Here is a 144,179-nt window from a genome sequence, read left to right as displayed (position 1 = left end):
GTGTATTAAGAGTTAGGTCAAATGTGCATCAAGTGGCAGTATAAAAATGTTGCTTTTTTTAAACTTACCACTGCTTTATTAGAAAAACAATTTTGTAACAATCAAATAATAAATATATAAAAATCTATATTTGAAGCATATAAGAGTAAAGTTTTTTATTTTTTGATTTAGAAACTATCAATCAAAAAGATCCTTTAAAATTTGAATTATATTTATATAATAAGTAGAAAGAAATATTAGCAAAGGAAAAATTTCATAATGAGTCATTGAACAATATATCAATCACTTTTGAACTGACCCCCCTACTATTTTAATGAAATTTGGTGGAACATGCACACATGATAAAGTAAACAATTCGAACAGTTTTTAATTTGAAATTTGTCCAAGTTATAAACACTTGAAAAAATAACATTTTCACTGAAAAAACCACTAACTTGCATACATATAAATAACTGTATTTTTTTTTTTTACTTAAAAAAAGTTACTTTAAGAACTTTTATTTTATAAGTTACTTTTTTTTTACTTTAGAAGAAAGTAAATGGTGTTTAAAAAAAGATTTGAAACACCATTGCAATAAACCTTTCATTTGATACCTTATATGACTTTCTGAGGCTAGGTCAACTTTCAAAGCAACCTGATTTGACCTGTGATATGTGGTCTCAAAGAATTATGAAAGAAATATTTTTTTTTAACTACAACATTCTTCTACACCTTTCAAATTTGTAGCATAGAAATTTAAAAAAAAAAAAAAAAACATTAATTATTGCAAACCAAAATTTTTATTAATTGAAAGTGGTATGCTGTACAACTTTTTTCCCCTTTAAGACATTTCATACAATATACATGGAAAACTGAGAAAAAAGCCTAAAATTCTTAAACCAATATATAAATCAATGATCATTCATACCAAAAGTAGTATTTATCCCATACTTTTGTCTCCTAAAATGTATCGAAAATAACATTTTTATTTTTAGCAAGTGTATTATATTTTTCTTATTAAAAAATGGTTTACCTTTTGATATGCAAAAAATATGTGAAATAGTTACAAGATATGAATAACATTTATTTCATAGAAAATATTTTTTTAAATTATGATTATTAACTCTGTTACAATATGTTATGAACAGAATTAGTAATTTTTTAAACATATAAGCATTATAAAATTTTATGAAATAGTTAGGAATGATGTAGTGCTATTTTTTTGTTAATTATTTTTATCTCATTAGACGGTATGAAAAAATCTTAACCTGTTGTTGTTAGTACTTCAACCTTCTAAATGATCTGTGATTTATTTACTTTCAATATCAAAGGCTTCTGTGGGTACGAGTATGACAGTGAGGGTCCATGAGGCTGTAGAAAACGTATCTTAACTTCTTCGTAGTTTATATTTACATCTAAAATACATCGTATCCACCATTGGCTGTACTGCAAAATTACAACATACCCTCTAATATCTTCTAAGAGCAGTTCTAAAGGATGTAACACCACTGACTGGATCTTACTTTCAGATGAATTTTAATACATTTTCGTTTTAATTGATGTGTGGCTTTCGTGTCTGTTTTCATATATTTTTTTGTGTACCGGAGATTGTGTGGCTTTTCAAAAAAGTGTCTCTATTTCTCACAATCATAATATGATTTTATAATACACAAAATTTGTTTATTGAACACAATATTAAAAAGTGTAAATAATTTACTCTAATTTTTATTTCATCAAAGTTTTTTTTAAAATTTTTTATAGGATTGTTTTGTGTTGAATGAATATCTAATTTAAATTGGTCTAAATGTTGCTAGCATATATATATATATATATATATATAGATTTTTTTTTTCTGAAAAAGTTATGTATGAATGCTGAAACATGAAGGAAGAAATTTTTTTTACAGTACAACTATCGTTTTATGTTAAAAGGGCATTTATTTTTTATGCTTTGTTTAGAAACATAAGGAGACCAAAGAACATCTTAAGGGATTGTGGATCTCATTTCAAATCAGCTTAAGTAAATAGAATTAAATTGTTTTTTATTATTTGAATTAACAGTATTTGTTTATGCTTACATGGTTACTGCTACTTTATAGCCTAAAATAATAATTTCTTGTATTGTAATCAAATGGAGAAGTGTATTATTTCTTCTTAGTCTAAATCAACTACAGTTTAAATGGTCATAAAAAGTATATTTAATTCTTAATTTATTTACCATTTGTATCAATGTTAATGTACTCAAAGTTTGGTATGAAATAAAACCTAATATAAAAAAGAAGCTGCTTTTGTACATAGTCTTAAAAAAAGCTACAAGTAAAGTAAAGTTTCATTTTTTCATAACATGTTACACATATATAATTTTTTTTTTTTCATTTTTTTATCATGGCTAAAATAAATTTTCATAAATTTAATACAGAAAATGAGATTTGTTAAATATTTAGTTAATTTTTTACTCATGAAAAAAAAATATATATATAATTTTTATTTTATTTGCATGTATAGAATTGGCCTTTTATGTATAATCTGCACTAAGGCTCTTTCTCATACTGTTTAGCAGTTTTGGAATTTTGACATTTTTTTCAAAAAAATTATTGAATATAGCTTTCTTTATTTTATTTATTTTTGTCATTTCTTAGATGACCCTTTGACTATCCTTGGGCTGCAACCCGCAAACAGTAAGCCTATACTTATCCCCATGATTCATGCATAGAATAAAAAGGCATACCCCATTAATTTAACAGTACTTTTTATTATTTATTTTTAATTGTTTATTTGTAAAATCGCTGTTTGAACTCTAATGCACCATTGAAAAAGATTTTCCTTAGAGCATGAGTGGTGAGTTTTCATTGCTTATTACTAAGGAAAATAGTGAGGTTAACTGGTAATCAATAAATAATGTTTCAATTTTGATTTGCTACGTTTTATATATGGATTAATTGTATTTGAAGAGAAGTGTGCTTAGGATAAAGCTCAAACTGGACTGACTCTTTCTAGATGAAATTTCAGTTATAGTTTAATGACAGCATTACCAGAATCGACTACACTGTTCCAAACATCAATGATATTAAAGAAAGCTCATCAATATTTGCAACATGCCTGATAAACCTAGTATGAAACACAAGGATAAAAGCAGCAGAATTTTATTTATTTTTTTTTTTTTTTCCAGAGTGCCTTCGACATTCTAAATGCTCCTCAATATCGTTTGAACACTAAGTTGTTCTTTTTTTCGTAAAATCTATGCAACTTTTTACAATAGCTCATTCTAAAGAGCGGTCGAAAATATGAGCACAAATGCTATGGCAATTCGCATTTCCGTCGTATCTATGAAGTTAAATTCAAGAATTTAAAAATATTTTCACATTACAGTAAAATTTATTTGTCCAAAACTAATGTTGAAGTTCCTTTAAGAATTAAAGATTATTTGTATTTTATTCATTAATGATTATAAAAAGAAGTGTATTTTAAAAGGTATGAAACATTTTATATCATTCTTAACATCATAATTTTTCAACATAATTTTGAAGAGACGTAGTAATTACAAGAAGTTAAAAAATGATATTTTTAAATTTTAGGTATTAGAAAAGCTATTTATCTTATTAAAATTTAAATTTGATTGTGAAAATTACCTAATTAATAATCACGTAAAATACTGTATATCATACAGGGTGTTCTGTAATTACATCTAACACGTTGTGAAAGCTGCAAATTGATATTTCATAGAGGAGAAAAAATGACAACTTCATCGTATCAGTTAAATTAATTGGTAAATAGGCGGTATGAAAAATAGAAAACCAGTTTGAATGGCCGATGACACACGAACGTGTTAAGTTTTAATCGCCTTCTAAGTTTTGTTTTCTCTAGTAATCACAAGTTTTTAGTCAATCCCACCTTCATCAGTCGTGATTCATTAAATTTTGATTTTTTTTTCCTTACCTAAATATTAATTTATGACCCTTAATGTGTGTACTCGTTTTTTTACTTAAATTTCATCAAGGATTTTAAAAATATACATTAAGGTTGAACTTTATGAAATGCCCTGTTTAAGTTGAAACCTTTTATTGTTTTTAAATGAAATTATTACGACAACCAGTTTCGACAACAATGATTGTAATAGGATGATTTGAATGCAGTCATCCAACTCCATCCAAACTCAAATATGTTATGCAGTTTAAGTAATGATATTTAAGAGCTTTAAATCTGACTCTCAAAAAAAAAAAAAAAAAAAAATCGGGATATTACTGAAAAATATTGTGATTGGAGCGCGTGGTTTTTATTTTATTTCATAATCGTTGTTCAACAGCCGACCCAATTTTGGGTTTACTGTTACCAATGTTCAACAACGTCGCCTTGTAATTTTGTACCCAATCCAGAAGACAAGGGAACTCTTGGATCAAGTGTTGGGAAATTTTTTTATTGAAACTAACCCGCGTTTGCGTTACACGAAGAAAAAAACCACGAAATCCTATAATCCGTCTACCGTGGAGGATATTTTGCATCAGCACTGTAGTAGGTGCAAGCCGGGTGCGGAATTCGTATCGACCAGCCATTATTGGGATTCGAATCTGGTTCACCTCATTCGGAGGCGAATACTCTTTCCCTTGGTTCCATCTTCACTGAGTATTAACTCTACAGGATGTTCCAATTTTATTGATTGGTACCAATTTTATTGTTTTGTCTAAATTTAGTCATCTTCAAAATGTAAATAGCAATTCGATCGTAATTTAAGGAAATAAACGGTTTTTTTCTCTTAATCCGCAATGATTAATGAGAAGCAACCATGAGGGTTGATCAGCAACGTAAACAAGGGGCGGAACTTTCCAGTTTTTAATTATAAAATTACAAAACTACGGAGTTGAACATTACTGGTCGTAAACCCAAAAATTGGATCAGCTGTTCTACGACGGATATAAAATAAAATAAAATCTATCTATTATAGGCCTGGATAGTAGGGCACTGAACCCATGCCCAAGAGTTCGTGGGTTCATCCACAGCCGGCCGAAGACTGCCCGTGTAGTAAATGGTGACTGATGCAAGTTAAATCTATCGAGTTGCAAAGTCGTCCATGTTCCTATAACAAATCAATACCTCTGAGGGTACTGAAACAAAAATTTCCTTGTCTTCTGAATTTGTTCAAAATTACAAGGTTACAGAGTTGAACATTAGGAGTCGTAAACCTAAAATTGGGTCGGCTGTTCAACGATGGTTATAAAACAAAATCTATATTTTAAATAAGGCGAGTTAAAAAGTCTTTCTCACAGTTCAAATAAGGGGAAAAATCAAAACTGTTACTCGAGTAACCAAAAGTAGATTACAAGACAGGATGTGAATATTAAAGTGCAAGAGCGTTTAGTTTAGAATAGTAAATTAAGAAAAAGACTTCGACAAAGGAATAACATGAAAAGATTAGTTGAAGCGCTTTATGTTACACACACACATATATATATAGGGAGGGGGGAGGGACTCCCCCCACTCTATAGGTACTGCCGCGGTCATAATTTTACTTCTTATAATCTTAGCTTAACTAAATTACGCCGAAGGAAAAAAATGTAGCTTTAACTTAAACTAAACTCAGTGGCGCGACAGCCCCTAGGGGGCCAAGGCCTACTGGGCCCATCTCAGTTTTCTTGACATTGGGCTCTGGGGTACAGGAGCAGATGTTCCAGTTAGGTGGTCAGCTGAACGCGGAACCCCAAGTGTTTAGTTCCCAAGCATGCTTGGTACTCATTTGTCTCCCCACTTAAGGGATGAAAGGCTGAGTCAACCTTGCCCGGCCTGAGGATCGAACCCAGGACCGGTGGCACGGGAGCGCAAAGCACTACCACTCAGCCACCGGGCGTCTAGCTTTAACTTAAGATAATTTAAAATCTGTTCTCCTATTTATATCCAATTATGTTAGAGGCTATGTGTCCTTTTCGCTCGCACTCACTTGTTTTTTCCTATATTTCAAAAACATGAATGTAATTATAAATGGATGCAGAATTTAACAGAGTATTTATAGTTTGTCTAAGCTAAGAACTCCCCCCGCCACATGGTCTGAGGCCGTCTGCTGCTATGGATACAAGAATAGCGTATTCCAGGGAAGGTAGCTAGCCGACCGGCCTGTGGAGGGGTTAGGGAACTGCCTTTGCACCAGAAAGGTTCTGGGATCGAATCCCGGGCAAGGCATGGATGTTCTTTTCTTCTCTGTACTATCTGTCCTTACTGTGGGAGCAACGTTGGCCCACCTAATATGGTGCCCTTGTAAGAGAGGCCAACAAATCTGCCCTGTTAATGTCCGAATTGACGAACAATGTTAACACAGGAGGGCATTGGGGGGGGGGAGGGAAGGTAGCTTCTCTTCACTCTAGGGCTAACACAATAGACTGGAAAAAAAGTCCTCTTACTCTCGCTGAATCTTAGCCAAAATCTGTCCTAAGCAATGACCCCACATCCCTTGAAATAGTTAGACCTCGTTACCATAGTCACCGCCAAGGGTCTTGACAAATGGCTAGGCGAGTTTTTACTTTAGACAAACTATACATTAATTAGTTCATTAAACATTTTTTTAGAAAAAATTGCACGTTGAGACATAAAGGTTTGCCACCCCTGAACTAAACCATCCGACAGAGAGCAATGAAATTTGGCATACTAATAGTTCGTCGCACGAAGGTTACTGTTCACATTAAAACATTATATTACAAACCGTTCGAGCGAAAAACGGATTGGAACTTTCTTGCGTCATGTCCACTTAATTACATGTCGGATAATCGAATAACAAGCTTACACGAATGGAACCAAATCATTTTGTATGCAACTAATGTTAAACTTCCCCGTTTAAACTGACATTCTTTGTTTTTTGTCCCCGCCTAATTGCATGAAGAAGAGGTACTGAAATGAAAAAAATTTGTTTATTTTGGAGAAATGCTTCACTAACTAAAATGAAATTTTCGTTTTTCAGTTAAGATAAGGATACAATAGGTGGTCACTTCAAAAGGGTCCTGTTCATTACTTGGTCTAAACAGGTGTTAGGGGTAAAATTGAAAAAAAAAAAATCTAATCTTGCTGCTAGTTATACATTGAAGTGAGCGACGAGTGTTTTACCCCTCTTTGAATTATAGTTTGTTTACGGTAAGAACTCCCCCCGCCACTAAATCTGAGGCCGTCTGCTGCTAAGGAAACAAGAATAGCGAATTTCAGGGAGGGTAGCTTCTCTTTACTTTAGGGGAGTTTTTCCCAAACTTATGACTTTTGTGTACCCTTTCTAAATTTTTCGTAATGCTGTGTACCACTAATAAAAAAATGAGTGTATTTTTTACTATAAAAAAAATTGCACAAAAGTTAAAAATCACAACTGGCTGTTGACACCACTAATTATTAACTGCAAACTCCGCAAAAAATAGCAAATAGAAAAATACGTAATCTTAAATTTTCATGGCTAGCTTTGTTTTTAAATAAGTTTGTTTGAAATTTTCGTTTATTGCAAGATATTTCGCATAAGGACGCGTACCCTCGCTAAACTGTTCCCGTACCCCTGGGGGTACGCGTACCACACTTTGGGAAACACTGCTTTAGGGCAATATGAAGAAAAATGATTCCCTTTCTCTCCCCCACCCGAGACAAAATATATCCTAAATAGTGACCCACACCCCTATTTGAAATAGTTATACCTTGTTACCATAGTCACCCCCACAGGTCCAGACGAATAGGGGAGTTCTTACGTTAGACAAATTGTACTTACTTACACATCATTTAGAATTTTAAAAAGGTACAGAGTGATTTGTTTTGTAGTCAAGATTTGTGGTCCCCTCCTGGTGCGCTATTAGCTTTCATAAGAAAAAATTTCAAAAACGTAACAAATCAGTATACAGTGTGTCTTTCTCTTAAGTAAGAATAATTATTGCTTAATCCAGAGAATAACTCTGAGAATGATTGCAAGTTCAGCAAGAAAAGGATGGATTTGAATTAATAGAGGGGGGGGGGCAATGAATCTGGGAAACGATATATTAAAAAAAATTCCAAACTAAAACAGCTCATTAATTTGGAAATTCTCAAGACGAGGTTAGAAAAAAAAATTTAAAATAAATAATCTGACTATACATTTGAGAGGAATACGCAATTATTCATGAAAGTCTTAATAGAAACTGAAAGGGAAAATCTAATTTTGATAAATTGACGAATTAAACGGGTATAAAAATAGTCTTCAATTATAGATTTTTTCGGAAGGGATCAAATAATATTTTAGTACCTAACCTATATATTATACTATTCACTAATATTGATTTATTTTTATATAACTTTAAATGACATTTATATTTTATGATACTAACACAGATACTATTAATCAAAATTGTTTATTGATCATAAAACTAAGTTTATTTAATCAAAACACTATAATTTGCATTAAATACCATTAAAAATAAAATTTCGCAGAAATTTAGGATAGAATATTGCACTATCCTTTTAATCGAATAACCCGCTCAATTGCATAGATTTGGCTGGAACTGATGATATTCCTTTAAGCGGGGTTGACTGGTTAAGCCTTAGCCGTTGTTTCCTCAAAAATCTTAAAGATAACATCATTGATACTTTATAGCTCTATTTAATAACAATAAAAAAGAGTTATTGCTTGTACTTTATTTAGTTTTTTTTTCTCGCTACGTCATAATTTCAATCAACAACAGTTCCGCAATTGACTGATTGTTGACACGTTCTCAGCAGATCACCGAAGTCGAGCATAACTGGCTGCTGTCAGCGTGCGGGTGAAAAACTACTTGGATCAATCTGTGAAGGGACCGAGGGTGTGAGGTATTGTTTCTCGTTAAAATGTTATACGTAAGTACTTGACTTCACGCGCACGTCGTCGGTCTATCGAAGCGAAGGGAGCCTCACCTCGGCAGAGTTCAAAATTGTGATGGCATGTCTTCAGATGATTGTCAGGAATGTTTACCAAACCGTTACCAATAGCCCATTGAGCAGCTTTAGTGCGACGTAAACAACAACAATGAAAAAAAAATTTACGTGGTAGCACTATGTCACCAAATTATCTCTGAAGTTATCTGAAATCACGTATTTAATTTGTCACGTCTGTCAAAATGTGTTTCGGTATAAGTAAATAATTTAAAAACAGCGGTAATTAAAATTAAAAAAAAATTCTTTTGCAATGAAAGGCAAAATTAATGGGAAAGTGGTACTAATTTGCTTAGGAAAAACGTAGAAAATTACTTCAGTTTTATTAACAGCTGTCCCTCTTTTCTTTTTCTCTGGCCTTTTAATTCCTAGTAAGAATATATATATTTTTTTGGTATTCTCTCTTTAAAAATAAAAAGTCAAACAGCTGATAAAAAATATTTGTTAGATTACGGAATTATATATTTTACTGAAATATAAAATTCAAAATAATTAGTTTGGAAAAATCTTTTTTTGATTCATATTCAAAAATGTATTAATGATTTTGTAAATTAAAGAAGTTTCAATTATAAATAACTGTTTCGCTAAGATTTAAATAACTGCATATTAGTTAAATTGTTTGGAAGTGAACCGCGTTTGAAATATTTGACTTTTTATGCAGGAAAAGACATGGTGTTTCACGTTATATTTCATCTCACCAAATATTATTAAACTTCTAAATTTATTTCTCACCTATCCTGACATGAATAAATACAAAGAAATAATGAAAAAAAATATATTTAATGAAAATTCTGAGTCAAAGTGTTAATGCTGACGCTCAGTTCATTTAAGTAATGTAATAGATGCATATTGAAATACTAAAAAGTAAGCCATTATGTTACAAAAAGCAACATTTATGGAGTTCAGGTACTTATTCGTATAGATTAATCGTAAACAAGCGCCATACTATTATTGTCGCCAATGATGCTTAATTAATATGGGTAATTCCTATTATATAAATTAAAAAAATTACTTATTTACAAAAATTCCAAGTTAATGGTTAATTTCGATATTATGCCTAGTAATGTTGAATACAGTTAATCTCAATTTTAATGGGCTGAACAACAAAAAACAGTTTTTGTTATGTTTTTGCTTATTAATTTTGTCAGTATATACCGTTCAGTTTTGTCCACGATTTCATTGGGTTGTTCAGTACCGAGTTATTGTTTTTTTGATTTTATTAATCCTGTTCGAAGAGTGGATATTTAGCTAGTTGAAAATAAAAAAAAGTTGAATTACAGTTCGTTAAAAATAAGTTAACTAACGCTTTTCGTTTCCCGAAACTCTTGTTTTTTTCTCAGGTCAAGAGCTAGCCCTTGTACAATACTTATCAATATTTTAGTCAAATAACTTCTAAACGTACTATTGGACGTATTTTCAAAATTTTAATTAAATATAGTAGCATTAAATTCTAACTTGAGATTCATTTAAACTGAAATAGTTGCAGTGTTATAGTAGTAGCACCTTGGATACATATGTACTATAAAATAGTATCTTTCTCTTGATATACATCTTCAAGAAAGAATAAATAAATGAGATAAATTTTCTTTTGAATATATTTATTTTTAGTGGTAAGAGTACAGCATATGTAAAAAGTATAAAAAAGGAAGAAAAAAAAATTATTCAAGTTGGATCTGAGAATTTGAAGCACGTATATTTGTTTTTGTTCTTACACAATAGACAGAGTATGGTAGCTAGCTTGACTCTATGAAGGTGCTTGCAGATGCAATCATATAAGGTCTATGACCACTATCAGTGGCATCATCCTGAGAAAAAGAGCAGCTAAGTCTTTCTTTATAACTATTGCATAGCTGCCAACCTTATGAATCAAAAATGAGGAACACTATATGCGACAAAATTATACGCACTAATTACGAGAGTAAGATAAAAATTTAATTATTAAATCATAACATTAATAGACATACATTTAAATATGTAAATTAGTAAAACAAAACTATAAACACTATCTTTTGTGGGAAACTTATAATATTAATGTTTTATAATTAGGAATACCGGTATAATATATTAAAAACAAACATTACCTATTAATATATAATTATTTATCTCCAAATTATAAAACACTGGTAAATAATAATCTACATCATAAACAAATATTTCTGATGCAAGTGTTTAAATACTACAAAAAAAAAATTTCCAAAAATAATAATTTAGTGAAATAATCAGCAACAGACAGCTATTGGAATAATATTTTCCAATAAAAAGCTACTAAAAATTACTTTAGCACAATAATCACAAGATGCATGCTTGTGGCGATCAGAAAAAAAGATTGGTTTAAAATCAAAAATTTTATGAAAATTCAGAATTTTTATAAAAATATCAGATTGGATTTAAAAATTAGGAACAAATCCGAAAAATTCTGAACAGTTGGCAGCTATGCTATTGTCTGCTTAGTCAGCTGTAAAATAAAAGCATTTTTCTAGATAAAAAAATAGAAATCATGTTACTTTAAAATTCTACAGTGGATCAGAATCCAATCAAAGACTTCAGTTATATTAATAACTGACAACCGTGCCCGAAAATAAAGAGCTTAATTATTTTTATGAATTTAAAAAATATACAATTATATTTAATACATATAGCAAAATCAATGACTGAAATGTTATCTTGTTACGGTACAGAGATATTCTTCAAACTAAATGAGACTCTGCATAAACCATTGTAGAAAATCAAGTCCTGGTAAATATATCTCACAGAAAAGCTTTAAGCAGACAATGCTGTGAGACCATTCCCCGGGACAAACATGAATCATCAGCAGAATCCAGGCAAAAGCTAGAAGAGAACAAGTTGCTTCAAATTAATATTGTAATCAAGATACCTTGTTAAGATTTCAACCAATGGTTAAGTATATAGATAAAAGCACAACTCTTCAAATTGTGAATCTAATAAAGGATTGCATACATTAGTTTGAATCAATTTGAATTACAGAGTGAAAGAACTTTTAGCACAGAAGTATAAGTTTTAAGTTATAAGCACAGAAATTTTTTTATTATTATTAAATCTGGCATATCCATCTTTTCCCACGCATATGGCATACTTGCGACACTTTCAGAGTGGTCTCACAACTCTTTTGGGAGGAAGCATCACTCAAACTCATACTCGGGGATTTGACACATCTGTCACTTTAAAATCAAGACATAAAAAAGGAGTGTAAATTATTGCAACATTAGCTTTGTTGCTCGATTTTTTCTTTTTGCAGATCCCCAATTTAGTCAGGTTACTTACATCTGAAAGAGAGGGAAAGTGTCTGATTAATATTATTTAATATTTCTATTGCAGCATCAATCAGGGTTTACATATAAAGACTAATGGCTTTAAGAACAAGACAATCACAGGACATTACATCACAGCATTTAATAGTTAGTCACAGCACAGATTTTATTATATTTTCTTTACACAACATAAATGACCCCACAGCCAATTGTTCAGTTGGTGTGTGCACTGTTGAGTCACCGTTTACCCTAGAGACAGCCACGTAGGCTTCTTAAAGGCACGAGTCCATGATGGATCATGGAATGTGCATGTTGTGTTATCCCCACGCTGACTTTTAATGATGAGCCAGTACATGTTGATGTGTTTGTCCATTGTTCAGGTTTGATTGCACTGTTCCCAGTTTTATAGTATCTAATCATCTAAATTCTGTCGACATCACCAGTTCCTTAATGAATATTATTTTCTAAACCTTTTACAAGAATAAAAAATAAAATCATAAATTAATTTTCTAAACTTATTAGTATCTAGATCAAACATTAAATTAGTTTTTATTTAGAATGCAATAAATGCCACTGATAAAAACAAAAGTAATAAATATTTTTGAAATAATCAAAGTAAAAGAATATATATTATTAATAAAAGAGGAATATACTAACTGGTAGGGCACTGTCTTTTCCTTAACCACGGTGTGATTAAAGACAAATACTGATAAACATTAAAAGATCATTTAATTCATTCTGACTTTAATTATTTTATTAATACTGTAATAATTTATAAACAGTGCTGTACTAACAGTAAACAATCCATACTATAACAATACAGTTGGGGAAAAAAAACTCACAACGATTAAGGTATAATGCCACTGTTAAAAATATACAATTCTCCGAATAATCAAAACATTATAGTAATAAAAGAGAAAGATACTAACTGAGACACTCATATTAGCTTCTGTTAAGTCTAGATCTCATTTAAGCTAACAAAGAATAGAATTAGATCAATCTCCGTGCAATCTAAAATTTTTTATAATCTCTTTTAGTGTTGAACATATACCCATTGCTATTTAGAAATAGCAATTGGCATTATTCATTAGCGTTATTAGCATTATTCATTTAGTATATTTTACCAAAGGCATTTAAAGTGGAAGAGTATTTATAATTCAGGTACAATGCTCTAAACAATCTTCCCTCTGTCCTTTAAGGGTAGAACCAGAATCATTGAGAGAGAGAACTAGTCATAAAATATTCTATTGCATCTAAAAAATTTTCTGCATTGTGTAAAGTAGCACAGATAAGAATATTAGAAAAAAACACTCTCTACTGAATATTTTTCTTTACAGCATCATAGTACTAAATCTGTTCAAGTACTGTCAGGGATCTGTCCAGACATTCTGTAAAAGGTCCGTATTTGTAAAATTGGAAAAAAATTACTTGTAATTTGTGAATATAAAATAAACGTTAAGTCACATTCTTTCAACCAGGGTCCTGCTTTTGTGAATTTGTGCAAATAGGGTCTGTTATTGCAAAAAAAAAAAAAAAAAAAAAACTTTTTCAAGGAGTTTTTAAATTGTAAAGACTTACAAGATTATGTCCAACACTGTAAAATTATAATTAAAAAAATTAAAATTTAAAAAATAAACAGCAATTGCTGCTACTAAATTAGAGATGCAACATACAAATATTTGGTATTTTGCCTATACTGCTGAACGCAGAATATTCATTTCGGACGAATAAAGGAAGAAGTGTCTGCCGAAGACAAAATTTATTTAGATTACATCTGTCGTTCTCCCCCCCCCCCCGGGAAGGGCTTATTCGATTAACAAAACAATAATGAAGATAAACGAATTTGTGAAGGGTCTGAGTAAAGGATAAATTATTTTGTGAAATGTCCGTTTTTATGAAAAGATATTTTGTGAATAGTTCGTTAACGGACCCAAATCTCTTCTAAACAGATATCTGACTGTGACTACTCTTTCTTATTTGTATGGGATGAGTTCTGGTTATCTGGCTAAATGTCAAGACAAGATTACAATATTTTTATATTATTAGTATATAAAGTTGTGTATAAATACACTTCTTTTTTTAGCAACTTTGCTATGCATTCTTCAAAGATGTTTGCCAGTTGAATATGGCCCTGGCAGTTTAAATGCATGTGATCTTAACCAATACATTCATCCACAGATAAAGCTGATTCACAGAACATTAGCCCAAGTAAAATTCACAAAGTTTTAATTACTTCATTGAATCGCTTTATAGTGACGTTTTCAAGATTAACAAAATGTTGATGCATACGCTGATCTTTCAGCAAGAGAAATTTCTAAACTCTTCGTTCGAGAAAAACAACTCAGAAATATTTCTGTATTGTGATCTGCCGTGCCAACTACAATCGCCAAGGTGCTAAACAGATTTTAAACTTGCAAATTTAATAACAAAAAAAAAAAACACATGTAGATAGTTGTCCGGGGGTGGTTACGAGTTATACCTTCTGAGTTCCCTTCTCTTTTTATTAGTTCCTGGCGGCTGGCTACCCAGAATTATTCTTCCACAGATAACCAAACAAAATCTCCCCAATAACCCCACAAATTTTATTAACCACACAAGCCAGTTTTTTAAAGTTGGGCATTGTACCCAATTGCACATCATTAGTTCCTTTATTTTTAAGAAAAGCAAAATAAATTATTATTTTATAGCACAACCATAAGTAATATTAATAAAAAAATAAATAAGTATCTGAATTAGAATAGTTACACAAGATACTAACAATGCCAACAAATGGTTTAGATACATAATCATTAAATATGTAAATAAATTACATTTCAACTTACCAACATGAATTAAGACAAAAACACAATCGTCCCTTCACAACTGCACACTTAATTTGTCCACACCGATTCCAGGGTGTGCAAACATCGACATCCCATTTTCATTCAGCATTTAAGTAATTAGCCAAATACTTCTCCAAGGAATCACCTAGTAAAAAAGTATTTTATGAAGAGAAAGAAGAAATATGAAAAGTTTGCTTTACATTGTCCACGCAAACTGTCAAAAATCTTAGGGTAATGAAAAAAATACAATTATAGATATAGTTTGAGAAGTTAAATAATTGAAAAAATTCAATTTCATATTAATATCCAATAAAGATAACTTAAATTTAAGATAACTTGCTAATCTGAATTATCTTCTAATTTATTATAGTATTTGTATTATGTATTTTAAATAAAACAAATTATTGAGTACAAATTGTTTTGCACATAATTGTGATACACCTATAGAATAAAAATTTTTTTTGAAAGTATGCATGCTCATAATTTATTTAATAGTTAAGACAACCTAAAAGAATAATAATGAATGCAGTAACTGTGAATGAAAATGATAAATATTATCTAAATTTGTTCCATTTCTCTCAGAATTTTTTTTTAGATTAGTTTACAATAAAATTGAAACAAATTATTTTAGACATGATCAAAACCCTCTTCACTATTTTTAAGAAAATTCAATATTAATCTTTCTATATATAATAAATTTTAATTAGCAATATATTTCATAGAAAAAAAAAAGATACCTCTGTATTATGTCACTAAAATAAACATAAATTAAGTAATTTAACTAAATGAAATTTCATTACTAAACTGCTTCACACATTTTCGACAGATCACACCAAGGATTTCTAAGGAAGCAGAGAAAAACTTAGATAAATGAATTTTTTTTTATAACGATTTTCTTAAAATACATAAATTTTACATATAGAGGAGAAACAAACTATTTACTTTAAAATCTAAAGCGTGGTATTCATAGATATTTAATAAAATTCATTAATCTTTTTTAAATTTCATGTAATTTTTTTATATACTGCTATGAAACATACACTAATATTATAAATCTTTAATTAATAAGAATCACCTGTAATTAAAGCATTCATAATGATAAAATATGAAATCCCGCGCAGCCAAATACAGAAAATGGCTTCCTCTAACAATAGCTTTTGTTTAAACAACGCCAATTGCTTTGGCGAAAAAGTTTGTAGGGTCAATCAATATAGGGTTATAAGAAGATTGATGGATAAAAGCTAGCGTCAACCTCACTCCGCCCAGTTACCAATTCCTAAATTGACCAAATATCGTGATTTTCGTGGCAAAAAAAGAAAAGAAGAAAAAAAACAAGAGGCATAGGTTTATGTGGTAAACTCGTCAATCTTTTGAGATTAAATATTTTTCCAGCGAAATGTGAGCCAATAGAAACAGAAATGGGCAGCTCAAAGCTTACTTACATAGTAGACAACAAGCTTAAAGCAAACTTCAGTTTGCCAAGTCAAGAAAATAGATTAAATTTAAAACACTCTTGAATTCGTAATTTGAACTTTGTGTGCAATTTAAAAAAAAAATTCTGAAATAATCAATAATAGTAGCTGAGCAATTTAAAAAAATAAGTGAAAATTTCTAATAATTTCCGAAAAAATAAAGATCAAAACTCTACACATATTTATGATAGAATCGATGCGAGTAGTGGGGGATAAAATAAAGACTAAAATGCATTATTTAAGCTTTTTATATGTTAAAAATATTCCATAGATTTTATTCAACCAAATTTATAAAACATTAGAAAATGTATGCATTGATTAATTAATTCTTTTGCTATAAATCTGAATGTGTAACAAAATCTCTCACTCACTGTCATAAAATGTAAATGAGGGTGAACTTTAAAAAAATGAAAGGAAAGAGCATGATTTCTAAAATAGTTTATATTTTAAATTTTCGTGATTTTGGAATATATGTTTCTTTATATCTATATATTATCCATTTGAAATCTTGCTGAAACCAGTCATTATCAAATTTTTATTTCTCTAATGAGAATAGAAAAATCATGAGCATTTCCTTCCTCTCCAATACGCAATAAAAGCATATTTTGAATATAATTCTGCAGAAAAGAAAAATCTTTCTAAATTTTTTGCAGAAAAGAAAAAAAAATTTTTTTACTTTCCAAAAGAAAAATATTTCTACCTACAAGAACTCTGTGACAACATCTCTGTGTCGCGTGATTCTGCCAAGGGGTCTATTACTGTGATACTTTTGTATTTAAACTTATGTCTATAGTGATATAATTTATTATCATCAATTTATTACTTGTGTACAATCCTTATTAGCATTTAATTATGTTTAGGTGGGAACAAGACTTCAACTATTGTGATCAAATTAGGAAAATTAACATTTATAAAAAGGGAAACTGGCTTTTAGATTTGATTGGTGCTGCTGTTTCTGATTATTTGATTGGAAATGCAGACAGGCATGACTATGAAGTCTTTGCTGATTTTCCAGACAGTAATACCTACACTTAATACAAAGGACACTAATACAAAGGTAATACAATAACTGTTTTTCATTTATAGATCAAAATTAAATTCTGTTATTACATTTATGTATTTTTATTTATTTAGTTTTGGGAATTTATATTGGGATGAATTAACAATTTTAGCTCCTTTGTATCAATTTTACAAGTATGTACATATTTTTTATACTATAAATTTTTATTATTTCTTAATATATTTCTGGCATAAATTAATTCTGTAACTAAGAACAATGTAATATTAAATGTATAATTAATAAATAATCTATGAATATTGGAATGCTCATAAATTATATTAATACGGTACCATTTTTCCATAAATGTCTGTAATGTTATGATTTGAATTTCTAAATGGTAACAAAGTTAAATATTTGCAATTTAATGCCCATTATGTATAATATTTAAAACTAGAAATTGTTTGATATTAATAATAACAGGAAAGCTTTCTTTATTATGTAAGTAACATTAAATGAATTGTTCATAAATTATTTTACTAGTTAGATAAATATAATAATAACTTATCTGCTATATTGGTTTGTTTTCCCGTTTTGCAAATGTCACTTAATTTAAGGCAATTTTATCATTTATGAATGCATATTTTCCAATATAGAATGCTTAAATCTCTGTTGCAAAAAATTCAAACTATTCCAATAATGTTTTAAAACTTTTAAAAATTTATAATTTTGAAAAAAAAAAGAAAAAAAAACTGGCTGTGTCTGACATAATATATTATATTACATCTATAACACTTGGATTTTTTTTAACCAAAAATATTAGAAACAATAATAATTATTTTTGATTAAATAACTCTTGGTGTTATTTATACTTTCTCCAATTTTTAGTAATTTTTAAATATTTTAAAAATAAAAAACTGGCTGTTACTGACATAATGTGTTGTGCTATGTCCTTAACACTCAGTTTTTTTTAACAAAAATTATTAACAGAGCTTAAATTTTTTAAAATTTAATTATGTTCTTTAAAAGTCTATAACTGTAACATTCAGAAATGTTGAAATGGCTATTCTGTGATATTTTACATTGCCTTTCTACTATGAATTGTTTTTTTTATTAGTTTAACCTTTGGGGAAGTAGATTATATTATGAACCTTACTTATACTTTGACTGAAATCTTTTTTTAATAGTTGACTGTTCATAATATGTGTTAGTAAGCATTTTTTTTTTTTATTCTGTAAAATAAGATCACAATTCCATAAAACAATTTAGAGTGTTGTTTTTATGAAGGGCTATGATGGTTTGAATTTTGAAACCCATATGAAAATAATATTTTTATTCTGTTATCTGTCCATTTCACTTTGCAATCTTTCTCAAAATAATGGAAAATAAATAAAACAGTTATCATCATGTACTAGGAACCTGAAGTGTTGAAAGAAATTGTCAGAAAAATGATTAGAAAATTTTAATGTGGTGATAATTAACCTCTTTTAACAGGTTAAAGTTTATTTAGTACTAGTTTACCAGGGGTGATTGTGAGCCGAAGTAAAAATTCTGAAAAATTTCGAGTTAAAAAAACAGTTAAATTGAAAAATAAGAAGAAAAAAATTAAACAATGTTTTTTTTTCCCTTTTTCTCAATATTTCTTAGTTTACTTAAAATATATTTAAAATTTTACATATGCCTATACCATTTACACATACCTATGATGACCTGGAGAAGTAATTAAAATTTACAAATATGTCTCTCTTTCTTGAGTTTGCGATTATAATAACTATTTACTGATAAAAAATGAATATTAATCATGAATATAAGCTTATAAAGTATGTGACTCTCACATACAAACAAATAAAATAAACTGTATTTTTAAGTTCCACCTTTGAAAATTTGATTTCCGGAAACTTCTATGATCAATAATTTTTTGAAACGCCTGGACCTTCGATCTCCAAAAACTTTGGGATCACTGTTAACGAAAAATCCTGAAATCCAGATTTTTTCCGGAGCACAATCAGCCCTGGTTTACATAATATCAATAATATAAATTTATGTGAAAAATGAAATTTTTTTGTGTTATTGAATATTGTTTATTACAACGTTATTTAACATTAAATAGTTTAAAAATACCAGTGTTCAAAATACTTAAAAAATAACAAGTGGGGTCTATACTGAACCCTACTTCGATACTTATTCTTATTAAAAAGTTTTGCCGGTTTTATTTGAAATGCTATTTTTTTATTTGCATTTTCCAAATCAATTATAAATTCAGTCATACCTCAATTTCACTAATTTGTTGATATCATAAGTCTTTAGTCATTTGTTATTTTGATAACAGAAAATTATTTCTTAATAAAATTAATCTTTAATTTTACAAAAATTTTTGGTAGCATTTTAAAATCTCACCCATTAATCTTCCTTATTTATTTTCACCAAGGTACAAAAATATTTTTGCAAAGGATTGTTTTTTTTTCTTCCTTTGAATAACACTAGGTAGACTTGGTAAACTAGAAAGTAATCAAGTACTATGTCTTATTGATTTTGGGCAACCAAGTCCGATTAGTACTTTCTAGGGAAATTTTTTTTCTTCCTTTTTCTAAACCTTGGATCTCAAAGTAAGAATTTTCTTTTTTATTTGATTAGATAAATCATTCCATATATTGGTAAATCTTTTTTATATATTAAATTATATAAATTAAACTATATATATGAAAATAAGACTTACAACCTGATTTATTCAAAAAGCTCACCTTAGATATTTTTAATTAGTGCAAAATGCTAATTAAAAAATTGGATTAACCCTTTCATGCCAACTGTCATGTATACGTGCCAGCAAGAAACGCTTTCACTTCCTGACTCTTTTTTATTTGATTAGATAAATCATTCCATATATTGGTAAATCTTTTTTATATAATAAATTATATAAATTAAACTATATATATGAAAATAAGACTTACAACCTGATTGATTCAAAAAGCTCACCTTAGATATTTTTAATTAGTGCAAAATGCTAATTAAAAAATTGGATTAACCCTTTCATGCCAACTGTCATATATACGTGCCAGCAAGAAACGCTTTCACTTCCTGACCCTTTTTTCTTTTTTATTTGATTAGATAAATTATTCCATATATTGGTAAATCTTTTTTATATATTAAATTATATAAATTAAACTATATATATGAAAATAAGACTTACAACCTGATTGATTCAAAAAGCTCACCTTAGATATTTTTAATTAGTGCAAAATGCTAATTAAAAAATTGGATTAACCCTTTCGTGCCAACATCTGACTGACACCCTGGAATGTTTTAAAAAACTATAATTTTAGGCACAGGATGGCATTGCATCTTCATAGGATTTGAGATACTTATAAATTTGACCTTCTATACGAAATGAGAAACATATGACTCATGTGGTTGTTTATTCTATATATATTAACACAAGGGGAAAGGAATATTTCCAAATTGAATGCTTTATGACAGTTCCTTAAAAAGAGCAAGCACTACAATTCTAATTTAAATAATTAGAATAAATGAAAAATTCATAAGACTCTTTATTTTTTACTTTTATTAAGTTGCAGATTTAATGAGCTAAATCTACATATTTGACAGTACTTTAAATATTGAAAAAAATCAGTCAATAGTGTCAAAAGTCCTTTAATGGTAAATAAATCATGAAAATTTTTTTTGAAAAACGTAATGAAGCCAGAAAAAACTCAAGCCAAAAAAGGATATGAATAAAAATTATATGTAATATATGTTGCTCATCTACTTATTTCATGAATTCAGGCTTAACAGCAAAACCCTCCAGCTGTTGACAAGTGCTTGCGTAAAAGAAAGCTATTTGTAGGTGTTTTCAACTCCTGTTTTGAAATGGTAATAAAATGCATTTTCTGAATAAACGTAAGCTGTCATATTATTATTCGGATACTGTGTTTATTTGTATGTTATATAATCAGCTTTTAAAAATTATAAATTCAGCTGATTTGCTTTACAAATAAATAATGTTACTTGGTGAATCATCAGAAAGCTTTCAATAGTCCATAGTATTTTATGCAGTTATGTCTTTTCCAACTGTAAAGGTATACAAAATTATTGTATAAAATTATCCTAGTAGTTAATAAGTAATTAATCACTTTTAATCTAAATGTAATTTAAATCTTACTAAATTTTATATTATCCTGCCTTTTTGAGATGCTTTAACAGATAATTACTTAAAATAGTTAGAAACAAAACATACAAATCTGTATATAAAAATTGCTTAAATTATGCAAGGGGTATTTCTTAAGTAATTGATATGTTATGATAAATTAATTAAGGCCTAAAAATTTAATTAATTGTAGTGTTGTGAGTCGCACTTGTTATGGATATATTCTGGCAATTTCATGCATATGTAGGAATTACACTGCGTACAAATATTACTTTTGCCATCAGATTTTTTAATAGATTTTAGATATTTTCACATACTCATTTCAAATCTGCAATCAATTTCTCTAAGCTACAGTTTTAATGTAATTTGATAATATATTCCTAACCAAGAATTTTCTTTTAAATTTACTCAAGTTATCACTTAGTGCTCTCACTTCTCTGGTACATAGGGACTGGTGGGAAGATGGTAATAATAAATTTCAGTTCATTCTTTAAGCTTAAATATCAACCAGCAAGTATTCAATCATTACTCACAGAAAATAAATTCACAATGAAATTATTCAAAAAGAATAAAATGTTTTACATTTCAGCAAAATATTTAAATAGTATCAAAGAAAACATAAAAGCTATGTTTTTTTGTGTGTATCTCTAAGATTTGTTTCTAGTTCTAAGAATATTTCATTTTAATAAATATATACTTTTAAAATCAACACTTAAAAATTATGTTGTTTAAAAATCACATTTGTATCTAGTACAAAACTTTCACTGCATTACAGATTGTGCAACTTTGAATAAATATATAATTTAACCTTTTGAAAATGGAGTTCAATATCTTTAAAATAATACCAAAACTAACGTTTTAACTATTACCAACATTAATATAATGTTATAAATTTTTTATAATTAGCAACAAAAAAATATATAAATTTTTCACTTGTATTACATAAATTGTAGGGTAGATTATCAACGCTTTTGTATGTTGTTATAAATAGGTAGTTAATTTGTAAATTGTTTTTGTGAGAGTCTACGAAATATAACTTGATTGTTGAACTAGTGTTATCACTTAAAAATTGCTTTATACATATTTTTGTTTGCTTTGTTTTTAATACATTTTAATACATACATACAATATAGAGCCATTTTCTTTTAAATTAATTATGATGTACTCCTATCTTGGATAAAAAATAATTTGCATCATAATTTACTGAGTAGACATTTGTCATTCTTTATTGTAAAAGCACTTTAAAAATAAATTTTATAAAAACGAAAACATTTCAGTGTCACAAACATTTTGTGACATCAAGTTATTACTTGCATACAAGAGATAATATTTAGAAACATGTGCACAAAAAAGTACAAACGATAAACAAAGTTTGAAATAAAAATCTCCTGTTTCACATGTCTGCTTGAATACTCTAATATCTCGGTATTGTAGATAAATTCCAGAGCTTCATATTTGTATTCATTACAACATGACATGATTCTTATTATTTACAACAAAGTATACTTAAGAATTGAAAAGCCACAGATAAATAATAAAACTATTATAAGTGTCTCGACTTTAAAAAAATAAGTAATACGAATACAAAAAAGGTATAAACTAAAAAGGGAAAAAATTTCAATAGATTTGGTGTTCATATAGAAGTAATATGATGTATAAAGTTTGATCAAATACCCCAAATTAAGTCAAAATTGATACACAAAAATGTTTACATACACTTCAGTATGCAGGGATGAGAGTAGTCAGAAAGTAAAAAAGAGGAAATCCAAAAAAAAAATATATATATATATATATATATAAACAAAAATTTGACAAAAAAAGTGCGATTTTTAAACTTGTAAACCATGTGATTATAAATCCCGATATGAGGCTTTTAAATCACGTAAATATGAAACTCTACATCGAATTTAAAAAATGCGAAAATATAAATCATGATGCGTAATTTTTAGATCACGATGCATAATTTTTAAATCGCGAGATGTTACAACCGCAAAAACGAATCACGACATTGGATTTTAAGCTCGCGTGAATACAAATTGCTACATAGGGCTTTAAAAGCTCGTAAATACAATTCAAGATATTGGTTTTTTAAATCTCGTAAATAAGAATCATAATGTACTATATTTAAATTGGGTAAATAAGAATCGCAATGCAACTTTTAAATCGGGTAAATGCGAAAATCGATGATTGATAATAAAATCATGTGAATAAAAATCGAGATATTTGCTGAGTCTGGACTTGGGATTTACAAGATTAATTGAATGAGCAAATAAATATTTTCACCGCAAATCCACCTCTATATTTTTTCTCTTTTTCTTGTTTGTTTTCTAGCCAGAATACAAGAAGCAGCGACGTCTGAATTGCGAAAATACGAGCTATCCCGCCGACGGATAAAAATACGGAAAATCTTATTTTCTGTGCTTGAAATCGGAGAAAATAGCTAATATAAGTAAAAATGCAGAGGGGTTAGCAGCTACGACGTAGTTTGAATTTTCTGTTTATCTTTGAAAATCGTAAATAAATATAATTATTTTACTTCAACGACTGAATTTTTTAAAAAAAGTGGGATATTAAAAAAAAATGAAACTTTTAGAGAATCGGAGTTTTTGATAAAAAGGCTGAAATTCGAGAGACAAAAAAAATCTCATCCCTATATAAAGGTCAACCCGTTTTATCCCAAGGAAATGATTTTTAGAGAAACTTCAAAGAGAGGAATAAGGACTTCAATAATTTTGCTCCGTGGAAAATTAAATTCCTCATGAAATATTTTAACTAGTGCAAAAAATTTTTTAGCGGAAATTAGCGGGAAAAATGGAAAAATCTGAAAAAAAGAGGAAATCCGCGGAAGAATCTCATCCCTGAGTATGGAATTTAAAACGTATGTATTTAAATAACTATTCAATTAGCTTAAATATGTATATTAAAAAAATCGTCTCATTCGAGAAAATAAGCAAATTACAAAATGAGCAAAACACTAATGGAACAAAGCAAATTAATTTTGGAAATTTCTTTAAGAAATGCTTTGAAAGAATAGTTTTATTATAGGATGGCTGAACGAAAGGTTCCAGAATTATATAACATCAAATAAAAATCAAATTAATATTTTTCTCTAAAAATAATTTAAATTAATTGTCATTCATATTTAAAATAATGAATTGCAACTGACATATTGCACAGGTTAAATGGAAAATTACAAATAGCAACAGTTATAAAGTACAATAAAAAAGTATACTATAAAATATGACATAAAAATTTTAAAATGGAGGAAAGCAAGGGAGGCAGCTCAAGGTATGGAACAAACTTTCGCCCTTTTAATTGGTTGTGGGTAATGTACCTATAGGCAAAATTTTTCATAAAAAATATTGTGTTCCTTGATTTGTCCAATATTTGTTAGAAGTACATGAGTTAAAGAGTACAAGATATTGTTCCATATAGTCAAAAACAATAACCTAGTTAAATAACAGATTGTTAAGAATAAAACTAAGAATTTTCACAACAATCATATGTAAGCAAAAATATAACCATTGTTTAATTTTAAAAAAAGTGTAAAGAACAGTTACAAAGTGATTACATTATAACTAGTGAGCATCACTAATTGAATATACTGTTTTAAACATGAAACAAAATATATAATATTACAATAATAAGTTAGCTCCAATTTTGGCTTTGATAATTAAAAATATGCTTTTGCATCAGGTATTTTTAGTAGAAAATAGGGAAATTATAACTAGTTTATGATTAAAATATGCACTTATTGCTTAAAATCCTGCATTTCTACTTTTTTTTTAAATTACATTTTTATTAACTTGCTTTTTTGTGTATGAGAGCTAAATTTTAAAATTCCAGTTTTAACCACCTTTGACCACTATTGTTTTAAAATAAAAGGACTCTTTATTGTGTCACACATTCTCTATTCATGAATCAAATTTGTTTCCAATTTGAACCATTATACAAGTTTATCGTCTAATATTGTTTAAAAATAAAAGGACTCATTATTGTGTCACACATTCTCTATTCACAAATTAAATTTGTTTCCAATTTCAACCACAGGGTTGCCACAGAAAAAAAATTAACAAAATAGTTACTTTTAGTAGCCTAAAGTATGAAAATAGTTGCCTAAATAAGAAAAATTTAGAAAAAAATAAGACTAAAATTTTATTAAATAACTTAATTGTCATATACCATGATCTATTTAGTCAAGTTGGTGGCAAATATGATAATTTTTATATAAACTATATATATATATATTGTAAAAAGTGATTACTCAAATTCGAAATTTATGCACATTGTAATATCAATTAAAAATTGGATTTTTTAAAATCATGGAGAATTTCATAACAATAAACGTTGAAATGGCGATCGAGAAACGAAATAGACTTACGATATAATCTGTGCAAATTTTAATGCATTAAGAAGTGATGACTCAAATTTGCAATTTAAATTTTTTATCTTTTAATGTTTCACTTATTTAATTTTTTAAAATTTTATTATTTTCATTTTACATTTTTTAAGAAAAGAAATTCAGCGTGTTCAGATGATTTCGCGGGCTGCAGGTTTTTAACCCAATTTATGCAAAAATACATTGCTAGGGGTACAGAAAAATCTCCTAACAGTCTCCTTTTCCTGAAAATAGTTGCTTTTTTAGCAAAAAAAGTTGCCCTAGTTGCCTCATGCTGAAAATAGTTGCATTTTAGTCGCCTGTGGCAACCCTGTAACCATTATACATTACAAGGTTATCGACTAATATTGTTTAAAAATAAAAGGACTTTTTATTGTGTCACATTCTCTATTCATGAATTAAATTTGAACCTTCATGATAAAAATTTGCTTCCAATTTGGACTGTTATACATTACAAGGTTATTGACCAATATTGTTTTAAAATAAAAGGACTTTTAACTATGTCACACATTCTCTATTCACAAATTACATTTGAACCTTCACAAATTAAATTTGCTTCCAATTTGAACCGTTATACATTTACAAGGTTATCGTGCAATATTGTTTGATAATAAAAGGATTTTTTTTTGTGTCACACATTTACTATTGCAATAAAATCATGTATAAATGTAGACGTATAAACTTAGAAAATATACTAATGCATAGATTTTATTTTAGAAAAAAAATAGATAAAACTTAGTCTCCCCACAGATAAATTTTTTGGCTAGGTGATACTAAATCCAGTAGATAAGTTAAAATAAGATGAATAATTTAACCACACCTAGATTTAATAGAAACTAATAAAAGTATAATTTGTTCCCCAACATATTTCAACTTTCTTTTTAATTAATTGGAGACAAAATTAAATCTTTAAGCTAATTTGTTATATTTTAAATTAAATATAACAGATGTATAGAAAAAAATATTTTGATTATTTTTGTTGAAATGAAAAAGTCTACAATTTTAAGTTTTCTAATTTTTGAGAGAATAAAATATACTTTTTCATTTTACCTACTTGATCCAAAAAAACATATACTACTTACAGGGTGCGTAGCGTTTGTAAAAAGTGCTTAAAGGTGCTTTTTTGGGGATTTCGTTTTTAAAAGCTTTTAAAGGTGCTTTTTTCAGCTGGTGTTTTTAAAAAGTGCTTTTTTTCCACAAATTTTTTTTTTTTTCTTCAGTGATATCTGGTGGATCCCATGCATTTCACGAAAAATGGGGTGTTTGCTACGTAATCATTCACGCGGACTTCATGTCGTACCCACGTTATGACTTGCGCATGAGCGCACACTTAAAACCGAAACCCGAGTGCTCCAATTCGGATCGAGAATATCAGATCCTTATGAAATTTTTTTCTTTTTAATTTAATTTTATTCTTATTTATTTTATTTTACTTCTAACACTTTTTTGACGTAGGGGGTAAGGGTACTTTTGTTCTGAGTTCAGGGTGAAGTTGAATTCACTCGGTGATGTGAGAAAGTACCGATTGTTTTGATTTACGTCCGTTTCTTTTTGGGGTTTTTTTAACGCTAAAACTCTTTATAAAAAGTTTTTGTTTTTCAATAATATCATTGATTGAATATGAATTTTTTGAGTGCTTAAAAATTTTTGTAAAGTGCTTGAAAAGTTTTTAAAAAGTGCTTATTTTTGATTCAAAGATTTGGCTACGCACCCTGACTTAGTTTTATTTTAAATTGTAAACACTAAAAGAAAAAAAAAACATCCTTCTTTATTTTACCAACAACAGAAATATCTCACTTCTCTGAATTACTGTTTCAGCATATTACTTGTAAATAAAAAATGAAATGGATGCCAGCAAAGTTAAAAACAATTTTAAAAAATTCAATATTTTAATAAGAAAATGTAAAAATTTTCTCATAAATTTTAATATATTTCAATATAATGTATTGCTTTACTTTAAATTCAGTTTTAGTTCAGTCTAATCAATTTTAAAAATTATAAAATTTATCTTTGCATTAACATATACACAAAAGAGAATATATATGATACGGGCAATGTAATTATTTAGGTTAGTATTCATAATGCTTAGTTATTATGAATAATGACCATTAAAATTGGGCAATTTGATAAATTTGAATTACTTTACGATAATTTCTCACATTGCCCGGTCATTATAAATACCGCTATTATTTCTTTGGGCACTTTGATTAATTGACAGCAATGGGACAACCACGTGCGTGTGGTGTGATTCTGGCTGGCTAATGTTCACCGGTGAATGTTGACAATCAAATTAGTGGCTTTGGTGAATGTCCGAAATATTTATTACATCCAATTTGATACTAATTTATTCGTGGATATAATTACATTTATTCGATATTTTAATACTTACTGACGATAGATTAGAACAAACATCAATGTTTGGAGTATCGGGCAAATATATACCGGGCAATGGCACTTGACTTTAAAAAAATATCAGTGTAGGGTATACCGGGCAAATGTATACAGGGCAGTGGCACTTGACCTTAAAAAAACATCAGTGTAGGGTATACCGGGCAATGGCACTTGACCGTAAAAAAACATCAGTGTAGGGTATACCGGGCAAATGTATACCGGGCAGTGGCACTGAACCTTAAAAAAACATCAGTGTAGGGTATACTGGGCAAATGTATACCGGGCAGTGGCACTTGACCTTAAAAAAACATCAGTGTAAGATATACCGGGCAATGGCACTTAACCAGACCTAGTATGACTAGACCTTTGGTAAATGTCCGAAATATATACTAGGTCTAGTGCCAGTTTTGCTATAGCTTAAATATTTAAAAAAAAATTAAACAAAGCGTTTGAATCAATTTTAAACTAATACCGAAATTATTGCTTTAAAATTTAAGAAAATAAAAAAAAACTGCGCCAGATAAGAGTAATTGAAGTAGTTGCTTTATACAGCGCATGTGCGGGAAAAAATTTTAAAAAAAATTATCCAGGTACATCTAAAAGTGGATGAATATCCCAAGACACCCTGTGGCTGTGTGTGACACAAATTGCCCACTTGACTTTTAGCATTATACATAATGACAATGTAATAGTTGCAACATAATTTATCATTTTGTCATATCCTATAAACAATGCCCAATTATTTACATTGCCCGTGACATATATATATATAGTTCACTACTAAAAAAAATAGACCAACCAGAATAACTTTTGATCTAATGATTGGATCTTCACATTTTAGGACTTAATCTTAATGGCTTGTCATAGGGGTAACCTAAAATATTCTATTTAATTGGTGCAGACGATATTTTAAGTTATGAAATTAGAGACATAGATTCACTTTCTCAGAAAAAACATACATCATTTCAACGAATTTGGATTTCTGAGCCCCAAAATATAGGTGGTAACTGCAATTTGGGTAATATGGTCTGCATAGTTTAGTCAGAAAAGAGGTCCAAAGTTTGTACCCTAATTTTACTTCTTGCGTATTTCGCCATATCTCGAAAACTTTAAGCGAATAAAAAAAAACTTAACACGATTATAAAATTCATTTATTTAAAGATAATCCCATTCAAAAATACATTTTAGTAAATATTTATTACTTGATTAAATAATAGCGAAAATTTTTTGAAATGTAAGGTATACTATTTTTTTGCATTGTTTTAAAGTCGCATACAGTTTTATGCAGCAAAATAAAAAAATGGCGCAAAATTGGTTGCATGGTTCCTGAAAAATCAAATTTTAAATAAACAGCATATTTGTGGTCAGTCCCCTAAATCATTAAGAATGATTGAATTAAGGTTAAGCTCCAACCATTCGATCGAAAGTTACTCGGGATATATATATTTTTTTTTTTGGTACATACATATAACCAAATAATTAAAAGTTTCTATCAATACAACTTAGCAAAACAACTGTTGTTTTGTGCATTCAACAGTGTGAAAAAAATTAGATTTCATACAATAAAATTTGGCAGGTTTGTTAAAAAAAAATTTTTTAGAAATGTAGAGCAATTTTTTTCTATTAAAATGTTCCAGATATATTAAAATTATAGTATTACACAAACATTGTCAAAGTGCTCACATTTAGGAATTAGAAAATGGAAAAGCTCACACTATTTTATTGAGCTTAAAAATTATTGAATTTTAACAAGTTTCAATACTTACATTCCTGTATGTTAAAATTATGAAACATAGCAGGGTATAATACATGTTTTACAAGTTAATGACTTTCATTATTAGAATACCTATATACTATTCATATATTTGCAGAATATTTGAAAAACATTAAAATTTTAAAAATGATATAAAATTTTTTGAAATGTTAAATAAAATATTTGATTTCCTTTAAAAAAAAAATACTTTGTTTATTGAACAGAAACAAAGATGGCAGCGAAATAGTTCAGCTGAGCAAGACTATTTAGCAATTGGCTAAGGTCTGAAGTTTGGATAACTTGCACTTTTAATTGCTTCATTAAGTAGATTTAAATATATTGCTATAACTACAATGAAAAGTTATGACTACATTGTGTTTAAATATTTTCACAAAAAATTTGTCACATAAAAATATTTAATAGTTAAAATCTCTTAGAAAATCTTAACCTGTTAAAATATATTTGTAAACGAAATTCAAAATACCATATTATCATGGGAGTTTTAATTTTGATCTTACTAATTGATCAATTTTTTCATCCATTATCAGTTCTTCTAACGACCATCTTTGATGAGGTTTACCAATGGAGTGAACTAAAATATGCCAATTATTTTTATAGTCTTTATCACCTGACATAAATATATCTTTAACTCCAGACAAAGTTTTTAATAAATCAGAAAGTTCAACATCATGATGTGTGATAATATCTTCCATTCCTTTTGGTATTGAAACTCTTATTGGGTCTCCTTCTTCACAATCATTAACAGATCCTAACTCATTAACCTTTTCGTTCGATGTTAAGGTATATATATTCCGTGTCACAGCTAATGTGGCATAGCTTTGCAGAGCAAGAGATTGCAAATTTAAATTTCCGAATCCATCACAGCTGGCTGATTGTCCGCAAACACCAATATCATCTACAACCTCAGTGGCATAGAACTTCATGAAATCCAGTATTAACTTAGTTGGAGAACAGGATGCCTCGCACTCGCAGTCACCTGTCTTTCGAATTGAGCAACATGTTTTTCCAGATAACGCTCTGAATTTATTGAAGATTCTCTCGAGGCAATGGATGCAAAAGCTTTCTTCTGCAGACATTGTTAACATCGAAGAAGATTTATTGAACCAGTTCCCAATTATATCCCTCAGTATTAAATAACAGTGACACTCATAAGACTGTGTTTGCATAATTCTAGCAAAGCTCTCATTCAGACTTTTATTAGATGCATCAATAAATGAACTTTTAGGTACAATAGGAGATTCTCTAGTTTTAACAACTTTTTCTCTTAAATCACAAAGAATATCTGAAAGAATCCAGGGAAAGCTCAAAACGGATTTGTCAGGGTTTCTATAAGTGACAATGTACCATGCAGATGCCCTTCGATACCTGATGATTTCCTTCCAGTCCCCTCTGAGCGTGCCGATGGTGGCACATTCGCTGTAAAAAGATTCTTCAAATTTGTATCGATAATGTTTAATGGCATCCTTAATATATGTTTTAGCAACTGAAAGTGCATTATCACGATCATAACGGTTTTCATTGTAATCATTCATTCGGCCTATGTAACCAGACAGCACTTCTGCTTCATTTCGCAAACCATACTTTTTCAAAATGTTTTTTATCCGTTTAACATATTCTCGTCGATGAATTTCAGCAGATTCTTCATAATTTTCGTATCCAGGATACACCAAGTCTTCATCGATGGCAATTTCTTGATTGAATATATCCACTTTACTAATGCAAGCCTCTAAAGAGCGTGTAACTCTGTATAGGGGTCCTAAAGCTCTCTTTGATTTATAACTGTTTCTATTGGAGCCTTTTTCCATGAAATCTGGGTACAATTTAGGCTTCTGATTTGGTGTGAGGTATTCTGTTGTGCCAGACTTTGCAAAATCAAGGGCTCTGGGATATTTTTGAGCAATTTCAGAACAAACTTTAGAGAAAATGCCTCTGTTGTGCCAATCAGCCCAAGCAAGATAAGCATTGGCCATCACACCAATATTGTCATTTTGTATATATTTCGATAAAAAGTTAACCATCTCTCTAACCTAAAAAATTTTAGCATTTTAAGTTTTTCATAGATATAAAACAGAAACATTTACTTTTATCTTTTAGAAAACGTTACTAAATAAATAATAAAATTTTTTGGAAAAAAGCATGATTATTTTCTTAAGCCTGACAGTAAGCATTTCTCTTTGAATCTACAAGTTACAAATTTTAGCATTCTTGAAAAGTGGGGGGAAGCTTTATGTCCTTAAAATTTGAGTTCGCCGCGGGCTTAAGGTTGACAACCCAAGTTATGCTAAAAAAAGATTGCTAGGAGCATAGAATAGTCTCCAAAAAGTCTCCTTTTCCTGAAAATAGTTGCTTTTACAGCCTTTTCAGGCAAAAAAAGTAGCCATAGTTGCCTCAGGTCGAAAATAGTTGCAAATAGTCGCATTTTAGTCACCTGTGGCAACCCTGATGATTTTTTCCAGCAGTTATTACAGTAGACTTCCAAATAGTTTTCAAAATCCAAATATTTCTAATATGACATTATTAATGCAAGGGAATTTTTAATCATTAATTTAAGTAATTATACTTTTTAAAGCAACACTACACTTGCGACAGTTTCATTGTAAATTCATGTGGTCTAACCAATCATTTTTCAGCAACAATTGCTAGCTAGTTATTAAAGTCTTGAAAAGTAAAATAGTATTAGGAAAAGTGCATTTAAGTAATCTCTTTTTGACATACCTGATTGTGGCGATTTTCTGTTTTTTTTTTCTTTTCTTTTTTACAGCAGTTATTGCAACAGATTTCCACATAACTTTTTAAATCAATTTAATATGTTATTACACCATGTGAATTTTCACTTTTTGTTTTAAATTTAAAATACAACGTGTTGGAATAAAAATGGCATACTTTAGCTGTTCCACGTGATTCTTTCATAGGATTTGTATTACTAGTGGTGCAACAAGTTAATGAGAAAAACAAAAATATTTAATAGCATTAAAAGCGTAGTCTAAAGTGTTCTAAATCCAACCAATTCCTTTCCTCCTGTAACTATTAACCTAATAAAGTTTTCATAAACTTACAGTAATCGTTCCAACATGTTTCTTTTCTTCATTTGGTGGATAGTTCATTGGCTTACAGTTATCTCGTTGAAATATTAAATCCGGGTGCCAAATGATAACATACTCATCCCCATCCAAATCAGAACCTATAATATTTCAAAAGTATATTAGTATTAAAATTTCAAATGAAATAAAAACTTTAACATTAAACATAATAAATAATAATTAAAAATAATTTTGCTTTGCTTAAAACTAAAATAGAAGACATAAAACTAAATAAGATGTATTAAAGTCAATTGTCCTCTGTTCGTAGTAATAATTTCATTAATGGTCAATATGCCTCATTAAAGACAGAGAGCCCCATATTACCACATCATCCGTTTGCGAGGAATACATTTTTATAATGCAAATTGCAGCCTTCAAGCAGTGTAATGCCGTGACAGCAATAAGTGTTTGGAAGTGGTTGGTGGACACATAAAACATTGATTTCAGACTTTCTTTTGTCTTGTAAATTTAATCGCCTATTTGTACCGTTATCAGTAATATCTGGAATAAATTTCATTAATTCCTGCTATTTCTTCACATCGTTGTCAAACATTAGTGTATTTTGTGTGTTTATTCCAATTCATTTATGCTAAAAGAGGTCAAAATCACAATTAGCAATGAAAAGGCGATACATTTTGCTAGTATAATTAAAGAAACAATTATAACTAGCATTGAATCTAGCTCAGAGCTTCAAAAGGAAATTTGAGCACTCTAACTGTTTGGAAAGTTCTCTAAACTTTTATTGATGGCAAATTATACAAGTCAATTAAGCAAAGAGCTTAACAACATTTAAACACTTTTACTGGTTGGACAGTGGTTGAAATCTTGATTGATGATAAATTATATTAGGTTATAATGTAAGGATAAATTTTCTTTCTAGTTGTAAGGAATAATATTCCCTCAAAGCTGTGTGTATGCCTAGCCATGCTCAATATTGCGAAAAACTGGGCACTAACTTTTGAAATCCACAAATACATTTTTTCATTAATATTAAAAAGGCAATGCTATGAATAATTTATAATTTTTTTTCAAAAAAATGAGAAAACAAGTTTTTAAGATACTTTTAAAATGTATGCTTGCTTCCTATATTTTTTGTATTTTTATATGTTTTCAAATTTGATTTCTAAGAAAAATGTAGCTTATTGTTGAGGTTGTAAAAATTGAATATTCAGGCCTGTTAGGATTATGCTCGATTGTTAAAATTTTTATAAGTATCTTTTTATGGGTAGAGGGGGGAATATTCTAAGTGATTTTTAATTTAGAAAATTTTTTATTAAATAAAAACCAGCTTGTCTTCTTTGTAAAACAATGCATTTTGAAGTGTTTATTTTCTAATAAATTTCTGTTAAAATTATAGAAAAAAAGCTTTTAAGTTGTTTATCAATTAATCATTTTTTGCTTGTTCACTTTTTTCAAAAAAGAAATATGCACAGAGGTTATCTTTTAGCATGCCTTTAATTACTTTCAAAAGCTACAAATTTTTCTCTTATTTCCATAATGAGAGAGAATTGCCATTTTAAATTTACTCATAAAAAAGTACGAGAGGATAATTAAAAATATTTTGAGCATGAAATATAGTTATTACATAATATTACACATTTTGAGAAATATTTATGAAGTAAATGCCCTTTCAAAACTCAAAGTGCCCTTTATAAATTGCCTTTAATTTTGACTAAAAAGTTCCACTTACAAGTATCAGTCTGTAAACTTAGTAATAAATATGTAACATGTATATTGAAAACAACGTCCTTGTCTAATAATCAATCATCTCAGGTTGCATTTAATAACATGAAGAATAATGAAAAGAGAATAATAATTGTTGGAAAAGAGAATAATAATTGTCAATTACAAACCAGCCATCTCATCAGGATGTGGTCGAGGTCCGTGAGCAGGAAAGACAATGCAATCTTTTATGTGACGCAATTCTGGCACATCAACAGCTTCCAGCTTTCTAACATCTCCAGGATGCATACAAGGATTTTTAGTGACCACAATAGTTTCTAAGAAAGCCAAAGAGGCAATTTTAATAAATGAAAATTAAAGAACACATATTTATCTGTCTTGTTTCTTTTAGAAGGGAACCTAATGTTAACAAAAATTAAACTTGAAATTTTACAAAAAATAAAAATTATTTAAATTATATTTTTTATAATAACTACAGAAAATTAAAGAACACATAGTTATCTGTCTTGTTTCTTTTAGAAGGGAACCTAATGTTAACAAAAATGAAAATTGAAATTTTACAAAAAATAAAAGTTATTTAAATTATATTTTTTATAATAACTACAGAGCAGAAATGAACAAACTTCAAAACAGATACCTTAAAAAAAATGTCAGCTTTCCTCGATAGAAAACAAATATGCTACAAAAAAATGGACTTTAGAGTCTCGTAAATATCTATAGTAATAAAATGACAAGTTATCTTTGTGTGGGTGTCTCTTTTTTAACTACAGAACTGTTAGTGAAATTTGGACATCGGCTGCAAGGGAAAATTTTAGGCACCAATCCTTAAATTTGTTCACAATTTTAATTTTCGTTTTTGGTAGAGATATTTAAAAAATGAAATTTTTTTTATCGATCAAGTATTAGCCATTGTTTTTAATTTAAACATTTTATTTTAACAAACATAAGAGCAATGATGTTTTCAAGTTTATATTAAGTATTTGATAAAAAAAGAAGTTAATTGCATGTTCTTTTTAATATTTAATTTATATGTGATGTCATATACATTCAATTAAAAAATTAAACTTGGTAGCATAGTAAACCAATGTCACCAAATTAGTATTTCTGAAGTTAAATGAAACCATATGTTTATTTTGTTAATACTTATGCTTTTAAAAGATGTTTCAATAAAACTAAATAATTTAAACTGAACAATAATTGGAAGAAAAAATATGTACTAAAAATCAAAATAAAAGTTAAAATACTTCAATTCGTCAAGAAGAAATATAAAAAATTGCTGAACAATTATCGATGCCAAAGATGCTTGATTAATTTTGGTAATAGGTACTTATTGAAATAAAAAAAATATAAGGCATGCATTAAAAAGCGAAATTAAAAAAAAGTTACAAATCCCTTTTGAAGAAAATTAAAAAAATTATCATATTTTTGATACCAATGATGCTTAATTAATTTTGGAAATAAGTATTTGTTGAAATAAAAAAGTTGCTATGTAGTAAAGAAGCAAAATTAAAGAAAAAATAGTACTAATTTGGAAAGGAGAAACAAAAACGATGCTTCATTAATTTTGGTAATTGGTTTTAATAGAAATATAAAAAAACAAGCTTCATACTTAAAAGCAAAATAGATTTAGAAATGGTACTAATTAAGCTATATAGAATGCATTGCTTGAGTCAAATTGTAATACAGAAAAATAAGAAATATAGATGGAATAATAAGCAGACAGAAAATAATTCTCCTTCCAAAATGAGTAAAGCCAATTATTAGACATTTATTATTAAAAAAAGTAAGCTTTTTTTTTATTTAGTTTATAGTTATGAAAACAAATATGTTTAAAATCATAAGAAAAAAAATCATGGTAAACAAAAGTTAGAATTAGAAGTTTAAAAAAAAGCAGTAATATGATACATTTTTTTAAGTTAAATGACATGAATAGAAAAATCTATCCAATCGATCATGTTTCTACGTTTCAAAATTAAAGTTAAACTTAATCATAAATTATTCATGTTACAAAAAAATATTAACTATCAGTCAGGAAATATTTATCCAGTTGAAATGAGTAAAACCAAAGAATAATGAAGCATTGAGCGTATAAGCAAAATAAGAAGGGCTCATGAAATATGATTGCTTAGTCTCCTCTAGCGAGAAAACTAAGTTGAGAATTGAGATTTAAATTGAAAGAAATTTTTTAAATTTATTTTAACAAATATATAATATATAAGGCAACCTGAAAGCTATGTTCAAAAGTTGTATAAAAGTTTTGATTAAATTCCAACTTTGTATTGCCACTAGGGAAAATATTTCAAATAAACCTTAGATACTGGAAGGTATGGAGTCTTAACAGTTTTGATCTAAAAACCTCATGATTTTAAAGCAACGTCTAAATTTAAGGGCATGACCACACAAAAAATAGGTTTAAAAGACAATGTGATTTTGCAACTACATTGGCACAAATCTAAAGTGTGCAACAAAGAGTTCTTATTCAAATGTGCAATTTGAAATAATTGTAGGATGACAAAATTTATCAGGATTTTTAAAAAAAAGCTATGTAAAACTCTGCAACAGTAATTGCTGAAAAACCATATGGATTTAAGATGAAATCAATGCAAAATTGAGCCCGTCTAAATATTATCACGTAAATGCATGATTTGAAATTACTGTGAAAAGCTCATATTTATTTAACAAAAATAGAAAAACTTATGAAGTTAACTTTTATTTTAACAAAAAAAATAAGAAAAAGATATTTTTATTCATAGAAATGGCATAATTTTTGTGCAAAGTTCGTGATTTGGAAATCTTTTATCAAAATTCTGCGGTCTCAGAAGTTTCGGCAAAGTTGCATTCCAATTTGAAATTTTTGAAAAGAAAAAAAACTCTGCTATAAGAGAACTTATTACGCGTCATCAAGAATTCTCAGATAATATACATATATAACTTTAAAAAAATAACACTTAGGAATTACTCAGAGATTGTTATTTTGATATATTTAAAAAATATTCTATTATGTTGTAATCGAAAATTTTTACATTAATATTTAACATTATATACCATAATATTATATTATGCTGTAGTAAGTTATTCATTCATTTGTATAATATGCATTCCATTTGGTTTTCATACATGGACATATTCAACAAAATTTCAAATTTGGCAGAAAATAGGAAAAGAAAAACTAGAAGTGCGGGAGGTGTTAATATTTTCACTAGCTGCCAAATTTTTTAGATTTTTGGAGCCCTTAAAATAAGCATTTTTTTAATAAGTCGTTGATACAAACACATCGGCTTGATATATGTAACATAATTGCTGTACAAAAATGGAAATTTAAAATTTTATAAAAATAAAGTAGTTAAATCAATATTTTTTAAATTAATAACCATAACTTTTTATTTAGATTGCTTTGCACTTTGAAGAGCTGAAGCTATGGATGAAAAATCTATCAAAAAAGTAATGTCTGTCTTTTTAAAATTAACCATAAGCACCAAAACAACATAATGAAATAAAAAATGCCCTTATTACAAGTTTCAAATTTATCTATGCACAGTAAATCAATCAATATATGATTTCAACTACATTTTTAATCACTTTCTCGCTAACTGCATATTTCCCAATTTAATTTTATGTGATTTCTAAGTGCTTCAGCATCCATGGTAGTTACAAGAGAAAAAAAAGCACTTATTAAATATATATAAACATTAAAGTACACAATAGATTTTGTTATTTTTTTATAATTATTATTTCATTTAAAATTTTATATTTAACAATACATTCTTATAAAACTTTGTATAAATCCAGAACAAAAAATAATTTAAGTTAAAATTATTTTCTTAAAAAGATGACTAATTTTAATTCCTTAATTTCAGTTAGTGGATTAATCAATTTTAATAAAATTTCAAAAATTTAAAACTACAACTGATTTACACAAACAATGTAATTGCTGTTTATATTTCTTAGAAAAAATAATAATTAATCAGATAGGTCTACAGCTTAAAATTTCTGACAATCAATGTATTAATTGGTATTAGATTTTTTGTTTTATATTGAAGTGATAATGAGATTAAGATAAAAGATTTAGCTTTATATAAAATATTTGTAATGGTAATTTTGAGAATTAAGTCCTATTTACCAGTCAGCACATGAGTAGGTGAGGTTTGATTACCAATTTCCTCAGAATATTGTACAAATACTTCACCATAATTTAGAGTACCAGTTTCATCAATAACTCCCAACATATTTCTCCCAAACTTAGGTGGAATAAAAATTCTAGCTTTTGAACGCAGTTGATCTAAAAAAAAAAGTAAATAAATAATAAAAATAATTATTTTTACAGAAGAAGAAAGCTTAATCATTATTCTACTTTTAAAATACTATGTAATACTTATACTTTTAAAATACTTATGTAAATATAAATACTTATGTAATTATCAACTTTAAGTAGCCTTCTAATATCAATTTTTTTGAATAAACTATCTTCATTAATAATGAATTTAACAGATTAAAACTTAAGTTAATAATAATTATTTAATTAACAAACTTTAAGTTAATTAATGTTAGTTAACTTATTTATTATGATAAAGTAATAAAAACTTAATCAAACAAAAGTAATAACTAGTTAAAATTTAGTTAATTTAATTAAGTAATAAAATAGAATGATTTTTAAGCAACAGAAAAAAGTACTGGCAAATTTGTAACTTTAAATTAAATTAAATTATAAATGGAACAAATATAGAATACTAAAAATCACTATTTCACCATATTAAGTTAAACTAAAAACTTCTAAAGTTTATTTAACTATTTTATATATTGATCAATTTTATTTATCTTTGAAATTAAAAATAACTCATCACAAATTTTTTTGCAAAATTACACTTTTAGCAAAGTTAGTTTTATTGTATTACACTGCAAACTAGGTTAAAAAATGGTTTAATTATTTTTTCCCAATTAAAGGGATCAATAGCAAATACAAAATTAATCGCCAAATAAAAGGATTTTTAATTTTGATGTCACCCAGAATATCATAAACTGCCCTAACAATATCTCTGCAAGGTATTTAAATAGAAGCAATTAATTCAGTTCTAAAGAATTATAAGTTACAGAAAATTTGTCAATTATATAAAAAAAATTAAAAACATAAATTTTTTTACTCCTAAAAAACACTCACAGCTAAGACATATACAAGCAAGAGAACTTATTACTATTAGGTAGTAGCTATTTGCACCACCTTTACATTAGTGCATGCACAGTTTAGCACTTTAATGTGCATTCATTATGCTTACACAATTATGGGTGATGCAAATAGACAGTCAAGACAGGAGATGTGAGTTGCATCAGCTTTTATGTTAGGGGTTATTACATAAGTTGAACAGATAATTTGGACCCAGGTAATAGTATGCAATTAACAAATTTCTAAACAAAGGTAGTCTCTTCTTTTTACACTGTCAGTATAAGGGAGTTAGGGAACAAACAATAAATTTAAAATAAAGCTGATTCTAAGAATTATCAAAAAGTATTTATTCTGATCTACTCACATATTTCACTACATATTATCAAATATTCAGGTTTCACTATAAAGGTGTAATAAAATTCGCATTAAAATTCACAACTGGAATTTTAGTTCTAAATTTCGATTAAAGAATACTAGAATTAATATTTTAAGTTTTTTCCTTAAGCAAACATGAGAACCAGAAAAATTACTCTGCTTATTTTTTATAATGAGTTATAAAAAATAATATTTCCCTTTTAGTATATAACTTAAGAGATTATCAGGTTATGTTTGAAAGATTTCCGCTAACAGAAATTAGTTAAGCACAACAATTTCGTTAAGTAGTTGCTAAAACTGCATAGCATTTTTGACTTGCGTGGCCTGACTGACATTATATACATATGTATACACACATGCATATACATACAGTGTGAGTCAAAATTGCTTTTTACAGAATAAGTGAAAGATAGTACCCACCCAGGAGAGTGATAATTACAATGCAACATAAGATGGCATTTCACTTTGAAAGGCAGCTAAGACTGGAATTAAAATTTCATCATGAACTTACAACAGAAACATGAAGTCATAGTTAAGTCAAAGTCGTACTTAGAACTGAGGTCAGGGCAGTACCTACCCAGATGAGCAAAAAACATAAGGCAATATTCAACTATGAGAGGCAGAAAAAAGTAAAATTAAAATTACGGAACCAATTTACAACAGTTTTGGAAAAGTTAATGAATATTAAAAGTTGCAAAATCCGATTTATTAATCAGAGTAAAATCACAGCTACACAAAAAAGACAGCTATGAGTGCCATAGTACAGATTACACTAGTGAAGATTCTTAGTGTATGTATTAAAAGATGTTTTCTTGACCAATTAAAATGAAAATTGCATTTTTAAAGATTGACAGATTAATAATATAAGTCTTCAATATTTCTAGTTCTAATACGGAATAGTTTTGCATTATGAAATCTGACTTAATTTTTTAAAATAATTAAAAGCAAAGTAAGGGAATTAAAATAAAGGGATATCAAACTAGTTGTATAATTAAAAAACAGGTTTCCAAAATAAAATTCAGGAAAATTAGAATTATAACACATCCTGATTCATCATTACTGATCAAAATTCGTTGGACTCAAAAAATACTTTAAACGTCATTGGCACTACATCACACCAATTTAATTTGTTACAAAACATTAAGACAATAAAACGTACAGACACTATCAAAATCTTATGTCAGTAAAAATTTTGATAATAATTATAATTCCTTAAAAAAAATGCTTAATAAGTTTTATTATTGATTTATTTAATTTAAATTCTTAGCAAATTTCTTGTGTAGTTTTCCAGAGTGCGGTACAAGATATTCTGTTTCAATTTTTTATTTATTTATTTGCCAGTTATATTTAGAATTATATTCTAAATTTAGTCCTATATTAAGAAAAGGTGAAAAAGTCATTTTTGACTAATTTTTTTAAGGTTAATTTGCAGACATGATGAATTAAAAAAAAAATTTTTAATCATTCTTCATAAAATTTGTTAGCTTTTATCACTTGAAAGTCTTGAGTCACTCATTCTATTTTCATAATTTAAAAAAGTTATCGAGTGGTTTTTTATATTTAATTAAAAGTTAGTTATAAAACTATAATCAAGAAAAACATTAACAAGATTAATATTATTGATCTTACTGAATTTACAATGATATATGTAAAGGATTAAGAAAACCTTAATAAATTCATACTACAAATGTAAATAAGTTAAGGGCTCCTATTAAATTTTCATTAAAAGCTCTAATTTGCTTCCTATTACATTTCTCTAATGAAAAAAACAAGAAAAATTGTCAATAATTTTGAAATGTAAAAACAATGAATATTAGAGCTAATCATTTCTGTCACAAGTAAATTATTATATGCTCCTTACATTCATGATATTTAACAAATCTGAGATTATTTAATTTCTTATTTCAATTTTTTTTAATCAAATGATTAAGAAATTAACTAAAGCTTTTTTGAATGACAAATCTGAATAACATTTTTTATGCATTTGCAAAATGTTAAAATAGTGAAAAACCCCTCACTTCAGACTTTTTTTAAAATCTTGCCTGTAAATATTGAGTTGTCTTGCTAAAATAAACTATAGAGCACTGAAAATTTTAAAAGTAATAAGAAAAAAAATAATTTTAAGTACAATGAATTTTTTTTAAAAAATATGCAGTTAGTGGATGGTCTCACAAATAAAAATCTTATGATTAAAAATCCTAAATTTTATTTTGATTAAAATTTAATTAATAAAAGGGAAATAGAAATTTTGAAGGGGTGAAGTTTAGTGATTCTTGACTGCTCCTGATCCACATAAAATTTGTAATTAGTGAATGATTTTCATCAAGGATATATATATGTAATATTATAATATACATATATGTATACACCAATATATACAGGGTGATTCTAAAAAGATGGGCAAAATTTTAGGAAGTGATAGTACTCACCCAAGCAAAACAATTTTTATCGAAGAATGCATGGTCGAAAACAAAATGCAAAACCGCTAGAGGGCGTCAATGTTTATGTTTTTATATGAGACAAAAACACACAAAGAACGATGAAGTTAAGTTATAAAAGCAAATTTAATGGCATGTGATTACAATAAGTGTTCAAAACAGTGGCCGGCATCAGCCCTGCACGCAGTGCAACGGCGAAGTACAGGCAAACACACCAGAAATATCACGAACTTTCCCTGCAACCGCCAAAAGCTTGGCGACAAGTAACGCAGCGCAGTAACTCGCAACAGGAATGGAGCTTTCACGTTTGCATCAAACAACTTTCCAAATGCGACTGCATCTTTGCGTTTTGTTTTCAACTATGCATGCTTTGATGAAAATTGTTTGCTTGGGTGTGTACTATCACTTCCTAAAATTTTGCCCATCTTTTTAGAATCACCCTGTATATGTAATAGAACAGAGTAAGAACGTCATAGGCCTGCCAGTGACTAAGATAATGGCGTTTTACCAGCGATAAAATCAGAGAAATAAAATTATCTTTGCTATTTTTGAAAGAAAATTAAGCAATTTTAGGTTAGTCCTCATGATCAGCAAAATTTTGCTGAAATCAAATCAATTTTGCCTAAATCAAAGTCATAATGCTTTGGACAGAAAAAAAAACACTACATGCCTGAGTGTCGAAGCATGCATCAAATCGCTATTTTGCAATATGATATGTCACTAAGCCCTACATAAATGTTTTACATTGCATAAGTTTTAAATAAAAATAACTTTGTGTCTGAACGCAATACTCACCAATAGCAACTGTATATACAGAAAGTAAAAGGCGGCGAAAAAAAGGTTCTTTCGTAAGACAGATGCCAGAATTTAACAGCTTCTTATAAGGAAAATCTAGACCTGTTCTGTTAGCTAGTAACATACGACCTTTTCTCTCGTAAATGAGAGAATCGGTCAAGTCCATGACCATTTTTTTCTGAAGCTTTAGAAAAACATTAGCTGAAATTCCAAGCTGCTCCAGAAGTGAAATTAAAGGTCGGTTCAGGAAAAGAGCTCCTAATAATGAGAGGAAAAGATTTTTGAAACAATTTTATTGACATTTTTCTAACATATTTTCGAAGTAAATATTTCTTGAAATATGCAATTTTATTATTGTGGCAGGATTATTAAGCTGTTATAGTCTAGTAAAAATAGTTTAAAAATTATACATTGTTAAAATGATTTTTAAAATATATATAAATCTGTAAATTGTACTTAAAAAATATCTCCCTAAGAAATTATCCTAATTGTAAATAATAATAATTTAAAAAAACATGATTTTAAAATTTATATAGGCCAGAGGGGTGTTAAGGTTCCATTGATGAATAAATTCAAAAGCTTTGATCAACTGAAGTTGCTGATCAAAATTCATAGTTTTGTTTACTTTGGAGGTTTTTGTTTACACCTCTTTTGGTAGTTGCACAGTGATTTGTCAGGGAGCATTGCTGTCACAATGTATGTCTCAAGTAAGTAATTAATATATATATTTTTATTTTCAAGTGCTTTTATAGCGAATTTTAAAAATTAAGTTGTTGGAATCAATGTTATGTAAATTAGATAGCAGGATACATACAGCTGGGTATCTGTATCTATCACACCCTTCCCTCCTCACTTTAATAATTGGTGCAGTGTTATGCACTGAGATAAGCAGATGTGAACAGATGAATCGCCAAGATTATTGAACCTGAATACTTCAGCCCCTCTTTGAATCACTTTTGATGCTTTCTGCAAGTTGATAGTAACACAACAGGCGATGTGCTGAATTATGTCTGAGGAGTTATAGAATTATGTTGAAATGCTAGCCAATAAACAGTTTATACTTCTTTTTCAACAGTAAAATGTTCTTTTAGTACGTGCCTAAAGTAGCTAATGTGCTTTCTCTACAGCCTACTGTACTTAGTTGCTGGGCTTCTTCCACAACTAACTGTACTTATTACATGAGCTTATAGTACAGGGTGTCTCACAATACTACAATTACAAATATCGAATCATTTTGTTGTACAGATATTAACCCCTTCCTTCTCCCTCCAGTGAAAATGACGGGGTGAGGTTTCGCCCTCTATTTCTCGTTCCAATGATATTCCTGGGCTGGGGTGTTCAGTAGTAGCACACCAATAAGAATAAAATTAATTCATTTCTTTTGCCCAGAAAACATTTTATTTCTCATTTTACACACCAGATGGCTGTACCAGGATACTTTTAAAGTAATTGTAGATAGTTAGTTTATTTTAAACTAAATGTCAGCACAAATCAAATACTTGTATAAAAAAATGGCACTTTTATGACCGTTTTCTTGAAAATTAACCGATCGTTAAGGGTTTAATTAAAAAATGATAAATATGATGAACACTATAAGTGGAAGTTTACCTTAGAAATATTTTATTCAAATCAACCACCATCTTTATCGCTTAATAAAGATTATATTTTATGGAATTGACCGATAGCCGCACAAATCATTTTACGAGGCAATTTGTCCCATTCAAGAAATTCCATTCCATTTGTGAAAAGGGTGAAATTCTTCAATCAATATAACTTCATAGTTTTTCGACTCACGTTCTCTTCTGCAGCAATTTCAATAGCAGAGCACTGTGGATTTCTTCATATCTTTTCACAAATTGTTTTAATGTGCTTTTTTGTATGAACTGAGAGTGAACGACCAGACCAAGGTCGATCTTTACAGCTATTAGTATTCAATAATCGATTTATAGTTCTATATATACATGTTCTATTAAACCCAAGATACTTCAATTGCTTCAAGATTCTGATTCCACTCCCTGCATCTGAATGACCCCTGACCAGAGGGTCAAGGACAGGGGAAGAGTAGTTCCCCTATCATGGGGGAGGAAAGAGTGAGAAGCAAAGAACTCTTTTGTGAGAAAAGATTTTCAGTATGGACTTTATGCGATAGAGTATAGGTGAAGAAGGGAGCAATGGGACTCCAGATATAAAAGTTGAACTTTGCTTTTATTTGGTTTAGCATATGTATATTTGTAATTTTGAGCATCGATGATCCAAAATCTAAAATAAATATGTATACATGATAAGTCCTCTTCATCATTCTGAAAATTTCTAAAAGACGAACCGAAAACGAAACCATCTCACAAAGGATGGATATCACAGATTCTACCTGCAGAAAATCAGTGATCGAAAAGCTGTTTAACCATCAACCTTTATGATTCCAACTTTAAATGTATTTTATATGTTTTGCTTTAAATAAAAATCGCCTGCACCAATAGAAAGCGCCAACAAATACTAGTTAGAAATTGTTTTAACAAACGATTAAAATTAATTCCTTTTTTTTTTTTTAGTGTTACCGTATTTAGTGGTCACCATGAAGATGGCAGGGCTAAAGAGAATAGAAGGGCTAGTTCATTCCGCTCTTAGAGCTGAAGCTACGATTTCCTTCCTCATGACGTCCCGCTGCACACAGATCTCGGAGATCACAATCAAAGATATTATGAAAACTTTGTATCATTCTCTCTGTAAAAATAACTTCGACTTTTTCTTGATCTTAGCTTCCAAACTTTATGCAATTAACATATTATTTCCTTTCAAAAAAAAAGTTTTAAAAAATTTTATTGGCCAAAATATTAAATTAAATATCATTTTAAACTATTAAAAATATTTTACTAGTTGTCGCAAATGATGCTATAAATACCTTGTTTTAAAATTTTCAGTTTTAACTTTCATCATTAAAAAAAAATTAATGCATATATCGACACTTTTTTAGATACATATTGTTCGATAACAATAACTTGTAAAGTTAGGTTAAATTTAGAGTCTTCATTTTAAAATATGCTGTTAATGGCAATTTGTTTATACTTAATCATTAGGAAACAACAACCTTAAACGCTAATTATTCTAACAAAATAATAATTTAGGTTCATAAAAATATTAGAAATTTTACAATTGGTTATAGATATTTAAATTTAAAAGAATATAATTATATTAAAAAAATAATTATATTATAACTAAAAAAAATAATAAATATTTAGAATAACTACATTAAAAACTAGGAGAATATTTACTATTAATTATCTAGACTTTTAATTCAAGTTTTTATTTTCTTTGACTTAATTTATTCATTTTTGAATTTTTTAGTCTGCCTTTTTTTTTTGAAGTAGCTGGGCGGTTTTAATTTAGACGACTAATTCCGATAAAAGTTCTGAAATGCAAATTAGGCGCATTGCTGTTTTATTCACTGCGGGATATTGTCCCTCTAATTCACTTATAAATTCTTTGATGATGTTCCATGCACACTTTGAAAAGTGTTCTGAAATTCCTGACACACTTCCATCGATGCTGCTGATGGAACAATTAGTCCTAGCTTAGATAAGAGAGCACTTGATAGAGTAGGGGTCCGTCTAGTTTTTTCTGAGAGGTAACCTATTTTGTGAAAATTTAGACATAATTTGTGAAAAATTAAAAATTATATTAAAAAATCAAAACAAAAATATGTTAAAAATATGGATTTATAGTTTTTTAAGGGATGCAAAAATAAAATTTTAAGAAAAAGTATTTTGTGAAACTACTGTTTTTCCTAAAGTTGAATTTGTGAAGGTATCGCTAAATGGTAGTAAATTCGGCCTGGATAGACCCCTGTTGAGTTAGAGCAATTTTAAAATCATTCTAATTGGCAATCCAAGCAAACGATTTCTTATATCATCTTCATAATCTTGTTTTAAGAAATGCTTACTGTATATTCGTTCATATTTAATATTAACTGGCTCATTTCGTTTGCAGTGTTGAAGCCATTATTTATATAGTTGTTCATTTACTTTAAAGGAACACATGGAAAATTACATTTTATCCTTTTGTGTTTTGATCAGAATTTTTGTAAGTTGCAATCGCACAAACTCAGTGTTTTCATCATAGAAAAAAAATGGGTAAGAATTTCTCACCCTTTCTGAAAAACAGGGTGAGATTTCAAAAAGTTAAGTAAGATTTCTAAAAACTAAAAAAACACAAAAACTCTTTAAAAAAATTATTTCTTTAATTATAATAAATTTTTAACGTCTTCTATTTTTTAAAGCATTGAATATTTTTGGTGCATCATCATAGAAGATTTTGCCTTTACAAGGTATTTGTCCATCTTACATAAGTGCATAAAAAATTTGAACATCTTACATTAAGAAACCTTACCTACGGTGAACACGTGATTGTAGAGAAATGTGCTCTGAAAGGGGTTCCGTGGTTGTGTTCTGTTGTTCGAAAAGGTTCTAAACAATACTGGTAAATAGGGAAGCTAGATAATGGGGCAGATGATGAAAATAATGAAAGATCTAGGAAGAAAAGTGAAACGGATTTTTTTCTAAATGGCGTAATTCGAAGCTTTTTCCAAAATGCAAGAAATTCGCGAATTTTGAAATCGATTTACAGAATGCACGAATTTCTCGCGGTAATCATTTTTTAATGCGAGAAAAGAAAAAAATATGCGAGATTCTCGCGCTGTAGTGAAAACACTGAAACTGGCATTTCATAAATAATTTTAAATTTTTGTAATTCATTTCACAAAACTGAGAAAAATCATTATAGAAAACAAAGAATGTCTTGGAATATGTCACAAAAAGAAATGCTCCAATATTAGTTAAAGCTAGTTAGACTGAATGCTTCATTCTTGAAGTAAAAGAACGCAAGCTATGCGCCACCGTGACATCAGAGGCATAAATCGGAGGCTTGCCGCGGCGAGTGTTTCTTCAAAGGAGTGAACTAGCCCTTCTATTTTCTTTAGCCCTGTGAAGATGGTGTGCAACTATGTTTTTAGGTCATGTTCTAGTCCTTTTTACTAAAACATTTTAGATTGAATCTTCAGTAAAATTTTGCTTTTAATTTGTGTGTAGAACCTAATTGTATGCAAGTCTGGACAGCTTTTAATTTGTCAAAGAAAAGTTTACTAATCATCATTTTGAACACATTAAGAATTTTTTTTAATAACGTTTGAATTAACATCTTCATTTTGGATCATATTATAAGAGAATTTTGATATATTTCAATTATTTCATAATCATTTACTTATTTTTAAATTAAAAAAAAAAAAACTTTGTTAACATTTGCACTATGAAGAAGGAATAGTGTGAGGGTTAAGTGATAAAATTTGTTATTTCATTGTCACTTTAGTAAATAAAAGCAAGTGAACTCAAAATGGAACTTAGTTCAGAACAATTATTTTATATAATTTTGTTAATTTGTATGCACTTTTTAAATAGTCTTTTATTTTATTTCATATTTTTTAAAAGAAGGTTTGTTTTGTCAACACTTGCTTCTGGACACCCACAAAATTATTTTTTTTAATCACTGCTTATGAAAAAGCAAGTTGAGTCAAAATAAAAATGTTTCTTTAATTATCTTAAACCATATACATTAATAAATTATATTTAAAATCTGAAAAATAATTCAACTAAGTATGTGTAAGTATGTTTCAAATACAAATGACCTCAATAAAAATTTATTTAGTAGGAAAATTATCAATTAAATGGAAATTAGTCTTTTATTCCATTAGGTGGTTTGGCAATTTATTATTAAATACCTATGTCCCATTGAAAATGTCACTGTTATAATTTTCTTTTTGAATTACATCACTGCATGATCAAACCAAACCTGACCCATGTGGCAGAATTTTTTTGGGCTCTCTGCAATATACCACTTTAATACTACTATCTAACTGTGAGATACTTTTAAAAATAACAAATATACATGATACTAATTTAAAGTAACAAAAGCATCAACTTCAAGAAGAAAAAAAGAAACTTTTCGGATTAAATAAAATAATTTTTTTAATTAAGTATGTAATATTTTTTTAATTATAATATTATGGATTATATTCTCGCATTTTGTAGGAGGAAAACACACTAATTACTTCCTTTTTTGGATATTGTAAATCATCATTTCATTAAAAAAAATAATAAAAAATCTTGAAATCTGTAGCAGTAAATTAGACTCTTCAAAAAAGGGTAACTAAATACTAAATGTGTGTTTTCATTTCGAGATTCAGTAGTTGTAATAAATAATATATTAAATATATCGGATTTCAAAACTATGTGGGAACCAATTGTAATAACTGCATTAAAAAAATTACGGCGAACTTTTCAGCAGTAAAGAAAACCAAATTTTTTACTTCATTAATCTTTATTTTTCATTGTTCTCAAATGAGAATAGAAAATGCAAATTTTCCTCACTCCAATGTACTAGAAAGTCATCTTTTGAATATAATTTTGAAGAAAAGATAAAATCTTTCAAATAAATCAGCGAAAAAAAAAAAAAAAACTTTTTACTTTAGAAAAATCTTTCTGCAAGAACTCGGTAACGTTCTGCGACAAAGTCGCTACGTTTCTGCCACGGGGAACCTGACTATCGATTTATTTTAAAACTCATTTTTTCTTCCTATTTAAAAAAAAAACATAGTAACTTAGCCTCACAAGTGGTCCTAATCAGCACACAAATTGTAGCTGAAGAATTGTTTTACATAAGAATGTGGTAGCTCAGGCATGTATATTAAAACATATACCATATTTGGTATACATTTTTAAAATCTGGTACAACACTAAAATATGTGTATCAGAGCATAAGATAATTTAAAACAACAAATAAAATGCATACTTGGAGCACTTATCTTCACAATTTCCAGCATATTTGAACTTTCACAAAAGAACTTTTCCATACTTGGACGTGTTGCAAGTTTACGTCCTTCCAAATTTGGATTTTCAGTAACCATTCCTTTGCATCCCTTGAATCGTATTTGATAAGCAGATGGGTTGTAAATAGGTTCATCCAAAATATTTAGTGGATCTTTATCACGAAATGCTTTCCGAATCTTAAAAGGATGAGCAAGAAAGAGACATTGTTGTAAAACAATTTTAAAAATGTTAAAAGGGAGAAAAAGATATTACATAGGTGTTTATAAATAAACTAAATCTTATATAGTTGTTTATATTAACAGGAGTGCAAGCTGCGCCAAAAAATACAAAAATTGGTGACTATTTTGTTTGTGATAACTAAAATTTTAAATAAACAGTCTAATTTTAAAAATACAGACGTCAAGATATAAAGCTAGAAATACATACCTAACTATCATAAATAAGCTTAGGTTGTTAAGAATGTGTTATTTAACTCGAAAAGAAATAAAATTGAGTAGTTTTATTACCACTCTTTACGTTTTTAAGCGCAGCTTGCACCACTGTATTAAGGAAAAATGCAATATAGGTATGTATTGAAATTAATTCACAATGCTAGGGATTTAATTTTCAATCTCGTATCAGCTTTTAAAATTTCCTTAATTTAAAAACAGAATATGTGCGCAACAGCAACATTATAAAATAGATTGAAATAGCAAAATGTAAAACTGGATTTCAAAATCTTTATTATGAGCAATTAATGATTAATTGCTTTCTACACAGCTACATGCAAACTACACAGTTACATGCATACCTTACAATCACATACTACACAGTTACATGCAAAAAAAAATTTAAACATTACTAAGGAGATATTTACCTATATAATAAGTTTACATACCCTATTACTGAAATTTAACTAAAACCAGTAAACTAAAAGAATTTATATGCATTTTAATAAGATTGAATAATGAAAGTTTTAACATGGAACATAAGAACAAAATAAAAAATAAAGGTAACCAAAATTGAAAGCAAAGCTTACCTCTTTAGCCAGTTTAGTTGAAATCATACCAACTCCATCAGAAAAAGTATATTTGTCATTTTTTATGTCTTGAATGCTTATTACATCCTCATCCATTAACTTTATTTGAACAGCTTCTTCAGAAGTAGAAAAACATTGACCTAAGCGAGCCACATATTTTGCGACATTTTCTATGTGAGAAAAATTTCCCATCCACTTTCTGATGTTTTCAGCAGTGTTTCCATTGCAATCCTTAGCAAATAAATACAAACCATGTTCTCTAAGTTGACTATTCGATGCAGCTAGAACATTATAGTGTCTAGGTCCAATTCTAACACCTTCAATCAGCCGTCTTGTGAATCGTTCCATGAACTTGTCTTTTTGAGTGTGATACTGAACAGCAAAAGTTAGTTTTGAAAAATCATCATCTTGAATAGAAACACGTAATATATTTTCTGAACCAAATTCTCGGATAACACGATTGTCAAAATGCTCCATTGGTTGAAGGCATATTATACGCGAGGGCATCATAATAAGACGGCGCACGAGACACATTCCATCAGGTAAATCTATTTTTGACGGATTTCGTCGATAATGTTCATAAAGTTTTCTAAAAGCTTTTTCAAACACAAAAACATCTTGCCTGGTAATAATGTCACTGATGTGATACAGGGTATTGACAAGAGCATCTTTGTGCTTAACAGTCTCTTGTATTTCCTTCTTTATAGATTCCCAGTGATCTTTTACAGATCTTTCATGAGTTATATATTTAAGTATTACTTGATCTTTAACTTCCAAAGATCTTCCAAACATAACCTCCCAAGCATACTGACAGTTAAATTTAATATCAGAAGCAAAATTTTTATCAGACACATCTTGAAAAAACTGTTGATCAAAAGGAAAGATATCAAATTCAGATAGTAATTTAACTCTAGGTGGTAATTTAACTCTTTGAATACACGAAAAGTAAAAAGAAGTGTTAGAAGTACAACGTTGGATAAGCCGCACAACTATACCAAAAGCTCTGGTTTTAGGAATGGCTACTTTAAAAACTGGACACCTTCCAACCTTATCGATTTCACAGAGGGAATTATTGCAAGAACAACCAAAAGTCAATGATCGTTCCCATTTTTTCTGCTGGTATTCTTGATCACTTGCTAAGAACTGTTGCCGGTTGCCACTTTTAATTTCATCAACTTCCTTGTCATCTTTATCGTTCTTTTTTTCTTTATAAATTAAGGGAATATGTTTCATAACAAAATACAATTGTAGGGACTCACTGTCTGGGTCGTCATTTATAATTACACGCATCAATGCATGATACACAATTCGGAACTTATATGTTAAAGACTTACTTTGACACCTTTTTTCATGGCATGGACACAAATAGATAATGAAGTATCGTTGATTATGAAAAAAAGAGCCACTCAACTCTTTTTCAATGTTCTTATTTTCAAACTGATAATGTTGCATAAATGTTTGTGTATTGGGAGTTGTACCAAAAGCTATTTCTTTAACATCTACATCACCATGGACCTGCTTTCCCTTATTTTTAAGCACAGAACGATCTGCAAATCGCAACCATAAGTTGGACAGCTCATTCTTTTCACTGTCACACCAGTTTTTCACAATGTTTTTGAACTGATCACCACAATGGAAGTCAGGTTTCTCCTTATATTCTAATATGACTTCCAACTCTGTTAAACCTGCTTTATATATAAGATCAACATCAATGTTTTTTGCTTGGCGGCCAATGTCAACAGTGCATGTTAAATTTTTTTCTGAATTATATCCTTCAAAAAATTTTTTAGCCTCAGACCTCACAAAAGTTAAATCATCATCCACTTTGGGAAAAACTATCAATAGTTTTAAAAGTGTCGCCATTTTAAAACTGAGAACTCTGTCCAATTATAATTGTTTTTATCATTACAAGAATCCTAAAAATTAAAAAAAAAACATTTAAGTAATAATTGAAAAAAGATAGAAAAAAAACTAGTTAACTTTTAAAATGCAATAATTTAACAGTGTATAATTATCCTTTTCAGTACATACTTTTGAACTATACTCTACAACATTCAACAACTTCTTTTATTTGGATCATTTAAATTTTGGGGAAAAAAATTAAAACAAAAAATAATTAATATATGGTCAGACATGGAAAAACTTGGAAAAAGAAAATTTTTATGTTTTACAAAATATATGCAGGTATCAAAACAATATTATTTAACTTCAGATAGATGCAACATAACACTGCTTTGCTTGAAAACATTCGACTTCTGAATTCTACCTACAAATATTGGAGTCTATGTCATATAAGATAAAATAATATTCAATCAAACATTAAAACTTTGATGTATACTTTTAGATTGGCACATCATATTATTAATAAGGATTTATTCATGAAAGAAAACAAAGTAAAATATTCCACAAAATATTTTTTTTCACCAATGCAATTTCATGTATCTAATTTTTCAACTAATTAGTATCACTAATTAAGTTAAAAACAACAATTTAAACATTTTAACATTTAAAATATCAGTTCTCTATTTTTATATGGCAAAGATAGCATGATGTTTCTGATTTTTTCTCAAAGAAATTTATAATTCTAATATGATACATAACTCATATTTTAAATGATAAAATGAAGGTTGTGCATACGCTGTAAATACTAAATAATAAGGATATAAATAATTGGCCGGGAATTTTAAATAAACTAATTCCAATTATATTTTAGGTTTAATAATTTCAAATTTAGTGCTTTCAATATAAAATTTTTACTTTCTTTTCTCTTTTATAATTTAAAGAATCTGAAGACTGAATTTTTAAGCCATTTAGTTTGTTCTTGCTTCTGCGTTGACAACAACATTTTGAGGATTTATGTTAACTTTTTATTTTATGTAAGTGCCTTTGTTGCATTACAGAGCAGAATTGCTGCGATTAGTGTCCGACAGAGCAATTTGTCTTTGCTCTGTGAGTTAACGTAAGAACACATAACATTCACTGTCACAGCGTGATAAAAGGCACGGGCATAGGGGCAGTTGCCACGGGCCAACCATCAGAGGGGGCTCCTAAATCGAATAGAAAGTTTATTTTGGGTTTCCTTCTTTAATGAACTTTTTTTTAAAAACAAAATATCAGTACAGTGTATGAACACAAAAATCTATATTTCGTAAATCCACAACTTTCTAGTGCGGAATTAAGCTAAATGTTCGCAATTACGATGGAGAAATTTGGCCAATCAAAAGTTCATATTTTTACATAAAGCAAAATGCAATATGTTTACAAAAATACAGTCTTCTGATTGACTTAAGTGAGCCATCGTAATTGCAAAAATTTAACTGAATTCCCCCCTAATATCAGCAATGTGACCTAATGTCAGTAATGTCATAAGAAAATTTTGCAGCTAGATGACAAAATTAACAATCAGAAATCTGGATTCGGCAAAATGGACATTGTCAGAAAATCAGAAAAATGAACAGAACAATACAGTAGGGAACCGATTATCCGGAACGGTCGGGACCATCGCTATTTCGGATTACTGATTTTTCCGGTTTTCTGAATCGCTACAAAAAGCCGTTTTTTTATTGTTAAACCCAACTAAAAAAAAATAAAAAATTTGGAAATAATCTTAAAAATAAGAAAAAATGCTGAAGTAATACACTAATGATTATTTCCAAATGATGGTAAGGTAAACATCGTTAAAAAAAGGAAAGAAAAATCGTAAAATCCTATGAGGAAAAAAAAAACATTTTTTTAAAAATGGCGAGAAAATTTATCGAATTTCGTTCCAGTTTTTTTGGTTTTCCGGTTTTCTGATTTCCGGATAACGGGTTCTGTACTGTATTTCGTCTGACCATTGGAGGGCGGTACTTTATAGCTATTTTAGGTTCAAGTCAATTTCTTGTTATACAATGTATAATGAGGTGAAAAATTTAAATATCTCCATAAAGTTCAATTCGTCATTACTGAAGTAGAGAAGCAGAGGGAGGGCTCACAAAGAAGTTTTAGCCCCAGGTCCTAATTAGGCTACGTTGAGCCCTGTTCACTGTTCCTGATCATTTTATAAAATCTTTAAGAGAAAAAATGTAAAGATAGCAATATTGCTTGCAAATATAGTTTTGCAAGTAAACAAAGCTTTGTAAATGATGGAAAATCATTGCAAGTCTTGCATGTTAAACAATGAAGGTAAGACTATATTTTTAATATTGTTTTCATAACAGGAAGTAGGTAGTTAATTTAGAATTTGTGTTGTTTTAAAATAATTATGTAATGAAATAGTTGTCAAGTTGATCATAATTTTTTGATTCCTAATTACGACTTGCATAAGAATTTGAAAACTTTAAAAAATAAATAATTAAATAATAAAAAAAGTTTGAGTAATTTATTTTGCAAATTTGTAATAAATCTTAAGAATTTTAGAAGATACCGGTTTCAGGGATCTGTCCAGACATTTTGTGAAAGGTCCGTTTTTGTAAAATTGTGAAAAAATTACTCGTAATTTGTGAATATAAAATAAACGTTAAGTCACATTCTTTCAACCAGGGTCCGCTTTTGTGAATTTGTGCAAAAAAGGTCCGTTATTGCAAAAAAACTTTTTCAAGGAGTTTTTAAATTATAAAGACATGAAAGATTATGCTTAACACTGTAAAATTATAGTTAAAAAAATTAAATTTTAAAAAATAAACAGCAATTGCAGCTACCAAATTAGCGATGCAACATACAAATATTTGGTATTTAGCCTATACAGCTGAACGCAGAATATTCATTTCGAACAAATAAAGGAAGAGTTTATTCAATTAACAAAACAATAATGAAGATAAACAAATTTGTGAAGGGTCCGATTAAAGATAAATTATTTTGTAAAGGGTACGTTTTTAAGTTAAAATATTTTGTGAAGGGTCCGTTGTTACAGTGTTTTCATCATAGACAAAAAATTAGTGAGAATTTCTCACCCTTTCTTAAAAACAGGGTGAGATTTCAAAAAGTTAAGTGAGATTTCTATAAACTAAAAAAACACAAAAACTCTTGAAAAAAAATTATTTCTTTAATTATAATACATTTTTAACGTCTTCTATTTTTTAAAGCATTGAATATTTTTGGTGAATCATAGAGGATTTTGCCTTTACAAGGTATTTGTCCATTTTACATTAGCACATAAAAAATTTGAACGTCTCACATGAAGAAACCTTACCCACTGTAAACACGTGGTTGCAGAGAAATGTGTTCTGAAAGGGGTTCCGTGGTTGTGTTCTGTTGTTCGAAAAGGTTCTGAACAATACTGGTAAATAGGGAAGCTAGATAACGGGGCAGTTGTTGAAAATAATGAAAGATTCCGGAAGAAAAGTGAAACAGATTTTATTCTAAATGGCGTAATTCGAAGCTTTTACCAAAATGCGAGAAATTCGCGAATTTTGAAATTGATTTATAGAATGCGCGAATTTCTCGCGGTAATCATTTTTTGATGCGAGAAAAGAAAAAAATATGCGAGATTCCCGCGTTCTCGCGCTGTAGTGAAAACACTGTGTTATGAAAAATTATTTTGTGAAGGGTCCGTTAACGGACCCAAATTTCTTCTAAACAGACCCCTGGGTTTGTAGGTATGATATGTGCATTGATAAAATTTTATTACATAATAATGCTTAAAATTTTTTACAGTAGTACTTACTAATACTAGCACTAGTAGTACTAACTGTGTAATGAAAACAGTTGAAAGATTTAAAATTTGGTTAATTTATATTTTTTGAGAAATTACGGATTTTAATTCTTTATGTGATACAAAACAAAAATTGTTTTTCGTGTAAAATTATTGTAATTTTGGTAAAGTCTCTAATGCTTACACACTAAGCTTCATTTTCTCGTTATTTTTCTAATATTTTTTGTACTTATTTTGTTTTTTGCATCTTTTATCCGCAATACCACAAACCAAAGACTAAATCTGCTCAATGTTTTGCCAGTGTTCTCCCTAAGCATTTTTAGAGGGTGGGGGCATGACAATTCCCTTTTAATCTCTATAAATGCACCCTTATTACCCTTTTTGTAAAAATAAGCCACTATTCAATAAAAACACCACTTTCTTTATTTTATTTTCTCAGGAAAAGGTTGTTTTCCAAACTACTATCTATTTTAATGAAAAATTCATTTCGTTTTTATTAGTTATTGATAGTTATTTAACTAAAATTTTTAATTTCTTTCCTTTAATAAGATTTTTCTTTTGATGTCTAATTATATAGTTAAAATTGCATGATGTTTTTGGCCCCAGAGATATTCACATCTCTTATTTGGGGTATATCTTATTATATTAATGAAGTTTTTAGTGATTTTAAATTTTACCATTTTTTTTTCTTTTTAATTAACACCTTTTACTTAAATATGCACCTTTAAATGATTATTTTCTCAAAACTTTTAGTTTAAAATATATAAAAAAAGCTGTAAAGTTGTTAATTAATTAATCCTTTTTAGTGTTCTTTTATTTTTGATGAAAATTTATTCACTGAGATTACCTTTTAGCTTGCTTTTAATTATTTTTCAAACTTCAAATTTTCTTGTTTTAATGATAATTATAAAGAATTACTTTGTGAAATACACACATAAAATAGTATAAGAGGGTAATTTAAAAATTGAGGATCAAACTAAATAAATTACAAATTAAAATGAGGATTAAATTCAATAATATTACAAATTATAATGAGGATCAGATTCAATAATATTACAAATTTTGATAAATTTTAACGGTGGTAAGGGAGTACCCTTTTCCGTGACAAAGCACTCTGTCCTTTTTTATTCCAAAGGAGAGCTCTGGTTCTGCTTTTTCTTTCTTAAAAAGCCCATTAAAGAATTTACATATAACACATAGTTCTTTTTTTTTAATAACAGCATTCTCAAAATAGTAACTAATAGTTATCAAATTTCAAACATTAATACGAAAAGAAGCTTTCAAAGATCTAAAAAATTTATGCTTTTGTTTGTCTCATTTGCATATACAATTACATGTTTGTGCAAATTTAATTTCTAGATAAAACATAGTACAGTAGGGAACCCGTTATCCGGAAATCAGAAAACCGGAATACCAAAAAACTGGAACGAAATTTTATACATTTTCCCGCCATTTTTAAAAATAAAAAAAATTTTCCTCATAAGATTTTAGGATTTTTCTTTCTTTTATGAAAGATCTTTACCATACCATCATTTTAGAAATAATCATTACTGTATTACTTCATCGTTTTTTTTTCTTTTTAAGATTATTTCCAAATATTTTTTTTAGTTGGGTTTAACAATAAAAAAAAGGGCTTTTTGTAGCGATTCTGAAAACCGGAAAAATCAGTTATCCGGAATAGTGATGGTCTGGATCGTTCCGGATAATCGATTCCCTACTGTATATGTGAATATTATATATGTATAATCTAATATGTGAAAAGAGTGACTATTTTTTGTGATGTTATCTAATATCATGTTTTACTTGGGTACTTATTATTTAACTTAGATTTTGTTTTCTTTCTCACTAATTCGAAATATTTTTAAATTTTTACTTACAACTGGCATAATAGGCAGACCAAAATAACAGACTTTAGCAAAGTCCTGTAAGCTTAAAAACATGGCAACTTATCTTACTAATTGTTTTTTATACCTTATTAAATTATTTAAATTCATTATTTTTTATTAAAAATAGACGTGAACAAATCATATATTGCCTATTTTATTATATCATTTGATTTAAATCATCGAATTCACTGGGTAATTATGTGTCATTTATCTAAAGATAAATAACTAGTCTTAAACAAAACAGTAACAAGTAACAGTTTTGCCATAATGAGAAGGTCAAATATAACAAAGTTAATACCTTTGTTGCACTTGTCAAAAAGATTTCACAAGCTTATGTCACTAAAACACTATAATGAACATCTCAAATAATACAAAATAAGTTATTAAATTAAACTGGTTACTCAGAGCAAACTGGATATAAATCAGTTGGAACATCTTCTTCAGCACGACAGCCCCTTACAGGCCTTGGCTGCCTCAACCACGCGTAGCCTCCAACGCCTCCTATACATGGCGACTTTTTTCCAGTTGTTAATCTTTATTACTTTGAGACCTTTAGTAGTGTCATCCAGCCATCTAGTTGGAGGTCTTCCTCTGGCCCGAGATCCAGAAGGATTTTTAAAGGTGGCGATTCGTACTGCATTGTTTTCTGGACCTCTCCAGATATGGCCAAGCCATCTTAATCAGTTGGAACATAGATTTCTTTATTTTCCCTTTTTCTAAAAAACACTAACTCACAATCTTTTCTAAGCAAAATATTTCATCAATCAGATAAAAAGTTTCAGTCTGGATTTAATTAATAATTTAAACAATTTGATTTAATATATTATTATCCTAGCTTTTTAAAAATAAATCAGTTGCCACAAACAAAACAGTAACATAATATTGCTGGAGGCCAGGTCAGCAAAAGTACTTAAAAAAGTACTGCATTGTTTTCTGGACCTCTCCAGACATGGCTAAGCCATCTTAATCAGTTGGAACATAGATTTCTTTATTTTCCCTTTCTCTAAAAAACACTAACTCACAATCTTTTCTAAGCAAAATATTTCATCAATCAGATAAAAAGTTTCTGTCTGGATTTAATTAATAATTTAAACAATTTGATTTAATATATTATTATCCTAGCTTTTTAAAGATAAATCAGTTGCCACAAACAAAACAGTAACATAATATTGCTGGAGGCCAGGTCAGCAAAAGTACTTCAAAAAGTACTGCATTGTTTTCTGGACCTCTCCAGATATGGCCAAGCCATCTTAATCAGTTGGAACATAGATTTCTTTATTTTCCCTTTCTCTAAAAAACACTAACTCACAATCTTTTCTAAGCAAAATATTTCATCAATCAGATAAAAAGTTTCAATCTGGATTTAATTAATAATTTAAACAATTTGATTTAATATATTATTATCCTAGCTTTTTAAAGATAAATCAGTTGCCACAAACAAAACAGTAACATAATATTGCTGGAGGCCAGGTCAGCAAAAGTACCTAAAAAAGTACTGCATTGTTTTCTGGACCTCTCCAGATATGGCCAAGCCATCTTAATCAGTTGGAACATAGATTTCTTTATTTTCCCTTTCTCTAAAAAACACTAAATCACAATCTTTTCTAAGCAAAATATTTCATCAATCAGATAAAAAGTTTCAGTCTGGATTTAATTAATAATTTAAACAATTTGATTTAATATATTATTCTAGCTTTTTAAAGATAAATCAGTGCCACAAACAAAACAATAACATAATATTGCTGGAGGCCAGGTCAGCAAAAGTACTTAAAAAAGTACTGCATTGTTTTCTGGACCTCTCCAGATATGGCCAAGCCCTCTTAATCAGTTGGAACATAGATTTCTTTATTTTCCCTTTTTCTAAAAAACACTAACTCACAATCTTCTCAAAGCAAAATATTTCATCAATCAGATAAAAAAATTTTGTCTGGATTTAATTAATAATTTAAACAATTTGATTTAATATATTATTCTAGCTTTTTAAAGATAAATCAGTGCTACAAACAAAACAGTAACATAATATTGCTGGAGGCCAGGTCAGCAAAAGTACTTAAGCTTAGTTACAATCGTTAACAATATTTCACTACCTGATGTCTTAAAAAATCTACCATAAATGGCTGGATTTACATAAAAGTTATTGGATTGAATCAGTTAGTCAACACAAAAATATATTTGTGCTGACGAATTAGGAATAAATCTAGGATTCTTTCACATCAATTTTAGCACAGCTGATGTATTCATTGCAGTAGAATAAACTGTAACATCAAATGTATATTGATGTCTCTTAAAAAATTAATACATAATAAATATAGAAAGATAGTTGGAAATTTTAACACATTTTATTAAGATAATAGCAATTTACCTTCAAATTCAGCACAACTAATAAAGTATTTTTGTTAAATAAATCCTTATATAAAATGGATATGGTCTTACTTTAATCAGATATTTCTTTATGTTTAAAAGGAAAAGAGAATTCTACATTTTAACTATGGCAAAACGGTGATAATAAATAAGGGAAAAATGAGGCAATATAAATAAGGGGGGAATAAAGCACTTTAGTAGTGATGTTTGAAAAATGCTCGAAACATTATTTCTACAAGGGTAAAATATTCCTTCAGTAAAGCACATCACTTTTACAAATAAATGAAATATATTAAATAAAGCTTCTTTAACTTAAGAGAAATTAAATTGAAATATCTCAACAAACTACGAAAATTACAAATTGTTGCGACTACAACCAAATATTTTTATTTTAAAGTGTTCCAGTGTATTAAAATTAATGAATAAACACTTGTCAGACTTTATGCATAGCAGCATATATTACTGCAATGAAACATGAAATAAAAAATAATAATTTATAAATTAAAAGCTAATTGAAAAGAAGCTTTTTCATATATTTAACACAAAATATAAAATTTGTGTTACTCAAACTCGTCTAATTGCTTCCAAACTTACATTGCAGTAGGTAATTAAGAAATGTCATTATAAACATAAACACGAACTTATATTCTATTTCTAAAGGGGATTTTCCAAACTGTGACGATTAGAACTGTGACCAGAAACTGTAACTTTTTTAGTTTCGGTTTGCAAGTTCGCGCGTGTGATGAAAAAAGAAAAGGATAAAGAGGCATACGTTTTGGTGGTAAACTCGTCAATTTACTGAGATTACCTGTTTTTTCCAATTAAATGTGAGTCAATAAACACAGAAATGGGCAGCTGAAAGCTTACTCACATAGTAAACAACAGGCTTAAAGCAAACTTCAGTTGCCAAGTCAAGAAAATATATTAAATTTAAAACACTTATAAATAAAATTAAATACATCAGAAATTAAATGAAGCTGAAATTAAGAATAGCTTTTGTGTTATTATTATGTTTTGGAATGATAGTTGTTTTTGCTTTTTATTTCAGCTATATTGAAACTCCTTTACAAGTTAGTTTCACTGTATTTTAAAATTTTTGTTAATTTAATCCATATTCATGTTTTTTCTTGTTTCGAAGTGCTTAACTCTTAAGCTTCAAGCATGATTGAGATTTTGACAAAGTAATAACCAAAGTAGAAACGGGGTTTGGTTCCTTCTTTTCTATTGTAATTTCCTTTTCATAAAGTTACAAACAAAAATTTTATGCTTTAACATTGTTTAAAATATTGACAACATTTCGGTATCAGTACCTGTCCTAAAATAATCTCCAAGTTTGGCTGACTCAAGAGCTATTGCAAGCGAGAAACAACTTTAAAAAAATTAAATAATAATAGAAAGAAATCATCTTAAAACCTTCCCATGGTTAAACTACTGTACATTGTGTTTTACTTTTGTTTGAATTTTATGTCCTCGCAATTGTAGATAGTATGAACAGGTACGGGTACGAAAATATCCTCATAATTGTTCAAAGTTATTTCTTTATTGGTATCTGTTTTTGCTCCATTACAACTGTTAAAAGTTTTTGAATTAGCAGAAATTAAATATAAATAAAGTCCGGAGTGGCTACATTATGCCTGTCAAATTTGCACCTTCTGAAATTTTTTTTTGTTTGTTTCTTGTATCCCATTGCCCAGAAGTTGCCCAAACTTGGCCGTTATTTTGGCCTAGGTTCCAATACGGAAATCTTCTCAAATGTTCAAAACCTTAACACTTCATGTAAACCAGAGTTCATGATTTTTTTTATTTAAATCGGTGTTTTTTGATTTAAATCAGATTTTTTTTATTCAAATGCACTGTAAGAATTTTAGTTTATGATTCAAAAAACTTTATAAATGTTTAATCACTATTAAATTAATATTAAAACTATATTATAGCAATAATTTTAGGAACTCTGACTTAGTAAAATAATTTTTCAATATAATACATAGCTTTGAATGCATAACAACCATTTTGATACAAATAGCTATGTAATGGAAATTTAAAGACTAGATGAAATAGATAATTTAAAGAATACTTCAGGGGTCTGTCTAGGTTTTTCTGAGAGTTACCTAGTTTGTGAAAATTTAGACATAATTTATGAAAATTAAAAATTATTAAAAAATCAACTCAAAAATATGGATTTATCGTTTCTTATGAGACTTAAAAATAAAATTTTAAGAAAAAGTATTTTGTGAAATTATTCTACTTTTTTTCCTAAAGTTGAATTTGTGAAGGTACCGCTAAACGGTAGTAAATTTGGCTTGGACAGACCCCTGTACTTTAACTATTTAAACAAGGTTTCAATTAGCAAACCATAATTTTAATTTAAAAGTTTGATTTCTTTTTTTTTTTTTCCTCTTGATTTTTAAGATGACAAAATAAATGTAATCATTGATCAAAAAATAAATAAATATTTAATCTATATATTTTTATATTAAAGTATTCATTTTCAATCCAATATCAAAATAGATAAGTTAAGCTAAAAAGATTTTTAAAAAAATCTATGTACTCATTGGAATTTTTTTTCACAAAATTTCTTTATAGGAAATCTGATAATGTCAAAGATACTGTAAACATATTATGAGAAAAAAAGACCAGTTAATAACCCTACTGCTTCAAATAGACTTTGAAAGGGAAGAATGACACTATATCAGAAAAAAATATCTGAATTCATCAGCCTTTTTTTTTCTCTTCCTTTTTTTGGCATATTAGGGTAATTTCTTTTTAATATAACCTCAAGCTTCAAAAATATACATTTTCCACCAATTAAATATGGTGTAGATTTTAATTCCATGCTTTTTCAATCAAGAGGTAGAATTTTAATTAACATTATTTGCATTTTTTTTTAAATTCATGTTTATTAATTACTTTCTACAGCTATGCAAGTCTATATTAAGACAGTATTGAATGTTTTCTTTAATCTGTACTTTCAATCTCAAGGATCAAAAGATTTTTAAAAATATAATTTCAAATGTGTTGGAGTTTAACACAGACCAAGAAAGAAAGTAATTTCATTAACTAAAATTAATTAATGCAGCAATTTATTTAAAATAAATTTTAAAACTAAGAAAAAAAAATAATAAAAGTATCAATAATTTAATACACTGATTTTTAATGTTTGAAATTAATATATATATATATAAAAAAATAAGTTGGTTTAAATCAATGATTTTTTTTTTTTTTTAAATCCTTTGATTTAAATCAAGCTGAATCAACAAACCCTGATGTAAACAACAAAAGAATATAATATTTAGAATGGAATGTACAATAGCTTATGTTATAGGACCTATTTATGCCTTTATCAATTGGCAGGTACTACAATTATCAGTGTTTCTAAAAAAACTATAGGTAATATTTCATAATATCTTTTGCTAAAAGTCACTAGAAATATAACATTGTTCTCAAATTGTCAATTTTTTGAAATATTTAGCATTTTTACCTCTGTTATTATATCTGTTTTATCAACTATTTAGTAAATGACATTTTATTTGTATTGAACTCTGTTTTATATAGGATTATCTTTTTTGCTCCTCTGGCACTTAGTTTTAGAGGGAAGAAATTAAAATAAACTAATTGCAAGAGTTCTCAAAAAATTAAACATGGAAAATAAATTCCTACCATCTGCTAAATTTCTATAAGATGATATTTTTTTTAAAAATTTCTTAGCTTTAATTTAGATTTATGTAATTTTTTTTTGTCTGATATATCTAATTATTGGTTAATTATAATACATATACCCACTGTTCTCTGTGCTTACAACGCTTATTGATTATCATTACTATATGCACTTCATCTTTTCTTATAAAGCTTACTTTATAAGAAAAAAACAAAAGACAACATTACTTTTTCATAGTATGCCCAATTAAAGTCATATATTTGATCAGATGAACAAAAAATATTTAAATGTAAACTAACTAGTTTCAATTTTAAAATAAAATGAAATGACAAGTATAAATATATAATTTTTATTATACTTCAAATTTACAATATTTTTGCATTCATATGACTTTAAGTATTTGTAACTTATGCATCTGGTTTTAAATTTTAACATTTTATTTTGTAGAATCACAACAACCCTGAAACTTTAAAACAAGAACTTATCAAGACAACAATACCATCGCTTCTAAATAAAGATAGGCGGTCTAGACTAAGCAATAAGAATTTTACTATTCCCAGTGTAGCATCAGTTGCTGGGATTAAAATTAATAATAAATTACAGACTCTGAATTTTTCTGCCAATAGTGGTAAACAAGAGTACATACACATTTTGAAGTATGTTAAAGAAAATCTTCAAAGTGATTTTAAAATGAAAGTATCGCCCTGGAGTCTTGCTGCTGGATGGGTTAAGTCTCGTGAAATACATTCTGAAAATACACCTGAGTTAGGGTATGTATTGAATTCTATGGTTTTCAACAAGATCGACCATGCAGGTATTGGATACAAAGGAACGCAACTAAAGATGATGTTAAAACTGGAAGGTGGTCAAGAAGTTATATTTAAACCGCAGAAGTAATTTTTATTTTTAAATTGTCCTTGTTTTTTTAACATTCTTTTTTGTTTGGTTTCTGTGCTTAAATGTTATATTTGTTTTTGTTTTTTTTTATCGTGTTTTGGTTTTAAGTTTGAATGCTCTATATATATATGTAGTCTGTTTATATATATATATATATATATATATATATATATATATATATATATATATATATATATATATATATATATATATATACACACATACAGGGTATGTCCAGGACAAATTTACTATCGTTTAGTGGTACTTTCACAAATTTTACTTTAAGAAAAATGGTAGTTTCACAAAATACTTTTTTTAAAAAGCAAATTTTAAGATTTTCCTCCATGCATTTTAAAACTTTATAGTACAATTGTCTTTTTTTTATGAGTTAAGCAGTAGTAAATGATTGCATGCAATAAATTTATGTTTGAATAGTATATATCTTTTTCTCATTACTAAAAATCTCCATCTTTATTTATACTTATAGATATTTAATTTTTGCAACTACTCGGTATTAACCGAGGGCAATGTCAAAACTTGTCGGAGTATGTTAATATTAAAATCTGTTCTTTTATCTCAGTATACTGTTATCTCAATATGCTAAATGTGTGCTGAGTACTTGGTAAAATACTAATTAAAATGATATTGTGTACATGTAGTGTTTATTTTTTAATTTCCACAAATTATATCTTAATTTTCATTATCTTAATTAATAGGTACCTTTTAAAATAACCTAGACAGACCCCTGATATAAATATACGTGTTTCATCTTATTGTTTTACATTTTATTTTTAATTAAATTTTGATATTTAATGGATTTGCAGGGTTGCCACTCCACAGGGAGAACAGGGAAAACTTGGAAAATACAGGGAATTTAAAAATCACCTAAAATTACAGGGAAAATGCAGAGACTTTTGATTTTTTCTTTACAAACTGGAAAAATACAGGGAATTTCGTTTCTTACTTTTGTCTTTAAAAAAATGGTGACCACTCAAAACGTAATCTATGGGATATTTAACCATGATATTTCAGCTATACTAAACTACTATAGCATTATTTAAGTATGTTCAGCTATTTTTCCAGCAATAAAAACTAATAAATATAGTTAGCCCAATATAACTCATACAAGAGCTCAGTAATTGTTGTTTCCTCTTAATATGTACAGGGAAAATAATAATATGTACAGGGTATGTACAATAATATGTGTATAATATGTACAGGGAAAACACAAGGAATTTTTTTTTCCAGATTTGAGTGGCAACCCTGATTTGTTACTTGGCCGATTCCATGAAAAATAGTTAAATGTCATATCTGTTATCATTTTTAAAATTTTAACAAAAAAAATTTTTCTCTATTAAAACTGAATAAAAAAGTTTTAATTTCATGAAGAAAAAAAAACAATTAAGAACTTTGTTTAAAAATAATTATATTTTTTATGAACAGTTATGACAAGCTAACTGTCTTAAGCTCCCATATATGTCACAATTCCTTGTCACACTAGTAAATATTTTTTAAAAAAGGTACTTCCTTTAAATTTTATTATTTCATGTCTTTGAAATTTCTGGACCTAAATTATGCACCAATTAAAAGCAATTGGTTATATTGTTAAGAGACTCTGTATTTGTGTCCGTTTTTTGTTTTATCTGTCACATCATATTTTTATTTTATTAATTAAATTTTTTTGAATTAGGTATTTTTATTAAGAGATGCATAAGTTGATGCTCTGCAAAATGTGTGAAAATATCTTAATATTTGTTAGCTAAAATTGGGCAAAAAATATAGTCATGTGTGTTACCATGGAATTGACCACTACCCTTTAACTGATTAAAGGAGAAATTTATACAAATTTTCCATGCCAAGCGCATACGAGAAAGCAAACCTAGTTAGGAGTTGGTAAACTGATTATACCCTGAACCGAGAATAGCTTTGGCAGTATTAAGGGGAATTTCTACATTTGCTTCTTTTATCGTTTTACTTATTGCTATTTTAATTTGTTATAAAATACTCTGTCTCTTTTATCAATGTATTTAATTGTTATGTTAAATTAAAGTTTTAAATTAATGATGAGGCAGAATTTTAGAAATTTATATTAGTTAATATAAATTTCTGAAATATTAGTTATAATGGAATGTCTATATTAGTTATAGTAGTTATAATAGAATTTCAGAAAACCAACATATAAAGATAGTAAAACTCAGAATTTGAAACATCTAACTAAAATAATGGAATAAATAATGTGTCTTAATTCAGTATATTTTAATCAATTCTCATTTTTTCCGTCTATTAGAATTTATTTCGTTTTTATTCTTTTTGTTCTTTATTATCTTTCGATTTCAAATTGAGTTATTTAACCTAACCATAATATTTTTTTTCCCTGTTACTTGCTTTAAAATCTTCTAAACGGTTGTATTAATTTTAATATAATTAAAGCGATATATTGTCTCAAAATATAAATGATGACAAGTTGTGCATTTTTATTTGTTTTTGATTTCGCTATCTAAATAGTCTAGCATTTTGTTTTAATTTAGGTATAACAGGGAATATGTAGTTACTGGATCTCCATATGCAGGAGCTGATCGCCATAATGGAGAAATAGCAGCATTTCATCTTAATCGGTATAAATATAATATGTAAAAAATTATATATTTATCTGTTTAGTTAAATCTATGATTAATTGTACCATATGTAGATAGTTTTTTCTTCTCTATAAATAAGTAATATGTTTTTTTTAAAGTATTATTTATTTTTTATGAAAGGATATCAAACCTGTATTATTTTAGAAAATATAAATGATGACAGGAATTAAGTAATTATTCTTTTAAGAAGAGTTGTTTCTTTTCATTCACTGTTTGATTGCATATTGCTTTCGAATTTAAATATTGTAACTATATTAATTGAATTGTACTTGCCAAACTCAGATTATATGATTAATACTTATTGTATGAAACATGGAAAAATACAAAAATGTTTGCGCTTTCTTCAGCGCATGTCTGATTTTAATATTGTTTAAAATGGATTTTTAATCTGTTTATAAGTTCATTCTTAGTCTACCAGTAAACACACCTGTATGATTTGCACAAACATATAATCTGATTTTAATATTGTTTAAAATGGATTTTTAATCTGTTTATAAGTTCATTCTTAGTCTACCAGTAAACACACCTGTATGATTTGCACAAACACCGTTCAAAGGAAATTTGTCACCATTGGGAATTTTTTTTTTACTATTACTAAAAAAGGAAAAAAAATCTGCTTCTTTGAAAAAAATTTCTAATTTTTCTAATCTTTTTCTAATTCCTGGAAAAAAAAGGTTTCATTCGTTCTCTTTTTCCTGCCAACATAAACAGGATTTGAAATTCCCTAATTTAAAAGTTACGCTTTGCAATTTACCTTCTCACAATTTAAAACTCGTACATCGCTATTCCTATTCACAGAGTATAAAAAATCCAATATTGTGATTTGTAAAACCCAATGGTGCGATTCGTATTTACGCATTTTTAAAATTCAATATTCCGATTCCTTATCAAGCGTTTGTAATATCAAACATTGTTTGTCGTATTATATCTATACATGATTTAAAAACTACACATTGCTATTCGTATTCACGGCATCTGAAAATTATGCATGTGATTCGTATTTATGTGATTTAAAAATTCAATATCACAATTTGTATTTTTGTACTTTTAAAATCCATTATAGCGTGATTCATGTGATTTTATAATCTGCAATAACGCAATTCTTGTAAGAAGTAATGTTTTTTTTTCTTTTTTGAATTTGTTGATATAAAGGGGTGATATTCTTTGTTAGTAAGTATATTAATTTAACATGTTAGTTTAAAAAATTATGTTAAATATGAAACATATATGGTTTATAAATTGATATTGAATTTTTGTAATTAAAATTTCCAGAGTTTTTCATTTTTTCACAATCACCCCTGGTTTTCTTATCATATTTCATGTTCCTATTTTATTTTTTTCAACGAGTTAGCAGCTATCTAAGGGTATTGGATGATAGGGGTTTTATTGTATATTGAAAATTTTAATGTTAAATGTTGATTAATTAAACTAATTGGTAATAATGTAAATAAATAGTAATAATGTAATGTTTAAAATTACTTTTGCAATAAATGGAGCTATAATTTTATACATAAATTTATCTTTATTTAGTTGAAAATATCTGTTGCATGATAGTGTAACACTGGATAATGTTTTGTTCTATTCTTGCTTTCCATGCAGATTTCTTTTATGGTAAAGATTTATGAAATTAATAGGAGGTACTAGTTTACAAGATAAAGGTGTGTCAATTGTTATATGTCTAGTTTTATGAATTTAAATACTGTTTCGTGTTGTTTAAGTATTACGAAAGGTGATTTTCTATTTAACAAATTTTCCATATAACGAACTTATTATCTGGATTTAGTGACTTCGTTAAATGAGGTTCGACTGTATTTAAATATTAATATGCAAACCCTTTTTTGTGCCTTATTATAGTATAACAGCAAAATGTTCCTTCTCTTTAATGCTAGAAGTTAACTTGTCAAGCCAAATATAAAATTTTATTCACTTATTTTTTGTCCCTCCAAATATAATGTAAGATGCGGTTTTCATTTTGTATACGTATTTTTTTTTCTTTTGATGATTAATAATCCAAGTAGTTAAAAAGTTTCATTTTAATTCAACTAATTGTGACTTTTTTTCCAGACTCCTTGGCCTATGCCGTTCTCCACTGACTGTCGGCAGAATTATAAATCTCAAGACAGAAGTTTTACCTGTAGCATCGGAAAGTTTATCAAAAACATTTTTCACTAGAGGTTTTATTTTTATTTATTTCTTGTTTTTATATGTCTTAAAATATCTATCTAATTTTGTACTGTGTCTCTTTTTTTTTTTAAGTATCATTTTTTACGTAAATGAATGTCATCTATAAAATTTATGAATGAGGTGTTTAGTTTTAAATCCAATTTAAAAAGCATCTGAACAAAGAAGTTAGTTGCACATAAAAATGCTTTCTAGAAAGTTTTCTTGCTTCTAGTGGTTTGTTTTCAGCATTACTTACCTCTAAGACCTAAGTTGATTGCACTTTGGTTTTTGGACGACTTTTCTTAAATGTTGAAAATAGTTTTAATTCCATTTTTTTTTCATTTGTTTTAAGCTTTACTTTAACAAAAAGAATACTTTTTCAGTTGCAAATTTTACATTAACTAATATTTATTAATAATTCTACAATTGTGACCTCGAAATCATTTAATAAATTCTCTTTTGTCAAGCTTTTATTGATTCTGAAAGTTTCTCTTTTTTATTGCTGTGAGCTATATTGTTGTAGTGCTAAATTTTTTTCCTGGGAACCCAGTTCACCTGGATTAGGAGTAAATGATATGGTCTCTGTTAATTTTTCAAGCATAGTGTATATTTTATATGAGTTTTATCCTTAAATGGGTTGTAAGAATTTTCTAAAAAGTTGTAAAGGGAACCAAATGAAAAGTCTGTGGTTTTAGAATAACAATACTAATATGAAGTAAATCAACTTTTGATCTGTTTTTTTTTCTTTTAAATATTTATTCATTAATATTTTACAATTTGTACTTAATTTTCGACTAAAAGTCTAAAATTTATGTCCCGGAACGCGGTTCCGGCTAGCAAAAGTACCATAACATCATACGGGTTCATTTCTGCTCCTCTTCACCGCTGGTTGCTGCTGCTTTTGACAGTAATAATATAAATAAATAAATAACCATGACATTCATATTATAACATGAAATAGTGGTAAAAAAAATTTTTTTGTGAGAGTAAGATTTTCTTTTGATGGAATGTTTTTTTTTTAAAAAAAAATAAAGGAATAAAATAATAAATGATATATGTGATGAGTCAAATCAAAATCCTTCTAGAGGATTTTTTTTTTCGTCACTCTTGCTTTTGTAAAAGCTATTAGCCCTTTTTTATATCATTCAAATAAATAATTTTATTTTTTCAAAAATATTTCTTATTAAAAAAGAAACTTTTTTCAGATAATGACACTTGTTTTTATGGCCATTGTTATTATTGCTCTCCGGCTGATCCCGCATGTGGTACTGGAGATGTTATGGAAGGAGCTTTGATACTCATGTTTCCTGAAAAATATAGGTTAAAAAAATATCGCAGCCCCTGGCAAAGAACTTATAAAGAAACAGTTACTGCTAGGTAATATATACATATTTATCCATTTGTTATATTACTCTAAACTACATTTTGCTGATTTGACATAAAATCAAGGCTTAAAAGAATTATTTTTTACAAATTTTTAATAAAGTGATTGTGATTGTATTGAATCACTTTAACAATCAGCAATGATACCAGTGCAAACGGGTGTGTTAAAGAGTAGTTTCTTGAATCCGTAATTTGAATTTTGTATGCTGTAATAATATCAGCATATTTAAAAAAAATTCATGAGATTACCTATATTAGTAGCTGAGCAATTAAAAAAAACAAGTGAAAATTTTCAATAATTGCTGGAAAAAAATATCAAAACTCTACACATATTTATGATCGAATAGATGCGAGTAGTGGGTGATAAAATAAAGACTAAAATGCATTATTTAAAATTTTTATATGTTAAAAATATTTCATGGATTTTATTCTACCAAATTTATAAAACATCAGAAAATGTATGCATTGATTAATTAATTCTTTTGCTATAAATCAGAATTTGTTACAAAATCTCTAACTCACTGTCATAAAGTGTAAAAGATGGTGTCCTTTAAAGAAAAATGAAAGGAAAGAACATGATTTTTAAAATAATTTATATTTTAAACTCTCGTGATTTTGGAATGTATGTTTTTTTTAAATATTATCTGTTTGAAATCTTGCTGAAGCCAGTCATTACTGTATTTTTATTTCTCAAATGAGAATCGAAAAATCGTGAGCATTTCCTTCCCCTCCAATATGTGATAAAAGCATATTTTGAGTAAAATTCTGCAGAAAAGAAAACAAAATTTTTTTACTTTCCAAAAGAAAAATCTTTCTACCTGCAAGAACTCTGTAACATTCTGCGACGACATTGCTGTGTCGCCGCGATTCTGCCATGGGGTCTATTGCTGTGATACTTTTGTATTTAAACTTATGTCTATAGTCATATGTCAGGGGTCTGTTTAGAAGAAATTTGGATCCATTAACGGACCCTTCACAAAATACCTTTTCATATAAACGAACCCTTCACAAAATTATTTCTCTTTTGATCGGACCCTTTACAAATTTGTTTATCTTCGTTATTGTTTAGTTCATCGAATAAGCCCTTCCCGGAGGGGGGTGGGAGAGAAAGACAAACTAAGTTTTCCAAGTTTCCCTAAGTTTAAATTCCAAACATAGTATTCTAAGAAAATATTTCTACTTTTACAAACATTGTGTGTACATTCTTATTAATATTAAATCATAATTTTTTTTGTAAATAAGTAATTGATCAATTTGTATTTATTCATAAAATTAATTAATAGAATATTATGCAAATAAAAATTAATTTCTGGCAATTTTTTAAATAAAATATTATAAATTTAAGAATTGTTTAAGTTTACTTGATGCATAAAACATTAAAAGTGATACATTACTAAGTTGTGTTATCTAAAATATGTCAATTGAAATTATTAAAAATGTGAGTGATTTTGTATCCATTATTCGTCCGAAATGAATATTTTGTGTTGAGCAGTTAGGCTAAGTACCAAATAACAGGACCCTATTTGCACAAATTCACAAAAGCAGGGCCTTGGTTGAAAGAAGGTGACTTAATGCTTATTTTATATTCACAAATTATTAATAGTTTCTTCACAATTTTACAAAAACAGGACCTTTCACAAAATGTCTAAGCAGACCCCTGCATGTACTACAGTCATATAATTTATTATCATCAATTTATTATTTGTGTATGATCCTTATTAGCATTGAATTATGCTTAGGTGGGAACAAGACTTCAACTATTGTGATCAAATTAGGAAAATTAACATTTATAAAAAAGGAAACAGGCTTTTAGATTTGATTGATGCTGCTGTTTTTGATTATTTGATTGGAAATGCAGACAGGCATCACTATGAAGTCTTTGCTGATTTTCCAGACAGCATTGTTATTTTACTTGACAATGGTAAAAGGTAAATACACTTAATTGTTTTTCATTTTATAAATCAAAATGAAATTGTGTTATTTTAATTTATTTACTTTTATGTATTTTTATTTATTTAGTTTTGGGAATCCATATTGGGATGAATTAACAATTTTAGCTCCTTTGTATCAATGTTGCAAGTATGTATACTATTAATTTTTATTATTTCTTTATATATTTTCGGCAAAACTTAATTCTGTAACTAAGAACAATGTAATATTATATATATAATTAATAAATAATCCATGAATATTGAAATGCTCATAAATTATATTAATAATATGGTACTATTTTTCTATAAATGTCTGTAATGATGTTGTAATTTCTAAATGGTAACAAAGTTAAATACTTGCAATTCAAATGCTCATTATGAATAATATTATTTAAGACTAGAAATTGTTTGATATTAATAATTACAGGAAAGCTTTCTTTATTATGTAAGTAACATTGAATGAATAAGTTCATAAATTATTTTACTAATTAGGTAAATATAATAATAACTTATCTGCTGTATTTGTTTGTTTTCCCCTTTTGCAAATGTCACTTAATTTAAGACAATTTTATCGTTTATGAATATCATATTTTCCGATTTGAAATGCTTAAATCTCTGTTTAAAAAATTCAAACTATTCCGATAATGTTTTAAAACTTTTGAATATTTATAATTTTTTAAAAAATGAGAAAACTGGTTTTTTCTGATATAATGTATTATGTTACATCTATAACACTTGGATTTTTTTTAACCAAAAATATTAGAAACAATTATAATTATTTTTGATAAAATAACTCTTGGTGTTATTTATACTTACTCCAATTTTTAGTAACTTTTAAATTTTTTAAAAAAATAAAAGACTGGTTTTTACTGACATAATGTATTGTGTTACGTCCTGAACACTCAGATTTTTTTTTTAAACAAAAATTATTAGCAGAGCTTAAATTTTTTAAAATTTAATTATGTACATACTTCAAAACTTTGTAACTATAGCATTCAGAAATGTTGAAATGGCCATCTGTTAATAATGTATATTTCTGACTTAAGCAACAATTTACTGTTTGCGTGGTATTAAAAATTTTTTTACATTTTTAGGATTCGCAGAAAAACTTATGAACGCTTATGGACATTTGTTGGCCATCTTGGTCTATCCCTTAAATCCATTTTAAGCCTTGACCAATTGTCACCTGTTCTCTCTCAATCACATTATGAATCACTTGATAGACGATTGAAAACAGTTCTTGCTGCAATTGAAGTGTGTTTAGATGATAATGGTGAAGAGAAAGTTCTTATGGACACAATTTAACTAAAAGCTTTCAATATGTAATGTCTGATTCATGCATTTTAGTATGATTCTGACAATATATTTTTATTCTGTGATATTTTACATTGCCTTTATACTATGAATTGTTTTTTTTATTAGTTTGACCTTTAGGGAAGTAGACTTCATTATGAATATCACTTCCACTTTGTATTCAAAAATTCTGTAATCTTTATTTAATAGTTGACTTTCTTAATATGTGTTAGTAAGCATTTTTTTTTTATTCTGTAAAATAATATTACAATTCCATAAAACAATTTAGAGTGCTGTTTTTATGAAGGGCTATGATGGTTTGAATTTTGAAACTCATATGAAAATTATATTTTTATTCTGTTATCTGTCCATTTCACTTTGCAATATTTCTCAAAATAATGGAAAATAAATAAAACAGTTACTATCGTATACTAGGAACCTCAAGTGTTGAAGGAAATTGTCAGAAAACATGATTAGAAATTTTTAATGTGGTGATAATTAACCTCATTTTGCAGGTTAAAGTTTATTTAGTACTAGTTTACATAATATCAATACTGTAAATTTATGTGAAAAATTAAATTGTTTTGTGTTGTTGAATATTGTTTATTGCAATGTTTTTTAACGTCAAATAGTATAAAAATACCAGTGTTCGTAATATTTAAATAATAACAAGTGAGGTCTATACTGAATCCCACTTCGATACTTATCTCTTTGCCATGCAAGATTTAACGGTTTATGTTTAAAATGCTTTTTTTTTTTATTTGCGTTTTCCAAATCAATCATAAATTCAGTCATACCTCAATTTCACTAATTTGTTGATATCGTAAGTCTTTGGTCATTTGTTATTTTGATAACAGAAAATTATTTCTTAATAAAATTAATCTTTAATTTTACAAAAATTTTTGGTAGCATTTTAAAATCTCACCCATTAATCTTCCTTATTTATTTTCACCAAGGTACAAAAATATTTTTGCAAAGGATTGTTTTTTTTTTCTTCCTTTGAATAACACTAGGTAGACTTGGTAAACTAGAAAGTAATCAAGTACTATGTCTTATTGATTTTGGGCAACCAAGTCCAATCCTTGCTTTCTAGTGAAAACATTTTTCTTCTTTTCTTTTAACCTTGGATCTCAAAATAGGAATTTTCCTTTTTATTTGATTAGATAAATCATTTCATAAATTAATAAATCTTTTTATATATTAATTTATATATATATGGAACTATATATATAGAAATAAGACTTGCAACGTGATTGATTCAAAAAGCTCACCTCAGACATTATTATGTCATGAATTTAGGCTTAACAGCAAAACCCTCCCGTTCTTGACAAGTGCTTGCGTAAAAGAAAGCTATTTGTGGGTGTTTTCAACTCCTGTTGCGAAAGGGTTAATAAAATGCATTTTCTGAATAAACATACCTCCGAATAAACATAAGTTGTCATATTATTATTAATATTCGGAAACTGTGATTATTTGTATGTTATATAATCAGCTCTTTTTTCAAAAAATTATAAGCTCTGGTGATTTGCGATACAAATGAACAATGTTACTTGGTGAATCATCACAAAGCTTTCAATAATCCATAGTATTTTACGCAGTTATGTCTTTTCCAACATAATATATGTGGGGTGCTATTTTATAAAAGTATACAAAATTATTGTATAAAAATTATCCTAGTTGCTAATAAGTAAATAATCACTTTTAATCTAAATGTAGTTTAAATCTTACTGAATTTTATATTATCCTGCCTTTTTGAGATGCTTTAACAGTTACATAAAATAGTTAGAAACAAAACATACAAATCTGTATATAAAAATTCTTAAATTATGCAAGAGGTATTTCTCAAGTAATTGATGTGTTTTGATAAATTAATTAAGGCCTAAGAATGTTATTAGTTGTAGTGTTGTGAGTCGCACTTGTTATGGATATATCCTGGCAATTTCATGTATATGTAGGAATTACACTGCGGAACAAATATTATTTTTGCCTTGAAATTTTTTAATAGATTTCAGATATTTTCGCATACTGATTTCAAATCTTCAATCTGTTTATCTCTGCAAGCTACAATTTTCATGTAATTTGATAATATATTCCTAACCAAGATTTTTCTTTTAAATTTACTCAAGTTATCACTTAGTGCTCCCACTTCTCTGGTACATAGGGAGTGGTGGAAAGATGGTGCGATACATTAAGGTCATATGTTTTTTGTCTTGAGTGTTATTTTCAAAACAACAGGCATATGTATATACATGCATATAAACCTATGTATTCTTTATAAACTCCTAAATTCATATGAAAAATGAACCAAAAATATAATTTCTAAAAAAATCTTTAGATTTCGAAACAAAACTAATTTCAGATTTGAAATCCCTATAACCAAATTAGGTAAGATCAAGTTCTTGTATACATGCAACAAAGAAGTTGTTCCCTAGTGTTAATAATAATCCTCTTGCTGTTAAATTTATTTTGTGTGTGTATGGTAAATTGCGTATGTAATTGGTAAAATTCAGATTCTGTTTAATCATATATCATGGAGGAAAACATGCAATCTATGAGAATTCTGTCTACTTGGCTAAATATTTGTTAAAATATAATAAATGTGAAAGCAAACAACAGTGTTTGCCATTTTCCAAGTTATTAGTGTCTGCTGTGTCATTTATAAATTTTTATTTTTTGAACTTGTGCCATGTGCTATAGTATTTGTATTATATCTCATTGTATAATTTTTTTGTATTCTTTTTATTAGCTAGTTAGAACTAGACTCTGCTGCATTCTACGTTTAAAAAAATATTTTTTAGTTCAACAAAAACTATTTCTTTTTACTGTTCATTTCTAGGTAAAATGTGTGCCTCTTTGGTCCTAAATTAGATTTTCAATTTGATGTATCTACCAGATGTTTTAAAAATGGCCGATGATTTGAAGAGTGAATTAAGGAAATGAAATGTATGGTTTGCTGTGTTCTATTTAACTAACCTGAGAATCTGTGTGCAACCCATCCAATAGTGTACTCAAAATGGACTATCCTTTCCATGTTCTGTCTGATATCTTTAGGGTCTGCAATTGTCCACGTTGTAATGCATATATTTCTTTATACTGCATTCCATCATTATACAATCTGAACAGTTGCCATATTTAGTTAATAGGTGCCAAAGATTTTGTGGGTTTTAGAAACTTAAACTACATTTATAAAAAAAAATAAAAAACTACTTGCTGTTGTCTTAAATATCTTTCTGCAAAATATACCTTTTGCAGGAAAGAAGACAAATATAAGCCTTTTACTTCTACAAAAAAAGAAAAAAAAATTTATTTGCTAAGATGTCTAAAGAGAACTATGATTTAACCACCAAAGATAAATATCTATGGATGGAAAGATTTAAAGACAGATTTTTCCGCAAAAAGACAAGATACTCTTACTGCAAAAGATGTCTGCAAAAAGATAGTATAAAAACTTATTACTCTGAATATTACCGATATGACTAATGTTATCCTTTATTTCGGTGTTCTACAGACTGCTTTTAGGAATTCGCCTATATATGCTTTTAATTGAGTTTTTCAAATTAAATTAATTAATTTTATAATCAATTTAGTCCAATTCTTCTTGAACCCTCATTTAAAAACTGAAGAATTGACTTCTTGCATTGTACAGTTGTTTTGTTTGAAAATGTTCAAACTTTTAAAACTTTTAGTATTTATTAGTTTTTTTTTTTTTTAAACTTATCTTAATTTCCCATCAATATTTTTTACCTACATTACTACAGTAGGGAACTGATTATCCGGAACAATCGGGACCATCGCTATTACGGATAACTAATTTTTCTGGTTTTCTGAATCGCTACAAAAAGCCGTTTATTTTTATTATTAAATCCAACTAAAAAAAAAAATTGGAAATAATCTTCAAAAGAAGAAAAAACGATTAAGTAATACACTAATGATTATTTCCAAAATGATGGTAAGGTAAAAATCTTTCAAAAAAGAAAGAAAAATCCTAAAATCTTATGAGGAAAAATTCATTGAATTTCGTTTTAGTTGTTTGGTTTTCTGATTTCTGGATAACGGGTACTGTACTGTATTACCTTTTTTTGCTTAATTTCTTATCTCTGTTTTTAGTTCATTTTCTCCTTGGCAACTTAATATACATATTATGAGTGATTGTAAAAGTTTTTCTTCATAAGAATAACTTTATATGCATGTACAAATCTTTAATATAATATATGTAACTATGTCTAACTTTTAAAGAAATAATTCCAGGATACTGAAACAGAAATATATACTTGGTTAAAAACTTGGTTACTTCAAAGAATATAAAGCCTCTCCTCTTCGTAGCTCGTTGGAAATGCATTTTACTCCTCTCTGCCGCAACAGTTTTTTTTATTATTTGTTTTTCTGTTTTGTTTTACATCTTTATTTTCTACTTTATATTAACAACTTTGCATTTTATGTTTCAAATCGCTTTTGCTTTCCTCGTTAACCTCCAGCAATAAAAGAATGAGTGCTGAGCGATCAAAACATGTTGACTTTTATTACCATCTTTGTATTTTTTGAAGCCAATGAAGTTTTTAATATATATGTCTAACTCCAATTTATGTAATTAAACTAATTTGATAAGATATATTGTATGTAACAAATCTCATTATTGTCCTGTGTATTCTAATTTTGATAAAAAGAAATCATTTCTAATAAATTTTATTTCTTCTTATTAGGTAAATCTTTTATAGTTTTAAATACTATTGAATGAATAGAAAAAACCAATTGTCTACATTAATGTTATGATTTTATGTTTTACCTACATCTAACGCAATATTTTATTTTAATGTGAAACTTTTATATACAAAATTAATTGACTATAATAAATTTAAAATGTTTTTTTTCCTCCATAAATAAATCTATTTAAGCTATGTTGATAATTGTGATGAAAACTCTTCATTGATATACTATCTCTTAATATTCTAAGTTTTTTAGTTTTTATCAAGAGAAAAAATTTCAACACTTCTCTTTTTCTTAATTTACTATATTTGCTTCAAAATCACAATTTTTAAATATCCAGTAAAAAATAATGTAACTTTAGATATGAATTATATAAGATAAACTGATTCTGCTATTCTATGAATATGTAGCAGGACTACAAGTTATGTATAGCAGTAATTTAAAAATGTTTCAAGGCATTCTTGCTAATGTATTTGTCTAACATATCATTGTAGTAACATATTCTCATAGTTTACTTTTTTATGTTTGTACAATTATTTATTTTTAATAAATGTCTTTAATTATTCTTATGGTGTCTTGTTTCTGTTTTCTTTTCTTTCTTCTTTTTTTTTTTCGGTTAATGTTTTTTGTGAGTGTGTGTTTAAAAAAAAAAAAAAAAAAACTTTGCTTTTTAGAAAACTGATCTGTTTTAATTTGCTTAGCTGATTTCAGTAAGAGATGACTGCTTTATTTCTAATATGTATTTTAGCTTTGCTATCCTGAATAAAATGCATTATTTAATTTTTATAAGTTTTATTTTGGATGTAATTTAGCATTTTTATTGATTGATTAGGACGAAATCGGGAATATTCCGTATAAATTTACTCGTTTTAGTTAGCATGTGACTTTTAATCCTAACTATTGTTTCAATTATGATATCATAAAGAAAATGTAGGGTTATTTAATTAATATTCTTATTGAAAGCTAGATTTAAGAAGAAATAAAGAATGTTTTGCATTAATTATTTACTCATTTTAGCTACCAGGTGTCTGTTCTAATCCTGATTATTATTTTAACTATGATATTATAAATAAAATGCATTATTTAATTTTTTTAATTCTAATTTCGAATATGAACCTGTAATTTTACAAACTAGCTTTCAGAAGAAATAAGGAATATTTTGTGTTAATTATTTATTCATTTTTATTTTCAATACGTAGTATGTAGTTTTTTCTAATTATGTATATGCAAAAGGGAATAGGAGCATGCTGCGCATTCCTAAAAAAATTATTAATATTTTCATGCAATATCATTTAAAATAACAAAGTTTTGGTTCATGAACTGTATTGATTTATACTAATTTTTTATTATTATTTTTTCATTTGTTTATGTTTCCATTTATTATTTGTATACAATATATACCATGCATCATATTCCGTCACTTTTTTCCATTTCTTAAAACATTTCATTATTTTGATATATTTATATAGTATTCAAATTTTTATGATACTGTGAAAATTGTTTTGTAAAAATTTGCAAGAAAAAAAGAAAGCAAGAAAAAAAAATTGAAATTAAAAAAAAATGAAACAAATATTTATTGATAAGTTTCTGTACAGCTTTTATTGCAAGAAACATTAGTTTAGTAATAAAAATGAATTTATATAACATCAATTAGGTCAAATGAAAATGAATTTTTGTCAAACAAAAAATTATTATTGTAAATACATTAATTATGAAATAGTAAGAAAATCAGAATAATTTCTTCTTTGATTAATAAGAAATCACATAATTTTATATTATTTTACCGAAAACAATAATTGATATTAAAAAACACTTGCACTCTTAAAATTTCCGAAATTAGCACAAATTGGTTTTATGTACTATGTTCACACCACATTTCAAATATTTACAAAATAACTTTAATTAAAGTACATATCTTTAATAAAACTAAATAAAAAACTGTTTAACAAAGTTTTAAAATTTTTGTTATATCTTTAGAAAATTAATGAAATTTTTCTAAAATTAAAAATGTTACCAAAGGCATTTCAAACACAAAGTTAAAAACATTCTGCAATTCATATTCATTTGATAAATTTTCAGAAGTCATACTTTGAATATGTTGAGTTATGATTTCTTGTTTGCGAAGAACAATAACTTTCATTTTATCAAACATAGTTATGTTCTCATTTGGTAAAAAAAAAGTTTTGCCAATTGAGATGTACTTAATGAGGTAGGTTAAAAGAATTGGTTTTATGACATCATACAATAAAATTGAATGAGTTTATTTGTAATTTTGGTGTTTAATTTGCCATTTTGATGACATTAAAAATAATATCAAACTAAACCAAAAACTTAAATTTAGTTTTCAAAAAGTTTGTAAATTAAAGATAGTCTATATTACAAAATTGACTGAAGACTAGATCATTTTTCTTAATTTCAAAATTATATATTTTTCATAAAACAACTATTAAAATTTATTATATTATTTATTTAAGTTAATTTTTACTGTATCATATTCAAGGATTCATTTTTGATAGATTGGTTTTTAAAATTCATTTGGAAAACTAAAATACTCAAAACTGATTTACTAACTATGTTCTATTTCATCTTTTGTGTACATATATTCTTGAATATTTCAATTTATTCAAAATATCTTTTTTCGATGAAAATTTTCTATTTCGTGACTAGATTTTGTACTTTTTTGTGAATAAATTTGAAATGTAAATATTATTTAAAAGCATTATAAGTTTTCTACAAATTTTAATAACGCATTGCGCAAGGTAAATAATGAGTTATTCCAATTTATAATTCCCTTTCACTAAGGAATAGTAAAAATAAGTACTGGTCTTCCTAAACTTAAATTTAATTCTCTAGTTTAAAATAAACTTATTTAGAATAAGGTTTAGTGTATGTAAAATCTCCATAATCGTAAAAGGAGTTTCTTGTATGTTTAATGATCGCATTTGATTGAGTTTATTGATCAGATTTTATTCACTATGTCAGGTAAGCTGAATGTTCAATGTGATTACCATGTGAGAGCTACGCCACTAAATTTGTATTGCTCAAGTTATCTAAAACCACGTGTTTACAGTTATGCTTTTAAAACTTGTTTTTAAAAACTGAAAAATTTCAATTGAATAGTAATTTAAATAAAAATAAATTAGATTTAAATTAATGAAGAAAAGTGCTTGATTATGGTATGTTGTGACCAGGGGTCTGTCCAGACATTTTGTGAAAGGTCCGTTTTTGTAAAATTGTGAAAAAATTACTCGTAATTTGTGAATATAAAGTAAACGTTAAATCACATTCTTTCAACTAGGGTCCTGCTTTTGTGAATTTGTGCAAATAGGGTCCTGTTATTGCAAAAAACATTTTCAAGGAGTTTTTAAATTATAAAGAGATACAAGATTATGCTCAACACTGTAAAATTATAATAAAAAGATTTAAATTTTAAAAAATAAACAGCAATTGCTGCAACTAAATTAGAGATGCAACATACAAATGTTTGGTATTTAGCCTATAATGCTGAACGCAGAATATTAATTTCGGACGAATAAAGGAAGAAGCGTGTGCCGAAGACTAAACTTCGTTCGTTTACATCTGTCTTTCTTTCCCCCACCCCCCTGGGAAGAATTTATTCGATTAACAAAACAATAATGAGGATAAACAAATTTGTGAAGGGTCCAATTAAAAGATAAATTATTTTGTGAAGGGTCCGTTTTTAAGTTAAATTATTTTGTGAAGGGTCCGTTTTTATGAAAAGATATTTTGTGAAGGGTCAGTTAACAGACCCAAATTTCTTCTAAACAGACCCCTGGTGACTATCATGAGTTGACTCTGCTCAATAGCTTAAAGTCACTAGTAAGGTCAACAAATAGCAGGATATAAGAATTAATAAATAAAAATTGGAATTTTTTAAGCTTTGAGAATTGTGTCTGTATATGCCTTTCAATTTTGAGCATGATTTTATTATATTGATTAATTGCTTTTTGTTTATCCTGTATGTAGTGCAGATATTTAGCTAGTTGATAATAATATTTATATCTATTATGTTAATTTTATTAAATGATGGCCATCCTGTGACAATAGTTATAAAAGATACTCTTTAAAAACTCAACTCAAAGTATGACCTGCATGCTTTTCTGTCACACAAACGGAGTACTTGAGTCATTCACTACAAACAAATGTGCTGCATAGATCAGAAACTTCCACAGTTTTTTCTTAGGACTCAATAGCTACAGAGTTGTGTGCTGCTTGAATGAAAAACTTTTTCTCAGTTTTGTCCTGTGACTCAATAGCTGGGATGTCTGCTGCCCAGATGAGAAACAACTGCACAGTTTTGTTCCTGCTCACAATGAAGAAATTTCTATGCAATTATGCTCTATAACTCAATTACTAAAGAGATTGTATGCTGCATAAATGTATGCTGTCCTCTGACTCAATAACTGAAGGAGCTGTGTGCTGCATCAATAGGAAACTTCTGCAGATTTTTCTAAGATCCAATAGCTAATTAGATTGCAACACTTAAATAGATTTTAAATTTTTAAGAAGCGTTCTTTAGTCCTTTAAATTACATTGACTCTGACAAATGATAGTTATAAAGTGAGAACATGCATATGGCAATTGCATAGGCAACTCTCGTCTCAATCCATGCTCTCCATGAGTAAGTTTACTTGCCAAGAATTATTATTACAGATATCAAGTTGCAGTTTTATTTTCAATTGTCTTTGTTTCTTCAGAACTTTTTCTCCTTTCTGGAAACCACAGTTGTTCTAAATTCAAGAACGGGGCTTCAAATGATAGGTGAAAAATTATTGACAATGCAAGAGTGATCATTAATATTCCTAGGAATTCTGTGACCTATAAAAATTGTTCATTCACTGTATGTAAGTAATATAGTTTAAATCATTTATATAAAATATTAAGCATCAAGTATCACCACCATTTAAATGCAGCACAATGTTGTTGTTTTTTTTAAAAATTAGTTATGCAAATGATCATGTTATAGATATCGAGTCAAATAAAATCAAAATTTATAAAATGCAAAAGCAATATATATAATCTAAAAGCAGCAACATATATTATTGTTGCCTTAAAGCAAAAATACATATTGCAATGTCATGCATAAAAATGCAAATAAAAGTAAAAATTATAAGTAAGATATAATGCAAAAGAAATATTTTTTTAAAAAATAAACACTGCATATTGTAAAGCTATGAAGAATGTAGGTAAAAGCAAAAATTATATAATTAATGAACCAAAATTATTATTACAAATTGTGAATAAGTAATATGCAATAATGCTTTGAATAAAAATGTGGATAGAGGAAAGAAAAGAATTATATAGTTCGTCTAAAGTAAGAACTCCCCTAGCCTTTCGTCTGAACCCGTGGAAGTGACTATGGTAACGAGGTATAACCATTTCAAGAAGGCGTGTGGGGTCACTGTTTAGGACAAGTTTTGGTCCGGGGGATGCGAGAGAAAGGTAATCTTTTTCTCCAGTATTTTATGTTAGACCTTGAGTGAAGAGAAGCTACCCTCCCTGAAATGCGCTATTCTTGTTTCCATAGCAGCAGACGGCGTCAGACTTTGTGACGGGGAAGTTCTTACCGTAGGCAAACTATACTATATAATCAGTAAAAAAATATGTATTGTTTTGATTTTGAAATAGAAATGCAATAAAAACTATAGATAAAATTATATATATATATATATATAATTTTTTTTGTAGTCTACCAATAATACGTGATACTGTGAATAAAAATGCAGATAGAAGCAGCAAAAAAGCTTGCTTTTTCATAATGTATAAGAATATAAATGAATTTTTAAATAATTATTAAAATTAGCGCAATTTGAATATTTTGAAAAGAACTGAATTATAAACGAAACCTTATAACACGTATATGTACTGTATAAAAAACTTTATAAACAAACTTAGAAATTTAGGACGCAACTAGGATTATCAGCTCTGCTGTTGAGTGTAGAATTTGCATTGCCCCATTACATATTGTTTCTTTTAAATTTATCTTTCATAAATTTCGTACATATTAGCAAGATTTAAAAAATATAAATTTGGCCTTTCTATCAAACCAGCTGGATTAACATTATAATATGTAAATCTTAAGTTTTCTGTTAAAGGACCCGTCATATGTGCTGACCTCATTAAAAGATATTTTACTATTTATTTAACTATTTTTAAAAACTAAAATGTTCTGTTTAGTATTTTTTTTTTTTTTTTAGTTTGGCTTGTAAGAATTATTTGAAATTAGAAAAAAGAAATTCTGAAACTATTTTACATTAATTTTAATACAGTATATTTTTTTATTGCATATCAAAAGGACACAAAACGAACTATCCCAGGATCCCAAATCTATATACATTTTTGGTTCTTTGTCGGATTTGTATTAAAATTTTTAATAAGAAGCTTATTTAAAACTATCGTGCTTACTATATCGTAGTGATGAAATTGAAGCAATGATCGCCTCCAGCTGACTCGAACCCATAAAACTGGAAAATGTAGTAGATAAACTGAATAGCATAATCGACTAAGTGGTGTAAAGGCCTGCCATGACAAGAATTTATTCAGCATACCTGTAAAGAAGAAAAAAAACTATGAATTTTAAGGAAGAATATTAATAGGTGCCATTTTTGAGCACTTGAAACATGTGAACTGTTATTTCCAGTTAGTATGTTTTTGAAGCGAATGAAGTTTTTACCATCTCTCCATAGCACGTGGAAATGCATTTTACCCTGATTTTTCTCTCTCGGCCACTATGGTTTTTCTGGTTCGTTTCTTTCTTTCTTTATTTTTTTTAAGTCTTTTTTTCTCTCTTGGCTACTATAGTTTTTATATTCTTGTTTCTCAACTTTATTTTTCATTAGCAACTTAACGATTTTTATGTTTCAAATCACTTTTGTTTCTTTTCATTCACATCTGGCAATTCTTGATGGATGCTTATTTTTGAGCTTTTAAAACATTTCCAATTTGTATATTTTTGAAGCGAGTGAAGTTTTTAATCAAGTAATTTCTTACGCTTCAGTTTCTTGGGATTATTCATTTAAGTAATAGAGAGAGTCTTATACTTTGGAACACGCACACTTTTTAGGAATTTAATGGAATCATTAGCGCAATTTTTATTTCTAGTAAGGACATAGCCAATTGATGACATGACAGCAAAAGTTAGCTTCTGAAGTATTGCATTAATGAAATGAATAATCCCAAGAAATTGAAGTAAATTTATACATTTGTAAATTCAAAAAAAAACATAAGCTTCAAAAATTAAGGAGGGAAAAGGACTCGTTTATCCACCTTAGTTTTTGAAACTAATAAAGTGCTTGTTAGTTTTTAAAACCAACAAGTACATAAAAGTAATATCTAAGTTAAAAAGTTATTTACAAGTAATAATAATTAGTTAAGTACAAAAGTAATATAAGTTCGGCACTTAAAAGTAATATTTTTCTTTGAATTTTGTTTTTATCTTTTAAATTCGTTCTCAAAAATTTAATAAGAAGAATTGAAATTTAATGGAACTGAAATTTAATTTAGAAATTTGTAAAATTATACAACGAAAATATAATAAGTAACAGAAGAAAAATGTTTTAGTTAATGGGAAAATAATGATTGTCCATTTAGATTGACCTCAATTTTGATTTTTAATGAACTATGTGATAATTTTATCTTACACATACAACAATAGTTTTTAATATTTTTGACTTTTTTTTTTACTACGGGCAGTGTTTCCCCAACTTATGACTTTTGTGTACCCTTTCTAAATTTTTCGCAACGCTGTGTACCACTAAAAAAATGAGTGTATTTTTTACTACAGAAAAATTGCCCAAAAGTTAAAAATCACAACTGGCTGTTGACACCACTTATTATTAACTGTTAACTCAGCAAAAAAAAGCCAATAGAAAAATACGTAATCGTAAATTTTCATGGCTAGCTTTGTGTTTAAATAAAATGTTTTGAAATTTTCGTTTTGATGCAAGATATTTCGCATAAGAACGCGTACCCCCACTAAACTGTTCCCGTACCCCTGAGGGTACAGGAACAGTTTGGCGGTTAACAGTTTCCAAAATACCACACTTTGGGAAACACTGCGATAATTTTAATCTGTTGCAATCTTTTGAATACGTAAAATGTTATATTCAATAAATCTTGTTTAATGTATTGTTGCAATATTTTTATTAATTATTTCAATTGCAGATACTTTCATTAACTATTAGACTGTTATTTTATAATTGAAAAATGCCAAAATCTGTTTTGCTTGTAGTTAGAGCATCAGAAAAAAATATATGTAAAAGGGAATCTGGTGCCCCATCTGCTTTAAGTGGGCTCATAGACTATTTACAATTTCTACGTGTGACAAATTTTTATTTTAAATTTGTTGCAAATAGAAAATGTAACAAATGTTGTGACAAATTTTTATTTTAAATTTGTTACAAATAGAAATTGTAACAAATGTTGTGACAAATTTTTATTTTAAATTTGTTGCAAATAGAAATTGTAACAAATGTTGAGACAAATTTTTATTTTAAGTTTGTTACAAATAGAAATTTTAACAAATGTTGTGACAAATTTTTATTTTAAGTTTGTTACAAATAGAAATTGTAACAAATGTTGTGACAAATTTTTATTTTAAATTTGTTACAAAGAGAAATTGTAGCAAATGTTGTGAAAAATTTTTATTTTAAATTTGTTACTATTAGAAAAATTATGTTACTGATTAGTATTGAAAGATTGCCTTTAGATTGCAAACATGACTATAATTGTATCAGCTGAAAATTATGATTTGAAAAGTGTCTAAAGGTAATTTTTCCCCTGCATATTTAATTAATTTAAATGATAAACTATAGGAAAATATTTGACTTAGTTTTCTTTTCATAATTAAAAACAGCGTGATGGTAAAACAAAAGTCCTTTTTTTGTCATTAACTGACCACCATGTCCTGTAGCACATGTGAAAAGCACCCAGGCTACTCCTGCTGCCCAAACTGTCCTATGCAATACTGCATAAATAACTCCTTCCACAGTATCTGCAGCTGTACCTCTGCTCCACAAGTAGGTTGCAAACAGTACAGCCAGACAGCTAACTGATGATACTGCCCATCCAGCACTTTGGGTAACCTGCAATACAATGAATTCAAAGTGTTACAAAGAGTGCTTTATTTTGATGGTGGCTAAAAATAATAATAAATATAGCTATTAGTGAAGTTGAAGATTGTTTACTTTGCTCAAGGACCATTTCTGTTTTTTCCAAAGAATGTAGCCTAAGGCCAACCCTACGCAATAAGCTCCAACGTGAGGATAAGGTCGGAAATAAATCAAATTCGCAGTTCTTTTGGTGAGTCTGAAATTTTAAAACATATGGTTAATGTATTAGTTTTACAATTTAAGTCATTACAAAAATTTTAATAATGTTGATTATTACTTTTTTGTTGTGTAACCTGAAATTTTTGTAAAACTGTTAATTTGTATTTTGTTGAATATAAGAATCCTTCACTTATAGTTTTATTAAATGTCATATTTAATAAGAAGCTCAAGAGTTGTTTTTGAGGATTTTAACAAATGTATATAAATTTCATGTATGATTAAAGAAATTATATATATATATATATATATATATATATATATATATATATATATATATATATATATATATATATATATATATATATATATATATATATATATATATATATATATATATATATATAAACAATTTTGGATATTTAAAAACCCTAAAAAAAGTCTCTGAGCTGAAAATAAATATATAACTAATTATGAATCTATTTTTCTCTATGGGCTAAACAGCAATTTCAATTTTAAATCTTTTAACAATAATGAATATATCTATAGTATTTTAAAACTTTAGAAAAATAACAAAAATAATAGGGGGGGAAATATATAATACCAAAAATTAAATTATTTATGACTTAAAGATTTAATTAATGAATGAATCAATAATTATGATCAACCGAATGCAATTAAAACTAAAGTCCATCGAGCTTCACATCGACTTTTTGTTTTATACTATATTATTTTAAAACCGGCGTTAGTCAGCTAACACTATTCTGCGTTCACGGCTATTAATGTTTAATTCTGTAGCCTTATAATTTCGAACTCACCCCAGAAGACAAGAGAATTCCTGGATCAAGCATTTTATTTTATTTTATAACCGGCGTTAAACAGGCGACTCAATTTTTGGATTTACGACTACCACTGTTCAACTCCGTAGCCTTGAAAATTTTGAAAAAAATCCAGAAGACAAGAGAACTCCTGGATCAAGTATTGGGAGAAATTTACCTTCATGGAGAACTTTTTGACGTAAATGCGGGAACTAACCTACATTTGCCTTACATGGTTAGTCTGGCGGCAAGGAGACTCTAACCCATGATCCGTCTACCACTGAGGATATTTTAGGTCAGCACTGTTGTCGGTGCAAGCCGAATGTGGAATTTGTATGGGCCAGGCATCGCTGAGATTGGAACCCGGTTCACCTCATTGGAAAGCAAACGCTCTACCCTCTGAGCCATCACTGCTCCTGGATCAAGCATTTTATTTTATTTTATAACCGTCGTTGAACAGCCAACCCAATTTTTTGGGTTTACGACTACTAATACTACGTAGCCTTGTAATTTTGAACCCAATTCAGAAAACAAGGGAAACCCTGGATCAAGTATTGGAAGAAATTTGCCTCCGTGGAGGACTTTTTGATGGAACTAACCCGCATTTGCGTTACATGGAGAGTAAAAACACGAAAATCTACCACGGTTAGCCTGACGACAAGAGAACTTTAGCCCATGATCCGTCCACCATTGCGGATATTTTACGTCAGCACTGTGGTTGGAGCAAACCGGATGCGGAATCCGTATCGTGGATGAAGCATTTGTTCAAACTAGCTTTCTTGGAAGACGTTTTGGTGGAATTAAACAGCAGTTGCATTATATGAAGGGCAAAACTTCCCACGGTCAGGCCGACGGCAAGGGGATTCTAACCCATGATCCGTCCATCACTGAAGATGTTTTACATCGGCACTATGGCCGGAAGCAGAATTTATACCAACCAGCCACCGTAGTTTCTTCTAAACGATTGGTACCATTTTGTTTGGGAAATAAAAGCGGAGGGTGCGCAATGCTCCACTGTCATCATAGTTGACTTTAATCAAATTGTAGGTGTCTAGAAATTCAGCATTAACCTCCATGACCTTTTTGTTACCTACAACTGGATGTTGCTGGAGTGCTTTACTTTACTTTATTATTTAAAATTGTGCAATTTCTCTTATAATTTTCTAAAAAATTAATTTTTTTTTGCTGAAATTAAATCTGTAACTTATTGCTTTGAATGCATAAATAAAAAATTGTACTAAAGGAATTTAATATTAAATTAAGGTTATTAGCTATCTAATTATTATTTATTAGAAAATGAAATTATATTTTCTTCTTGTATGATTCTTTATACCAAATAAAGTTTACATTTAAATCAAACAATTTTAATTACAGTTAGAAAATTATTTCACATCTTTTTTTAGCAAGCGTTTGTACTTGTTTAGTATGCTTCATGGATTATGTTAAAAAATCGTCATGAAATGAACTTTTATTTCAGTATAACATTAAGGTAATTTGAAATTCAGATTATATTAAACAAAAATAAAAAGCATTGGAATGCGAAAATTGAAAAAATATCTAAAAAATTAGGCCTTTAAGTTTTGTTAGTTTTAAATTTTAATAAAAAAATCCTGGGTATTTGTTAAAATTTAATTATGTTTTGGCTTAATTACTTTGCTAAATTAAAAGTTAATGTTTTGATTAATGAATATTGAAGGAAATTAAACCATTAAGTATAAAAGTTAATTTTTAAGCTTTTCGTAGTAAATTTTACCCAATGGTGGTAAAATAATATTTTCATTATTATTAATATTATTTTAATATGCCATTGTTGATAAATAATATTAAAAGAAAAATTTCAAACGAATAATATAAATAAGAAAGAATATTTTTATTTTAGTTGCATGTAAAAATAACTACATAATCGTGTTTTTCTGGTTCGTATATTAATGTATGATTGCATCAATTATTCCATTAATCGTACTTGCTAGCGTATGTTTTGCAATCACTAATTAAAGTATGTCGCAAAAATCAGCGATATGGCTGTCAATTAGAAATGAATTACAAATTACAAACAATGCCAAGTACAAACAAAATTACTAGCAAAGATCGAGTACAAGTCAAGTAAAGATCAGCATGTCAAGTACAAGCAAAGAACAGCGATATGGCTGTCAATTACAGTCGAACTCGTTTATAACGAGCACAAAGGGACCGTAACATTGTACTCGTTAAATCCGAGTGCTCGTAATAAACGGATCCTTAAGGCAGGCGTGCAACCAGAAGAGGGAGGGGGGCTTGGGAGGTCAAATGATTGAGTTTACTTAAAATTTAATTGATATTTGCTTACTTTAATTACATTAATTAATTTAATTAAATACTTTTCTTAATTTAATGACAACTAACGTCCCCAACCTGCAAAAGATTAGAGCGATAAGGGCAATTAAATTTCAGTTCGCGGTTTTTCTTTTGATTTCACGCATTTCTTATCATTTTGAAAAAAAGATAAGACAGAAAGGCTAGAAAGATGAGAAAAAAGATTGTCAGACAGAAAAATATTGCTCGCTAAAACCGGGTCTTGCTCGTTAAAAGCGACTTCTGTTCCATAGACTTAACATTGATCCAACCAAGTATTCTCGTTTCCGTCGGTAAATCCGAGTTCTCGTTAAATCCGAGCTCGTTATAAACGAGTTCGACTGTACAAATGAATTACAAATTACAAACAATGTCAAGTACAAACAAAAATCATTTACAAATGAATTATGTAAAAATTATTAGTAATCTTACTCTACATCAGGTGAAAAGAATATTACTGTTGGTGGAAGATTATTCACAATAGTTAAAATTCCAGTAACTAAAGAGCAAACGGAGGTAGTAAAGAATAAGAGACTAAACCCAAATGTTGGCCATCTAAAAGGAGGAAAAAACTATAAGTGTGAATAACATATAGTAAGTGTTCCTAATTTATATTTATCTTATGTGGCACCATAATCTCTAGTATTTCTCTGATTATTGGCAACACTATATTTATTATTCATTTTGTTAGGTTTAGTTAAGTAATAATTTAAGTAGTGTTGAATAGTTGGTTATACGTTAGGGATTAAATTTAGAATTTTGTATTTTTATGGAAATAAAACCTTAATTGCTTAGCAAGGAGGATCTTTGGGGAGGACCTTTCATTCATTCCTTCGTGGAGGACTTTTTAATGGAACTAACTAGCATTTGCATTACATGGAAAGGACAATCTCCCATCGTTAGTCTGACAGAAAGCAGATTTTAACCGATGATCCGTCTACCTTTGAGGATATTTTAGCTCAGCACTGTGGTCGGTGCAAGCCGGGTGCGGAATTCGTATTCACCAGCCATCGCTGGGATTTGAACTCGGATCACCTCATTGGGAGGTGAACACTGTATCCCCTGAGCCACCATGGCTCATATTTTCTTATTTGTAAATAATGTTTTTTTTTATAATTTTGTTAATTATTTATGGAATTAAGGTTGAAGCCATGCTGAAATACAGAAGTTCTATGCCACGTTCTCAAAAGAAAAACCGCTTGACTGTTTTAACTTCACAGCTATTATGAATCATTATTATTAAACAGCCTTTTACTGTATTTCATATTTTTAGGACCTTGTCAAAATATATATATATATTAGAAATATCAAATCAATAAAAAAAAACTTTTAAAAAAAACTTATTAATATTAGGGTAGCAAATTTAAACAGAAAAAAAAAACTCTTTAAATGCTGGTTAAAATTGAGAGAAGTTGAAATTCAATTATTAGAAAAACCTGTTAGTTTCATACAGTAATCAAATTGAATTTGATGCTTTTAATCCCACCTTTCTTAATGGTGAAACTTTGAGAACGTTTTATTATTTTTTTGATTTTTTATTTCATTATCTTATTGGAATTTTCAAAGTATATATTGATGGGGATAATTGACATTGTGAAACATTAAATATAATATTTTCGAAGAACTGCCTTATGTTTTTTATAACTTACTAACTCTAAACTTTTCATACTTTAAGTACGAATAATCTGAAAGCATTAACTAGACTATTTTAGACTTGAACTGCAATTACGTTATCTTTGAATATTTAACAAAAAGCCTACTTTTACTGTATTATATAGTAGGAAATGTATAAGGCTCAAGCATTTATACCGAGCGACAGGCATTTTTGTATAATCTCCTAATACTATAAAACATGTTTACACTACCGAAAAGAGATCTGCAAAAAAAATCTCATGCAACAGGGAAAAAAATGTTCCGCGGTGCAAACAATTAATCTTGTCTTTTCTTGTTTAGCAATCCATTTAGTTACTAAGTATAGATCAAAGGTAATTAATTTATGTCATAATTTATTCTTAATTTCCAAACAACAAAATTGATAAAATTCCTTAATTTTTTTGCCATTCTCCATTAGGAGATATGACAGGAAAGAAACACATTTCATAAAATAAAAAACAAAATTTAAAAAAAAAAACGTGAGTATGGAGGAAATTTTTAATAAATAAAGCAAAATAAATGCCCTTACTTGTATAGAACCGTCAATGCCAATGGTGCCAAGCAGTAAAAATGCATGTCTGATGCTACGTACCAAGTATGAAGAAGACACTGTGAAATAAATCTCAGAAGTTAAATAAATCTTAAACTGTTGACCAGTAAACTTATTCTGAAAAATATGGAGTTATGTGAAAAAATTTACCATGTTACTGAAGTCCACCCAAGTGTTGATTGGTAAAAATACTTGCCACCACCTTTGTTCACAATTTGAGACTTTTTGCCCTACCATATCTCTCCATAGGGGTCCCGATCCAATTAGAGGTAGCAAAAACATTAAACCTAATGTCGCGGCAACAGGTGGGGTCAACCTACGAAACAAATGAGCTGGTTTTTAATAAAAAAAATAGAATCAGAAATTATTGATTTTTAAAGGCATTTGAAAGGTGGCGATTATAATATTTCATTTTACAGACACTGCTAAGACATCAAAGTAAAAGTGATGATCCATTTAATTGTCAGTGTAGGCAGTCTGGTAGTACTAATTCAACAAATGCTACTAACGACTAGAAATGTAATACTAATTGCGTCTGTACGTTTTGCAACAGCTATTCTGTAAACAATTAAGAGTTAAAATATGCTGCTTCACTTAGAATATACTGTCTATGGGCAGCGGTTCCCAAATGGAGTCCTTAGGGTTCCGTGTAAAAGTTAAAAGGGTTCCGTGAGAGCAAAATGTTTTTTTTTTTTTTTTAACCAGTATTGAATTTTGAAATTTATATTTTGATCCAATCACTATATATTTCATATTTTGATAGTTTTCTTGAAATTATTTAAAATAAAATACCAAAAGAAAATAGCCAAATTAACTTTTAAAAAAATTATAATTTTTCTTACAACATACTGAATTAATTATGAAAAGCACATACATTTATGAAAGTTGCATTAGTATATCCCATCGCTCTTCTCAAATCAAAATTAATTTGCTAATAAAGAAATATGTTTTTTTAATAACCACTTTTGACACTTCTTTTAAGATTTCTATTTAACAGAAGCCGCAATCCACGTTATGTATATACACCAAAAACAAATTCTGAATTAAATGTGAACTGTTTCAGGGGTGCGAATTAAACTATCGGATATGAAACCTAATTAAAGATTATAGATGATAAAACGATGAAAAAAATTCATTTATCTTATTAGGAAAAATAATGTAGTCTTTTCTTAGTTAATCAGCTAAAAAATGTCCCTTAGTACTTTATTTATAAGTTCGGGGTTCCGATGAAAAAAAGGTAGATAATTTAGGGTTCCATTGCTGTAAAAAAATTGGAAAAACAACATTCAGACAAAATTGTTAATTAAAGCGTAGTATCTATTACATTATGAATGAAATAACGTGCTTTTACCTCCATATTCTATGAATGATATGAGATGCATAACTTATATTTCTTCCTGATTTTTCAATCAGTTTTAAATTTGAAGTTGCTACCAACAATCCTCTGGAAAAAAAAAAAACATTTTTTTTAAAAAATGTATCGCAAATAAAAATCTAAATATTAACATTTTAAGCATACCAAATATGGAAGTGAATTGGTTATTATTAGGAAAGTCTTATTTATTTATTCATTGGCTCTTCTATACTCTGTTGCAAGTTAAGAGAAAACCATTATACTTATGGAGAGCAGAACGTTTGTTTGCATCTAGGTGCACGCCAAAATGTTGTTAAAGCGCTAACGTAAATCACTGTCGCTAATTCTTAAAACAACGTTGAACGGTCTTCTTTTTGCTTGCTTTCATCGTGTGAAATGAGAAAAATAAAACTTATTGAATAAAAATTATTGTTTTATTAATAAGAATTTATAAAAAGGATAACTAAAAATTATAGCGAATATACGTCTTTCTGTTTGCATTTAATGATTTACTGATGAAAGAATAATAAATATATTTTGTCTTGCAGACGACTTTTTCTACAGCGATACAAAAGTAACAAAAAATTCACTATCTTGCATTTCATTTGTTAAGGGCATATCAGTAGAAGATGCGCCATTTTAGTGGTCCAATCAAGCTCAATGCTCTTGCAACGCCATATAGTTGTTCCTTTTTCAAGAACGAGTTCTCCTTATTTATCGAAATTAGTCGCCAAATCTAGGATTCCAGTAAGACTACGAAACTAAAACCTTTTTTTAATAATTATATAATACATATCGTAAAAGAGAGCACGAATTAAATTTCTATCCATACGAGTTTAACTTTTAAAATCTTTTATATTGTTTTGAGAGCATATTTAAATAATTTGATAAACTGGAACTATTGTTGTCGTGGATGATTACTTAAATCCTATACCGGAATGTTCTTTTCTTAACTTGCAACAGAGTACAGAACTTCAGTTTACTGTCGATTCTCAGTTTATGTAAAGTTATTATTTTCTAGTTCATATTGATAATCAGACTATTTTCTTTAAATAACAAATGAATAAAATACTATCATGTCATCAAGGATTAAATTCGTAAGATAGATATGTCAACTTTAACAGCTTATTATTTGATATAGGCTTAGCATTTTAACGTTCTATTTGTCTTATTGAAAATTTTATATCTTTCACGTATTTAAAAAAATGATAGTAAGCTCTAAGAAATACAAAAAAAAAATTTTTTTTTAATTATTATTAATTTATTTTTTTTAGATAGGAGATTTTTTAACTCAAGATTATGACCAAAACTCGATTATAAAAAAAGTAAAGTCGTATGCATAACTTGAAAAATATAGTTTTGGAAAGAAAAAAAAAGTGTTAGAGGTTTTTAAGTTTCAGTGGATTGTGAAAGTTTCTATTCTTCGATATTTTTTCTACTAATAAACCTTTGAGCATTTAAAAAAATCAAGTGGAATTTATTTTTCAAGCATCGATGAATGGCCCAACTCTTTAATCGGACTTATCGTTAACTATTTGTGTTTTATCAGATGTAAGAGCGTTGTTTAGATAGTTAAGAAAACAAATCACTTACCCAAGTAAGAAAAAGGTATCCACAGAGACCCAAGCATTGGTTATTATTTGGAAAAAAATGTCATCCATGTAAGTTTTAGCTTGATTTAGGCGTGCTAAAAAAGAATAACTTAAATGAATGAATTAAATTTATAATGATTTTTTTTTATTATTTATAGCATACTCGAAAACAATTGGTCGGGACAGCCCGGTTGGCAGGGTGCTGGACTCATGTTTGTGAGAACGAGAGTTCGTTTCCAGCCAACCGAAGACTCCACGTGAAGTAAATGGTGACTGGTGCTCGTTAAATCTGTCATGTCACAAAGTTCTCTATGTTTCCATAACAAATCAATACCTCTTTGGATACTGAATTGGATCGTTCTTTAGTTCAGATCAAAATTGAGATCTGTGAATAAATGAATGGATATATGAATGGGTCCGCGCCCTATAAACGGGTGTGACGTATAGTGTGGCAGAAGTTGAATTCTTAGCCATAGATGGCGCCAGTGGAAAGTAAGAACCATCGCACCCCCTCTGCCTTAATGGCTGACAAAAACAACTAAAAAAATTATGTTTCTAACCTTAAAAAATTAAGTGTTTGTGCATCAACAACAAATTCTAAGAAATAAAAGGTGGTGACCTTAAATATGCTAATAAGTAAATGCGGACGATATTTTAAATTACGAAATCAGACTGAAAAACATACTTTCACTGAATAAACATGTCTTTTTTTAGACGGATTTGGATTTCTGATTCCCAAAATATAGAGGTAGCCGCAATCTGGAAAATATGGTCCCAATAAATTGTTCAGGAGAGTGCTCCAAAGTTTTAACTCCTTATTGTTAATTTTACTTTTTGAGTGCTTCACCATATCTCGAGAACTTTTTCAGCGAACAGAAATTTTTTTGCACACAATTAGAAAATTCGTTTATCGAAAGATAATTCCGTACAAAAAACAATATTTTGTAAATATTCATTATTTTTTATTATTTCATTTAACAATAGTCGAAATTTTTTTTTAATTTTAAGGTATATAATTTTTTACATCATTTTAAAGTATGTAATTTTACATGGCAAAATACAAAATTTGAACGAAATTGAATTTCAAAAAAGTCAGATATTTAAAATTCGATTTCCGGCAACTATTCGACCTATTTTTCTCAAATTTTGCATTTTGAAATTACAAAATTTAAGAAATGTAAAATTACAACTACACCGGGACACCTATGTCTTGCAGATATTTCTAAAAAAAACCTATGGGTTAAATAAGCCTGAATTTTATACAAATGCGTGTTTCATTGGTTTTCTATGGTGATAATAACATTTCAGTCAAATCGGCTAAGTATCATCTTTTTTACCTTATTTTATTTAACAAAGTCGTATTTTGTTTTGTTATTAGAAAAAAAACTGGTCTTGAAAGGGTTAAAGTTATGTATTTTTTGTTGTTGTTCTGTTTTGATTTTAATGCATTATTCTGTGTTATCTGTTAAGTTATCTTTTTACAAGACAACACAGATAAAAATGTCAACACAAAATTATAAACAATGCAACAATAAAAAATTGTAAATACACTAACATCATTCCTCATAATGCAATTATCGAAGAATTTCTTACTATTGATAAACAACACAAAAAATTATGATTACTACTACAATTGCAATTGTATCAAACTGTGTTTTCTCTAACAATAATAAAATTATTGAAGAAATTCGTAAAATTACTAAACAACAAATTGTAAAAATGTACTATAATGATTATAAACGCATTGTTCAAAAATTGTTGATTCCTTAACAATATAATTCAACAATAAGTCTCAGAATAGCACTATTAAAAAAAATGTACTGTTGATAGACAACGCAGAAAAACTGTATTATATAAAAATTAAATAATGTATTTGTAAAAATTGTAAGTCACTCAAACAATGCTACTCAACAATCTGTCGTAAAATGCAATTATTGAAGAAATCCGTACTATTGCAAAACAACACAGGAAAATTTTAAATACTATAAGATTTGTAAATACTGGAAGTGCAAAAATTAAAATTATAAATATTCTAACACTGCAATTCAACAGTATTTCGTAACGAAATTGTGGGGAAAAAATGCATGCCACTGTCAGACAACACATAAAAAAATATAAATTACATAACAGTCATAAATACAATAAGAATAAAAAATTATAAATGAATCGCTGTGTTCAGTAAAGACTTTCAGTTCCGTTAATAGCAACCCCAGAAAACTTAGAAAAAGCTATTTTCTGCCTTTTCTAATACTACAAAAAATCTAAAAAAAACGTGTTTATGGTTGTATAAAGTCTTGAAAATATGTGGCTGGAAAAAAAAATACGTATAACAAGAAATACATATAACAAGATAAATTAAAAATAAAAGCGCGAGAAAATTTGTGTGTTTATTTTTGATGAGTAGAGTTTTTGTTTTTGAATTTAAGGTTCATACAAACCCGTTACGCGTTTTTCCATAGATTTTGAAAAGTTATTACTGACCCGTTACGGGTAATCTAATTAAAATTTGTTTGGTATATGTGTGGGGTAAAATCCTAGAACAGTCCACCCCTTAGCGACTTTTTGAAATCTCGCCAAGTTGGCGATTATTACTGGAATTAACATTTTTTTTATATTATTAAAAAAGCAATTTAAATTATTAAAAATTCATTAAACTAATTTTTAATAAAATAAAATAAAAAAATAACTTTTCTTTACTCTGATATTTCTCTTATATACCTCGCGACAAAACATATACCAATCAATCACAGTGAAACCTAGTTTGGCAAGATTTCAAGAAATCGCCAAGGGGTTGCTCTATTCCAAGATCCACCCTATGTATGGTTGTCAAATGTAGTGTATCTACCACTACAAAAATACAACTCCAATTCACAAGTATATAAGACATGTTAACTCGATTCTGTGATGGTGTACATTTTCATAGATGAAGGTTGACATGGTCTGTAACTTCTCCTCCCACATTGGTGACCTTCGGACGTGATGTAAACGCGCCTATCTTATCAGAAACTCCCACATTGGTGACCTTCGGACGTGATGTAAACGCGCCTATCTTATCAGAAACTCCCACTTCGATCTGAACACGCCTACTTTAGTTAATAGTCCATATTGAACAGTTGAATTGCTACTTGTGACTGCGACATTATCCACCTCCTCGCACTGTTGCTACTCAGTTTCGATCACACTCAACGTCTGTCTGCATGCACTCGACTGCTAATGGCAACACAGAATCAAACATGACCATGAACTTAATACAGCTCTCATGATCAGCAAAAGTACGGTGATCTTAATACAGCTCTCCCGGTTTCTCCCAAAACACCGATGAACCCACTAGCGGTGTTCGTTCATCGAATTCTATCACAGATATAATTCTGGTGGGGGAGTACTGTAGCGTATCTACCACTACAAAAATACAATACTAATTCACTAGTATATAAGACATGTTAACTCGATTCTATAATAGGGTACCCTCTCATAAATGAAGTTTGACATGGTCTGTAACTTCCCTCCCCACATCAAAGAAGTGTGCTTTTATAAAAAAGAATTGTTTCTTTAATATAGCTTGATTCGTTAGAGTTGGTTACTTCTAAATGCAAAAATTGTTAACATTATTACTAACCTAATCCTTGGCGGTGACCAAATCCATAAGTATGAGCAAGTACTATCCACATTAAACTCAAACATCGAATGCCATTAACAGCTCCGAGCTTGGATTTAGCCCTTGAGCACTTTAACAGCTTTTTCAAGTTAAGAGACAACGAAAAGGCCAGAAGACTTTGTGGAACTCGCTCTGAGAAGGATGTAATTAAAACATTAGTCGTCAGAGTATAACTATCTGGAAACTTACGTTAAAGATAGAACTGAGATAATACATACCAATGTCAAAAATTCCAATTGGATTTCTGGATGTGTAAAGGTCAGCCACTGTGCCAGTTAGGATAAATATCGCAATTATCGAAAATATCATTCTAAACGAGAAAATAATGTTAAGAATTATTTATTATTATTTCGAGTATTATTATTTAATATTAAAAATATTTTTTTTTCGCGAAAGACGTCAATGTGCACATGCCCTGCAGTGGACTGATCGTTAAGACACGATTCCCAGCAGATCACCGAAGTCAAGCATCACTGGCTACGGTTAGTGTGCGGGTGGGTGACCACTTGGATAAGTCTGCGTTGGGACCGAGGGTGTTTAGTGTTGGTCCTCGTTAAACTGTTCTACAGTAAAGTGTTCGACTTCGCGTGCAGGTCGTCGAGCTACCGAAGCTGGGGTGCCATCCCCTCTGCAGAGGATCAAAATTGTGATGGCATGTCTTCGGATCATCCTGAGGGATGTTTCCCAGACCGTCGCCAATAGCCCATTGTGAAGCTCTAGTGCGACGTAAATTAACAACAACAGCATTAATGTGCACATTATCTGGATAATCTGCATATTTATATTTTATTTTATATCCGTCGTTGAGCAGCCGACCCAATTTTTTAGGTTTACGACTACTAATGTTCAACTCCGTAGCCTTGTAACTTTGAACCAATCCAGAAGACAAGGAAACTCCTATTTCAGTACCCCCAGAGGTATCGATTTGTTATGGGAGCATGGAGTCACCATTTCAGTTCATCAGTCACCATTTACTACGGTCGGCGGGGATCGAACCCACAAACACTTGGACATGAGCCCTGCGCCCTACTGACCAGGCTATCCCGGCCTTATAATCTGCATATTGACTGATTGCTCTACCGATTGCATAATGACTGATTTTATCCATTAAAATCCGGAATCAAGAGTTTTCCGCATTTTATCTAAGACAGTCGCGGTGGCTTAAGGGATAGAGCGCTCTCCTCCTAATGAGGTAAACCGGATTCGAATCCCAGTGGTTTCTGGTCTCAGCTCCCGGCTCGCAGTGACCACAGTGCGGACGTAAAATAGCCTCAGTGGCAGACAGATCATGGATTAGACTCTCCTTTAGGTCGGGTTAACCATGCAACGCAAATAAGGGTTAGTTCCATCAAAAAGTCTTCCAAGATGGCTAGTTTGTCCCAATGCTTAATACATATAACGGATTTCACACTTTAACGGTAACATACATAAAATAACTGAATTAATACGAGTATTACATATGCTTTTACGGTGGTGTGCTGTTTAGTAAAAAAAAGTATTTAATACTATAAATACCTATTGATCGGATATCTACATATTCACATATATACAAAATCATTTTGACAGATTAATATTTAAATACAGAAAAAAAAAAAATTTAAAAATTATACTGGAACCTGAGATTTAAGAGATACTAATATTGAAAATATAAGACAGTTTTTAATTATATTAAATTTGGTTGTCCATATGCAAGAAATGTTCAAAACTAAATGCATTTCCTAACATTTGATTTGGCGTGTTTTGAGTTAACTGTTTTATTTTCTAATATTTAAGAGAGTTACACAATTTTGCTCACTTAAATCTGATTGAATCACCATGAAAAGAATTTAAATACTGATACATTTTCAATACTATCTTACAAGCAACAAAAATTTTAATTTGAAACCCAGTTGAATATTTTAAAATGTATACATAGGAAAGGGAAATCAGCCCAGACTTACATAACTATGTATTGAGGTATTGTCAGATGAGTTACTTCCTTCGTCTCACAGTTTCTCACCGAAACTTCAACTGGAGCTGTCTTTAACACTGTAAAAAATTTCAATTATTTGATTGCAGAAAGGAAGAATTGTAAGTCGATGAAATGTAATTGAAAGCACTGAAAGTCGCGAAAATTGTCTTAATGAGTTTTAAACTTATTTAAAATTTTCGATATAAAGTAAACTGAACAATCAAAAGGTAGGCCTGCTCTTATTAACTGTAAAATAAGGAAGGCCCAACGAAAGGAGGCAACCCAATGATACCTATCTTAATCTAATTAGTGAAGAGATAGAAATATCAGAAAATAGTTTACGAATTAGCGCTTTCTTTTGAGTTTCTTTTGATAACTTATTATCTTATGCTCATAAATGAACATAGCATGTTTTTAAACATTGAAAATTTAATGTTTTTTAAAAAATGTTATTTAATATGCATTTCTGGACGGGATAGCTTGGTTGGTAGAACGTTTCATTCGTGTTCGTAAGAACGGAAAGTATGAATCTGGCCGGCAAGAGAAACTTCGTGTTTTAAATGGTGACTGGTGCACGTTAGATATGTCGGGGTCATTGAGTCCTCCAAATCACCCTGACAAATCAGTACCTCTGGAATACTGAATTGAAGATCGATCTTTCACTGGTTCAGGTCAAAATTACGGTCTGTGGATGTATGTACGAATGGATCCACCCTGTAAAATGGGCTGTGATATGTGTGTGGCTGAAATTGTATTCTTGGCCATATTTGGCGCTACTGAAAAACAAGAAACGCATCCTCTGCTTTAAAAATCACTTAGCTGCTCAAGCTGTTATTGGTAAGTGGCAGTAGAAACAACAACAGTATGTATTTCTTCGAAATTCCTCAAACTACATCTTACAATTGGGTTAAAATTATCTTATATTGTTGGTGCCGCAATAATAATTATGTAAATGTGAGTAAAAAGAATTTTATGGTCAAATTTACTCTTTGACGCAGAATTTTAATTAAACATATTTTTAATTTTTCTTCTTTATATTTTATTTCATTATTTTGAATTAATTTAGGTCAAAATAAGTGAAAAATATTATATTTATGATTTTAATAGTTAATGATTAGGAAATACAGTATAAAACACCAGTGTTTTAGAGTCTTTTTCCGCGTTAAAGGTAAAATCTTCCAAACACAGCTTACTTCTAAACAATATTTTTTTTTTAATTTGCAGTTATTTAGATCTAAGAGAAACAGTAATTCATCATTGAAATTTATTTAAGTTACGAAGTTAACTGTAGGTAAATTTTTGAATATGAATGAAAAAAACTTTAAACTTTTTTTTTGGAGTTCATATTTTAGTGAAATTATAATTCCGATAATCTACCAGATGTTTTATAATAACTATTAGATTGTTTTTTTATAATTAAAAAACGCCAGAATATACTTTTGCTTGTCAATTCGCTTGGTGTCTGGGCAAAATATGTAAAAAAAGAACACCTGTGTCCCATCTGCATTAATGGTTTAAAGTCTTTTTTAATCTCTAAATAAAATTAAAAAGTACTCTCTTTAATTTTTATACTTGAAAATAAATTAGAAAAAATGACCTGCACTTGTTAGTAATTGGGTTAAATTTCAAATCAAACTTTAACTGGTTTATAATTGTCTAGACGGTCGATTCTTAATTAAATTCTGAATTTCAAGCAGTTAAAAATCACGTGTTTATACTTTTCAGCAATTAAAACTTAATTAAATTGCCATCATTTTTTTTTAAGTGCATGTTATTATATTAAGAGCATTAGAATCATTTGTAAATATTCTATACGCGAGTAGTGTATTACTAAATATTTCTTACCGATGATCAAAAATAGTTAGTAAATAGTTCATTAACTAAAAGAAAATAGCAAAGATAAATTACAAATACAGAATAAATTGTTAAAGGAATGACATGGAGTTGTGAAACTTAATTACTTTCAACTTTAAAAACGACATCATGGGCGTCATTTGTAGGTCATATGCTAAGTAAGCAAAATTAACAAAACTATGTAAATATTTTACATATTTTTTGTTTTAGTTTCATGTCAAAATAGAACTAATTGCTAACATTACAAAACACCCTGTAATAGGCTGTATAAGAAAACCCTTTTTTTACGAAATTCAAAATTCGATGGATTCAAATCGATAAAAGGTTATTACTAGACGTTCCATTTACATACCACTTTGTTTTTCCAAATTCAAAAACAATTAGGTCTTCTGAAATGGGCTTAAACTTTCCTTTTTCAAATTAAAAACGTTAATTTAAAATTTCAGAAGCGCAAATGTTGCTCAACTTTTAGTTTTAAAGTTAAAAAATTTTAAGTTCATGATGTAAGGCATATATATATATATATATATATATATATATATATATATATATATATATATATATATATATATATATATATATATATATATATATATATATATATATATATATATATATATATATATATATATATATATTCGTCTTCGTTTTCATATAATATCTTTGGTAAAGGATAAGGGTAGAAATTCTATATTTGGGACTTCAAGGTTGAGAACATACCAATGAATAATAATTAGATTTATATTTCAAAAGAGAAGTTATTTTAAGATCTTTCACTTCCATATAAGGAAAGATTAAACGATTTGCTATGAGTAATAAATAATTTTGATGAGGTGTAAGAATACACAAGGAAGGCAAATGACTGGCCTCTTCACAACTTTTAATCATCCTTTAAAATGCAGGAGCAATGTTTTTGCGTGGCTTTTTGGTATTTCATGCATACAAATTAAACTCAGTCAGATCTGACTGAAACTCTCCCTCTCCCTCTCCGGCTGGAGAGGGGTGAAACTGCTATTTCGCCATCGCTTAGTAAAATAAAAGATTATGCCGAAACTGGACTCATTAATCATGCTGTTTTGACTTCTAATTAATTGAAAAATATCGGTGTGGATACACCGTTATTTCATATATATATATATATATATATATATATATATATATATATATATATATATATGAGTATTTCTTCGCAACATGAAAATTAAAATTTTTATTCTATTCATTGTTTTTACAAAAATTAAAAGTCAAGCAGTAGACTAACGTTATGACACACTTCCCAGTGGATCACTGAAGTCAAGCAACACTGATTTTAGTCAGTGAGCGGGTGGGTGACCACTTTGATCTGCCTGCTAGGGAGTGGGTCGACGGTCCTCATTAAACTATTCTACCTTAAAGTTCTCGACTTCGTGCTCAGGTCGTAGAGCTACCGAAGCAGGGCTGCCATTCCATCTGAGGAGAATGAAAATTGTGATAGCATGTTTTCGGATCATCCTAATCCCAGACCGTCGACGATGGTCAGCGAGAATGGGGCCGACCCTTTGAACTGTTTGGGTTTGGATGTTTATGTTTGCCTCATAAGTGAGGTGATCTTCGAAGCAAGGAAATAAGTTCTCACTGTTATAGTGCGTGACGAGCTCTGATTTGTGTATGTTTGAGAGAGAGAGAAAACCTCTTCGCAAGCTTCAGAACCAGTTTTTGGCTTTAAAGATAAGACTTCTTTATGTTGTTGTTGTAGTAGGTATGCCCGCCTTTCTATGCCCAATAATTCAATTTCTATCACATCCATACGTCACATCCGTTCATGGGGTGGATCCATTCATTCTTCCAGAGATCGCAATTTTGACCTGAACCAGAGAACGATCAATCGCCAATTCAGTACATCAAGATGCATATTTTGTTATGGAGACTTTGTGACCCGGCAGATTTAACGTGCATCAGTCACCATTTACGACAGGGAGAGTCTTCAGCCGGCTGGATTCGAACTCTCATTCTCACGAACGTGAGTCCAGTTCCCTGCCAACCAGGCTATCCCGGCCTTAAGGCTTTTTTATGAAGAAATTATTTACGTTTTGGGCTTTAAACTCGATTATCGGTTAACAGACAGTTAACAGTTAACTTCGGTCTTGAAATGACTGTTTGACTAGTTATTCATCGCCCATTGCGCAACTCTAGTACGACATAAATAAAGTACTACGAATACACTAGTACTGCAAAGATTTAAAATTTACTTTTTTGGTCTAAAAATTAACTGGAGAATACCTTAATATTTACGTAAATAAGACGTATAGTGCGGCTTTCAGGAGAACTTCTAAAGATATCAGTCTCGCGTCGTGGCGGGTACCATGGTTACGAGGAAAAGTCACTTTGAATTGAGGTGTGGGGGTGAATAGTTTTGTCTTGATTTTTGCAAAGGTCAACGTGAGTGAACCAATCGACTCATTCATTTCTCCCCCATTAGAAATGTGCTCTCGCTTGTTACTATAGCAGCAGACAGCCCCAGACTCTCAGTCTGGAGGAGTTCTCCTCAAAGCCGCACTATACGTATTGCATAATACGTAAATATTTTTCATATTGTCTAAAAAAACATTTTGGTAAATATGTGATATAAATGACAACTTGTTATTGACTTAGCATTTTTAATTTTGGATAAAAAGTTTCCAGTTATACTCCCTACTCTAAGATTAAATAGCAGAGCACAAAAATGCAAATAACAGAACACAAAAATGCACTTACAAGCTGATGCCATTTCGCGAATATCGTCAGCAACACAAGGAGATGGAACGCAAACTCCAATGCGCATGACCATGAAGTGAAAGAGGGCGGAACCATGAGCAAAATCCGACAGAACCTGCAAGAACTTAATATTATTTTCATGAAAAGCTCAAAATAAGAAGAACTTAGTATGTCGCTGACATTTTATTGAATTTTGAAAAATTATCTTAATAAAACAAAAAAGGCAACAATTAGAAACTTGTTTACAAAATGAGTTTTCCTCATTGAAAGCGCACTCATTTAAAAATTATGAACCGATCTTCGATATTTTAAGTGTTCTACCTATATACAACTTAACAGCGGAAATATTTTCAAAATGTTTTTTTTTCTTTCTTCAAATTAAGCTTTATCAGCAATGTTTCATCTTGCGCCTCTCCAAAATGTACAATCTTATCAAATGTACAATATTTTCGATTATGGGACCTTGGGGCAATGTCAGTTTTGGTTTTTCCACTGACAACAGAAAAGCTCCAGTGTGTTGGTACGCAGTGTGTCCCCTGAAGAAGTGCTGTCTTACTAACACACATATCTTTTATTTTATTACTTTTTCCTGCTTTAATTGTTTGTTTGAATATCTAAATTAAATTAAAGCAAATTTGGTTTTAACTGCTTTAAGAGCTTTTCCATTTTGATTTAATATTTTAATTGTTAATTTACTTCCTTGTCTCTTTCTGTTTTTGTAAATTGGATTCATTTTCTGATTAGGCAATCTTATCAAATCTCATATAGACTGATGTCATTTTTTCTCTGCATTCTTGAATTATTGGCATTATATTACTATTCATAACTTCTATTTTACTTCATATTTGTTTGTTTTTTTCTTAAAAATTAGCAAAAATTGTTGTAACTTACTGAATCGATTGGAATGTTTCCAAAATCCAAAACTTTTGTATTTAAAGTAACGCTGTTTTGGAGGGCAGGTAAAGTAGGTTTCAGTTCCAGCGTGCAGTACTTCCCACGAATGTTGACATGCTTGTTCCTTTTGGGTTGCTCTACATCCAAACACTGATCGTATTCCCCTAAATCAGTGAGGGTACCTTCTAAGCTACCAGACGGCAATCGACCATTAGCATCCACCACTAAAAGCAAAAATGTACATTTAAATTGGTACTAAAGTTAGAATTAATCCAGGAAATTGTGTTACGAAGACAAGTAAATACTATTAAAGGCGTGTTTCAACACTATAAACTAGACATAGAAAGCGGGAAATTGCTGAATCAATCGAGTTAAAGATGGTGCATTTATCCTCTTTTTGTCTGTTGGTCAAGTTTATCTTCAGGTACCTTGATTAATTTTGAAATATTTTTCGTAATTTATATTTTATTTTATATGAAAACCTTTCACAGTTATCCCGAAGGCAAGGAGATTCCTAACTTATGTTTCATCTACCAGTAAGAATATTAAATGTCAATTATGAGCGTTTGAGCCACAACAGATATGCATGCAACAAATAAAAGTCGTTTTCGCTAAATGTAAAGTATCCCCCAAGTTTTCCAGCTATTTTTTAGCACATTGTTGGATCGATCAAATTTTATTACTGTAAATTCGAAAAAATGTAAGTTTTAAAAAACAATATCGGTATGGATATCAATTTTTAAACAGCAATACCGAAAAATACTACGCAAGGGTTTTTCAAACTTTTAAACACTATGATTTTAAAAGCATTTTCCTTATTAATGCAATAAACTGTTGCAAAACTTTAAATTGTGTTTTCTCGAAACTATGTTTTTTATAATCGTAGATACAATAACTTCTAACTAATGTTCCCAAGGGTAGGAGTATAATCCTTGACAGTAGCAACATAGGAGGAAATCATTGAGGTTTGATCATAGGAAATATTTGAACCACCCAGTCTTTATCGTATATAAACATTTACTAAGCTGATTGAAGAAAACGTTCGAGGTTTGATCTACCCTATATTTTTCACACTTAAACATATATTTATTTCAATGATTGGAGGGAAATTTGAGGCTTGGAGAGATTTGATCTACCCAATATTTAAATATTTATTTTGCTGATTGAAAAAAGTATTCGGGATTTGACCATAGGAGAGATTTTACTTACCCTATTTTTTCATATTTAAGTATTTATTTAGCTGATAAGCACCAAATGGAAGCAAGATATGAGGCATAATCACATGCTGTTTCTGTCTATGAGCCATAAAATTAAATATTATAGAATTCTTATTCAGAAAAGTAGATTTTCTTTTCTTGTTGCGATAAGTTTCTTTTAACTGAGTTATTTTTTATTAATGTGTGACGAAAAAAAAAAGTTGAATTCTTTGTGTATTTAAACCAATATGCTTAAAGTCGATGTATTTCTTGCTTATTTTTACTGTCTAGTGTAATTTGTTTTTACAAAATAGTAAGTTCTTTGGATGGATTTTTTTTTTTTTACAAATTGAATTTTTTCTTAATAAAATAGCTGTCAAGTGAGGTTTGATTAATTGTATAAAATCAAAGATTTCCACATTTGGGAAATACTTTGTAGGGATAGTGAAGTAAGTGGGATTGTAATGAATAACAAGTTACAGAAATAATGTTATGAAGTCCTGCTGATTTTTATTTAGTATTTTTTATTTATAAATATAGTATTTATTTCTGATAATATCCTATTCTTAAGTGCTGGCGGACAATAGTTTGGTGTTTTTCACTTTGGGCCCCTAGGTCTTTGTTTGCTCATTCAAATAAAGGATATTATGCAGATACTTCCCGATCAAACAGGACACCAAACCATGGAGCCATGATGGCTCAAGGGATAGAGCGTTCGCCTTCCAAAGAGGTGAACCATGTTCGAATCCCAGCAAAGGCGTTTCAAGGCGAATTTCGCATTCGTCTTGCACCGACTACAGTGCTGACGTAAAATATCATCAGGGGTAGACAGATCATGGGCTAGAGTACCCTTGCCGTTAGGCTAAACGTGGAAAGTTTTCGTGGTTTTCCTCTCCGTGTAGCGTAAATATGGGTTATTTTCATCAAGAAGTCCTCCACGAAGGCACATTGCTTACATTACTTGTTCCACAAGTTCCCTTGTCTTCTGGATTGGGTTCAAAATTACAAGGCTACGGAGTTGTACGTTAGTAGTCGTAAAAACCCGAAAATTGGGTCTGATGTTCAACAATTATAAAAAAGTAATAATAATAAAATAAAAAACAGAGTATAATTAAATTAAAGTTTATTAAACTGTTAAAAAGAAGACCGTGAAACAAGTAAAAAAACGTATAATATAATTATCTTAATATAGTTCAGTTTATTGAACAATTTAAGTTCAGATTCGTGAATAAATATTTGATAGATCTTTTTAAGCACTTTGTTATTGCTATATGATTTTATAAACTCTTTTAACCCCCGTTGCTCGAAGCTCCTTCACAATTGGTCAATCCTCCCTTAAGTAGGGAGATTTGATCTATTTTGAGCACGTAAGAGTGTACAAAATCCTTTATGAAAGCTTAGCTTATAAATAAAGTTAGAAAATAATGTAAACTGGTTGTAAACATTATAGGCTCATATATAAATAGAAAATTATTTCTACAAGAAATGCGTCATAAACGTCCCATGTTTTTTCCAATATTTTGTTTAATTAGATAAAAATAAATTTTTCTATATTTTACCGAAATGTTCTTGAAGATCAAAGCAACGCATGCACAAGCATTAAGCAAAACCAATCGAACTTTTAAACATAAGCATGATGAATTTTTTATTTTTTTTTGTAAAACTTTTTTTCATAAACAGACGAGAAAAAAAACCTAAGTAGTCTAATAAAAAGAGATCCTTTCTACTGAAAAACAAAAACAAATTTCTCTAATCAAGCGTTAAAGTACGAGATAATCTTCTTGAATAAAAACTTGCACTTTCACTTTGGCAACAATTAGACTAAAGCATTTTTTAAATCTTTTTGAAAGAATGTAAAAATTAGGTCAGTGAAAACGACGATCAAAATCTTGACATTCGCGGAGGGAAAGTAAATTTGCTCTTGAAAAATTGCTGTTGTCTCGATAATCTTGTTTCCTTTATGCGGAAGTATGAGGACGATGACTTTTACATTTCATATTTCATTTAGATGATGTAATTTCAATTGCCGTGAAACTCCTGTTGTGGTTCCTCTAGCTTGACACACATATAATCTTTTTTTAAAGACACTGTTCTGTTATCGTCTGCAAAAGTAATTCGAAATAGGGCATCTAATGCACGTGCGGCAGTGGCGGGAAGCAACTTTAATGTGCTCTTCTAGGGTGCTTTTTCTTAAATAAATGCTTTTGTTTTTTCAACATGGTCAATTTTGTTTCGTTTAATCAATGCTTATAGAGAAAATACTAATTTCTATAACCGATCTTAGCACCGACTCGATTAATTTTTATCAATGCACACATTGTAGAAAAAAACATTTTTTTAAAAAGAAATATGGTCTTGAAATGATTTTATTTTATTTTATAACCGTCGCTAACAGCCGATCCACTTTTGAACTACCAATGTTCAACTTGCTATTTTGAACCCAATCCAAAAGACAAGGAACTCCTGAATTAAGTTTTATGAAAAATGTGCTTTCTTGGAGGACTTTTTGACGAAACTCACCCACATTTGCTTTACATGAAGAGGCAAAACCACTAAAATCTTCCACGGTTAGCCTGACTGCAAGGGGAATCTAACCCATGATCCGTCTACCACTGACGATATTTTACGTCATCACCGTGGTAGCCTGGCGCGGAATTCATATAACCCAGCCATCGCTGGGATTCGAATCAGTTTCACCTTATTGGGAGGCGAACGCTCTATCCCTTGAAGCCCCACGGTTCTCTCTAGAAATAATTGTCTCACTTTTCGACACTAATGTTTAGTCTGTGGAAAAAAACGCTATTTTTTTTAAAAAGTTTTTTGATGCAAACTGTTTTCTTTGTCACCGCAAATTCTTATTTTATAGAGAAAGCACTTTTTTTAACATGGTATTGACGTCGAGACTCTTGCTTTTAACCCCCAATGCTTATCACTAAGGAGTTTTTTTAACCATGAACTTGAAACTGATTCTCTTGCTTACTTTATAAAGAAAAGGCGACTTTTGAGCACTTTTAGTGCTGGCAAGATCTGGTAACAAAGAGAACTGTTCCGGAGAAGTCCAAGGCTCACCCCGGGCTGATGTGCAATGATGATTTTTCGAAAAAAAATGCAGTGTACGGTTTCATTGTAATTAGAAGATATAAAATCAAGTTACGTATATTTTCATCATCATCATTAGCACGACTGCCCGAGGTCGGCCTTCGCCTTTTCTAGAATATTTATTAATGTCGTTCTCAATAAAGTTTCTTTGTTATATGGTTACATAGAAATGGAAGTACATCTATTATCTACTTTATAACTATTGTGAAAGTATCTCTATTTTAACTACATAATTTTTAGGAAAATAAAAAAAAATCTGTGAAAATTAAAAAACTGTAGAAATTTGGGGCATTGATTACTTTTCTATTATGAAATCTTTCTAAGTGTACTTCTGAATAGGACATAACAGGGAAGCGCTTTTAGCTGTTGGTGACGGCATTTCCGAGAATGGGTTCCTATGCAGTTTTAATCCTGATGATGTTCCTTAATTCCTCTAGAAGTTTGTCGCAATATTTATGAGATCCCTTTTTTATGTAACGTTTTTAAACTTGTATATTTCGACAAACAGGCTAAAAATGTCTCTTACAAAAAAATCTGTAGCCCTAGGAGCAAAGCTAATTTTAGATTTTAGGTCCTTACAATCAAATTCGGCACGATCAAGTAATTGTATAAATACAACAAAAAATTAGTTCCCAGAGTAATTTGTTAAAAATGGAGCGAAAAAAGACAATTTTAGTTTTAAAAAATATCCCCCAGCATCTTTTTTTTTCGAACTCAGTATAAAATCCTTTAAAATTCATTTATTGATAATATTTGTTTAAATATAAGTTCTTTCAAAACTATTAAACTCACCTATATTTTGAATTCAGATTACAAAAGTACGCAAACTTAAAAGATATATGCATAAGCGATAAGCGAGCCAGATAAAAATACAAGTTTGTAATGGAATAAAACTAAATAAAATAAAAACAATGCCTGTCTTAAATAGTAAAACACACGTGATGAAGATTGTGTTTTTAAAACCCACGGTTCCACCAGCCCTGAGATACCCTCGTAATTTATCATCTGCGCCAATTTTAGTTTATAATATCGTTTTCCCACCTACCGTATAAAACAGCATTTTAGTTTGGTGCAGTATTGCCGATTCTAGCTCATGGACTTCATAAATCTAGCACTTCATAAATCTAACAAAATAAAAAACATTTCTAGAAATTTTCCTTCTTTATTTAAAATAAAGTAAAGGAAAAAAAATATATGAAAGTGTGTTATTCACGTTCATTATTTTTTAGAAGCAAAACAAAAGAAGCTGCTCAATAAAAAGAAAGAGAGAAAAATAACTCTCTCTTGAAAAAATTATTCGCGGCTATGCTAGGTCTTGTTTCATTCACATACCTTATACAATTTATATTAGGTGTATTACTTTAAGGCGTATTATTTATTGTATTTAGGCGTATTTACGTTTCTTTTCGAATTACTTTAATGAACTTTCACAGAAAAAATATTCAAAACTGTTTGTAGAATCAATGAAAAAATAAATTATTTGAAATATTCAAATAATGGCAATTTCCAAAAAAAAAAAATCGAAATTGAAAATTTTAACTACTCTGTCAAACATTTTACCTAAAAATTTATCAAGATAACGACATAGTATCAGTGCAAACATTATCCAGTACTATTGCTCAGCAATAATATTTTTAAAAATTCTTAAATTTGTAAATATCAGAGAACAAAATCCAAAACCATAAAACTTCGAACTAAAAGAATAGTAAGAAATTACGTAATCATGCCAAAAGATAGTAGGGGGAAAGGCAATGTTGTCGTTTTTAATAGCCAGTTAACCTTTTTATATAAAACAATCCAATCAATCATTTAGTATACCAAATAATATTTATCTGGAATTATCGTAGTATAAAATAATGCCACGCAAATAGAGGGTTGTGTAATTTATGTTAGTATGTAATTCCCATTCATTACTTTCGTAATTTGTATGAAAAGAATTACCTCATCAAGAAAAGAGCATAACACCTTATGTTACCAGTTGATAGCTGTTAACAAGTTTCGGATTATATCACCATGGGAGGCGATCAATTTATTGTTCTAAATGCTGCAAGAGTGTTAGTTTGTAGGTTAAAAGTTCTCTCAGCAAAAGGGGTTTATGAATTGCTTTGATATTCTCTTTTTCAAAGTGGGGCAAAAACAAGTATTAAGATTTTAAGATCTAGTTTACAATTTCTTTCACAATTTCTTTTTCACTGTTTAAATATTAGGATAAAATATTATTAAGTGTTAAAAACAAATAATGAGAAAGTAAGCAATTAAAAAAAATCCTACTTTCGCTGCACTTTTACGTTTCCTCAAAGATTCGAATAATTTGGACTAATGACTAGATCAAAGAATCATTAGACCAAAGAAAATTAAAAGGTTTATGTGTGCCTTGAAGTAATAAATGAATTAAAACAGACAAATGGTGATTAATCCTCACTAAAGTTTAAATATTAGGAGATGAAATCTAAAATCTGTGGGAATTCAAATTTACGCTAACTTCTTTAAAAAAAAAAAAAAATCTGCAACGGCTCTTACATTTGCAATAATTTAATCTTAATATTTAATCTAGAAATGTTAAACCTTATAAGTAATTTACTTTAAAAAAAAGTCATTATTGCCGATTCTAAATTCTCTTACATACTAAATATTATATTAAAAAAAAAAGATTAAAATGTTGTTTATAGGCTAATTGTGAAGTTTTTTTATTTATATTTTTGAAAATAACACATTTTATTCATTAAAGACAGGGTACTGAATGTTTAAAAAATAAAAATAATCAAAGCTAGGGTCCTGATGGCTCAGGGGATAGAGCGTTCACCTTTCAATGAGGTGAACCGGGTTCGAATCCCAGCGATGGCTGGTCGATACGAATTCCACATCCGGCTTGCGCTAGTCACAGTGCTGACGTAAAAATATCCTCAGTGTTAGACGGATCATGGGTTAGAGTCCCCTTGCTATCAGGCTAAGCATGGGAGCTTTTCGTTGTTTTCCTCGCCATGTAGCACAAATGCTGGTTGGTTCTATCAAAAAGACCTCCTCGAAGGGAAATTTGTACCAATACTTGATCCAGATGTTCCCTTGTGTTCTGGATTGGGTTCAAAATTACAAGCCTGCGGAGTTGAACATTGGTAGTCATAAGCCCGAAGAATTGGGTCAGCGTTCAACGACGGTTATAAAATAAAATAAAATAAGAAAAGCTAAAAAACAAACTTAGGTTTTATTGCTTAAAAATATTTCTGCAGGTTTATCCAGTTAGTTATGTTATAAAATAAAAAAAGAGAAATGAAGCAATCAATTTTGAATAACACTATGTGAAAAAATTTTTGGTTGCATTTATACAAATACTTGATGTTGCCTAATTCGTGTGTGGGGATTAAAAATCTGAAATTAGTTTTTAAAGCTAAATTTTTAGTCTATTTTTTGTCGAAGTACATGATTAAAAATATTATATATAACAGGGGGTTGAATAAATGTTGTAATGCAATGTTGCAATAAATGTTTTAGAAGAGTGTGGACACAGCATCAGGCTAGAAATTGCATACGACACCTTGTCTGGAAATGTCATCGTACGCGGCTAGAGGCTCTTCTCTGTAACCCGCCCTGCAATAACCTGTTTCGAAGCACACGAAAAAACAGTTCATAATAGGAAAAAGGCATGGGATCGTTTATGGGTTATGGGTCTTTTTCAGCATGGGTTCTTAACAGTTTTAATACTAATGATGTGACCAAACTCCCCTAAAAATTTTCACAACATTTTAGCAAATTCCTGTTATATACAACGTTTTTAATCATTTTGACAAAAAATAGACTAAAAATGTTGTTTAAAAAAACTGTAGTTTGAAGAGAGAAACCGATTCCAAATTTGAAATCAGTAATACGAAACTATCTAATATCTATTAAGACCCGACCGGTCTGTGTAGGGGTCCGAGATTTGGCCTGGTATCAGAAGGGTTCTGGGTTCGAATCCCGGACAAGGCATGGATATTCTTTCATTCTCTGTATCATCTGTCCTTACTGTGGGAGCAACGTTGGCCCACCTAATATGGTGCCCCTGAAAGAGTGGCTAACTCTGCCCTTCAGATGCCTGTTTTGACGAAAGGTCATTTTCCAGGTGGGCATTGAAAAAAAATATCTTTTCAGAATATCTGCACGCAACAGAAAAAAATGTCTTAGATGGAAAAAAATTTCTTACAAATTGGTAAATGGTTAATGTTTTGGTTAAGTGTTAAAAGTTAAATGTTTTAAATATGTATCAAATAATCCTGAACAATAATTTGATTTTACTATGTTCTTAATAAAATATAGTTCTTAATAATCATTTTATATACTAGTGAATTTGGAATTGTATTTTTGTAGTGGTAGACATACTACAGTACTCCCCACCAGAATTTTATCTGTGATAGAATTCGATGAACCGATACCACTAGTTGATTCATTGCTGTTTTGTGAGAAGCCGGGAGAGCTGTATTAAGATGACCGTCCTTTTGCTGATTGCGAGAGCTGTATTAAGTTCAGGGTCATGATTGCTCCTGTGTTTCCATTAGCAGTGAGTTTATGCGGGCAGACGTTGTGTGTGATCAAGACTGAGTAGCAACAGCTTGAGGAGGTGGATAATGTCGCAGTCACAAGTAGCAAGTCAACATGGCCGTTCATCGAAATAGACGTGTTTCAAATTGAAGTGGGAGTTTCTGTCAAGTTTGGCGTGTTTACTTAACGTCCGGGTTACCAATGTGGGGAGTGAGTAGTTATAGACCATGTCAACCTTCTTCTATGAAAAAATACCTCACCATAGAGTCGAGTTAACATGCCTTATATACTAGTGCAGGGGTGGCGAACCTTTATACACCAACGTGCCATTTTTTCTAAAACATTGTTTGATGAGGTCATAGACGTGCCGTCAAATAGTTTTGACTTCGTGATTATTGGGAAAATAATAATACTAAATACTATCAACTCAAAACTCTTTATTTACATTGAAAAAAAACAAACATTTTGCCATGTCTCAGTTATATGCGTAATTCAACTTAAAGTAACATCAATGTGACTTCTGTTGTTGCAGATTAGATGACCAATAACTTATATTAGGTTGTAAGATGTTAGTTTAAGCAGGACTGTTAATTTTTTTTGCTAGTTATTTATTGTTAGCTTGTTTTTTATGGTTATTAATTGGTTTTTTTTAGCATTGATTGTTAATTTTTTATTAATAATTGTTTATTATTTTGTGTATTTTTGTGAGTTTTAATTTAATTGTTACATATGCTTCATAGTGTAATACCATTTGTGTAATAACAAATGTGATCGGTGGCGTGCCCGAAATATTGCATCGGGTGCCATTGGTTCGCCATCCCTGTACTAGTGAATTGGAATTGTATTTTTGCAGTGGTAGACACACTACAAGTTGATCAACGAGAAAAGAAATAGATTTTTTTTATGAGATACATTAATTATACTAAATGTTGTCCAATACACTGGATGTTGCGTTTTAGGAGATTAATCAGTATTGTTAAAATTTCGAATTGCATCAATTTGTCACGATACGTAATGTCAGACATGCAGTGTTAGATTTAAGAACATTTTTTTTAAACTCTTTGGAAAATCTCAGACTGGTAGAGCGTGTGATAGTTTGATTACATCCTACTTTGTAGCATCGTAACTTTAACCAAAAACGGAAGTCACTCGAAGTAAAATAACATGCTTTACTAAGTTTCGCAATTTGTCAATTAAAAAGAAAATGGAGTATCAGTATATCTTTTCCTTATGACTGAACTTTTAAAAAAAAAGATTTAATTCTCTTCCTATTCACCTTTTAACTTTTCTAGTTTAATCACTGTGGTGCATCATTTTAGAAACTAGAAAATGCGCAAAACTTTAACTCTGTATTCAGTTTTAATGTAAAAAAATTATTTCGGAAATAATATTTTCATTACTTTTTAATTAACGTTAATAAATTAATTTATCGTTTTTTCTGACTTGATCTTTGAACATTAGTTTCTTAACTAACCTGATAGCTAATACTTCCTCCTATTTTAAGGTTTGGGTAATTATATATTTGAATTTTAAACTGCAATAATTTTTTTAATATTTTGGCTGTAAATGATATTGTTTTCAACGATAGGACTTTCATTTATTTGAAGTGAAATTCTATCAATGTTACTTTGGAATGACCGGCCTGTGTAGGGGTTAGGGAACTGCCCTTGCATCAGAAAGGTTCTGGGTTCGAATCCCGGGCAAGGCATGGATGTTCTTTCCTTCTCTGCACTATCTGTCCTTACTGTGGGAGCAGCGTTAGCCCGCCTAATATGGTGCCCCTGAAAGAGTGGCCAACAAATCTGCCCATTGATCTCCAGGTGGGTTCTAAAAGGTGGGCATTAAAAAAAAATTGGAATGAACAAGACATACCTGTTTTTTAGTTAAATCCTCGTACTTGAAGCTATTCCATTTTTTGTTTTGTTAATTATATTTTATAACAGCCGTTGAAAAGCTGTCCCAAATTTGAGTTTACTGCTACCAACTGTTCAACTCTGTAACCTTGTAATTTTGAACCTAATCCGAAGACAAAGGAACTCCTGGATCAAGTATTGGGAAAAATTTGCCTTCATGGGGGACTTTACGGTGAAACTAACTTGCTTTTGTGCTACATGCTGAGAAAAACCACGAAAACGTCCCTCGGTTAGTCTGACGGCAAGGGAACTCTAACCCATGATCCCATTATCCTTATTGCTATTGATAACCCATCCAAGGTTTATTGATAACCCATTATCCTTATTGTTATTGTGCTATAATTTCTAATATATAATTTCTAATTTCTATATGCAATTAATAATCCATAATTTATTTAATATTTCGGTAATTTACATGAACTTATTCATATAAAATGCCAATGAAAAAAAAAGAAACAAAACCATGTATTGAATAAATTATGTAAAGGATATGCATTTACAAAAAAATCAATAAGTAATTCTAGTCAAGTTTTAAAATTCAAAATAAAATAACTAAATTGATAAATGAGGAATTATGGTTCTCCAGTAGCAACTATTTTCAGCGTTTATAACAGTTCTTTTATGAAGACCATAATTCAGTTAGTTTTTTTCAATTTCAGAGCATATATACATTATTATTTATATACATACACCGAAGAGCCATTTCATTATGACCACCCTCCATCTATAACAATGGGCTCGCCCAGGTTTTCACGGTTTTTCGCCCAGGAACAATGTTTTCATGGGGCACATTAGGACCCATAATCCTCACAGAACAATCCCTGACGTCTGTAAGCTACTTGAACATAGTTACAGACCAGGTTTATCCATTCCTGCGGGGGATGGTGTTTACCAACAGGATAATGACCCATGTCATATGGGTCGAATCGTCGAGGAACATTCCAGTGACTTTCAAGTCATGTCTTGGCCCCCAAATTCACCTGACCTTAATCCAATAGAGCATTTGTGGTCCTACTTGGAAACCAAATTCGTTCTGCCATGATCCGTCTGTTACTGATGATATTTTGCGTCGGCACTGTGGTCCGTACGAGCTGGGTGCGGAATTCGTATCGGTCAGCCATCACTGAGATTCGAACCCGTTTACCACTTTTGAAGGCGAATGCTCTATCTACTGAGCCACCACGACTCAGGCTATACCATTAACGAGTATGGCGAAGTGGGATCGATAATGGACTACACGAATTGTTTCTCTATTCATATTGAAAAAAATCGTAAGAGCCGCTGCCACAATCATTGTTTTAAGTGTTCAACGCTACATTATATTTTACGTTACTGGGCAAAAACTTAGAAACCTAGATGGTGCGTAGAAAAATGCACAGGGAGTACGATGGAATAAAAAAATTATCATTCAGATATTAGAGTTCATATCGACCAACCATTAAGGGGATTCGAACCTGGGTCACCTCATTGGGAGGCTACGGTCTATTCCCTGATCCACCACGACTTATGCTTAATTTATATTGGTGACAGCAACTAGTAACTGATATGATAAGATTGTTACCTAAAATAGATGCTGTAGTAATAGTTTTTCCACATCACAAGTACTATAATTTCTAATAAATAATCAATTTTCATAAATTGTAGACTTAATAGGTTTAAGTAGAAATGTTTGATTAAAATAAAAAATACAGAAAATTTGAAGAGTTTGAATTGTAGTATTTATTTCGCTTAAGTTGATCCTTATTGTTTCAAGTATATCAGTATCTTAAACCGTGTGTTAGAATTCAAAGCTAGTCTATTTAAACTGCCTTATTTATTATTTTGAAACAATTTTTTTTTATTTGAATGCTAATCGTGTTTTTCAAAAAATATTCCTTAAATTATTTTTTGAACTATTTTAAAAGTTGTATCTTTTACGTTACACTTCTTTTTTTGTTATTTTTATGCTTGATATGAACCTGTAGATTTTTATAAATGTTTTAATGTAGATTTCTGTAAAAAAAAAATTTATAAACTGATCAAAAAATCAATCAAATTTTAACACCATATATAGAGTAAATAATTTTAAATAGCCTAGAAAAAAATGGTTATATGTTCTCTGAAAAATATTAAGGGGCTGGTAAAGTTCAAGCAAGAAGATTAAAAGTTTAAATGTTTGTAGCAACTCCATATACTTCTGTTAATACTTTGCAATAACTTAAAATGCAAAAAAGAAGAAGAAAAAGGTTTTAAGGAGAAGTCACTAACTATTTATAATGAATAAATGAATTTTTTTAAAAAATTAACTTTTAAATTGAATATCAAAGAACAAAAAAATTTTAATTTTTATTCATTTCGCTTATATATTATGTTATTGTGTTATATTTATTTTATTCATTTATTAATTAGATTAAAAGTATATTTGAGACCGGTATAGTCTGGTTGAGTGAGCATTAGGCCTATCCAAGAGGTCGTGAGTTCGATACCAGCAGGTCGAAGACTCTCCGCTTACAAAATGGTGACTGTTGCACGTTAAATCTGCCGAGGTCACAAAGTCCTTCAAGTTCCCATAACAAATCAATACCTCTGGGGTTACTGAATCAAAGATTAATCGTGCTCTGGTTCAGGTCAAAATTACGATTTGCGGATGAATGGTGTGTGAATGTGTCCTCCCAGTGAAACGGGCTGTGACATGTGTGTGGCAGAGGTCAAATTCTTGACAATAGATGGTGCCACCGGAAAACAAGAAGAAGCACATCCTCCTTACCTTAATGGCATACGACAACAAGAAGATTAGATTTTATTTATTTTATTTATTTATTTATTGCGTTATATTTATTTGATTTATTTATTTGTATACATTTCTGGGGCATAAAGATGGTTTTGTTTTAGCATGATTGAAAGCTTTCGAAAATACTTATTTATGCACTTGGATATTTTATTCTAAAGCACACTTATTCATAGAGAGGGTAATTTCCCCACATTTTGTATACCATGTTTGTAGACCATTTTCTTATTCAATTCCGATTATCTGATTCTCAATTATATAGCAATTCGATTATCCGATATCCCTTCCAATGCTCGTTAAAAACATTCCAACACACTTTTTATCATTATTACAGATTTTACCCAATGACTGTTCTGACGTCTGATCTAAAATCTGGCAGCTAGAAAACGATAGTTAAAATGAAAATAGAACAGTATCTATGATTTTTTTGCATGATATTGTAATGATTAAAACACACTATAAGTATTTTATTTAACATGGCTATTACTTATTTTGAATACTTTTGCTCATATTATGATGATTATATGCTAAAAAAATAGACCTAAAATTTAAAAATTTAAATTTTCCAACAATTTTTTTGTTCTTTTAGGGTGTCAGATGACTATATTTTGAACCATATATATTCTAATATATATGGTTAGACTCATGTAACGTATTATTTTTTTCTAATAAATATTAATAAATATAAAATAATGTAACTTACTCTTTATAGCCCAGCTTTTCAATTTCCTTATTCCATTCACTAACTGTAAGAGGCCACCATTACATTGAGAGGATATATTTAACTGACTCTGAACTCGCAAAATTAAAGGTAAGGCTTTTTTCATGATTGTATCTGTATACAAACGGAACGTCTTTTCTAATTCCATCCATTTATCTTCTAAAGAAGCATTGAGTGTTTTTCCATTCGGAAAAGTTGGTGTTGAATCTGAAAAAATTTCCATGTTCTCTTTAGTTTGAGGCCTCCGATTACTTGGCACCGTTGTGATTTTAGAACTTTTTTTATTATTAACACTAAACTCAGAAGATTCCGTCAGTAATAGCGTACCATCTGGAGTTATTCTCAACGGAAGTCCAGATGTTGAGTTTTTTTCTGTTGCCAATTTGTGTAGTTTGGTGATTTTAAGACCATGGGTCAATGTTGCATTTAAATCTTTTTTGTTTTCAGTCCAATTTCCATTCTCAATTCCTCTGCTTTGGTCACTATCAGGCGTTGTTTGTATCAAGTTTGGGCTAAAATCTTCTTTAAAAGTTGAGTTTGAGTCGGATTTTATGTCCACATTTTCATTAGAATAATTTAGCTTTATTCTAATATCTTTAGCCTGACCTTTTTCTAGGTTGCTATTTATAATATTTTCCGCACTTAAGGTATCAGGAATACCCTTACTATCCAGGGGTGCTTCAACTTTTTTAACTGTTAAATTATCACTCAGCGAAGAACTCTCTAAGTTTTCCACTGCAAAAATATCCTCATTATCCAAAGGAAAGGATATTTTTTTAACTGTTAAAATATCTGTTGTATCCTGAGGAAAACCTTGACCTTCACTTGATTCAATGATTCTGAATCCGCTAGTCAAATATACCAGGAAAAATACTAGCAAGTACAAAGCGACCGGCGGAATTCCGTTAGACATGCTGCCTGTTGGGGATTTTACATTATCAATGAAAGCGAATCTGTTTGAAGAAAATGAGGACAATTATTACCTGACTGAAAGTTTAAAAGGTAAGTTTCCGGCTGCAAAACCAGTCGCCAAATTTACCGCCAAAACGACTTTCTAAACAGTTCATTGAAGAATGTTAATCAGTAAAAGGAATCTTCCCTCGAAATTCGAATCAAGTCAAAAGGAGGCAGCTATTGTAATAGTGGTTTTACAATGCATTATTTGCTTTATAAATTATTGCTGTTGACGTAAATATTGCAATGAAGCGTGCAATAAACACTGGAGTTAAGGAAGTAGATAAATTAGATAATTCAAAGAAACTCAACGAATGATTAACGTATTGTTTTTTTCTTTTGTTTAATTACTATTATGTTCTTTAATCTTATATATATGGTTTTATTGTATAGGAACAAATTGTTAATAAATTATAAATTAATTGTTATAAATTAATTGTTATAAATTAATTGTTATAAATTAATTGTTATAAATTAATTATAAATTATATTCGAATTAATTATTTTATTTTAGAGGAGAAAATATTCTGAAATATTTAATTTTATCAAAATATTTTAATCATATATGACATAATTTTATTCTAAAAGGATAATTATCTGTTGATATTGTATACTTCATGTTGTTATACATGTCTGAGGGTAAGTTTAATACTCCGAATAATACTCCGAATTTAAGTGTCATTTAATATTTAGAAAGTACGAATTACATGTTGTTTTATTTAATTACAATTGGCGGTTAAAGTACTTTTCTTAATTCTCAAATATACTTACAAAAACAAAGTAAGAATGTTAAATTATCCATCATTTTAGAGGGCATTTAAAATTTTGACATAATTTTTAAAAGAAAAAACTAACAAGTTAACTAATTCGATGTTAAATATTGCATAATATTAAGAAAATTAAAAAAGGATGAAGCAATAATTATTTAAATTATAATTAGAATTTCAATCCATATTTTTAATTCTGTAATTTAATATTATTTCTTATACTTCTTTACATTTCTTATAATTGTTTATAAACTTTAATAGAGATAAAGTTAATAATCCTTCTAATTTAAGTGTCACGATAATATTTAGTACGAAGGAAAATACGAATTACACGTTTTTTTTAATTACAATAGGTGTTTAAAATATTTTTTTTTTGAGTTCTCAAAATTTTGGCAAAAAGCGTAGTAGGAAGATAAAATTAACCATCACTTTAGAGGACATTCAGAAATCGTGACATAAATTTGACAAAAATCAATAGGCAACTCGATGTTAAATATCACACAGTATTAAAAATAATAATAAATACTGGAACAATATATATTTTAATTATAATCAAAATTCCAATAAATATCTTAATTCTGTAATTTAATATTATTTCTTATACTTCTTTACATTTCTTATAATTGTTTATAAACTTTAATAGAGATAAAGTTAATAATCCTTCTAATTTAAGTGTCACGATAATATTTAGTACGAAGGAAAATACGAATTACACGTTTTTTTTAATTACAATAGGTGTTTAAAATATTTTTTTTTTTGAGTTCTCAAAATTTTGGCAAAAAGCGTAGTAGGAAGATAAAATTAACCATCACTTTAGAGGACATTCAGAAATCGTGACATAAATTTGACAAAAATCAATAGGCAACTCGATGTTAAATATCACACAGTATTAAAAATAATAATAAATACTGGAACAATATATATTTTAATTATAATCAAAATTCCAATAAATATCTTAATTCTGTAATTTAATATTATTTCTTATACTTCTTTACATTTCTTATAATTGTTTATAAACTTTAATAGAGATAAAGTTAATAATCCTTCTAATTTAAGTGTCACGATAATATTTAGTACGAAGGAAAATACGAATTACACGTTTTTTTTAATTACAATAGGTGTTTAAAATTTTTTTTTTTTTTGAGTTCTCAAAATTTTGGCAAAAAGCGTAGTAGGAAGATAAAATTAACCATCACTTTAGAGGACATTCAGAAATCGTGACATAAATTTGACAAAAATCAATAGGCAACTCGATGTTAAATATCACACAGTATTAAAAATAATAATAAATACTGGAACAATATATATTTTAATTATAATCAAAATTCCAATAAATATCTTAATTCTGTAATTTAATATTATTTCTTATACTTCTTTACATTTCTTATAATTGTTTATAAACTTTAATAGAGATAAAGTTAATAATCCTTCTAATTTAAGTGTCACGATAATATTTAGTACGAAGGAAAATACGAATTACACGTTTTTTTTAATTACAATAGGTGTTTAAAATATTTTTTTTTTGAGTTCTCAAAATTTTGGCAAAAAGCGTAGTAGGAAGATAAAATTAACCATCACTTTAGAGGACATTCAGAAATCGTGACATAAATTTGACAAAAATCAATAGGCAACTCGATGTTAAATATCACACAGTATTAAAAATAATAATAAATACTGGAACAATATATATTTTAATTATAATCAAAATTCCAATAAATATCTTAATTCTGTAATTTAATATTATTTCTTATACTTCTTTACATTTCTTATAATTGTTTATAAACTTTAATAGAGATAAAGTTAATAATCCTTCTAATTTAAGTGTCACGATAATATTTAGTACGAAGGAAAATACGAATTACACGTTTTTTTTAATTACAATAGGTGTTTAAAATATTTATTTTTTTTGAGTTCTCAAAATTTTGGCAAAAAGCGTAGTAGGAAGATAAAATTAACCATCACTTTAGAGGACATTCAGAAATCGTGACATAAATTTGACAAAAATCAATAGGCAACTCGATGTTAAATATCACACAGTATTAAAAATAATAATAAATACTGGAACAATATATATTTTAATTATAATCAAAATTCCAATAAATATCTTAATTCTGTAATTTAATATTATTTCTTATACTTCTTTACATTTCTTATAATTGTTTATAAACTTTAATAGAGATAAAGTTAATAATCCTTCTAATTTAAGTGTCACGATAATATTTAGTACGAAGGAAAATACGAATTACACGTTTTTTTTAATTACAATAGGTGTTTAAAATATTTATTTTTTTTGAGTTCTCAAAATTTTGGCAAAAAGCGTAGTAGGAAGATAAAATTAACCATCACTTTAGAGGACATTCAGAAATCGTGACATAAATTTGACAAAAATCAATAGGCAACTCGATGTTAAATATCACACAGTATTAAAAATAATAATAAATACTGGAACAATATATATTTTAATTATAATCAAAATTCCAATAAATATCTTAATTCTGTAATTTAATATTATTTCTTATACTTCTTTACATTTCTTATAATTGTTTATAAACTTTAATAGAGATAAAGTTAATAATCCTTCTAATTTAAGTGTCACGATAATATTTAGTACGAAGGAAAATACGAATTACACGTTTTTTTTAATTACAATAGGTGTTTAAAATATTTTTTTTTTTGAGTTCTCAAAATTTTGGCAAAAAGCGTAGTAGGAAGATAAAATTAACCATCACTTTAGAGGACATTCAGAAATCGTGACATAAATTTGACAAAAATCAATAGGCAACTCGATGTTAAATATCACACAGTATTAAAAATAATAATAAATACTGGAACAATATATATTTTAATTATAATCAAAATTCCAATAAATATCTTAATTCTGTAATTTAATATTATTTCTTATACTTCTTTACATTTCTTATAATTGTTTATAAACTTTAATAGAGATAAAGTTAATAATCCTTCTAATTTAAGTGTCACGATAATATTTAATACGAAGGAAAATACGAATTACACGTTTTTTTTAATTACAATAGGTGTTTAAAATATTTTTTTTTTTGAGTTCTCAAAATTTTGGCAAAAAGCGTAGTAGGAAGATAAAATTAACCATCACTTTAGAGGACATTCAGAAATCGTGACATAAATTTGACAAAAATCAATAGGCAACTCGATGTTAAATATCACACAGTATTAAAAATAATAATAAATACTGGAACAATATATATTTTAATTATAATCAAAATTCCAATAAATATCTTAATTCTGTAATTTAATATTATTTCTTATACTTCTTTACATTTCTTATAATTGTTTATAAACTTTAATAGAGATAAAGTTAATAATCCTTCTAATTTAAGTGTCACGATAATATTTAGTACGAAGGAAAATACGAATTACACGTTTTTTTTAATTACAATAGGTGTTTAAAATATTTTTTTTTTTTTGAGTTCTCAAAATTTTGGCAAAAAGCGTAGTAGGAAGATAAAATTAACCATCACTTTAGAGGACATTCAGAAATCGTGACATAAATTTGACAAAAATCAATAGGCAACTCGATGTTAAATATCACACAGTATTAAAAATAATAATAAATACTGGAACAATATATATTTTAATTATAATCAAAATTCCAATAAATATCTTAATTCTGTAATTTAATATTATTTCTTATACTTCTTTACATTTCTTATAATTGTTTATAAACTTTAATAGAGATAAAGTTAATAATCCTTCTAATTTAAGTGTCACGATAATATTTAGTACGAAGGAAAATACGAATTACACGTTTTTTTTAATTACAATAGGTGTTTAAAATATTTTTTTTTTTTGAGTTCTCAAAATTTTGGCAAAAAGCGTAGTAGGAAGATAAAATTAACCATCACTTTAGAGGACATTCAGAAATCGTGACATAAATTTGACAAAAATCAATAGGCAACTCGATGTTAAATATCACACAGTATTAAAAATAATAATAAATACTGGAACAATATATATTTTAATTATAATCAAAATTCCAATAAATATCTTAATTCTGTAATTTAATATTATTTCTTATACTTCTTTACATTTCTTATAATTGTTTATAAACTTTAATAGAGATAAAGTTAATAATCCTTCTAATTTAAGTGTCACGATAATATTTAGTACGAAGGAAAATACGAATTACACGTTTTTTTTAATTACAATAGGTGTTTAAAATATTTTTTTTTTGAGTTCTCAAAATTTTTGCAAAAAGCGTAGTAGGAAGGTAAAATTAACCATCACTTTAGAGGACATTCAGAAATCGTGACATAAATTTGACAAAAATCAATAGGCAACTCGATGTTAAATATCACACAATATTAAAAATAATAATAAATACTGGAACAATATATATTTTAATTATAATCAAAATTCCAATAAATATCTTAATTCTGTAATTTAATATTATTTCTTATACTTCTTTATGAGTTTTAATATAGATAAATTTAATTATGCTTCTAATTTAGGTGTCACTCAATATTCAGAAAGAACATGAATTACATATTGTTTAAAAAATTACAATTTGTACTTACAGTACTTTTTTTTTTAATTCTCAAATTTTTCCTGTAAAAAGTTGTATTGTGAAATTAAACCATCATTTTAGAGGAGGCAGTTCAAGATCTTGACGTCATTTTTAAAAGAAACAAACTATCAGATAACTTTATGTTAAATATCACACAATATTAATAACAATAAAAAATACTACAGCAATAATTGTTTTAATTATAATTAGAATTCCAATGAATATTTTTATTCTGTAATTTACCTAATAAATATAAAAGTAATAGTTAAGTAAGTTATAATAAGTTAACTTGAAATATTTTAATTCATAAAGTATTGTTGTTTAGTAATTTAGATGAATAATATTGAAAAGTAAATAATTTGCTTAAAAAGTGTTCAACATTCGCTGCGGTAAAAAAGGGAATAATTAACTGACTAATTCCTTTCGCATTTATTTGGATAATATTTTTATTTAATTTGTGCGAATCACAGACATTAAAATTTAAAAAACCGGAATAAGTGTTTCTTATCACAGATTATTCGTTACTTTTATCAAGTTAATGTATTAAGCAAGATTCTTTCTCATGTTAAGAAAGTTCATTAATTCTCAAGATTTGCCAAATGTGTCACATTACTATCTGCAACAAACACGTGTAATCAAACTGTTATTTTCCAAAATCAAACAAGCGATATATTTTTGTGAGGAATGTTCATTAGGTAAATGCAATTTTTTTATATAAAGAAAGAGGCCAAGGTATAGCCTCTTGTCCTATAAAAAAAGGGAGCGTGAGGGACTAATAATAATAGAGTAATATCTGCCATTATTTGTCAGGGATACTTATACGAATTTTTTAGTGTAATTTACAAAGGGCTATCAAAATATTTTTTTATTAGAATACTTAAAAAAACAATGGCGTCTACCTCAATAATATTAAGATTTGCATCGTCGTACCACAAATATAGTGCGAAAGGGAAAAATCTTACCGATTTTAACGATAACACCTTATACTTACTATACAAGTTCTGTTGTTTTAATTTGTCTTGGTTACCACTAAGGCTTTTTATGAATTTGCAAAAATAAAAACATTATAATTATTTGTAGCCAGTAATATCTTCAGTAGTCTTCATGTGACGAACCTATGACCTCCTTTGTATAGATAATTTTAATATAAATTTAAGTGGATCCATTATGAAATTTGTCATTTAGCATCTCATGTATATATATATGTATATATGTATATATGTATATATATATATATATATATATATATATATATATATATATATATATATATATATATATATATATATATATATATATATATATATATATATATATATATATATATATATATATATATATATATATATATATATATATATATATATATATATATATATATATATATATATATATATATATATATATATATATATATATATTTATATATATATATATATATATATATGTGTGTGTGTGTGTAATGTTATGCCTTTAAAGGCTAGATAATTGAAGAGACTTAATACATTTAAAAAGGCATTTATTGAGGGTGTTCGTTGGCTATGTACAATGATGGTTTCCCAGTTTTTCAGGGATGTTTGGATTTGACCCAGATTTATCTAGACATGAAGAATATAAAAAAGACACGCATTTTTGGCTATCCCGAAATTTTAAAGGGAGGTTCTGAGAGGGAGTGGTTGCAAGGATCTTCTTATCTTCATGAAACGTCATTCAATTGATAAAATGCAGAGATTTTGATTCGCTAAAAGGATAGATAGAGGAAGGCTAAAAGGAAGGATAGATAGATAGAGATCGCTAAAAGGATAGCGCCGTTCTGGTTCTGGGAAATTTTTGGGACTATCTTAATGTGTACTTCATCGTCGAATTATTGTCCATTAACTTCAGAAAATAATCATTTATCTGGCCTTATCTGGTTCATCTTGACTTTTTATGGCTCTTTGTGAGCAACTTCTGCATCTTAAACTTGATAAGAAACATATGTTTTAAGCTTATCAGTTAATATAGAAAGACTCGCATGAGAAATTCTATATTACATATAACCTTCTTTTAAGCGCTTCAGAACTTCTAAGAGGGGTAGGGGGCATCCTGACGACTCGAAATCATATAGCAATGTGGGGTCGGAAATGCTTTCCTGAAGCGGTGACGTACACAGAAGCACCATAAAGAAAAGAGACCGTAAGTGAAAAATCGTTTTAATAATACATTGAAAAAATTATATGACCTCCTCGGTCACCCGACCTATCATGTCTTGATTTCTGGGGTCATATGAAAACACTGGTTTATGACACCCCTGCTGACAATGCTGAGGAGCTGGTTGCAAGAATCGCAGTAGCTGCCGGAGAAATTCAAGATATGCCTGGAGTATTGCATAATGTTTGGATGTTCATACACCAGAGATGTGAAGTGTGCATTGTAGCCGGCGGCAGAAACTTCGAACACTTAGTTTGACCCATGTGCCTTATGATTTTTTCAATGTATTATTAAAACGATTTTTCACTTACGGTCTCTTTTCTTTATGGTGCTTCTGTGTACGTCACCGCTTCAGGAAAGCATTTCCGACCCCACATTGCTATATGATTTCGAGTCGTCAGGATGCCCCCTACCCCTCTTAGAAGTTCTGAAATGCTTAGCTGAGACACCCTGTATATATAATCTTTTAAAAATATAATAGATAAATATTTTCTTCATCTATAACAGTGTATTTATTGAGCTAAAATTCATAATCAGTAATTTTATTTTTATCAGGAAATAAAAGAAATTTCTGTATAATAAGATGAAGTGATTATTTTAAGATGGTAGTGAAAGAACAAGTGGTATGGTGGTGAGTGGCGATACAAAATATCGTATTAAGAGGATTATGATATTGATGCAACTGATCATGTTGAGATGATTATGATATTGATGCAGCAGATCATATTGAGGTAATTGTTAAATTGATGCAACAAGTCATATTGAAATGATTGTGATATTGATGCAACAAACCAGATTGAGATGATTATGATATTGACGTAACAGATGAGATGATTGCGATATTGATACAACAGATAATATTATACAGATAATACAGTAAAGCAAATAATATTTGAGTGATGGCAATACGCAAACAATATGTAAAGAAGGATTATATTGAAACAACTGATCATATTAAGGGATGCTGAATGTAGGTTGGGGCATTTCAAAAATGGACGGGACAAGTTAGTGTTAGTTCATCCGTTTTTGCGTTATTAATAACATATTTTTTCCCACATAAGTGTAGAAAAGAAAGATAATGTATACAATTCTTGTTTGTTTTAAAACTGTAAATATGGTACTTACAAATCCATAGTCTCGAATGTATTATTTCCAACACTGAATGACACCTGCTTCCTCTTCTTCTTTTTTTCTTCCACAAAATTATGAATTTTAAGCTACAAAATTCTTTTCATAGGTAATTTTTGTAAACAGAAACTTTTTTATTTAATATTTTATGCACATTATTAACGTATCATAATTTTTTTTTAAAAAAACAATTGAGAATTTAATTTTAATTCGCTAAAGATAGGAAAAATGACATGTCATTGAAACACAGCATTGTTTTCATACTCTATATGCCATTTCCAAACAATTACAGAGTATAGTCGATTTGATATGCTTAGTACAACTATTTTAATGATTAAATTGGATGTGATGGTCTGTTGTTCCCTTACATCTAATTTTTAATAATTATCGCTTATTATTTCTGCCCTTCTAAATAGCATCTTTATATTTGCTAATTTCAAATTATAAATAATTTAATTATAATCTAAACAATTTCAATTTTTAATAAATTTATAATTTGTCTTTTTTAAAACAAGACAAAAAATTAGTCAAACCTCAAATCAAAACTGCATGTAAAATACCTCAGTATGTTCAAAATTGTCATTGAAGCATAATGTTTTGGAAGTAAGTGCAATTTCACCAAAATTTTATAGTTTTCCTTAATTCTAATTTTATGGACAAAATATTTCCTTAAAGAAAAATAATTTTACTGTACTAAAATGACTTTTAATTAAAATAGATTTTTAATCAACAAATTAATCTCAAAAGGAAAAAAAATCTATAAAATATTACTAATTTTATTGATATCAAATGCGTGATGATTCGAGCTTAACCTGTTGGCGGCGGAAGTAAATGGGCGGTTAAACACGTGTTTTTGGGAAGTAGGTAAAGTGCATGTGAGAACTTGGCACGTTTTTTAGGCGAGGAAGTGATCTGAAGACGAAATCAACAACACAAATAAAACAAAGTCACGCTAAACATTGGGTGAATAACAGTGGAAGTAATCAGAATTATCTAATACCGTTTCTCGATAGCTTTTGAATTTTTTTTTCTGAGTAAAGAAAGAGTCTAGGTCAGTTGAATCGCAGTAGGAAGTTTTTGTGGATGAAGATTTGTTACACGCAAACAACACCTTTTTTTTTTTCTTTTCCCAAAAGACACTTTGTTGATTAATTTGTTATTTACTTCCCACTCAAAGAAATCGTCAAAGCGAAAACTATATTTTCTTGAGGGTGTTTGTTTGTTTACCTGAGAAGAAGAATTCGAGATTTAATACAGAGTGTTAAAAAAAAATTAAAGAAAAAGAATTCCAAAACAGCTTTTCTGCATATTATATAACTCAGCAGTTTCCTGAAAATGTTCCGCGGAACTCTAGGGTTCCATTGAAAGATTACAATGGTTCTAAAAGTTATGTTTTTTTTAACCAGTAATAATTCTACTTACATGCAATCAATAATCCATAATTTATTTAATATTTCGGTAGTTGACATTGTTGTGTCACAACAACCAGAAATAAGACGTGAGTTGTATCAAACAATTTATTTAAACATTCACACGAAAAATCACAAAATATTACCCAAAGAAATATCTCTTCTCAGAAAAAAACTCTCTTTCTCAACTACACAAAAAAAGAACATCACTTCTCGTGTGTGTCTCTCAAGCAAGATCATTTTAGCATTACCTCTCGAAGAATTGATGCTTTTAGCTCAGCTGTCACACACTGTTACGTTACAGTCTAACTCCTCCCTTCCACAGAGTTTTCTTTGCAAAAGTAGGAAATGGCAAAAAAAACATACATAAAATTTAGTCAAAACTGATCTATATAGGCTGACATAAAACTGTTTTGTTTATCTGTATATAGGAAAATAAAAGTTAACAACAGGCTCAACTTGATGTGCCCAAATGACTAAGTTAATCGGCTCAAACTATCAGCATTGATATGCATAGTTCCAGGTTTATGTATAACGTCAAAGTTCAAATGCTGCAAGGATAAGGCCCATCGTAATAGTCGGGAATTGATTCCAGTGTTTTGTTTAAGCCATACTAAAGGGTTATGATCTGTTTGAATTATAAATTTGTGAGGACCATCTATATAGCACTTTAACTTCTTGACAGCAAATATAATTGCCAAACATTCTTTTTCTACGGTACTGTACCTACTTTCAGCTTCACTGAATTTCTACTTAAATATTGTATGGGAAGTTCTTCTCCTCTATCACTGATTTGCGATAATACTACACCCATTCCAAGGTTTGAGGCCTCACACTGTACTATAAAGGGTTTATCAAAATCAGGACTGTACAGAACGGGGCTCTCAGATAACTTCAATTTCATGGTTATGAAAGCCTTTTGACATTCGTCATTCCAAAGTATAGACTCCTTCTTAGATTTTTCTTTCAATAAATCCGTTATTGGGTTAGAGATTAAGGAAAACTCTGGAATATATTTACGATAATATCCAGCAAGTCCCAAGAAAGCCCGCACTTCACTCTTGGTTTTTGGTACAGGGAAGTCTTCAACAGTTTTTACCTTGAGTTCTCCTGGACTTCTTTGTCCTTGTCCCACTTGATGGCCTAGATATTTTACATAGAATTGTGCAAATTTACATTTAGATGGCTTAATCTTTAAATTGGCGTCTTGAATTTTTTCCAATGCGGTGTTGAGATGAATAATATGTTCATCCCAAGTGTTCGAGAAAATGGCGACGTCATCGAGGTATGGAAGAGCGTAATTTTCACATCCTTTTAGTATTTCGGCCATTAGTTTACTAAAATAAAAAGGTACATTCTTTAATCCAAAAGCCATTCTCATTGGTCTAAAGGATCCAAAAGAAGTAACAAATGCAACATATCGTTGAGCTCTTTTACTCAAAGGCAGCTGCCAATATCCTCTGGTCATAACGATTAAGCTTATATACTTAGCTTCGGACACTTGCTCTACTCTTTCTTCAATATTTGGTAAAGGATAGTATTGGCTACGAGTAATTTGATTCAAACGTCGATAATCTATACATGGCCTAGGATCTTTTCCTGGAGCTTCAACTAATATTAATGGTGACGCGAAATCAGATTCACCTGGTTCAATGATCTTAGACTTCAGCATTTTCTCCACTTCTTCTTTCAATATTTTAGTTTGACGAGGAGATATACGATAGGGTTTTGTATATATTGGCTTTTCGGTTTCTAATTCTAGATCAAATTCTACTAAATGAGTACAACCAGGGTCAGTTGAAAACAAATCAATGTATTTATCCAGTAGAAGTTTCAATTCGCTTATTTGGTGATCATCCAGTCGGGTTTCTACTTCACTATCCTGCAATAATTTATTAACCTTCTCCTCATTTTCAAAATTAACCGGTTCCATCGAATAGTGCAAATCCAAAGCACTTGGAGTCATCAGTTGAACTAAATTAACGGTTTCAGGTCTTTGGAAATAAGGCTTTAGCATATTAACGTGATACACGTGAGTCGTATCTTTTTCCAAAGTTTGAACCACATAATTTGTTTCAGATAGTTTTTTCACCACTTTCATTGGACCAATCCATTGCACTGATAATTTATTAGGTCTGGTAGGCGCTATAACTAAAACAGCGTCGCCCATTTTAAAATCTCGCCTAATGGCTTTCTTATCATACCAAATTTTTTGTTTCTGTTTGGCATCTACCATGTTCTGAATTGCAAGTTCCTGGCTTCTTCTCATTCTATTTAAAAGCGAGAAAACATACTCCGAGACCGTATTTTCAGAATCAATTTTATCAGATAATTTTTCATAAATTAATGTCATGGGCGTTCGAAGATTTTTTCCATGCACTAGTTCAGCTGGAGTAAATCCGGTACTATCATGTACCACAGACCTTAAAGCAAAAAGCACATGAGGTAAATGTTGCTCCCAATTCGTTCCAGACTCTAAGCATAGGACGCGTAAAATTCTTTTCATAGTCCTATGAAAGAGTTCAACCGGATTACTTTGTGGGTGCTGCACAGAGCTATGTAATACTCTGATTCCAAATTTTTCCAAGAATTCTGTTGTAAGAGCGCTGACAAAAGACGTTCCTTGATCACATTGTAACTCTCTAGGGAAGCCCATTCTACTAAAAATTAACAATAATGCCTCCACCACTCTAGGTGAGCTAATGTCTGTTACTGGGATAGCATCCGGATATTTAGAAGACAAACAAATTGCAGTAATAAGATATCTATTTCCTGAATCTGTGATAGGGAGAGGCCCACATGCATCGACATTTATTTTAGTGAATATCTCTGGAATAACGGGCACTAACTTTAAAGGAGCTTTCCTTTTATCTTGAGATTTTCCAACCCGTTGGCACAAATCACATGATTTAACAAAGTTTTCAATATCTCGATAACAATTTGGCCAATAAAATTTTTTTGCCATCGCATCCTTCGTTTTGGTAGCTCCTAGATGAGATACAACATTTTCATGACAGAGGTTCATCAGCTGAAACCTAAATTTTTCTGGTACCATTAATAGCCTCCTTTTTTCACCACTTCTATCTTTCTTCATAAAATATAAAATTTCATTATAAATCTCGTACTTATTCTGTGACAAAGGAGAGTCACGAATCTTTTCAAAAATAATTTTAAACTCTTCACTTTCTCTTTGGGATTCTTGGAAATTTTGTGGCGAAATATTTAACAGTTCGATACCAATAAATTCTTTATTACAAGGTAATATCTTTTCAGTGAGTAAGTCATCGCTTTTCGCCGTTTGATCAGAAGTAACGATGTGTTCATTGGAATCGACTATACCGAGCTGTACATTATCTTTATTTTCTACTTCCCTCATTTCATTCATTTTTTCTTGTTTTCGAGTCATTACAGCACTTATCATTGGGACTTCAAACGAATTTTCCAATAGAGCAGCCGTTTTGTTACCCAATAAATAATACCCTTGATCAAGAGAATCACCTAATACAGCTGCCTTAGTAACCACTTTTCCTAACTTACAGTTTAATTCAACTCCGGCTAATGGGAAACAAAATGATTCTTCCTGTATTGGAGTTTTTATCCAAACAAATTCACCCGTGTACATTTCAGGTTTTACAAATCTCCTAGAAATTAAATCCAAGGTTGCGCCAGTGTCTCGTAGTATTGAAATGCCAACGCCATTTACCACGCCAATGCTCGTATATGGTGTCATTATATCAGGAAACCTTGGTTCCGAAACGTGAAGCGAAGCCATAGTTTCTGAATTTGTTTTCGCCTTGGGACATTGAGGGCGTAGATGATCATAAGAACCGCATTCGTAGCATTTAAGCTGTCTTCTTCTTTCAAATTCTCGTTCGCGAACATTTTCTTTAACATTATTTTTCTGCCAAGTCAACTTTTCTTTAGTTCTGGTATCACTTTGGTTCAGAGATCGCCAAGAATCATTTTGGTTACTTCGATTATAAGACACAGACTTTTCCTTGAAACTGTTTTTTAAACTTTCATAGTCGTCCAATTTTCCGGCTAATTTGGAATAAGAATTCAATTCCATCCAATCTTCAAGAAAATGATCTCTCATGTCATTTGGTACATGACGTTTCATTTGCTCGGTAACCATCAAACTCTTAAGATCATCGAAAGTGGTAATTTTTACTTCAGAAACCCATTCGCTAAAATAGCAATTTAATTCTTGTGCAAAATTTCGCCAAGATTTTTCAGGTGATTTAAAATGTCAATAAAAATTTTGTTTGAGTTCCTGTGCATTAAGGTTATATTGTTAAGGAATCAATTCTTTTACAAAGTCGTATTTATTGGCATCATTAGGAGACTCTCTTGCCAACATATTTGAAATGTCGGGTGGTACTACGCTCAATAGGTAAGGCACCCATTCATCTTTAGGAATTTGTGCAATTTCTGCTCGACGTTCAAAGTTTATCAGATACAACGACATTTCATCTTTACCTTCATTAAATTTTGGAGTTATTTGTAAAATCTGTATTTTATGATTTGTTTCACCTGATACCGGTCTGTTTTGGTGCTGAATTTGAGAATTTGCTTCTAATTCGAGTCTACGCATTTCCAATTGATGTTGCCGTTCAAGTTCTTCTCGCCTAATTCTCTCCTCCGTTATACGAGTCAAACACATCTTTAAATCCTCAACCTCATAATATTTACTTGTTTGAATTATTTTTTTAATTTCACAAACATTTGCTTGAGGTGGAACAGATTCACCTAATTCGTCGGCCAATTCTATCAAATCCACTTTTTTCGCTTTATTAAGAAAAGCCATAATTTACAACTGATAAAAAACTACATATACAATCACTGACTACCTTAAATCAACTACTCTTACTATATCCCACCGCTGTCACCAGTAAAATTCTGTTGTGTCACAACAACCAGAAATAAGACGTGAGTTGTACCAAACAATTTATTTAAACATTCACACGAAAAATCACAAAATATTACCCAAAGAAATATCTCTTCTCAGAAAAAAATTCTCTTTCTCAACTACACAAAAAAAGAACATCACTTCTCGTGTGTGTCTCTCAAGCAACATCATTTTAGCATTACCTCTCGAGGAATTGATGCTTTTAGCTCAGTTGTCACACACTGTTACGTTACAACATGAACTTATTCATATAAAATGTCAATAAAAAAAAAGAAGCAACAACAATGTATTGAATAAATTATGAAAAGGATATGCATTTATAAAAAAGATCAATAAGTAATTCTCATCAAGTTTTGCAATTCAAAATAAAGTAACTAAATTCAAAAATAAGGAATCATATTTATCTAGTAGCAACTATTTTCAACGTTTATAACAGTTCTTTTATGAAAATCATAATTCAGTTATTTTTTTTCAATTTCAGCATATATATACATTAAGAACATATTCATAATCATAAACATTCTTCACATAATTAGTATTCTTTTTTATATTAGGCATATCCACACATACCAGTGAATAATTTTTTTTATAACATTAGGGTCCGCCATGAGAATCTCGATACTGAAAAGGTTCCATTGCCGAAAAAATATTGGAACCGCTGATCTAAATAATATGCAGAGTAACTATGGCAATCAGTTAAAGAGACAAAAAAATTGCTTCATTTTACGAATTACTTAGGTAATCTGCAAACTCCCTAGATAATCTGCACATTACCTACAAGGCACTAGTGAAAGTGCAAAAAAAATGCTTCATTTTACGAATTACCTAGGTCATCTGCAAACTCCCCAGATAATCTGCACATTACTTACAAGGCACTAGTTAAAGTGCTAAAAAAATTGCTTCATTTTACAAATTGCCTAGGTAATCTGCAAACTCCCTAGATAATCTGCACATTACCCTACAAGGTACTAGTTAAAGTGAAAATAATATTTTTGACGGAAATACAGCAACATTTCTGTAAGCTTAAATTAACAAAATGCTATTTATTTATTTTTTGATAATAAATTACTACAGTCAAACAATCAGCAAATTAGTTTATATCGATAGAAACATTAGATCACGTTTAAATATAATACAAATATTTATACGAATTGTTTGAAATATTATTACAATTAAGGAAATTATCATTTCCATGCGTAATTATTTCTTTTTCGGTATCTGGAGAATCTGTTGAAATTAAATTGCAATTGTAAATAAAAAGATCATTTTGAGAAAAAGAAATATTTTAATGAATATTATAACATAAGACAAACTTAAGACTAAAAAAAAGAACACTTCTATTGATATATTTTCTATAAACTTAATAATAATAAGTTGCCAAAATCAAACGAACAAAAACAAGGCAATGCATCAGTCAGACTGCTTACAACAACCTCGATTTGTTGATTCCATCAATAACCTCCGGTCCTGGTACTTTATATTCTTTCACTCCCCCTTACCAGGGCACGGGAATGATCACTACACATATACATGATATATCACAGTTATTCTATAAAACCTAACTGAGTCCTCAAACTATTGAGTACTTTCTTCGAAATGTATTTGTTAAGAGGTCAGCTACATTATCTCGTGAATTAATATATTGAAAGTCGACAATTCTTTGATCTACATTGTCCCGTATGAAATGATACCTAAGATCTATGTGTTTACTCCGATCAGACGTAGTTTGATTTTTAGCTATGAACATAGCTGCCTGGTTATCAACATTTATTAGTACTGGAGGTGGTACAAACATTTCTTTACCGAGCTAAACAGTAAACTCTTTATCCACAATACTTCTTTGGTGGCATGGGCCATCGCCAGGTATTCAGCTTCTGCGGAAGACAATGCAGTGCAATGCTGTTTTTTACTGGACCAAGACACCGCAGCACCCCCAAGAATGACCACATAACCACTAAATGATTTTCTGTCAATGCAATCTGCTGCCCAGTCTGCATCGGAAAATACTTCTAGCTTCTTTCTAGTTTTTCTATATGTCAAACAAAGATGTTTTGTTTGTTTAAGATACCTGAATAAGTGCTTGACACTTCGCCAATGGTTTTCAGAAGGTCTTTCGTTAAACTGGCTCATATAAGTTGAACTATAAGCAATGTCAGGGCGAGTACCACAGGCAAGATACAGTAAACTGCCTATTGCCTGCCTGTATGGAATTTTGTTCGATGTTTCTTTAGTTTCCTTCCACTCAGCATCGGTTAACTTATAGTGTTTAACACTTGGGTCTAAGGGAGTTGATGCTCCTCTGAGTAAGATTGCATCAAAGGTCTTCAATACTTCTTCTACATAGGATGTTTGGTCTAAGGTTAAGGATCCATCAGCATATCTTTTCACTTTCATCGATAAAATTTCACCTACTTCTCCAAGATCTCTTGCTCTAAACTTTTGTTTGACCTTAAGTTTAAACATGTCTATGGCTTCTGAATTTCCAACAATAAGCATATCATCAACATATATGCCAAGGTAAAGTGTTTTATTTGGATGATAGTAAATGCATGGATCACTTTTAGAACGTGTTAATCCATAATCTCTCAAAAAGGTGTCGAAACACGTATTCCACTCTCTTCCAGATTGTTTCAATCCATATAGGCTTCTTTTAAGGTGGCAGACAAGATGTTCTTTGCCTGGCACTATGGCTCCTTCAGGCTGTTTCATGTAAATGTCTTCTTTTAAAGTACCATTCAGGTAAGCAGCAGTTATATCCATTTGATGAATATCCATTTCACATTCCACAGCTAGTGCCAATAAGATCCTGATAGATTTTAATTTGATCACGGGAGAGAATGTTTCTTGAAAGTCAATTCCAGGAATTTGCATGTAACCTTTAGCTACCAGTCTAGCTTTAAATTTATCACAATCTCCTGTCTCAGCTTTCTTTTTCCGAAATATCCATCTAGAACTGATAAGCTTGACATTTGGTGGTTTGCTAACAAGCTCCCACGTTTGTGCACAACGTAAGTTTTTAATTTCTTCATCTATGGCCTTTTGCCACAAATTTGCTTCTTGTGATGTTAGAGCCTCTTCCAATGTTACAGGGTCCCTACGGAATTGCTTTGCATTTGCAGAACATGCTTCTTTTGCCTTGTAAAGTACATAATCTTGCAAGTGTGCAGGGGTTTTAATAGCTCTTGTGCTTCTTCTGGCAAAATCACTTCGACAGTCTTGATTATTTGGATCTTCTTGATCATGTTCTAGTTGGTTGGACTCCTCTGTCATTTGAACTTGTTGGTAAGTCTGATCTCCACAAACATTATTTTGGGATTCATCTTGGCTGATGGCGCTTGTGTCTGGATTCTGATCTATTTCTTCTGGCGATGTTTCATGTAGTTCAGAATTAGGATGTTTATTTGATTTTTCATCACTTGAGTTCATATTGTCTGTGTCTTCATTTTCAATAAATAAGGAAATCTTATCTTCATAGGGTCCTTCTTTGGTCAATTTGAAAGGGAACACATCTTCTTCAAAGAGCACATCTCTGCTGATAAAAAACTTTTTTCTTTCTGGATCCCAGAGTTTATATCCTTTGATACCACTTGGGTACCCAATATGGATACATTCTATAGCCTTTGGGTCAAATTTTTTCCGTCTTTGAAATGAGCGTGTATGGCTCCAGGCCCGACATCCAAAAACTTTCAAGTGATCCAAGTTCGTTTCTTTACCTGACCATAACTTTTCTGGCGTACTTCTTCCAATTGCAGTAGATGGGCGTCTATTTCGGAGATAAGATGCTGTGCACACAGCTTCAGCCCAGAATTCTGACTTTGCTCCTGATTCTATGAGAAGGCATCTGGTTATGTTGATCAAAGTCTGGTTCATCCTTTCTGAAATTCCATTTTGTTGAGGGGATTCCGGCACAGTTAGCTGCCTTTGAATTCCATGTTTAATAAGATAGTTGTCAAAGTTTTGTGACTTAAACTCACCTCCATTATCACTTCTCAAAATTTTTATCTTTTTTCTGTGAAAATTTTCAGCCATTCTCTTGTATTCATCAAACTTCATTATGACTTCATCTTTAGTTTTGATTGTATACACTGTAGAGTAACGAGAAAAATCATCGGTGAACACAACAAAGTAATTTGAGCCTCCCAGTGACGGCGGTGAAATCTTTCCTACTACATCAGAGTGCACAATTTCTAACGTTTCATTAGCTCGTGTGTTTGAGATTTTTGGAAACTTCTTGCGCTTCATCTTTCCTTGAATGCACACAGAGCATGGCTTGTTTGTTTCAAGATTGGATTCTTGTTTACTTTTAGTGGTTATTATGTTTCTCAAAGTGCCTGGGGAAGGGTGTCCTAGCCTGCGATGCCAGAGTCCATTCGACTGGATCGTTGAAATGTACGCTGCAGGACAATCTTCTTCTATAATATATAGTCTTCCCTGTCTTCTAGCTCTCAAAACAATTTCACCAGTTTCTGCCAGTATTTTTGCTTCACCATGGGCAAATTCAATCTTAAAACCTTTTTCTTCAATCCTGCCAATCGACAGCAAATTTCCGCCCAAGTCTGGTACATACAATACATTTGCAAGATTAATGTTGCTTTTGGTGGAATCTTCTTGAACTGAAATAGTGATGTTTCCTGTTCCGGTAACTTGAACTTTTTCAGAATTCGCCACTTCTACTACTGAGGTCTAATCAGTTAGCGATTCGATTTTTTTTCTGTCTGACGTCATGTGCTCTGTAGCACCACTGTCTAGAATCCAGATTGTTGAGTCTTCAGCTTTAAATTTATTTGCTACAAAGGCCCAGTTCGTTTTTAAATCTATAGCAGTCTTGGCACTGCTTTGATTTCTTCGTTGTGCTTCTTCACAATTTTTGGAGATATGACCCCATTCTCCGCAGCTAAAACACCTGACAGTTTTCTTCGAATTTGCAGCTGTTTCGCTGTTTCTTTTTGTTGTCCATTTCTTCACAGTGTTTGTCTGCATTGGTCTTTTTTGATTATAGTTTCTTGTGTGAAGTGCCCGTTCTTCCTGCTCTTCAACATTTGGCACATTTCTATATATTCTTTTTTCTTCGACTAATAGTCTAGACTTCACAATGGTTGTTGTCAAGTTATCTTCGTCCTTTTCTAAGTTCAGGATTAAGCTTTCGTATGATTTTGGCAGACCTATTAACATGATGAGGGCAACTTCTCTGTCGGTGAAAGCGTAACCACCACTCGACAATTTTCGGTGTATTTCAATCAATCTGGTCAAATATGATTGAATTGCTTCACCAGGCTTCAAGGTAATGTTAAAAAAGTCCTTCAT

General features: G+C 29.2%; 4 protein-coding genes and 2 long non-coding RNA genes across 10 annotated transcripts; 2 read left to right on the top strand and 4 right to left on the bottom strand.

The window, feature by feature from the left end:
- Positions 1 to 10,448: 10,448 nt before the first annotated feature.
- LOC147810991 (uncharacterized) lies at positions 10,449 to 16,222 on the bottom strand. 2 transcript variants are annotated; one of them, XR_015433078.1, is made up of 3 exons: positions 16,034 to 16,222; positions 14,959 to 15,103; positions 10,449 to 12,606 (listed from the first exon to the last, which is right to left on the bottom strand). It is a non-coding gene; the product is annotated as an uncharacterized LOC147810991 (long non-coding RNA). The 2 variants fall into 2 exon arrangements; XR_015433079.1 differs by having other exon boundaries at positions 10,449 to 12,151; positions 16,034 to 16,176.
- A 153-nt stretch (positions 16,223 to 16,375) lies between these two features.
- Positions 16,376 to 21,320, top strand: LOC107439502 (uncharacterized). Its single transcript, XR_011637005.2, has 3 exons — positions 16,376 to 16,737; positions 17,291 to 17,487; positions 17,565 to 21,320. It is a non-coding gene; the product is annotated as an uncharacterized LOC107439502 (long non-coding RNA).
- A 1,444-nt stretch (positions 21,321 to 22,764) lies between these two features.
- LOC107439500 (uncharacterized) lies at positions 22,765 to 62,177 on the bottom strand. 3 transcript variants are annotated; one of them, XM_043054336.3, is made up of 8 exons: positions 62,028 to 62,177; positions 51,555 to 53,470; positions 50,499 to 50,712; positions 43,662 to 43,919; positions 39,016 to 39,174; positions 35,066 to 35,212; positions 33,189 to 33,313; positions 22,765 to 32,159 (listed from the first exon to the last, which is right to left on the bottom strand). In XM_043054336.3, exons 2-8 carry the CDS (start codon positions 53,415 to 53,417, stop codon positions 30,603 to 30,605), a joined length of 4,323 nt encoding a protein of 1,440 aa, XP_042910270.1. In that variant the 5' UTR covers positions 53,418 to 53,470; positions 62,028 to 62,177; the 3' UTR covers positions 22,765 to 30,602. The 3 variants fall into 3 exon arrangements, with proteins under 3 accessions (XP_042910270.1, XP_042910269.1, XP_087017312.1); XM_043054335.3 differs by having other exon boundaries at positions 61,998 to 62,155; XM_087161186.1 differs by lacking the exon at positions 62,028 to 62,177 and adding an exon at positions 61,435 to 61,654.
- Positions 62,178 to 62,275: 98 nt separating this feature from the next.
- LOC107439501 (glycosaminoglycan xylosylkinase) lies at positions 62,276 to 80,660 on the top strand. 2 transcript variants are annotated; one of them, XM_043054339.3, is made up of 9 exons: positions 62,276 to 62,503; positions 65,536 to 65,981; positions 68,514 to 68,600; positions 70,686 to 70,795; positions 71,990 to 72,161; positions 73,907 to 74,029; positions 74,066 to 74,095; positions 74,187 to 74,246; positions 75,193 to 80,660. In XM_043054339.3, the coding sequence occupies exons 1-9, from the start codon at positions 62,405 to 62,407 to the stop codon at positions 75,401 to 75,403; spliced, it is 1,338 nt and encodes a 445-aa protein (XP_042910273.1). In that variant the 5' UTR covers positions 62,276 to 62,404; the 3' UTR covers positions 75,404 to 80,660. The 2 variants fall into 2 exon arrangements, with proteins under 2 accessions (XP_042910273.1, XP_042910272.1); XM_043054338.3 differs by having other exon boundaries at positions 62,277 to 62,503; positions 73,907 to 74,095.
- Positions 80,661 to 83,437: 2,777 nt separating this feature from the next.
- LOC107439503 (O-acyltransferase like protein-like) lies at positions 83,438 to 124,105 on the bottom strand. Its single transcript, XM_016052133.4, has 15 exons — positions 122,958 to 124,105; positions 108,765 to 108,991; positions 107,874 to 107,988; positions 103,276 to 103,363; positions 101,554 to 101,645; positions 101,297 to 101,467; positions 97,682 to 97,775; positions 96,086 to 96,178; positions 94,885 to 95,050; positions 94,714 to 94,793; positions 92,964 to 93,086; positions 89,302 to 89,422; positions 89,013 to 89,199; positions 86,522 to 86,664; positions 83,438 to 84,934 (listed from the first exon to the last, which is right to left on the bottom strand). Exons 1-15 carry the CDS (start codon positions 123,886 to 123,888, stop codon positions 84,773 to 84,775), a joined length of 2,793 nt encoding a protein of 930 aa, XP_015907619.1. The 5' UTR covers positions 123,889 to 124,105; the 3' UTR covers positions 83,438 to 84,772.
- Positions 124,106 to 134,678: 10,573 nt separating this feature from the next.
- On the bottom strand, positions 134,679 to 138,101 carry LOC147810990 (uncharacterized). Its single transcript, XM_087162182.1, has 2 exons — positions 137,376 to 138,101; positions 134,679 to 137,309 (listed from the first exon to the last, which is right to left on the bottom strand). Exons 1-2 carry the CDS (start codon positions 138,099 to 138,101, stop codon positions 134,679 to 134,681), a joined length of 3,357 nt encoding a protein of 1,118 aa, XP_087018308.1.
- Between the last annotated feature and the right edge of the window lie 6,078 nt (positions 138,102 to 144,179).

The sequence above is a fragment of the Parasteatoda tepidariorum genome, chromosome 4, assembly GCF_982258835.1.
Source record: "Parasteatoda tepidariorum strain Cologne lab strain chromosome 4, Ptep-v5.0, whole genome shotgun sequence".
Classification (NCBI taxonomy): Eukaryota; Metazoa; Arthropoda; class Arachnida; order Araneae; family Theridiidae; genus Parasteatoda; species Parasteatoda tepidariorum.
Note: the sequence above shows the minus strand (reverse complement) of the source record. Positions and strands in the feature narration are given on the sequence as shown.

Bases quoted from the DNA above. Each gene is read 5' to 3' on its own strand.
- LOC107439500 (XM_043054336.3), bottom strand. From the start codon at position 53,417: ATGGCGACACTTTTAAAACTATTGATAGTTTTTCCCAAAGTGGATGAT. The intron at 39,175-43,661 runs GTGAGTATTGCG...TTTTTTTTTTAG, and splicing joins TGTATATACAGTTGCTATTG to ATCAACTGCGTTCAAAAGCT. The intron at 32,160-33,188 runs GTAAGTTTATGA...AAAATTTTTTAG, and splicing joins AACATGTTGGAACGATTACT to GTTAGAGAGATGGTTAACTT.
- LOC107439501 (XM_043054338.3), top strand. From the start codon at position 62,405: ATGAAGCTGAAATTAAGAATAGCTTTTGTGTTATTATTATGTTTTGGA. The intron at 68,601-70,685 runs GTATAAATATAA...CTTTTTTTCCAG, and splicing joins GCAGCATTTCATCTTAATCG to ACTCCTTGGCCTATGCCGTT. The intron at 74,096-74,186 runs GTAAATACACTT...TTATTTATTTAG, and splicing joins TTACTTGACAATGGTAAAAG to TTTTGGGAATCCATATTGGG.
- LOC107439503 (XM_016052133.4), bottom strand. From the start codon at position 123,888: ATGTCTAACGGAATTCCGCCGGTCGCTTTGTACTTGCTAGTATTTTTC. The intron at 95,051-96,085 runs GTAAAAGCACGT...TTTGTTTCGTAG, and splicing joins ATCATTCATAGAATATGGAG to GTTGACCCCACCTGTTGCCG. The intron at 93,087-94,713 runs GTAAGGGCATTT...TCCTCCTTTTAG, and splicing joins GCATTGACGGTTCTATACAA to ATGGCCAACATTTGGGTTTA.
- LOC147810990 (XM_087162182.1), bottom strand. From the start codon at position 138,101: ATGGTTACCGAGCAAATGAAACGTCATGTACCAAATGACATGAGAGAT. The intron at 137,310-137,375 runs GTAATGACTCGA...GATAATGTACAG, and splicing joins AAGTCCCAATGATAAGTGCT to CTCGGTATAGTCGATTCCAA.